This window comes from Azolla caroliniana, unplaced genomic scaffold (genome assembly GCF_043228905.1).
Source record: "Azolla caroliniana isolate FFs.n. ecotype wild unplaced genomic scaffold, voAzoCaro1.0.p SCAF_16, whole genome shotgun sequence".
In the NCBI taxonomy this organism is placed as follows: Eukaryota; Viridiplantae; Streptophyta; class Polypodiopsida; order Salviniales; family Salviniaceae; genus Azolla; species Azolla caroliniana.
Genome location: NW_028230451.1, coordinates 3,972,253 through 4,116,431, shown reverse-complemented (window position 1 = coordinate 4,116,431; position 144,179 = coordinate 3,972,253). Strand labels below are relative to the sequence as shown.

Genomic DNA, 144,179 nt, shown 5'->3' with positions numbered 1-144,179 from the left:
CAAGCCCATGAAGACAGCTTAAAGTATTAACCAATTCCACAAACAGCCAAGGACATCATAGTATATCCAGAACCTAAAGTTACAGCATCAATAAAGATCAACCTTAAGAGTATCATACATGCGTGGCATTGTCACCATTGATCATATCATTAACCAGATATATTTATACATCTATTAATATTGGTGACAATCATTTAATGGTCACATATCTATTGGTACCATGTTTTGCCCAGTGGTTCTTCAAGTCAACAGGTTTGGTTATGTCTATGCCAATGCATCCTAGTCTATCCAAGAGCTTCTTGAATGCACCACCACTCATTTTCCGACCAGCTAGTCTTGATCCTGGTTTTGCCTGGTTCATTGGTAGTGGGTATAAGGAAACAAAGTTGGTGCAGCATGCTGATTGCCAGCCTCCACTACCCCACCTGTAACACTGTTGGTTGTTCCCCGTACACGAGCAAAACGGGATAGGGATTGATAATAAATTATGTGGTGCCACATAAGCAACACATTTGAACACATCCTTTTGCTTCACCTTCTCTGATCTGTTACCTGTTTCCATCTGAGCTGGTGATTTCCGTCTCTTCCTCGACGAAGATTTGGATCCCTTCTTAGTTGTGTTTATAGCTCCGCCACCAGATTTTTGTTTCACATTAAACTCTTTACACAATTTCTTATCCTGCTGCATTACTTTCTTGGCTCTGGACTTGGTTGCTACAAGATTGCTGTGATGAATCTCACAATCATTACTTGGTAAACACATTAAGTTGGAGCCTGATGGAGGCCTATTCATTGCAAAGTGAACAAGTTGCATGAGCGTTGCAGCATTTTCATCATCAGCATTAATCTGCATTTCTGATAGAGCTGCCAGGGCATCATCACGCTCTGCCCATGCTACATCTCTATCTGCATATGCCAAGTCTCTCTGCATCAAAGCCACATCTCTTTCACTATACGCAGTCTTCTTTTCATCTCTCGCTGCATCCCTTTCAGCAATTGCAGAATCTCGTTCAGCCATCACTTCTGCCAGTTTTGTGGATGGTTGATCTCTAAAAAAGTCTTTCAGATATGTTTGATCAAAGTTGGCCCAATGTCGAAGCTCCATCTTTGAAAGATCTTCCATTAGGAACAAGTATTACTTGGATAGATATTATTAATTACTAGTGATGACTTGAATACTTGAAAACTATGTTTCCATAGGAGATCCTGGAAAACCCTGGAAGCAAAGATACAACCCAAATTTAGAACAATTTTTAGTTTACAATTGAACCATGAGAGAAGTATGAGATTCGAAATTGCTGTGAAGATAAGGGAAGATTCTGTTTAATATGCAATAGAGAATCAGTTACAAAGGACTTACAAGTTACAATTACCAAGGGCCAAGGCCGAAGCCTATTTTGTATTGGCTCTTTGGTCAAGCGCCATATAAACCTTTTAGAACAGATGTAGTTCCAAATTTGAACTTTGATCTACATGAAAATTTGCATATCTTTCATTAGAAATGACCACTCATATACTTAAAATACTATAGACACACCAAAGAACATAGCACTTATTATGCAGATTTTGAGGCCATTATCATGCAACATCTGACCTCATTATCTAATCCTTCATATATGAACTTCTTATATCCACCTACATAACTCAAGTTTATGATATTTCTTTAGGCTGAAGATACCACTTCCGAAAAAATTGAGGACAGGGCAAAACATTTCAGTGCTGGTTCTCCTCATTAATACATGAACTTCACATATCCATCTACATAACTTAAACTACATTATATTTCTTTAGACTGAAAATCATCAACCTTTGCTAGATAAACACTTCCAAAAAAATCGATGACAGGGCAAAACATTACAGTGCTGGTGAAATATTTCAGGCATTTCACCCATTTGACATTTTAGTTATTTTATGTTGGTTTCTGACAACTATCACTGAAATGACAAAAGCTGTAGAATAATGTTCCAAACCTTTATAAGTGAAAACCTTGAAAGAAGAGAAAGAGAAAGATCTATGAATTATTTCAATCATTATGGAGGATGATGCTTCAATTTCTAGACTCAACTGGTTCTCATGAATTAGGCTATTTCTGGGGATTCTGGGGAGTTACACCAATTCGCTTTATCTTCTCAGTTATATTTTGGTTGCATTGTTTTGGGTGCTAATTTGTTGTATGTTTTTCATTGCACCTCTTTTGGGTACTTGATTTTCTTCCAGTTTGTAATAGCTCATTTTGTGCAGAAATGGAAATCATTGGGCGAAGTGGTGATTCCAAAGTATTTTTTCGCACAGTTAATGTAACCCATACTTTCTCTGAAACAAACAAGAGCAAGAAAAAGTAGAAAGGAAAAAGGGAGTTCTAGTCAAAATAGACAAAATGCAAAATGCACACAGGAAGAACTGAGTGCAAATTTAATCTGTATCTTTCTTTTTGGCAAAGAAATATAGCTCGTATTACCTGTATTGAAATCCATCAAAATCTGCTAACTAGCCTAATTATAAGTACCAACATTACTAAAACACCCATGCCTGCAGTGGAAGTGATAGGAATCATGGGGAGTATAAAGCAACAAATAAAAGAGGTCTATCAAAGTAAATTTATAAATGGGAAAGTCTTGACATATAATTCTTGAGAAAACAGGTCCTTTTGAGGAAATCAACATGAACTACGCATAAGGAGTAAGGAAATTATATGCAAACTTAACATGAAGTGCCTAGCTCAAGAATTGCAAGATAACAAAGAACATATTAATTCATGTCATCAATGCACGAAAATACATCCCAGGTCATAAAATAACAAATCCTTTGCCATATGCTGTGTTCTTTTCCTTGCAATCAGTCATACAGTTCAGACATTGCCAAATTTCTGGATTATATGCTTCTCAAGACTACCAAGAAGTGCACTGAATCTAGCACGATAATCTTCAAGGATAGTGATTAACATCTTTACCAATAACTAGCTTTTTCCCAACTCATAATACTTAAAAGTATGTTTGGGAAGAGTGTAAGAATTTAGAAGATTTAACAGAATATTATACCCACGTCCCTAAAGCTTGGAGTTTAGAAGCTTTTTCAGCAAGTCGCTATATAGGTTTTTGCACACGGACCCCCAAGAGTGAATAAACAACCCTAAACCCTCTGCTTAAAACCAAGCTTCTGAAATCCTAAACCCTTCATGTTAATGACCATATTAACATTTACCCTTGGGATTCACCATCGTCCAGTTCAATTTTTTATTTTATCATTCCATAGTGACGCTTTTCACTCCAACTAAACCTGCATGTTGGACCTGGGTCGTAACTCCAATCATCAGGCGTACTTCAAACACATAAAATCACCTTACTTCTAGAGATAATCAAGTAATGAGTCTCTGGCAAGAAAAAATAGCCATGTACACTTACATATGTGGTAATTGAGTTTATTACTAAATTATCAAATTTATATAGCAAATAAATTACTAGCATCATGTACAGAATGAGGAATGGGTTCACAGGCTATGATTCTTTGGTCTTTGGCCCTATACACGATCTCAAAATTAATGGTTTTACATGGTGAAGAATGTCCAAACCTCAAGGAGCTCTCTACATGATTGATGCTAGAAGAAATTAAGAATAATGCAAGCATAGAAAAGACAAGGATGTTTTTCCTTTTTAGTATGACTTCTTTGAAGAGATAAAGTTGTTAGGAAAGCCCTTGTACATTTTAAAATCCATAGCTTCTTCTAGAAAGATTGAAAAACAGAGACAGACAGATGAAAAGAAAGAAAATCATCAAGAAATCATATATACACACAGATATGCATTCACATGTGTATTATGATCATAGTCAAAAAGAGATAATAATAATAATAATAATAACTATCAAGAATATACACATGCATGCACGTATATAATAATTCTTACTCCCGCAAAAACAAATCAGCATAACATTTTATTTTTCTTCCATATACTTCAGTTCTCAATTCCTACAACATTTGTTTTCTCTTACAGTTCTTTTTTAGCACTAATGTGTTGTTTTATATTTCAGAGAAAAACTTATTTTGTTGCTCTATGCTACATCAAACCAAACTTTTCTACATAATAAGAGGTATATAAACCTTTTTTTCTATTGATCTGGTGATTCCCATGTGTTTTCTCATTCTTGCATAGATTTTTTACATAAAAAAACTTCAGCATGAAGAAACACATTTTAATCGCTTAAAAATGTTTGTATTTCAAATCAATACACATTCAATTGGAAAACTTGGAGACCACATACAAAGATATCATCAACAAAACAAATAATGTAATTAAATGTCAGTAATTCTTTGTTTCGCTATTGGCACCATTTGAAAAGACATTTCATGCAAATCAAGACCAGAAATTTGGTACTTGTTAAATGATTGTTTTGTCACTTGCACATTTAATTAATTGACCCAGCACATTGGTAGGAAAGAATTACCTGTGGAGTAAGATAACCCAAAGTATTTGATGAAATGGTATTGAAAAATTGGAACCCATTCAAATTTATTGGAATCTGGATACATATGGATTAAAGTAACTGTATATATTTAGAAGTTTAGTGTGTATATCAGCAATTGTCATGTGTGAACGAGGTTTGTTCTAGCCGTTGTGTCATGTACCTATAGATACCTGTGGATTAAGGCATTTGTATGTGTTTTGAAGTTTAGCATTTGCATATCAGCAGTTATTGTAAGAGAATGAGGTCAATTCTAGCATGGTATCACAACCTAGGGTCTGGGTTCAGTATATATGCTCACTTCGATAATTGTTTTGGGAGTGGTGATATCCAACACAATGGAAATAGGTGAATGGAATTAGAACTGGACAATTGTGTACCCAGGGGATAAAAAAACTAATGCTAATAATTATGAAGCTGTATCTGAAACCGAGAAAAAGAAGTGGCATATTATAATTTAACAGCTAACTCATGTCAGAAAAAACTGATTTGCTTTTATGTTCCCTACTATTACAGTTTCTAACATAAGAAAGTGGTATGGGACACAAAAGTGAGAAATTTCAAAAGAGATGACACTTATGAAATGGGCAGCAATCTCTCCTTGTTTTTTCTGTAGAATTTTTGGACCTTTTATCTTCTTTCTTGGTCAATAGGACTTCTGAGGAGACAAAGTTTCTTGTGTCTATTCATTACCTTACAGAAATTAAGGTTTATGTCAATTAGAGTTCCAAATGTTGGATGTTTGCAGCTCAACTGTGGAGTCATGCTCACTCTTCGAAGAGAGACTGGGCTGGGACCGTGATTGCTATTGTAAATACCCGATTTTGTTGGAATAATACGAACAATACCAGCGAGGTGCCAAGGTTTTCACTTACCTTACCCTCTCTGGCTTCAAGTATTCTTAATAGTTATCAAAAAGTGGGTCAAAGATGATAAAGCATAAACAAGTTAACACCACCTCAACGTTGTTCAAGCTGGTTTATGCAGTCTAATTATCAGGACCACCATCACCTTTCTGAAGGTGCTAGGCTTGTGGTTCATTCGCAATACATCTTCAGAAGTTAGAGCATAATTCAAGCAAGACAAAAAGTATAGATAGAGTTGAAAATTCCAACTCACGATGTTGAAAAAGGAATATTGGAAGAATACGAAGATAGTGAGAACATGCTGTTTAGAACTACACTTGACATGCCTCATAGATTCGACGGACCATAATACAAGATCAGTTAGGAAGTACTCAAAAAATCTTCCAAGGAACAAAACAAGTGACTTCTTCAAAAGAACCTGCCTTCAAGACACCAGTACGAGGTAATATTTCAACTTTTATGCATGGTTACATACAGCCACCATCTGCAAAAGAAGGAAAAATCCCCAACCCTGAATATCCAAGGCAATTTGGTTAATGTGGAGGTGGATCACGTTCCCTGACCATGGTCCAAGATGGGCAACCAATGGGGATGGAAACATATATTTATTCACATAACCATTGCATATGGGATGCAAGGAAGCAACATATTTGAGGAATGCCAGGTGTCCTGACCCCCCTCAAGCAGACTTGTTGGGCCATCATCATACTGACAAATGGGTTCTTGCGACATTATCAGCAAGACAAACAATTCCTAGAAAAATCAGAAGATTTCAAGGGTAGAGGTTCATTTGTTACATTTGAAACATTGAATGAAACATGGATAGCACTAGAGCCTTATTCTTTGTTAAAGAATTAGATGTTTGAAAACAATGCAAGAAAACATGTTTACAGGGAAGCTAACAAACGGTGTTTCTTGTTTTTTGAGTTTACAAAATAGTTCTATGATAGGCTCGAAACCATGGATCAAACTGTTTGAGAGATTTGTTTACCATACAGCAACAGCGACAAACAGCAGAAACATTGTCACAGCAATGTGTTAGGTTAGAGAGAGAGAGAGAGAGAGAACCTGGTAATATTGTAAAATTGGGTTTGTTCGCCATGATCTGAGGATCTGGATCTGAGACAATAAACATAGTTAAAAACGAGTTCGTCCAGCATTCCACAAAGAAACGGGAAATGTGTAGTTTGCAGAGCAAAACAAACACACACACACACAGTCAATTAACTGCTCCGCGACACCTGAGCTGCCATGAAACCTCTGTCTCTCTTCAATCTTCTCTCTCTGTCGTTTCTTCCTCTGTCTCTCTCTCTCTCTCTCTCTCTCTCTCTCTCTCTCTCTCTCTCTGGCATCTCAACTCGATGATGACGTGGACACGTTCCACTCGATGACGTGGACCCGATCCCACGTGGATGCACTAGCCACGTGGATGAAGTGAAATAAGACTTGGGGTGACATCTATGTCGGTCGGCCGGCCGATCAAAAGAAATCCGTGCTGCTCTACGGCCACAGTTTCCAAACGCATGTGCCACAACACGACATCAGTAGTGCATCAACTCAAAACCATTAGTATTCCCTCCAAGTTTCACTTCCATTTCATTTTATTTGGGGCACTACTCGGGCCAATGAAAGTAGCAAGATTCTACTACTATGCTGGCTACCCCAAAGAAGAACTATTGACATTTTGGAATCGTTGTACAAGATCTGATATTTCATGAGGTTGTAAACACATGTGGTCTAAGAAGATACAAACAGGGATTATTGGACTCCACATTCTGCCGCAAGTACTCACATGAGATTGAATGATGGACTAGTTTAGTATATGATAATATGACAAACGGTGATGTGTCTCAGAAATAGGTCATTAAAGCTCAATAATAGGATAGTGATCCACTATTGAGGACATATAAGTTGCACATTTTGTATGAGAGAGAGAGAGAGAGAGATGAGTGAATAAGGAAGAAAACAAATCGCAATTATCTAGTGCAATATATATAATTCCTCCTTGAATCTATGTATTTTGTCATTCTTTTTATATGCACACAGCACACATAATGTAGGTGAGGGTAGGTCATAAATATTTACATAAGTGAAGGGTATGTTCACTAATGTTAGAAAGGGACTAATGTGATTGGATAGAAGGAAGGATAGTTGCATGCTCTCTATCATGATCTTACAAACCAATTAATGGAGAGTCTTTTTCAAAAGCACATCTATTCAAGGGCCCTAGGAATAAGTATAAATATGAGGCCTAGCTACCCTCATAAAACACATTAAATCCGAAGGCTGACCCCAATGGTGTGGGCTAGATGATCGTGTTACCTATTCGAAAGGTACTAGTCATCCTAATATCCATGAGTACAGAACCTCAGTGGTAGGCTAGCTATGTCTTGATCATAGCTCAAGGGTGGTCGGGAGGAACGGGTTCTTCTATCCAATCCATAGTACGTAAAATTCGTGTTCGTATGCCATATCATTCGTTTTCATACGTTGGAAAACGAACATGAATGATATGCAAATATTCGTGTGTTTTTTTTTTCATTTTTTTCATTTTTTTTTTCATTTTTTTTTCAATTTTTTTCAATTTTTCCCTCTTTTCTCCCTTTTCCTCTGCACTAACGCTACGCTCTCTTCTCCTCTACAACCTAGCCTCAAACGATTTGCGATTCTGCAGAGTGCATTCAACCTTCAGGTATATTTAGTGTAGAAATATGGTTTTAATTTCAGTGATGAAATTTCTGTGCTGAAAAATCAAAAATTTCTGTGCTAAAAAATCAAAAATTTCATCACAGAAATTTCTGTGATGAAATTTCATCAACGAAATTTCAGTGATGATTAAAATTTCTGAAATTTCAATCATCACTAAAATTTCAGAAATTTTGATTGAAATTTCTGAAATTTCTGTGATGAAATTTCATCATGAAATTTTTGAAATTTCTGTGATGAAATTTCATCATGAAATTTCTGAATTGGAGTACATTTTCATTAATACATACTAAAAGGAGAAATAGATTGAGTTCAAATCATGTGCAAAAATTGGTTTTTTTGCACACAAATCTTCGTATTCTTAAGAGGATTAAAGAAAGAGGTTTCAATCCTATTGAGGTTACTATTGACATGATAGAGAAAGAAAATGATGAAGAACGATTATTGGTGTTGCAAAGTGAACAAGAAGCACAAGAAGTTGATGAAAATGAGAGCCTCACCAATGTGATGTCTTATCTTGATGATAATGCACAAGATGAGGATGATGATTTTGAAGATGATGATATCACCTTGAATGAAGATTAGGAATGCTCGTTTTGATGTAACACCTCATTGAGGATTTTTTTGGAGACTAGGCATTTTGGGTAGTTGTTATTAGAATTTACGAAAAAAAGCATATTGTTATTAAGAAGGTAATATGTTTTTTTTTTGCAATTTTTAAAAAAAATTTCCGTGAAAAAATGTTTACCTTATAGTAAACCATTTATCCAAAAGTATGGTATTTATCATTCTTCGAGAGTGTTTATCATTCTCGAATGATTGAATCATTCTCGAACACGAATGGTACGCATGGTTCATACTATGATCCAATCTATATAAATACAGTAGACATTCGGTTAAGTGCGCACTTTGAACGCAAGGAAGAAGTGCGCACTTAGGGGTTTTCTGAAACATTTTAGGGTTTTTTGGAAATTTTTAGGGTTTTCTGAAATATTTTCCTTCTGTATGCTAATCATACAATTCTTTATAAGAAAAGTGATCAATTTATGTGTTAAATTAACCTAAAATGTTTCTAGTTTCACCATACACACTCTTCAATTTCTTTCTCGGTTCTAGATGGTATTTGTCTTTTTGCTACATCTGAGAAATACATCCATTATGCAACAAACCTAATGAGCTTCCTTGGATGCATCATGCGATGGGATTTTTTCTTGCGTTTTCTTCCTAGTGGCAGCAAGTTTGAGGAATTGAAGTATGTAGAGATGGAGGAGACAAAAAAAAGAGAGAGGGGGAGCAACAGATAGATCACCAACTACAACTTTTGTCATCTAAACAAGATGCACAGAAAGAGAGGAGGGAGAGAGGCTTTCTTCATGCAAGAAAAGAGCACACACAGATGTGATACAGGCACACACAGAAAGAGAAGGAGAACAAATGGATATGTTGCGCGTGGAGAAGGAGAGCTCACGTTCACAGCCAATTGCTACAAAACTTGACTATATTCATGATCATCAAGATTTGTTTTCCATTCTTTGCTTATGTTCTTTAATCAAGAATCAAAATCACAGATTTGTAATCGTAACACACGCACACACACACACACATGTAGAACACATGACACACATGACATACCCACAGAAACTCCTTTCGTTGTTTTCTTAATGTTTGGACTCGCTCTCGTTACCATAACACTTCTTGGTTCCTGTGTGACTAAACTTGTGGGATGTCCTTGTACTCGTAAACACACACATAGACATACCCACAGAAGCTCCTTTCCTTGTTTTCTGAATGTTTGGAACATAGTTTTAACTTGGTTTGATGTAATTTCGTCATGAAACAATGTAATTTTTTTGATCCGGATTTCGACCACTAAAAAAAGCGCACTTAATAGAATGGTGCACTTATGTGGGCACGCACTTAACCGAATGTCTACTGTATTCACCTTTCTTTTACTTTAATTTGGTCTATTGATTAGGAATAGACTCTTAAGTTTTCTAGTTTAAATAATTTCTAATTATGTAACTTTCAATGCCAAACCAAGTAATCACCATTCTCCAATTCTACTCTTTATGATTGCTCTCCAATTCAAGTACAATTACATTGGATATTGATTTCTACTTAATGCAAGATTCAAACATGTAACCTCTACATTAAGAGAATTATGTTTTAACTCGTTCAACTTGCATGCTTTCATCATATTTCCTTTCACCTACTTACTTTTGAACAAACATCACTTTAGGTTTCCTTAATCTATCTAGGTCCAATGACGTCAGCTACTTTCAACTTCTAACCATGTGATAATATCCATACACACAAAACCTACACATTATCTGGTATGTGTCAAATATTGGGATGGATAATGCTTCGTTGACGTGTCTTCTTCGGTGTCATCTTGGACTTCATTCTCATCCTCCAAATCAATAGTAACCTCTTGGCTTTTGTCTTGTCGTTTCATGAAAATCTTAACCCTTCTTCCAACAATGGGCACTCTAAAGACATCCTTGTCTAGCTCATATAGGTGGTAGCATTAAAACTATGAATTGGACCAGTGCTTTGATCTTTTTTTGTATGAGCTTATGTTGGTTATCCTAATTATTTCCATAACCAATACCAAATCCCCTTCTTCTATCCTCTTAGAGGGAAGCCAACGTTGCTTATCAAAATGTTCTTTATTCATCCTAGGAACTTCTCTCGACTACTCAATAATTAGTCCCACATACTCATATATCCTTTCCACTTATTAGATATTCGTTGACAAAGTTTACTCTATGCACATCTCTTCATCTTATGGCATTACAATACATGTAGAGGTCAACTACTAAATGGGCATCACAAGCTTTTGTCCATAAAGACATAAGTGGATAATTTATACTTGTAAAGTGGTCGAGAAATAAAAATTTCTAGTTGTTGGAGCCTTGCCATATTACTATCTAGACTCACAACCAATGATTGGTTCTACTCCAATTTTCAAGCCCACCATGCAGGTTGATAATGACCTCTAAATCCTCTAGAACGTAGCTTTTGGGTGTACATTTATGTAATCAACACCACATACACTCCTTAGGCATGTATCTTGGTCATGGAAAAAAAACCATGCTCATGTCCCGATTGAGGTAATTGATGATCACTTGCTCTCCTTCAGTGCAATTACACAAGAGGTTGTCCTTTTGATACTAGATGTTACCTCATATGACAATGAGATTTCGCGTAACTAGTTTGTATCTCCATGTCATCATATCATTTTTTGTTTACCATGGATAAGGTACCACAAGCCAATTTGGGATTTAAGAGCTCATTCTATCAAACACTACTAGGAATATTTCCAACCCTAGTCTAACTCCACTCATTTTTTTGTGGACGTTGTTTATATTGATGTTTTGATCACTCCTGTCTCCACGAGCTCACTTGAGGGGAGGGGAATGTATTTTGACAATTCCTCTTAAAGTTGATGCTTTGATGCCTTTATTTTTTTAGGGCCCTCTTTGGGATGATGCAACATGCTCATTCCACAAGATCTCTTGGAACCAATGTAATGTTTGCTCCTATTTCTGTGATCCCTCTCCAAGCTAATGATTCAACATCTATTAGTTCCATGAGCCCTTTCCATATCTTCGTTTCAACCATTGTTGTCCTCATGAGCCCTTTTCAAAGCGATGTTCCATTGGCTCTTACTATTCTGAGCCCATCCCTAGACCAAAGTTTCGTGCACAAAGCTTATCTAGATATTTATTTGTGAAGCAATTCCATTTTTGTGTGGTACTCAACATGTTCAAATGCATGCCCTCCTCGTCATGCCTACCAACTCTCAGGAACCCATTATGTTTGATTTCCATTTAGTGAAATATAAGTACTTCATATATATGTGTTAAAAGTGAAGAGTGTTGCTCATTTGCCAAAATATCAACCTTATGATTGCTTCATCCACTCCAATTTTTATAAAATATAGATTTTGCAAATATATTGGAAAGAGGAATGTGAATCGTTTTTTAAAATGTTGACCTTACAATTGTCCCTGTCGACCTCCATTGAGGCACTCCTTGGCCAATTCGACCAATCTACCAAATCTCAAAACCCAATATTGAGGTATTTTAGAATTACATAAATGAGAATATGGGGAAAGGCTTCATCGACCACCTCAACATCCCCTCATGGGCACACTCTTGTTCACCAATGAGAATGATGGACCCTAGTTTAAATTAACTAACAATCAATATTCATTGATAAGGATTAAAACAAAGATAATAGATCTAAGATCAATACACATCCATGTTAATAATAAGTTTGATATTGGCCTCAATACTATCATATCCCGGCCTAATGCTCCACATCATTGCGATCATAGTTTTTGGCAACCCCTAGTGAGCTTGGATTGCAATGTGAACAAACTTCACTCTAGGCCTCCCCAAATAAAATGGTTAGATCATATCCTTAACGAGCATAATCAATAATGCACGATAAGTTGTCAACAAGGTGACCGAGTTTGTATATTACCACTTGTTGAGCTTGCTTGTAATCACAACAAGCACTCTTCAATTGGGATAAATCCATTCTTTGCGAGCTAGAGATTTCATCCATTGTTTAATGTGGATATCCCAAGTGGCTCAATAAGCCCTTTCATGGAAGAATGAGTATATACACTTCACAATGTTTTCTATTCACTTCCTAATCTATTGTGAATAAGAAATTCCACAAATAATGCACAACAACAAAAATGATGAATGTTGTTGTAAACAACGTATCAATTGAAATTCTCTACAATATTAATTTTTTTGTCGATTTGTTGGGATGCCAAAAATATCAAAAACTTGGTATGAAGGACAAAAAACATTTTGGTATTGCAAAAGCGTGGCACTACTAAAAAGATACAAGAAATATCAACACTTCTTCAATATTGCCAATATTTTTGACATTACTTACTACCATACCACCAAAAATATCAGCACTCCATCAATAATGCCGATATTTCTGAAACCCTCAAATTATTATTGAAAATATTGGCATTAACATAAGCTTGAAAATTTTGCAAAAGTCTTGATGTTTCTAACATGAATGTAAAAGTGATAGAGATTTTGCCATTTTCGCACAACAATTGCTTCTTTTTTTTGCATTGTTAAATGTTGATACTTACAACATTTCCTCAATATGGTATTTTTGGGTGGTCATTTTGGAGTTCCATCCAAATGCCTATATATGCCTTTTTGGAACTATCAAAACAATCTCCTTTCACAAGAGTAGATGTTTCATCACTTTTTGCAACATTTGATCAACTTGATGCTAAATGAGTAGTGAAGGATTTTACTTTTGTTATAGCCAAAAAGACATCGTGTGGTTCCTCAAACTTTCTTTATAACAAATATGTGTATACACACATGCACAAATACATATAGATGCAACAAACACACACACCATACAAATTCTACTCTCTTTGTCTCACCACGGGTATGGCCCCACGTCATAGATCGCAACCGCTCTCTTGTGTCATTAAAATAAATAAATATGTATCCCACCTCATAGATCACAAATGGTCTCTCACGGATGTTCTCGTAATTAGCTTACCCTAGTGGTAAGTTGTTACACTACAAGCACTATATCTTGGGTTTGAAACCCAATTCTCTCTCTCTCTCTCTCTCTCCCTCTCTCGTTTACGAGTAAAATGATCAAGGAACAAACTTCATTTTACCAAAATATAAATTAATCATTTGTTTCCAATACATGGCAAGCAACAAGCAATGAGATTATAACCTTAGAATCATAGTCAAAGGGTGTCATGATTATATTTGAGTTATTCCATGAGTAGATTCCTAAATCAAAGTATCACTCTGTGATTAGAAATAATTACCCATGGTTCGCACATCGTGCACCAAACATAGGTTGGAGATTATTGTATTAATATGTGAAGAGGCAAAAATATTCATCTTTAATTGTGATATTCAACCTCTCTTTAAGTCATTTGATAATCAAACTATGAGGAGATTACGAGAAAGTGAATCTGACTTTAACCAAATAAGTGGTTCTAGAAGGTAAACAAAGCACATTCTATGTGTACTAATGCTCATTCCAATGTATTCCAAATTCCCATTTATATTATTCATGATAATTACGTACTTATGTCATATCGTGTGGATTACCATGATTTAACGAGGAGTTTTCAAAATGTTAATGACAACATTCACATATTTCAAATGCAATCACAAACAAATTTCCAAACGATACAAATTGCAATTGTTAAATGTTACGGAGCAATGGCATTGCAACAAACTCAATTCATTCAAATTTTCGTTTACATTGGGATGAGGGGGATGATAGCATGGGATTTGCTATAGTTATGGGGTGGTCATGGTGTCACATCTATATAAACGAGTTTAGCAATATCATCACATTAGGATAAACATGATATTTTCTTGCTTATTTACATTATTGATGTATGTAATCATCATTATTTATTACCATATGCTCACAGGTATGTAGGTATAAATCCACCAAACTATTAGAAAAAGTACGTAAGAATATTCATTGGTTTGTGCTCATTTGATGACATATCACGACTCACGAGTAATGCAAGTCTCTATTCATTGACAAAAAAATGGTTAATTTTTGGAATGTATTGACAAAAATATAATACCACACAAATTTTGAATGTATGTTCCATTCCTATATATGTTGAGTAGAAACACTAAGAGACATTGCTTGTTGAAATAGAGCATCACGAGGCAATAAATACTACATTAGTTTAGATTTGAGTGCACGAGTGATACGTTATGAAGCTGACATTTATTGAGAAGACTATAACATGGTCATAGTTATAAGTTATAACAAATTGTTAATCTGAATACATAATTACAACAAACTGTTAATCCCAATACAGCCGAATTTAGCACTCACACACTTGATCATTGCAAAGCATGTATGATGTGAACAATAACGAGTTCATGGGCAATTTAGTCAAAGTTGGCAAATATTGTTTATGCAAGTAATAACACATAATGCGCCATCCATATAGAATATATGTTTTAAGAGGAAGACAACTAGCAAAAGTTAAATTATTTATTTGTCCTATTTCCCTCTCCCCACTTGAATCTCTCCCTTGCACTTGATTGTTGAAATTCCGTATTTAAAAGCTCAAAGCATAATGATGCAATCTCTAGCTATGACCACGCATAACTTTGGTCTCAATCTCTCCTCTCAATGGCCTCAAGCCTTAAACTCGTGCCCATTCCAACAAGGAAGCCTATGTCTCTAGAATATCCATCACGAGTCCCACATAGAAGGCACTTAAGTTGCCTTGAATGCCAACCAATTGAAGTTCTATGGTAATCATAGTGTCCCCTACGGTTGGGACAAGGGATTCATCAACCCCCGTTAGTTATAGTGAAGGAGCAAAAAGGTTTGATCTTGTAAAGTTTGGCCTCAACATGACGCAAACATGCTTCAACATTTAAGATATCTCAAGGATATAAGTCCAAATGTTAGTAGCCTTCAAATTGAGTTTTTGGGAAGCACGTCGAGACTCTCTCTTCATGTTTTAGGATTCACGGGAAGCTCATATGGAGACTCTCTCTGCAGGACAAGCATCGGGTGAGGGGAGCTTTCCTTCAAGGGGATGGCTTGAGAGAAGAAAGGTTCCGGATTCTCGTAAGGGATTCCGTATTCGGGTTACTGTGTCAGGCAAGGTAGCGAGTGAGCAGGTCATGTTGACACCGGATCTCTCTTCGTCACGTCAAGCCAAGTCAAGCTTAGTCAAGTCAAGTAAAGTCAAGATAGTCAAGCAAAGTCAAAGGTAGTCAAGTCAAGATAGGCAAACGTAATCAAGCCAGGGCAAAGCTAAGACTAGTCAAGTCAAGTCAAGAGAAAGTCAAGCTCTGGTGGGTGAGAGAGAGAGAGAGAGAGAGAGAGAGAGAGAGAGAGAGAGAGAGAGGGTTAAGGATCTTTGGAAAGAAAGTTTGTCACCATTGGCTTGAGAGTAGGGGCTTGTCATTCTTATCACATGGGTCACAAGATTGTGTGTGTGTGTGTATGTTCTGTTTTGCTTATAGCAAATTTATCAAAGCAAATATCGGAAAAAATGGGATATTTCTAAAGGCTTCTCCCCCCCCCCCCCCTAAAGCTGCTGCATTATAGAGAGGGAGAGAGAGAGACAGAGACAGAGAGACAGAAACAGAGCACTCTGGCCATGGAGAGGTAGCTTCCTCTTCACAGCCATTGATTCCATATCCTCTCTCTGTCTCTCTCTCTCGCTCTCTCCGGATAATTCCCAAGCTGCCATTGTTTAGGTTCCATGGAGGGCTCTCTCATGGCCTCTTCCTATTCTTCACTGTCTTCTTCTTCTTCTTCTTCTTCTTCTTCTTCTTCCAGCTATGCCCGCCTCCTCTCCTCCGCCGCTTCTCTGCGCAGATCCAACCCTAGGAGCTTCCACAGAGAAGCTTCTGCGCGGGTGAGCTGCAGAGATCTTCCGAAGGTGAGGCTTGCGAGCGGCTTAGGGGTTGGGAGCGGTGTAGGGTTTTTGGCCAGCGGTCTAGGGTTTGGAAGCCGTTTAGGACCGAGGAGAGCATCGAGGGAGCCACAGAAGCCTCTGAGGAGGCGTGGAGTCCCTCGAGCCGAGGCAGGGAGCATTGACGCATCATCATCTTCTCCTGCCGACACAAATCTTTCCCCTCCATCGCCAACTAAGTTTTTTGGTGTGGATACCATCACGCTTAAGAAGGTAATCCCTCTTGGGCTCATGTTTTTCTGCATATTGTTCAACTACACCATCCTGAGGGACACCAAGGACGTGCTTGTCGTGACCGCTAAAGGGAGCAGTGCAGAGATCATCCCTTTCCTGAAGACATGGGTGAACTTGCCCATGGCCATCGGTTTCATGCTTGTCTACACCAAATTGGCTAATGTCCTCTCCAAACAAGCTCTGTTCTATGCATGCATCTTGCCCTTCATCGCCTTTTTCGGAGGCTTTGCCTTCCTTCTCTATCCTCTCAAGGATGTCCTTCATCCAGTTGCCTTGGCAGATAAGATATTGGCTTTTCTCGGTCCTAGCTTCCTCGGCCCTGTTGCCATCCTAAGGATCTGGACCTTCTGTCTATTTTATGTCATGGCAGAGCTATGGGGGAGTGTGGTTGTCTCAGTTCTCTTCTGGGGGTTCGCCAATCAGGTATTCATATCTACTTCTTGTTATATGCTCTTTGTAGCATTAGTTAGAAATGTTATGAAGCTTTATGTGGCACAATTAATATCCTGTAACTTAACTTCATTTGGCATAGACAGTTGTAATAATTAAATGTATATACATATGCAGATTACCACTATAGACGAAGCTAAGCAGTTCTATCCGCTTTTTGGCCTCGGGGCTAATGTTGCACTGGTGTTCTCTGGTCGCACAGTCAAGTACTTCTCTCATTTGCGAAGTAATCTGCCAGACAATGTGGATGGCTGGGGATTTTCTCTGAAAGGCATGATGAGCTTGGTGGTTGTCCTTGGATTTGTTATATGTGGTATCCATTGGTGGGTTAACAAGTATGTGGTGAATGATCCTTCATTACCCAAAGCAGAGGTTAGAAAGAAGGTGAGTGTGCCCATCATCAGAACACTTCCTTTGATGATCGTTAAGCTATGTAACACTATAACTAGGCATCTATCTAGTGGTTCATCTATAATTCGTTTGATATTTGCAGAAGGAAAAACCGAAACTTGGTATGATTGAAGGTTTCAGGTTCTTGTTGACCTCATCGTACATACGTGATCTTGCGACTCTCGTTGTTGCTTATGGTATTAGTATTAACCTTGTGGAAGTGACATGGAAATCCAAGTTGAAAGCTCAGGTATAGACCAAGTCTAATGTCACCTATTCCTTTTTACAGATACCCTTTATATTCCTCATTGTGCTTTGCAAAATTGTCTGATTCCCAACTTTGTTTTGTTTTTTTCTTAAGTTTCCAAGCCCAAATGACTACTCTTCATTCATGGGTGACTTCTCTTCGTATACTGGAATTGCGACATTCAGCATGATGATCCTAAGTCGTTTTATATTCCGTAAATATGGATGGGGTGTTGCAGCGATGATCACACCTACTGTTTTACTTGTCACTGGAGTTGCCTTCTTTGCTTTAATACTTTGCAGTGAACCATTGACACCTTTTTTGGCTAGCTTTGGATTGACACCTTTGCTTGCGGCTGTTTATGTTGGTGCTCTTCAAAATATCTTCAGCAAGAGTGCCAAATACAGTCTTTTTGATCCATGCAAGGAGATGGCGTACATTCCATTGGATGAAGATACAAAGGTATGCATGATTTTGGGAATGAAAGGTGTGCATACATCATTTGTGATCTCAAATGTCATTGTTTCGTTTGCAAGTTCTTTTGATCCTACTTTATCATATCCTTTATAATAGCATTCTGATAAGCTGAGATGTTGCATGGTGAGTTTGCTAATATATTTTATGTTTTGGATGACTTGTTTCAGGTCAAGGGTAAGGCAGCCATTGATGTTGTTTGCAATCCATTGGGCAAATCAGGGGGTGCTTTGATCCAGCAATTCCTCATCATTGGTTTTGGATCTCTTGCGGCATCGACACCGTATCTTGGTGGAATCCTACTTGTCATTGTCGTTGCATGGCTGGCCGCTGCCCGATCATTGGACAAACAATTCACCCCTCTTGTCCAAAAAGATCTCAGAAGCAAACTTCTTGAAGGCAAGCTGTCAGCTATATCTGCAGCAGTGCTAGGAAAATACAAGCAGAAGCCAGAGGTATGCATTCAAAATTTGATACATCTTCTTAAAAATAGGTAATAGTTTATGAAATATGATAATTGGCATGATATTAGTTAGTCACCATATTTGCCAACTCACTTGGAACAAAATGGAATTGGCCTCATTATATAAGAGACTTAGAAATGGGAACTTGGATTGTGGTAGGTAACATACCGGTTCGTGAGCGTGTTGAATGAGCAAGGATTCATTGAAGGACGATATGTTCCCGTCCTTGACGGGAAGCCTGTGGCCTCAGGTGTAAGTGAATCTGCAGTTACAGAAGCTAGTCTACCGACTGGCGCGATCGAAACAGAAGAAGAGAAGTCAAAGGATGTTGATGTTGATGGTGGTTCTGGTAAGGTTTTGCCCGCTGAACCTGCATCTGCTAATTAAGGCGTTACTGTTACTGTTACTGCCATTGGTTATTTCCAGTCCCAAGTTTGAGGCGGTTGTTTTAGGATGATGGAGAAAAACGTAGAGTAAATTTTTTTAGATCTAATAATCTGTTTGGCATAGCAGCAGATGGAACAATATAGATATATATCTGCCCCCCTACAGACAGATAGTAGATTAGTTTGTAGCAAATTTTTTGCTCTCTCTCTCTCTCTCTCTCTCTCTCTCTCTCTCTCTCTTGCCATACAAGTTTCATAAGAAAAATAAAGAGAAATTTTCTCGGTGTACACATCGGCTACGCTTTCTTTATATTTACTTCATATAGTCCAGAGTTTATTTTTTCATTTCATGTCTTGATTTTTTATTGCCCGTTAACTTTTGTTTAAGTTTGATAAAAAAGTTTTATAATTTTGATTGCGTGAAAATGGCTTGAATGGATGCCGATACTTAAGGGTGAGGGACAGTAATATTTTTGAGTGTATACTTTCGATGTATTTGACTAATTATTCTGCCAAGAAGACTTGATATTAAGTTAACCAAGCATAGTTTTGTTTCTGGAACGTGGTTAGTATCTATACAGAGCCCAATAAATTGAAATATGCTATTGATCTCTGTTGTGATAACCTATATGGTTCATTTGTTGCTAGGTTCTACTGAATCATTTCATGTCAAAATGTTTTCAGATTCTTTGTTGATATGATCATTAATGAAATTTTTAAGTGGATTCTGGTGTACTGAACTAATTGTTGGTGGAGCTTGCATGGATAAATACCCATTAAATTCAGCTAGTGTCTTTGATATAAAAAACGTAGTGTATGACGGCCATTTTCAGTAAAGGTAGCAATCAGGGATTTCTGAGGAGCAATGCTTCAACTAAAGTTGAAAGCATGGTAAACGTGTTGGATATGTGCATTGCAATTATTTATCATGTTTTGCAATGAAACGTGTTGGATATGTGCATTGCATATATTTATCATGTTTTGCAATGAATGCATACGTTGAATTCAGCAATTGTAATTTCATATTGATTATGCGCTGTATGTATACATTATTTTATATCTCGACCTGAAAAGTTGGGGCTCGTAAATGTCACCCAATTCTGAAAGCTTGACTAATTGATTGTCTCGAAGCCCCTCAACTTGATCCATGAAAGTGGGTATTTTCTCGAATATGGTTCCACCCATTTTGGTTGATTAGCTAACCAGGGTTTCAAAACGTTGTCAAAAGTTTTGAAGCATTGACTGGCTGTAGAGGTTGCTATATTACTGGCTTTAATGATAATTATTGTGCGAGTAGGAGAGAGTGAGACAAAAATTCACTATCATCCTCTTGAGGTAAAAGATGCGACTTACGTGACCAAATCAAAACATTTTCATATATTTTGTGGAATTGGCAAGTGATATGCAAAGACTTCACTAGTGGGCGATGCAGTGGAGAGTGCAAATTGTGATGGAGATAGAAATGGGTGAAAAGCTAGGTCAAGGCTGGAAATGTGGAGGAAGCAATTTTGAATGTGAATGAAGGTGGCGGATTGTTGTATAATTCCTGACACTGCTTACTTGTTATATGCAAAACATGTGTTGGTGTAGTCTATTTAGATGCCAAATCATGATACTCGTGAAAAATATGGGTTTCCTAGTTGATTCACTAACATGAAGAGGATGTTGCCTAAATTTGGATGTTACTGCTTTGGAGAAAAATATGTTTTTTGTAGTTTGGTGTGAGTGGGCCTCTAAATCACTTCGAAGCCATATGTGATAGTGATTTTGCAAAAAAGAGACCAATTCATCGAGGAATCTATTGACGCATCTTAGCACAAGCGTAATGCATCATGCTCTCCTCCAAACCACTCCTATCTTGCATCTATCCAGGAACGTAACTTTTACACTTCTGAACTTTTCAAATGATTCCCATGTAATTCGAGAAAGTTTGTGTGGGCTTTTCTAAGTCTTAAATATGCACACCACAACCTCTTCATAAGCCCATGATATTTTAATGGGAGGTTGTTTGGTCAAAAGAAGAGGATGGTGTTTGCATCTTGATTTTGAAGATATTTCATGAAAAAGCAATTTCAAACATTTTCAAACTCTTTGAAGCACTAATGTGGCAAAAGGTATATTTATGTTTCTTGAGGTAACTCATGAATCATTTATTCAATCTAATGATCATCTATGAGAGTGAATATCCTTCGTTAGCACCAATAACGTTGGTGAAACATTATGAAGTTCCATCTCTCATATGCAAGAGACTATCACCTTCACCTCTTCATAGATATGAAAATTGCATGAATATATATGTTCACTAGATACTTTTAAATTCATTAACAATGTTGCCAAACATTCTGAGTTCTATTTATCGTATACAAAAGACATATGACCTTGTAGGTGCAAACAAATTGCATGCATATATTCACTTGGTACTTTTCTCTTCTATACATATGTAAAGGTATTTATGGAACACCATAGCAGATGTTCCCTCGAAGTCTACAAAGTGATAATACAGTAATCTAACAACTTGCTTATCTCTTTCCTTTCAAACGATAAGCTGATCAAACGGGCAATTAGGCTTTTGAAAACTTGATTCTGTATCCTCTCTTCCGATTCCCATGCCAACACATACGGCACTCTCCATTACAAATCCAGCTAAAACATTATTGTAAGATAACCAACGACGTTTATCTTACAGTAGTTAACATTATTGATCTCCCCCTTTATGTAAAGGTTAGATCCAACGTATAGTGGCATGAAATACATACAAAATGATAAAGTGGTACGCATGTATTTTTGACATGATATCCAATACTCCTTGGTATGATTGTACACTAATGCTCCAACTTTTTCGAAGTTCAGAATATTGGTGAATTATTAGTCACAACCATCTACATATGAGCAGTCGACATGAGTTCAAAATCTCCCTTGCCTTGCCAGCAAAATGATTACAAAAGAAAATTCCATTCCAAACCAAAATCATTCGGAATTTAAAAAATCATTCAACAATATGAGAAGTCTCACATTCCTTCCCATCTTGTTCCAGGATTGTTCCACCCCACTAAGATACACAAAGGATGAATCGACAATAGAAGTGGAAGACAGGGGAACTTGACAAGGGGACAAAGTAGGCAAGAAACAAAAATAAATTCTCCGGTGACTCTGCAACCAATGTAGTTATGATTTGTAACTAGGCCCTTGAGAATTTCACTCTCATAATTCCATTTGGAATATATATATATATATTTCTCATGGCTCCACTGGAGGTATATGAATGCACATCTCTTGATTTTCACTCATAAATTGATACATATATATAATATATACACACACACAACATATTAATATAAGGTGGACAATGAGGGTATATTCTGTATCAGTACACACAAAATTTTCAGAATGCACCTATACATGCCCCCTTAAATCCAGTTTCAACCAAATTTACATTCAAACTTTACACTCAGGGCTAGTGGTTCGACGTCCATAGAAAATGAGCATAATTTGCTGCATAATATGAGTTCCCTGGGTCTGAACTAATTGCCGCACGGTATGCCTTCTCGGCTCCTTGAAGATTGTGCCGGGCTAACCATAAAAACGATGCAAAACGGGTGATGGCATTCCCATCGGTTGGATCGCTTTGCACAGCTCTCCGAAATAGTTCCTCCGCTCTGGAAGAAAAACAAAAAGAAATTTCCATTAAAAACTCAAAACACCTGACAATTTGATCTACCAGGGGATCAAAAATTCACTATAAAGTGTGTTAATTCCATTTTGTCTTGAAAAAAACTGTCTTCCTGGGCTAAACCATGGATGGAGGACACATAGCACAAACCTATCATGGTCTTTCCGCACCAGAAAGAGGAATTGGGCATAATTTGCGAGTAACATAGTGTTTGTGGAATCCTTGCTAATAGCATACTGATAAGACAGATCGGTCCGATCATAGCAAGAGTAGCTATCATCTTCCGTCCGAACAGTAAACGGAGCCACAAATCTTTTCATGGTTTCTCGATCTAGGGACACATGGTTTGAAAAGCTTGATGTTACATCTTTACTGAGCGCTAGAACTGTAGCTTTCTCATCCAAATCGTCAAACTCAACCGAGCAAAGCTCATCGAAGGCATGTGCAGCAGCCGCCATGCTGGCAGACATGTCCGATCCGGACAATGATATGTCCTCTTCAAATGAGGATTGTGGGTTGTTTGATGATGCGAATCTCGCATCTTTGGGAGTGATGGAAGATGTTACCATTGCAGAGGTGAGATCCCTGGGGAATTTATCATCCGCAGTGTATCTGGCAGGGACAGTATTCTTATTCAATGGGAATTTAGAATCCGGATCACCATCTGCCCCTCCTGCAACTCTTGGCCCACTAATCCTCCCACCTCCACCTCCCGTTCCGATCCACCCACTGTCTCCATATTGACATGCAGTGTCAATATTAAGAGAAGGTGAAGAGGAAGAGGAAGAGGAAGAGGGGGAAGATTGTGGGGACTCATAGAAATCACTCCCGAATGATGTAAGAGTAGCAGGTTGAGCCCAGACAACACCAGGATTGTGAAGTTCCGACATGGAGATGGACATGGGAAGATTGTTAGACATAGAGAATACAGTGAAATCGGCAAGCAGGATCATAATTAGCACCATAAGCTGTGGCGTGCACGAGAAGACCTGCTGAAAGAGCCATAAGAAAGAGGAATGCATCTCTCGATGCACCTGATTCAAGAGACCCTCTACGTCACGCTGACAGAACTGTTGGTGGATCTGCAGTGTGTGGCTCTGAAGGGTCCTCACCATGAAAACCATGGATGAGAAAGCATTGACGAGCGAGCTTCCGAGCTGATTTACACCTGAAACAAAGCTGGATTTGGGCGATTCTGACGCACCTTGGTCATGCCTACTGCTCTTTTGCTTGCGTTTTAGCATCCGCAAAGAGAAGGGCAATCCCGATGAAGTGGCATATGCAACAGAACTCCCCTGTTCAAGGTTTATTCTATTAATGTTTCCCTGTCTCTGGCCTGACCTTGGTCTCGATCTGCTATCCCTATTCTGCACCTCGATTCGGCAACCTTCCACTGAAGAATCAGAATTGATGACAGATTGATCTCGGTTCCGCCATAGTTGCTCATCGCGAGGGAGGACTTCCCGATCAAGGAAGTTTTGGAGCAGCTTCTGAGAGTCAGGGTCGCCCCCAGAGTTATGATTAGGGTTAGAGAACGCGTGGGATGAGGCGGAAGCAGAAGCCTGCAGCTCACGAAATTCATGCATCCTAGGTGATCGAGGGGGCAGATCAGGATGGAAAAGGTTGAGGCTTGGCGTACGGGAGAGGAGTAAGGCAAAGCGGAGGGTGCAGGAAGACGAGGATCCATGGCGGCGTGAGGGATTATTTGTGGGCGAAAGAGGTTGCAGAGAAAGGATCACCTCCACACCCATTCCACCCCCTACCGCGTAAGCTACCACGACGATTACAAGCAGTAAAGATCCGTTTCTTTCGACTTTTGGACAGGGAGAAGGTATTCAAAAGAAGCAAGGGGGGATGGTTACAACAGAGGATCCATGTCCGGCTCTGCAGAGGAGGCTTCTGCACACAGAGGAGGGGGAGCTTCTGCGGTAGACAGTCATGGCGATGGAGGAGGAGGAGGAGGAGGAGAGGGAGAGGATCTGCAGAAACGGCAGGAGCTGCCGGCGAAACGGGAGAAGAAGAAGATCAAGAAGCAGCAGGAGGAGGAGATATGAAGAAGAAGAAGAAGAAACAGAGGTTCTCGAAAATAAATAAATAAATAAATAAATAAATAAATAAATAAATAAATAAATAAATAAATAAAAATAAAGAATAAATAAATAAATAAATAAATGAATGAATGAATAAATAAATAAATAAATAAATGAATGAATGAATGAATGAATGAATGAATGAATGAATAAATAAATAAATAAATAAATAAATAGAAAGACTCGTAAACAAAAAGCAAACATAAAAAAGAAGGCAAAAATAATAAAACAAACACAGAACTAATAAAAAAGTAAAAATATAAAAATTGAAAAATAGCTACTAAATCGGACTCTCAATGTCGCATTCCACGTGGCACTCACTTCCCACGTGCCCTGCCACGTCAGCGCGATATTTCCCTAATCCCTGGCTGACGTGGCGGATGCCACGTGGACGATCAGGCTGACCTGGCTCTCCCCCCTATTTTACTTGGTCTGCTTCTTTCTTCCTCCATTCATTTCATTTATCTGGGAAAAATATCTCAAACCTCTTCCTTCCCCCTTTTAATATAATTGTTCATTTTCCACAAGGAACCTAAAATTCATTCACATTGAGGCCGGCCCCCGCAACCAAACAAAGTGTCTCCCCAGGGAATCAATGGGATGATGAAATGCGACGATTTGTCATTGCATGCATGTACCTCCAATACATTACGAATCTACCTTCTTGTCGCCTATGTCAATGTATGTATATGTATATATATATATATATATATATATGTCCATAAAATCTTTTTCGGGTGTATCCATCCATGATTTGGCCTTGTCGCTGATTATTCGCCTCACGTATCAACAATATCTTTGTGAAGAAATCCCACCCCTGCTACGTAATCCAAACCCAAATCCAAATCGATGACACAATTCATGTTTTCTCGTGAAAATTCCATCTCGGTCTTGTCCAATTTGAGGATTTTGATTGACATTTTAACTCATTAGAATTGTGAGACCATACCTTTGAGTCCAATCCTCGTAAGCTTAGAACTATGCATGTGTACAAAGTAATATGATTTAACAATAAATTATTCATACAAGATGATAGAGTAACCATGTTACATGTATCGAGAATAGTCCCTGTATCACATATGAAATCTAAAAGTAAATCAAAATTGAATAACGAGAGACGTATCATTTGCACATGTTTCTCTGGGTCCCTCTTATATGGCAAAATGACACATCAATACATGAACATGACTCATGAGCTTGGTTTTCAGATCGACAATTATTCTAAATTGTAAACATTACAATACATAGGGTTGTTAAAACCAAAGAATATGGTTTTATTCCCTTTTACACATGCATGATTACGTACGCACACATTTGATTATACAATATTCATACACATACATACATATTCACACAATGACTATACACATAATTGTACAAACATACTATCGTCATACATACATATACATATACATATACACATACACACAATTGTACATACTACATACATATAATATACAATCACACGTACATATTGACGTTTATTTTAGGCAAATATGGAGCCATCTAATGATTTATCGACAAGCATTCCAACACTCCTCTTTCGTTGAGAGAAAATTTATAAGGGTGTTAGAGCGTATCAATGGGAAGTGTAAGGAGGAGATTGAGTTTTTACAACCTTCAAACATCTTACCTCCTATCCTATGGGGATTCACAAGAGAGCCATGTCATTGGAGATGTAAGGCAACTGAGAGAATGAGCGAAACAATCTAATAGGGCATAAAGGTAACATTTATAAACATTTAATACCTCTAAGTGCAAAAGGGACAATGTTAGAGAAGGACAAAATATAACCCTTTGTGCAAAGGTTTTTCTTCATTTTTGATTCCTTAGAGCTAAAGCTAAGCCTCTCTCTCTTCTCTCTCTTGAAGACAATAATAAAATCTATCTATCTATCTACCTATCTAATGAGGGCATTGGAAGTGTTTTGCATGTATACAAAGTTGAGTGTCAATAGCTCTAAAACAAAGGTTATACTTGTGAAGAGCCAAAATAAGGGTGAATCATGCATTATCTGCAAATCATTGATAGAAAACTTTAATACCTTGGCCTTGAAGTTCCTTCATATTGTAGATAGAATGAATATGCTATAACCGCTTAGAGGTGGGAAAGAGAATATATTATGCAGTTGAGAGCACATGTAATCATGGAGAAATTAAGTCCTCAATCCTTAACCAATACATTTTCAACACTTTGGTGACACCAATGTTTCTCTATGGGGTAGAAGCATAGGGTGGTAACACCCCTTTGTCCTCTTGGAAAGAGTTTGAAAATGTTTAAATGCATTTTCGTTTCTCCAAGACAATAAACACATGTCCCCTTCCACTTAAGACGAGATAATTCTCGTTAAGATTGTGGTAATGGAAGGGTTTTTTCAATATATTGTGAAATGCACATAAGAGATCAAAACCAGCCTACTTAGCTTCTTACTTCTTACTCAATTTATAGTTGATACAAAGGTACCCATTTGGGTTGGCTTAGCTAAACAAGGTGTGCTAAAAGGGTGACACAAAGGAACATATGCACACCACATTTCCCCCATGAGAGAAACAAGAGACCGAGGATTAGGAATAGGAACAAAAACTTGAGTCATGGCTTGTCGAAGGAGGGGGAGCATTTGTTGGAGATAGAGCTCCCAAGTGACATTATCCATGTTGGCAGGTTTCAAATGGACATCAATGGACGATTCTGGTGGGACTTGAGGGTTACGCCAATAGAGTGCTCGAGAAGGGTTGATCCGTGTCGAAGCCTATACGGATGTATTGTAGGCGTGGGTGATGAAAGGCAAGATTTGATTCCACGTTTTGTGGCATGGATCAATGTAAGAGGCAATCTCCTTCTTGAGGGTCTTGTTGAGGCGTCTGGTGAGGCCATTTGTCTAATGATGGTATGGGGACTTAAACACATGCTGAACACCTAGTTGAGCTGCAAGGACGTTGAGGACATCCCCGTGGAACTGGCGGCCTTGATCGTATAATAGTTGGACGGGGCTAGTGACGGAAAACAAGCTAGCAATTGGTGGATAGAGATCAATCACTCATGTGGACTGAGGGCCACCTGGACTTGGCTGAAGTGGGGGACAAGAGGGCTATCGTGTCAGAGGGGGATCGGGGAAAGATCAATTGACGGAGAAAGATCAATTGCTCCTGTGGACTGAGGGCCACCTGGACTTGGCTGAGGTGGTGGACAGGAGGGCTATCGTGTAGGAGGGAGATCAGAGAAACTTGTGGGACAAGAAGTTAGTGGACACCTAAGGTGAGGGGGAAGAGGTGGATGCTTGGACGTGGGGGATTGGTACCCTGCATCTCCACCAATATGTGAAATGCACATAAGAGATCAAAACCAACCTACTTAGCTTCTTACTTCTTACTCAATTTATAGTTGATACAAATGTACCCATTTGGGTTGGCTTAGCTAAACAGGGTGTGCTAAAAGGGCGGCACAAAGGAACACATGCACACCACAATATGTTTAATGTTCAAAAAAATCCATTACATGTACTTCCTAAAATCCCATGGGAAACAAGAAAAACGATCCAAAAGGCACATACTTGCTTCATGATACATCAATAAATTCCTTTGTGAATGAGGCTTTTTGCAATGCCGATGTATCATGACATGGGAAAAATGTGGAGGCTCACTTTAGACGTTATACTACATATATGTTGCACCATCCTAACCATTGTTTCCATGTGACTTAGGTCACACCTATTTGATGTAAGATTAGGCCTTGGGGCACAAGTGATGAAGTCAAATAAGTGTCAGGAAAAAATACCTCTTTATGCCCATATGACATCTCCCGATGTCGTGGGAGATGTGGCTCAAATGGTAGAGCTCACTTAGCATGAAAGAGGTACAAGGGCTTGTTATACTCCTCTAGTGAAAGATCATTAACAGGTACAAGTCGTGTAGATTAATGATTACAAAAAACTGAATCATTTAACAAGATCAAACATGAATTCAAGAATTCAAGAATAGAAACTTGGGCACAAGATGAACTTTGTTACTCAAGCTCAACAACTCAATGTATAGAATGAGCAACCACCACTGACTAGGTTACAAGGGTTAGTTTATATACCACTGACCTAGGGCAACTGCCCTTCCCAGTATTTACAAATATGGTATAAACCTAGTATGTCCAATAGGACAATGTGAATACGTCCATTAGAGACCCGTATTCGACACTCCCCCGTTATGGGTGTATATGAAAAAAGAATAGAAAGAATAAACAAGAATTACATATTATACAAAGTAAACAAGCAAGTAGGCTTTGTTCGAGTTCGGCAAGATCTGAGAATAGAAGGCCGGGTCAGCTGGGATCGGAAGGACTGAAGCCGAGTCTCGAACAGTTGAAGCTAAATGTCCAAAACCGTTCTGAATCAGACCTATTATTTGTTACACCCATGTAATGCTAAAGGGATCGAAATCGATCCGCCAAAAGACACTTGTTCATCTCGTCTGCGACATTATCGGCTGTAGGTATCTTCTCGAGGTCGATTTTACCTGAAATGGCACAGTTTCGAACAAAGTGATATCTCATGTCGATGTGATTCGAGGCATTGTGTTGGATCGGATTTTTTGACAGAGCGACAACGCCATGACTGTCACTATAGACAACTCGAACTATAAGGCCTCTTTCACCGTGTCGGACACGGCTACGTATTCGGCCTCGGTCGTTGATGTAGAAGTGCACACCTAAAGTTTCGACCTCCACGAGATTGCTCCATTTACGAATTTGAAACAATAACCGGTTGTCGATTTTCGACTGTCCACACAACCGACAAAGTCTGAGTCATTGTATCCGATTATGCCTGAAGTGTCATTCGGGTCGAATAGGATGCCATAGTCTTTTGTGCCCACCAGATATCAGAACACATGGTTTACCACGTTCCAATGCGATAAACCGGGATTGTGCATGAATCTGGTGATGACTTCGACACCATGAGCAATGTCAGGTCGTGTCACGACCATCACGTACATTAAGGAGCCGATTGTTGGTGCATATGGTACCGACTTCATAATTTCCCCCTCTGGACCGGATGTCGGGCAGTCTCGCTAAGACAACCGACGACTTATTTGGGAGCGGGGTCGAGGCAGATTTGGCCGATTGCATGTTGAAGTGTTCTAAGACACGTCCAATATAGTCAGATTGAGACAGAAATAACCGTTGTCGATTCCTATTCCGACTTATCTTCATCCCGAGAATGTGTCTTGTCGGACCGAGATCCTTCATGGCAAACTTCAACCGCAATTGCCGATCAAGTTCGTCAAGATCTCTGACATGTCAACTGGAGAGTAGCATGTCATCCACATAGATGACGAGGAAGATGGGAGGTCCCTCTTGAGCAAATGAGACCACCTCCACGGCGTCGCTAATCTCATCGTCAGAGCCAAGGGCACCGCACGCCCTTAAACGCTCTTCGACCTGCTTCTTTTTCTGGCCGCTGACGCTGGCTATAATACAACCTCCGTTGTCGGAGAACCAACATTTCCTACCTATGGTACATGTGTGGGGTTTCTCCGGGTTGTTCAGACTACCGTGGCCCCACGCCTTGATAGCCCTCTCTAAACATCCTCTCGGTCGTCGCTGCCGAGAGACTCGCGGTTACGCTTGTGATTCAGTCGCATAGTTAGAAATTGGATGGAGTGACGCTCATCTTGGCTCTTCACCTGCGTGTACGCCGAACCATTGTCCAACACTTTGGTCTCCATACGGGCCACCATAATGTATGGTTCTCCAAGAATCACCGGGTGCGAGGAGGTCTCCTGTATGAAAAAGTGTTGATCAATCTTGATATCGCCAATCTTCACGCGTACATTCGGGCATGCCCCGTGTAGCTCCTCCATAGCGCACGTAGCTGCGTGTGTTTTCCATCCGTGCTTGGTGTTGATCGGCCACTTCCCTTTCTTGTAGAAATCCATGGACATTAGGTTGATTTCAGATCCATGGTCTATTAGCGCCACCACTGGTTCCTGGACGTTCTGGTAGGCCTCAAGGTAACTTTTCACGTTCTTCCCACCAAATCGGCCTACTGTGCATGCGATTGTTTCGATGGCCCTGTCAAGGGCACCCGTGCCCTCACTAGCGCTCACTAGCCAGCCAATGGCTACCGCCATGGCTTCAACAAGCTCACTTCCCCTCATTCTTCAGACTCCTCTACCGCCTTTTCATGTCGGGTTCACCAAATTATGTTGCGTAACTACGCGCGTGTGTGTGAAGCTAGGCGGGGGACCATGGGGGCCTCAGACCGAAGAGTTAAAGAAGAAGAAGGGGAATAAGATAGACGGAGGGTGCGTAAGATGTTAGGTGTCGAGATGCAGAGGGCCCAAGTGGCTTGGCTGGGATCGGGGTAACATGTTAGATGATCAACAAGAAATGCATACCAACATCTCGATTAGAAGATAGAGAAGTTACAACTGGCTCGACCGGTAGTCGAGCTTCGATCTCAGCGAGCAACCCACGCAAACCAATCACCAAAGTATAATGTGGAGCCTCTGCCGGGAGCACACGGGCTTCCTACGCGAGCAGAGGCGTCTGACCTAAGAGGAAACAAAAAGAAAATGCAGAGAATAGGTGCTCGGTTCCCAGTCGGACAACACTTCGTTCCCCTTTAAACGCGCGATAATGATCAACCCTCTCCTCCTCCTTTTATAGGCCAAAGCGGGAAGGAGCTGTCACACCATGTAATTAACTTATGCCCTCCCGGATAGAGATTCGCCTAGATTTATTCCCTTATTTAATTTTTCCTATTAAAGTTTTCGCGCACATCCGTGCACACGCCTGTTCACGCCTTTCCGGTCCCTTTTTTCCTTGTGGCCGGAATGTTAAAAGGAACAATGTGCGGAAGCAACAGAAAACCGAACGTAAGGAAAACACAGGTTTAATGGAAAGGTTGGACACACACAGTGCGCGGGAGAGAGAGAAAGAAAGAAAGAAAGAAAGAAAGATATATTAACGTCTTCTAAGGCCAAATTTGGCCCATGAGACAAATAGGTTACAACAAAAGATGAGTGTTTATCCAATCATCAAAACTAAAAATAAAAGAAAATAGCTTAAGCTAAGAAAGTTCTAGTAGTGTACAAAACTTTGCACCAAGCCTAATCTCATTTCCACCCAAGTCTCTCAAAAAGAAGTGGGAGGTCAAAAGTTTTTGGTGTGGGTGTGACCCATGGTCCCGATGCATAGAGTGCCCTAGCCATGGCTTCTAGGCGGTGTAGTTCACGTTCCCTTATTTTCTTTATTGCTTCTACATCTCGTCGAGTTGCTTTGAAACCCGGCATCCGAGGGCGTTTGGTTCTTCTTTGATTTTCTGCTTCATCAAGGAGAAGTCCGAGTGGTACAGGTGTGTCGACATTCATTGTCTCCCCCTGTTCCTGAAAAACTTCATTTGTTATATGTTGGTAAACATTAGCAACATTATTATCAACGTTTTGTAATTTGTTCTCTCTGTGGTGTTTCAATTCTAAGATGTATCTACCTAATTTCTTTATATCTAGTGTATCTAATAGTTTAGGGAGGGTGGGAGAGGAACCAAGTATGTCTTGGTATTTTGCCCTTATCTCGGCATAGGTGGGGCATTTGCATGTAAAATGGTACTCATCCTCTATCTCTATGTGGCATAACCTACATATCCTTTCCTCCCTAGGGACTCCATTAGTACGTCCATTCTCAATCTCAAGTTGGTGAGATGATATTCTAAGTTGACCAATGGCAACCCTTAGTGCATGTGGTAAGAATACATCTAGATATTTTGGGCGCGTGATAAAACCTAACTCAGAGAAGTGCATAAAGTGTTCTTTATAGTACGACATTTTAGATGGGAGTGGCTCTAGTGGGGTGATCCATTTATACCGGGTATAAATTTGCCATATTTCTTGGCGTATTACTTTATTACGGTCCTCATGAGAGAGTAAAGTGTTATCATTCGTGTGGTCGTACTTAAGGGGGGGGAGGTTAGTAATGTCTAGACCGTTGGCAAGAAGCCAACTCACCATCATGCCATACCATGAGCTAGTATAGCCGGACTCATACAATGCTCGAGAAGCCTTAAAGGCTTGGTGGGATATTCTATCAAGTGGTTGGTTATGTATCCTGTGTATAAAGACTACCAGTTGAAAAAGTGCTTCTACTAACATAGGGGGTAGAGTGAACTCAGCCCTAATAATGTCATGTGGGACCGACGATTTGCTTCGGAGTTGGCGTGATAACATCATCACCAATGGTCTCTCTAATTGCGTCCACATGAAAGATGGTAGTCCTGGGGCCCAAACCGCTGATGCATACATGAGAGAGGGAGTCACTAATGAGTCAAAGAGCCACCCTTTAGTTCGTGGCTCTTGGAAGTATGCTTGGTGGCATTGTCTCTCGAGGAGTGAGAGGGATGCATGTCCTCTTGTAAGTCTATCCTTCGCTGCTTGTGTCATCGAAAATTTACCTGAGCGGGCACTGAAAGTGACTCCGAGATAGACATATGATCCAACCACCTCAACTGGGCTATGGGAGATAGTTAGGTGACACTTAGCCCTAACTTGGGCCGACGTGTGGAAGATAAGGACTTTAGTTTTCCCTAGATTCACTACCAATCCTCGTTGTGTGCAAAAGTCATCTAAGGCATTAAGGTGCCTTTGTAGGTCGTGTTCGGATTCAGAGAGCAAAACTATGTCATCTGCATAGAGCAAGATACGCACCTGCGTATCTCCAAGGACTACTCCATTGCCTCCCTTACGAGCAATAAAATCTGTGATCTCATCAATGTAGATCCCAAAAAGAGTCGGAGATAAGGGGCAACCTTGTTTTACACCAATAGTGCTAGTGAAACTATCGGATATGCCGCCTGGGCATCGAACACACCCGGACACTTGTTCATATAGTGCGTAGATGGCCCAAACCATGTCATCTGGTATCCTCAAGCTCTTAAGCCTATCAAACAACCGCTCTCTAGGGACCGTGTCAAAGGCTTTGCGGAAGTCCACAAAACAACAATATAGTTTCTTCTTGCGAGCCTTAGTCTGGTCAATTAAGCATCTAAGTGTGAAGATATGGTCAATAGTGGAGAAGGCTCGTCTAAAACCGGCCTGTTCAGGTGCACGAAGATTTAAGGTCTCCATATACTCGCTAAGCTCTGCCTCCATTACTGCACCATATAATTTAGCAAGGGTATGACCTATCATAATGGTCCTATAAGTATTTGGGTCCATGGGGTCCCCCCCCTTATGTATGGGGGCCACTGTGTTCATGGTCCATTGTGATGGAAAACCCTCTGCAAGGGCACGATTGAAGATTAGAGTTAGTAAGGGAGCTAGGCACTCTCTCGCGTATATGATGTGTTCTGCTCGCAACCCTGTGTGGTCCATGGACTTCCTATGTTGTAATTTCTTTATGACCTTCGTGACCCTAGAGGTCGTGAAGAGTGTCCCCACAGTAGGTCGGGGTGTGGAAGGCATTGGAATGGGTGGTTGGTTTGGGATGTGGTAAAGTCTCTCTGTATAAGTGTGCCAAGTTTCGGGATCTTCGATGGGTGTTTGTGGTCTTGGTTCCCGTAATCTCTTCCATGCAGTGGCACAATCGTTACTCATGAGCATGTGGTAGAGTTCCCAATATTGGGATGCCTCCCATGCTCGTCTCTTACGACGTGTCATCTTGCGCATTTCTTTACGAGCTTGTACTGAGGTAATACTACCACTGAGTTGCGATATTGTAAGTTGTCGATGTAAGCACCTACAATCCTCATCATACCATCTATTTTGTGGCATAGATCCTACTCTACCTTGATTGGAGTGTTTCGTGTATGGGAAGCTGCTAACCGCTGCAGAATGAAGGATGTGTGTGAGTTTCGTATTAAGGCTCTCTAAAGGTAGGGAGGGATCAAGGGAGGACAGATGGGCTTGAACATGTCGAGCATATATGTCAGAGAGCTCATGTGTGAAATGTATTGTGATGTCATGGCGTGGTTGACTAGAGTTGGTGACGTTAGAGATATCGCATTTTATCTCGAAGTATAAGAAACTATGGTCCGCGCCAATAGGACATGGGGCCACTCGGAAGGAGTTAATCATGTGGGTGGCTTCAGGGCGTCCTATTAGATAATCGACTGTGCTTTCCCCTCCTCCATGTGGGAAACATGTGAGCTCTTCCGAACCTGGCCACTTGGCTAAACCATTATATATGACCATCTGGTGCCGACTACCGAGTTCGAGCAAATGATGGCCAAAGCTCGTGGCGTCTGCACCTTGATCCTTTGATTTACGTGTGGTGTCTATGTCTGAAGGATCAACATTTACCATTTCTAGGTTTCTATTCATTTGAAATATTGTGCATTGTCGGGATTGGGTTCTCGCATTAAAGTCTCCTACAAGGAATACTTCGCCTTGGGAAGAATATCGGATTATGTCATCCGATAGAGGTTCATATGGGGAAGGCCCATGTGGCACTCCGTCATCAACTAATCTCGCCTCGCCAGCCAGATTATAACGAGAGCCTTTTGGGGGGAAGTAACAAATGGCGAAAATTACTGCCTTGTCCTTGCTTGTGGAGACTTTCACCCACATAAAACGAGCTTCTGGGTCAGTGCTCAGTATTTCTATCCTATTATGTAGCTCCCTCCGAAACAATATTGCGACACCTCCAGATCCCCTGGTAGTGCATCGACGTGAGGTTTGTCTAAAAGCCGACTCCCAACGAAATCCTTCGACTCGTGGGAGTCCCCTATTTGGGCTTTGGTGTGTTTCTACTAGGCAAACTATATCTGATTCCTTTAATATCCCCTCTAGGCGGCCGGGGTGTGTCCAGAGTGCGCCGTTACAATTCCATAAGGTCATCCTAAGTGTGTTTTCTGTCACATGGGCCACACGCCGTCAATTAGTAGTGCGATCATTTATGATCACTCGCCCATCTCGATAAAAGGCGCGATGCCCGTCTTTGCGAGCTTGCATAACCTTTGGCATACAACTCTTGCGATGCTCAATTTGCATCTTGGTGAGGTCTTCATCGAGATAGATAGGGTCCCCACCCAATCCTCGAAGAATTGGTCTCTTCTTAAAGAAAGTGATTCTAGAGTCTAAGTCTTTAAAGAGAGAGAGAGAGAGAGAGAGTGTCAATACACACAACTCTATACAAAATAATAATACTCAATCTGTACATAGGATGTGCTTCGCGGAATATCTTTCCAACGGCTTCGCGGTTTGCGCACCGCTACAACTTCTTGTTGCGCACCGGTTTGCACACCCGGTTTACGCAATGCTATGGCTTCTTGTTGCGCACCGGTTTGCACACCTGGTTTACGCACCGGTCCGGCCTAACCGATCGGTCCCAACCGATCCAGTTCTTGGCTTGCACAGCCGATCCGGCCAATGTTGAGCTTGTATCTCAATACTCCCCCTCAAGCTCAACTTGAGGCTCTTCTGGTTCTTTCAGATCACCACTCCGGTTTCTTCTGGCTTCACGCCTCGCTCGCGCTCCTCGTCTTGTTTGATTCCGCATGCCTCGACCCTTCCAGTCGGCGTGTGTGCTTGTGCGACCCTTCTCAGCTCCCTTGTTGTTGTGATGTTGGTGCCTCTTCGGCTGCCCTTTCTTCCGCTTGGCCCTCGGTCGATTCGGCGTCTCTGAATCAAACATCCGAACCGAATCAGCTTCCTCCGATCGGTTTTCACTCTTGTCCGAGTTGGCTTCATCTCCCCCATGCTTGGCTGGCTTTGGCTCTTTCTTTGCCGTTGCTGTCGCCGTTTAGTGTCGTCGCCGTCGCCGTCGTCTGCAACCGACTGTTGCTGTCGTCGTCTGACGACTACCGCTGTTTGCGGCTGTTGCCGTCTGCTACCGTGTGCAGCCGTCGTCTGCTACCGTCATCTGCCGTCTGCTGCCGTCGTCTGCTGTCGTTTGACGACAGCCGCCGCCACCGTCGCCGTCGCGGGGTGTTTCTTCTCCGTTTTCTCTTGACGTTGTGAAGTGCCATTTTCTTGACGAGTTCGTGGGTGGGTTCTTTTGGTGTGCTCATCGCGTGCTACAAAATGCCGATGTGATTGCGACATACACACAAACTCGGCTAAGTCTCGAACCCATTTATTTTACCTTTTTTTCTTATTGACACCACAATGACGTCTAAACGAACTAAGGAACATAAGGATATACAAGACGAGGCTATAAGTAAGGAGGACTTTTTAGATATGTTTAATCGTTTAACAAAAATAGAGATGGATATGAAAAAATGGGTGAAAGACACCGAAACCCACAAGAAAAAAGATAGAGAGGAAAAAGACGCCCTCAAGGCCGAAATAGAACAACTTAAAGTGGAAAACACCGACCTTAAAAAACAACTTAAGGACATTGAGGTATCTCGAGAAGACGGTGAAATATCCTCTATAGAGGATATAAAGGACGAAATTAAAAAAGTTAAAGAGGAAGTTAATAATAACATAGAGTTAGCTAAAATGGGTTGGGTAGATGTGGTTAAAAGAAACATTAAAAAAGAAATAAAAGATGAAAATGTTGTTAATACCACCCTTGAAGAAGAGAAAATGCGTCAGGCCCAACGCTAAAATGTACGTGTCACTGGGCTCAAGGAAGGTGCATCCCCAAATGAGGACGCACAAACACTTGGGAAAATGTTAGGGTACACAGAGGCCCTACCTATCACCAAAGCATGGAGGGCCGGGCGTGACACAACTAGGAAGAGAGCCTTAGTTCTTCAATTTAAAGACTTAGACTCTAGAATCACTTTCTTTAAGAAGAGACCAATCCTTCGAGGAATGGGTGGGGACCCCATCTATCTCGATGAAGACCTCACTAAGATGCAAATTGAGCATCGCAAGAGTTGTTTGCCACGAGTTATGCAAGCTCGTAAAGAAGGCCATCGCGCCTTTTACCGAGACGAGTGAATGATCATAAATGATCACACTACTAATTGACGGTGTGTGGCCCATGTGACAGAAAGTGCACTTAGGATGACCCTATGGAATTGTAGCGGCGCACTCTGGGCACACCCCGACCGCCTAGAGGAGATACTGAAGGTATCTGATATACTTTTCTTGGTAGAAACACATCAGAGCCCAAATAGAGGACTCCCACAGGTCGATGGATTCCGTTGGGAGTCCGCTTTTAGACAAACCTCACGTCGACACACTACTAGGGGATCTGGAGGTGTCGCAATACTGTTTCGTAGAGAGCTACATAATAGGATAGAAATAATGAAGATAGACCTAGAAGCTCGTTTTATGTGGGTGAAAGTCTCCACAAGCAAAGACCAGGCAGTATTTTTCACCATTTGTTACTTTCCCCCAAAAGGATCCCGTTATAATATTGGTGGCTTGGAGAGATTAGTCGATGAAGGAAGGCCACATGGGCCTTCTCCATACAAACCCCTATCGGATGACATAATCCGATATTATTCCCAAGGAGAAGTATTTCTTGTAGGAGACTTCAATGCAAGAACCCAATCCTGACAATGCACAGTATTTCAGATGAATAGAAACCTAGAAATGGTAAATGTTGATCCTTTAGACATAGGCACCACACGTAGATCAAAGGATCAAGGTGCGGACGCCATGAGCTTTGGCCATCATCTGCTCGAACTTGGCAGTCGGCACTGGATGGTCAAATATAATGGTTTAGCTAAGTGGCCGGGCTCGGAAGAGCTCACATGTTTCCCACATGGAGGAGGGGAAAGCACAGTTGACTATCTAATAGGGCACCCTAAAGCTACCCACATGATTAACTCCTTCCGAGTGGCCCCATGCCCTATTGGCGCAGACCATAGTTTCTTATACTTCGAGCTAAAATGTGATATCTCTAAGGTCACCAAGTCTAGTCAACCATGCCATCACACCACAATACATTTCACACATGAGCTCTCTGACATATACTCTCAACATGTTCAGGCCCATCTCCCCTCCCTTGATCCCTCCCTACCGTTAGAAAGCCTTAGTACAAAACTCACACACATCCTTCACTCCGCAGCAGCTAGCAGTTTCCCATATACAAAACACTCAAATCAAGGTAGATCAGGATCAATGCCACAAAATAAATGGTATGACGAGGATTGTAGGGACTTACATAGACAACTTACAGTATCGCAACTCAATGGTAGTATTACCTCCATACAAGCTCGCAAAGAAATGCGCAAGATGACACGTCGTAAGAGACGAGCGTGGGAGGCATCCCAATATTGGGAACTCTACCATATGATCATGAGTAGCGATTGCGCCACGGCATGGAAGAGACTACGGGAGCCAAGAACACAAACACCCATTGAAGATCCCGAAACTTGGCACACATATACAGAGCGACTTTACCAAATCCCAAACCAACCACCCATTCCAATGCCTTCCACACCCCGGCCTACCACGGGGACACTTTTCACGACCTCTAGGGTCGTGAAGTTCATAAAGAAATTACAACATAGGAAGTCCATGGACCACACAGGATTGCGAGCAGAACACATTATATATGCGAGAGAGTGCCTAGCTCCCTTGCTAACTCTAATCTTCAATCGTGCCCTTGTGGAGGGTTTTCCACCATAGTGGACTATGAATACAGTGGCCCCCATACATGAAGGGGGGGACCCCATGGACCCAAATACATATAGGACCATTATGATAGGCCATACCCTTGCTAAGTTATATGGTGCAGTAATGGAAGCAGAGCTTAGCGACTATATGGAGACCCTAAACCTTTGTGCACCTGAACAAGCTGGCTTTAGACGAGCCTTCTCCACTATTGATCATATCTTCACACTTAGATGCCTAATTGACCAAACTAAGGCTCGCAAGAAGAAATTATATTGTTGTTTTGTGGACTTCCGCAAAGCCTTTGACACAGTCCCTAGAGAGCGGTTGTTTGATAGAATTAAAAGCTTGAGGATACTAGATGATATGGTATGGGCCATCTACGCACTATATGAACAAGTGTCCGGGTGTGTCTGATGCCCAAGTGGCCTATCTAATCGTTTCACTAGCACTATTGGTGTAAAACAAGGTTGCCCCCTATCACCGACACTTTTTGGGATCTACATTGATGAGATCACAGATTTTATTGCTCGTGAGGGAGGCATCGGAGTGGTCCTTGGGGATACGCAGGTTCGTATCTTGCTCTATGCGGATGACATAGTTTTGCTCTCTAAATCCGAACACGACCTACAAAGGCACCTTAATGCCTTAGATGACTTTTGTGTACAATGAGAATTGGTAGTGAATCTAGGGAAAACAAAAGTCCTTATCTTCCACACATCGGCCCAAGTTAGAGCTAAGTGTCACCTAACTATCTCCCATAGCCCAGTCGAGGTGGTTGGATCATACGTCTATCTCAGAGTCACTTGTAGTGCTCGCTCAGGTAAATTTTCGATGACACAGGCATCGAAGGATAGACTCACGAGAGGACATGCATCCCTCTCACTCCTAGAGAGACAATGCCACCAAGCACACTTTCAAGAGCCATGGACTAAAGGGTGGCTCTTTGACTCATTAGTGACCCCCTCCCTCATTTATGCATCAGCGGTTTGGGCTCTAGGATTACCGTCTTTCATGTGGACGCAATTAGAGAGACCATTGGTGATGATGCTATCATGCCAACTCCGAAGCAAATCGACTGTACCACATGACATTATTAGGGCTGAGTTCATGTTACCCCCAATGTTAGTAGAGGCACTTTTTCAACTTGTAGTCTTCATTCACAGGATACATAGCCAACCACATGATAGAATATCTCATCAAGCCTTTAAGGCCTCTTGATCATTGTATGAGTCCAGCTATACTAGCTCATGGTATGGCATGATGGTGAGTTGGCTTCTTGCAAATGGTCTAGACATTAATAACTTACCTCCCCTTAGGTACAACCACACAAGTGATAACACTTTAATCTCTCATGAGGACCGCAATAAAGTAATACGCCAAGAAATATGGCAAATTTACACTCGGTGTAAATGGATCACCCCACTAGAGCCACTCCCATCTAAAATGTTGTACTATAAGAAACACTTCATGCACTTCTCTGAGTTAGGTTTTATCACGCGGCCAAAATATCTAGATGTATTCTTACCACATGCACTAAGGGTTGCCATTGGACAACTTAGAATATCATCTCACCAACTTGAGATTGAGAATGGCCGTACTAGTGGAGTCCCTAGGGAGGAAAGGATATGTAGGTTATGTCACATAGAGATAGAGGATGAGTACCACTTTACATGCAAGTGTCCAACCTATGCCGAGATAAGGGCAAAATACCAAGACATACTTGGTTCGTCTCCCACCCTCCCCAAACTATTAGATACTCTAGATATAAAGAAATTAGGCAAATACATTCTAGAGCTAAAACAACACAGAGAGAATAAGTTACAAAATGTTGACAATAATGTTGCTAATGATCACGAACATATAACAAATGAAGTTTTTCAGGAACAAGAGGAGACAACGAATGCCGACACACTTGCACCACTCGACCTTTCCATTGATGAGGCAGAAAACCAGAGAAGAACCAGACGTCCTCAGGTGCCGGGTTTCAAAGCAACTCGATGTGATGTGGAAGCAATATTGAAAATAAGGGTACGTGAGCTATACCGCCTAGAAGCCATGGCTAGGGCACTCTCTACATTGGAACCACGGGTCACACCCACATCAAGACCCTTTGACCCCCCACTTCTTTTCGAGAGGCTTGGGTGGAAATAAAATTAGGCTTAGTGTATAGTCACTTTCGAGTATACTACGTATTGTACACTACTAGAACTCTTTTAGTTTAAGTTCTATTTTTTACTTAATTTTATTTTAGTTATGATGACTGGATAAATACTCTTTTGTTGTAAAACAATTGTCTCATGGGCCAAATTTGGCCTTAGAAGACGTTAATATATCTTTCTTTCTTTCTTTCTTTCTTTCTTTCTTTTAGTTGCTTACCTCGCGTTCGCTTTCAGACTCTTTCGCGGATCCACCCTGGGCTTCTTCAACCGACTCGAAATCGAAATCGGCATCCGACTCGACGTCACGGTTTCTTCCACTCCTTTCTTGCTCCCTTCCGTGGTCTTCCGGGACTTCTCTCCCCCTCAAGTTCGGCACATCGAGGTGTCGCAACCCAAGCGCACCCGAGAATTGCCGCAACTTGTCGAGACCAAGAGGCTTGGTGAAAATGTCGGCGGTTTGCCGATCCGTAGGAACATACTGAAGTTCGACTTCACCGGAGAGGACACGCTTGCGAACAAAGTGGTAGTGCACCCTTCTGTGGTCTTCCGGGACTTCTCTCCCCCTCAAGTTCGGCTCATCGAGGTGTCGCAACCCAAGCGCACCCGAGAATTGCCGCATCTTGTCGAGACCAAGAGGCTTGATGAAAATGTCGGCGGTCTGTCGATCCGTAGGAACATACTGAAGTTCGACTTCACCAGAGAGGACACGCTTGCAAACAAAGTGGTAGTGCACCTCAATGGGCTTAGTCCGGGCTTGGATGAAAGGGTTCTTCACTAACTGGATGCTGCTGAGGTTGTTGTAGTAGATCATCGTCGGATCGGACACCTCCTCCTACAGATCCTTAAGTAGCCGTTTCAGCCAGATGGCTTTGCATGTTGTGACAACCGCTCCTCTATACTCGGCTTCGGTGCTCTACAGTGCAACTATCGACTGCTTCTTGCTACTCCACACGATCGCGGTGCTCCCAAGAGAGAACGCGAATCCAGATGTGGATCGGTGATCGCCGGCGTTTCTGGCCCAATCAGCATCGGTGTAGCCGACTAACTACGGGGCAGTATCGGTCCGATATAGTAGCCCCCGGTACTTAGTGCCACTGACGTACCGGAGTACGCGTTGTGCGCACTGAAGGTGCTCCTTGGTTGGCCGCGCCATGAACTGACTAATCACACCGACTGGGTAACTGACGTCTGGTCGAGTGATAGTCAAGTAAGTGAGGCTTCCAACAATTTGTCGGAATCTCTTCGGGTCGCAAACCTTGCCAGAGTCGGGGGGAAGCTTGACGGTTCTATCTAGAGGAGTCGAGACAGACTTACAATCTGCCATCCCAAACTTGAAGAGCATACACAACACGTAATGCCGTTGGCTGATCAGTATGCCATCGGGGGTACGGATCACTTCGATCCCAAGGAAGTAATGAAGGTCCCCTAGGTCCTTCATGTTAAATGATGTTGCGAGCTAGAGTTTTACGCGGTCAATTTCACCTAGGTCGGCGCCGGTGATGACCAAGTCATCAACATAAAGTAAAATACTAACCGGCCCGAGGCGACCTTTCCGAATGAACAGTGAAGAGTCCGATTTGGACGACACAAATCCCTTCCGACGCAATCGCTGCGTGATTTTCGCGTTCCAAGCACGCGGGGCTTGATTTAATCCGTAAAGGGACTTCTTCAATGGCAGACCGCCGAGGTGTTCATTCTGGAGTGAAATTTGGGGGGCTCTACCATGTACACCTATTCCTCAAGCTCACCTTGCAGGAATGCATTCTTGACATCCATCTGATGTAAATGCCACCCCTTCGCCGCAGCTACCGCAAGCAAAACACGAACGGTCATCATCTTTGCGACCGGCGCAAACGTCTCATCGTAATCAATGTCATGTTGCTGCGCGTAGCCTTTCGCTACTAACTGGGCCTTGTATCGGTTGACCGAGCCGTCAGTGTTGTACTTGACCTTGCACACCCACCTACATCCAATTGGCTCACACACCCTTCGGTGCGTCAACTAGGTCCTAGGTTTCATTCTCTGCCAATGCACACATCTCTTCCTCCATTCCAGCACGCCAATTTGCTTGCTTCGCCGCTTCTATGTAGCTCTCCGACTCACGCACTTCTGCTACACGCGTCATGTACGCATAGTGATGCGCCATGTACTCGTTGTATCCGAACCACACAACAGGGTTCTTCTGGTGGGTAGATTGGCGTAATTGCACATTAGCCAATGTTGAGGCTGTCTTGGCCGATGCAGACTTCACTCTCGAAGGCTTGTCATCGCTCTTCTTGGAGTCAGATTCGCGTCGATCCAACTTGCCCTTATCTGTGCCGTACTCCGGCACCTTCTTCTTCCCTTTTTCCTTGCGCGTAAACCATCTCCTCGGCTTCCTACGCGGGGAATGCACGACCGAGTCTCCACTACTCGCTGGCTCTTCTTTGGACTGGTCAAACCAACCCAGTCGTTCGTTCGGTCCACTTAGCCGAAATGAAATCGGACTCTCATCGAGGGTCTTGATTTCGCGGTCATCCGGAATCATTTCAGCCTCGTTGACCTCATCGTCAGAACTCGAGTCTGGAGGTCCAGAGTTGGAGTTGAGGTCTGGAGTTGGAGGCAAGTACCAGGACGCAGACTCGTCAAACACAACATTGCGGCTTACGCGAGCTTGTTTGGTTCGGGGGTTATAACACTTATAACCCTTCTGTTCGTCTGAATAGCTGACCAAGATACACTTCTCGGCTTTCGTGTCCAACTTCCTCCATTTCTCCTTCGGCACATGCACATACGCAATGCTACCAAAAACTCTCAAGTGTCGTAGATTTGGTTTCCTTCCAAAATACAGCTCATGCGCCGACACCTTGTCTCCGATCCAATTCTGTATGTTGACCGCGGTTCGTACCGCTTCGGCCCAATAGAACTTGGGCAAGCTCTTTTCTTCCAGCATTGCCCATGCCGCTTCCACAATTGACCGATTTTTCCTTTCGGCTACGCCGTTTTGCTCCGGCGTATACCTACTCCGGTTACGTTCGTTGGGGAAAGGAAGTGGGTGTTGCTTCCCTAGCTGGCAGGCTTCATAGATTTGGGCCTTCCAGCCACTAAATTTGGGCAATCCGAACACAACTTGTTTCGATTGCAAGTCCTGAAGCCTTTGATAGTTGATGTGGCCTATCCGCTTGTGCCACAAGTCAATATCCGAATCGACTTTTTGTCCTTTTGCGAACATTGCGGTGCCAACGTCATTGGTGTCGAGGATAAACATCCTCCCGTCTCTACGCCCTTGCGCAATAACTTGGCCTTCCTCCTTGATGAAGCACCCGAGATGCGTGAACCAAACTTGCATCCCTTGGTCGACGATCTGCCCGATCGACACCAAATTCTTTGTGATTGTCGGGACGTGTAACACGTTCATGAGTTTCCCTTTTTGCCTAACATGGCTCATGGGAACTTCACCGACATTCTCGATTGGATGTGGAGTGTTGTCTCCTATTGCGACTACTCCCGGTTGCATCGGTTTCTCAAGGTATGAGAACCACTCCTTATGGCTCGTCATGTGGTTTGACGCGCCAGAGTCAACGTTGTCGTGAAGAAAACCGTCCACAAGCGGAATCGGTGCATAGGAGCGTAGGAACCGGCTCTTCTCGAATGTTGTCCATAGAAGATCCTAGGCAGGTAGATTTAGTGGGTAGGAAGTAAAGGGGAAACTGCTCCTTCCTTGCCTATAAAAGGAGGGAGACGAGAAGGGGGATGGATCGCGGAGAGTCGAGGACAAAGTGCTGCCGGTTTGGGTGCGAAGGCTTCTCTCTCTCTCTGGTTCGCAAACTCCATAGCTTCCTTCTGTGCAGGTTTCGGGAGGCTCGCGCTGCTCTGAGGAATGCCCGAGTGCTTCCGGCAGCACCTCCAACCTGCTCCTTTCTTTCTGTCCGTTTACGAACAGGCATCGACATCTGTTCGCTGGCCTGTTCGGTTGTAACCGACTTCGTGTTTTTGTTGCTTCCATGTTCTTGTTGTTGTCTTTGTTAATACATACATACATTCGTGTCTCTCTGTGTCGCTGTCCCACTCGCGTCTTTGTGTCGAAGGGCCGTGTCCCTGTGAATCTACGCTCGCACGTAGTGGGTCTCTTGTCCTTTCTCTCTTGCTCTTCGGTACAGGACCCCTGAGGTCCCGCCTCATTCCACGCATCCGCGAGGAAAACCTCGACATCTTTGGTGAACCCGACGTGAAGGAGGCGGCAGAAGAGCAGAAGATGAAAGGGTCGGATCTTGCGGAGGCCATGACTTCGGTCGTGGATCGGATATTGAGTGCACGCGAGGGCACCGGCGCCCTCGACAGAGCCATTGAGGCGGTCGTCGGTACGATCGGCCGGTTCAGCGGAAAGGATGCCACAAAGTATTTGGCGTCCTACGGGGCAGAAATGCTGATGCGGGACATTCCGGAAGAGAGGCGTCTTGCCGGGTTTCCTCGAGTGGCGATGCCGAGCATCCATGCGGAGGTGCTCAAGGTGCGGGCGGAGAGCCGTACCTGGGAGGAGTTCGAAGGCCGACTCCTAGAAAAATACGGCCTGGACGACGCACTCCGGCTTTCGAAACGGGACTTCATGGAATGGGTGGAGTCCCCTGGCAAGGGAAGAAACGCGTCGGCACTCCTCCGGGAGTTCGAAGAACGCTTTGCGTGCCTATCGGCGCTTGACCGAACCGTTCTGGATACGAGCCGGGTCCTATTGTTCGTCAAGTCGGTGGACGAGCGGGACAGGGATCAAGTCGGCTCCTTGCTGGAAACCGAAGACGGGCTGACAACCGACTGGGCTGCGGTTAAGAGAGTCTGTGGCCGTTTTGACAAACGACGAGAATGGGTTGACAACGGGGCGGCCGGTGCGGGCTCTGTCACAGCAAGGAGGCTTGAACCGGCACCGCAAGTGCGAAGGGAAGAAACCCGGGAATGGCTCGAAACCGGTCCGGCTTCGACCGTCATGGTCAATGGCTCGTCCGGAGGGGCAGCGCTGGAGGAGTTGACGCGGGCGATAAAGGGTCTCCAGATCGCCCAGACTCGAAGGGAAGGCGGCGAACCGGCTCGTGACCGACGGCCGGCAGCGGGGAACAGGTGCATGTGGTGCGACGAGGTCGGCCACATTTGGAAGGACTGCGGCGATTTTGCAGAGGCGTTGAGAAACTGGGTGGTGTACCTGTGGGAAGGCCGGGTGCACGCCGGCGACACCAGGAGGGCCCTGAACCGAAACGACGGGCGAGGAGGTATGAAGAGACTGATGGAAGAGGCAGCGGCCCGACATGGGGAGGCCATCCACTACTCGGCGTCGGCTGGTATTCGGGTCGGGGGCAGCGAGGCCCGAAAGGAGAGCAAAGAAGGTTTCTGGTCGGCAATGCTGGAAGGCCTCGCTGGCGCACGGCTGAGCAAAGATGAAACGGACCGCGCTGAGAGACGGGTCCGGGAAGTAACCGGGTGGAGCGACCCGGTCGAGGAGAAGACGGGCTTCGTAGAAGCCTCCTGTCGGAACTACGAGGCTCTGGTAGAAGACAAACGAGCGGGGAAAGCCGGAGCGGCCGGGCCCTCACAACGGTACGAGACCCGATTCGGGCAGCGACGGAACGATGCCGGTGGGTCCAGCTCGCAAGATAACCCCAGGAAGGGCGGATACCGACTGGGGACGGAAATAGAAAGGACTACGGACCTACGAAAGGTCCTAGAAGAACGGATCCTCGACAGCAAAGTGGAGCTGTCATTGCGGGAGGTGCTAGGGATCGCCAAGAAGGAGTTCCACGACTCCATTGTAGACTTGGTGAAACGGAAGAGGCTGTCGACGGAGACGGAACCGGAAAGACCGGTGGAGGTGCGGACGACCCACATCGACGACTCGGCGCTGGCAGATGAGTGGAGGCGGTCTCCTTCGACGACACCTTGGGAATGTTGAGGAAGGTAGCCGGAGAAGACCTTAACGAAGACCGGACGATACCGGTATGTTCCGAAGAGATGTACGAAGTCATCGCGAACTTCAGTCGGGGGCTCGGGTTGGATCGGACGGCCCAAGTTAGCACGAAGTACAAGACTGTGGACCGGAAGGTAAGGCCAGTCGCGGCACCCTTGCCGGAGTGCAGCGAGTCCCGAATCAGAGGGGTGGCGTCGGACCCCAGTTTACGAGATCCGGCCTGCATAGGATACACCTTCACCGACGGGACGCTCTGGGAGCTGAAGATCGGTGGGGGCGGGTTCCTACTGCCGGCGGAGGAAGACCGGTTTCGGAGAATGCTCGGAAGGCACGAGAAAGCCTTCACATTCTCGCCGGAAGAGATCGGGTGCGTAGACCCGACAATTGTGGAGCCGATGGTGATATTCACGGTACCGCATGTGCCGTGGAATCTCAAGCCGATTCCGGTACCAAGAGCTCACATCCCGGAGTTGATGGAGCTACTGAGGCAGAAAGTCGATATGGGTATTCTCGAACCGTCGAGCGCGCCATACTCGAACCGATGGTTTACCGTACCAAAGAAAAACGGAACATTGCGCTTCATTCAGGACCTGCAGCCGGTCAACAGAGTGACCATTCGGAACGTAGGAATCGGACCGACCATAGACGAGTTCGCGGAGGCCTTCGCCGGAAGGTCGATTTACTCGGTCGGTGATCTATACTCGGGGTACGACCAGTTCCAGCTAGCCGTGGAGAGCAGAGACATTACGACGATGCGAACTCCCCTCGGCCTAGTGCGAATGTGTACCCTGCCACAAGGAGGGACCAACTCGGTGGCCCACATGGTGAATGCAATGAACAAGGTACTGAGGGATTGCATCCCGGACATCACCGTGCCATTTCTAGACGACATTCCGATCAAGGGGTGCCCGGTAGAAGAGAGGGACGCAACACTCGGACCGGACAGATGCCGGCGATTCGTGGCAACACACATCGACGACTGCGAGAAGGTGCTACAAAGGCTAGAGGATGTGAGGCTCACCTTCTCCGGGGAGAAATCGGCCTTCGGGCAATCGGAAATCCTGGTGGTCGGACACCTATGTGGACCATATGGTCGGAAGCCGTCTCTGGCAAAGGTAGAAGCCATCTCCGCGATGAAGACCGACTGTAGCTCGGTTACGGAAGTTCGGAGGTTCCTGGGGGCATGTGCATTCTACCACATATGGATCCTGCATTACGCCCACGTTGCGGAGCCGCTATACGGGTTGCTGAAGAAAGGGCGAAAATTCGAGTGGCGAGACGAGCACACGGAGTCGGTCCGGAAGCTGAAGGAAGCTCTTGCGGCAGCACCGACGCTCAGGAAGGCTGTCTACGGGAAGGGTACCCCGGTATACATAACAGTGGATACGAGTCCGACCGGGATCGGATGGGTCGTCAACCAAGAGGACAAGAACGGCATTCGGTTCCTGATCCGATTCGGCGCGAAGGTCCTCAGTGAACGACAGCGAGGGTACGCCCAGGTTAAACGTGAACTCTGGGGTATCGTTTTGGCAGTAAAGGCTGACAAAGACTACCTGATCGGGACAGAAGTGGTTATCGAGACGGATTGCCTGCCGATTCTCGGCATGGTTTCCGGGTGCGCGACACCGGACTTGGCGATGCTCCGGTGGATAGCGTACATCAAGTCCCTGGACCTGGAAATACGACACATTTCCAGAAAGGACAACACCATGGCCGACATGCTTTCGAGGGCGAGGTTTGATGACGAGGGCGGCATGGTTTCGGAGGACGAAGAAGTCGGCGTGGACTTCTTCAAGGGATGGGATGAGCACTCCGGCACTTAACGACTTCGACGAGAGCAGGTACGATGGCGAGTGGCTCCAGATCGGTGGATTTTTGAGGACAATGACGCTGGATGCGTCATGGACGAAGGACGAGGCCAACCGGATCCGGAAGAAAGCTTACCGATTCTTTCTCCGGGACGGATACTTATGGAAGCACCCGAAGAAGAGGAACGGCGTCCCGCTCCGGGTGGTGGCGATGAAGGAAGAACAGGAGGAGCTACTGACGGCCTACCACGACAGCCCTTGGGCTGGACACCGTGGAACGTGGGCCACGTTCGAGAAGATAAAGGGGAAGTACTGGTGGCCGGGACTGTATCGGGATGTGCATCGGTTCGTGACGACTTGCGAGAGCTGTCAGATGCACTCCGTAGTCCGACATCGGGACGAGCTTCACCCTACGTACCCTCCGACCATCCACTTCAATTCATTGGTGCACATGGAACCACTATTTCCTTGAACTCTCATGAAAAAACAATTCTTACTATACTCTATTTAACATTGTGAAAGGGAATGTAGCTCAAATGATAGAGCGCTCGCTTAGCATGCGAAAGGTATGAGGATTGATACCCTACATCTCCAATTGGTTTATCTTGATACCTTTCAAACATGTTCGTGTTCAAAAGTGAAAGGATCGTGCATTCCATTATTAGATTCCTTTTATAATCTTGCAATTTTAGGCGATTTTCAGAAAGTTGATACACCAGTATTACATGTCGTAAATAACATATAAAATTTGTTGATTTTATAAGATTTAACAAGTGTCAAAATTATAATTTCTAAAATTCAATAGTTTTTTGATAAATGTTTAAACGTTGATGGTCTACAGATATGAAATGTATTTAACTTAAGGATAATCACAATGGTCCAAACATAAGTTAAAGATTAATGGTTTCACCATCTTGAAGAGATGTATGTTCTGAAAGTGTTATCAACATCTATAAATTTAGTGCTCATCAACATCCATAAACTCCAAACTCCAAAAATGTAGACAATATTCATGAACTGTCAAAACTATCAAACCTAGACATGAACATTAATATATCATTGGAACATATCACATAGTTATCAAGGTATCCACACTGCTCTCCTCTTCTTCCTTTTGAGAACTCTCCTCCAGAATTTGTGCAATAATATCTACTCCACATAGGCTAGCAATGGTAGGGTCCTCTACGAGCTCGCCGTCAAAATCAATAAGCTCCCTAATTTCGCCAACTAATGGAGGAATTGGTTCATGTGATGCTTGGTGAAAATGGTAAGGCTATAATCCTCATGTGAATGAAACTCACTTGCTCATCCAACTCTTGTCAGTGTAAAGTCATACACAACGATTACCATCGACACAATTATTTTAAAAACAAAGATTTCAGTACAATTCAATATAATGTAACGAATTCAGATTGTCATACAATTCGATACTTAGGTTCAAAGTGTTTCATCACAATTCGAAACTTGAATTCGATACTAATTAATCACAACTCGAGTTGTGATTACTTAGTATCGAATTCATGTTTAAGTTTTCTTTTCTCCGAAAAAAATTAAAATAAAATTTTTGCACCTAAACTCGATACTAAGAATTGAATTGTGATGAAAACACTTTGAACCTAAGTATTGAATTGTATTGCAATCTGAATTCATTACATTGTATCAAATTGTACTGAAATCTCTATTTTTAAAATAATGGTGTCAATGGTAATGATTGTGTATGACTTTACACTGACAAAAGTTGGACGTTTAAGGATGTCAACAATAGACATAATAAAAGAGAAATTACCAAGTTTAGGAGGTGTCCTAGATTGAAGGCGAACAAGATTTACTACACATAATTTGGAGACACCATCTACTTTTAGATGAAGACAATGAATGCTTTAATTGATACATTTGAAAATGAGGAGAAAGAGTCAAAATTGTATATTAGCTATAATACTGACTCCCATGAAAGGAGTGATCACAATGATGCAAATAACTCAAGAATGTATATTTTGTGCAATGATATGTAATAGATTTAGACAACATTTTATTCAATGATTTTATTCAACATTTTATTGTTATGAAAATCTTTCGCATTTGATTTCCTTAAGATCTAAATAATTATTAATCGTCATTTTCCCTTAAAAATAAACAAAGTTACTTTTCATATTCTCGCCAAATTGTAACATTTTTCAATTTTACCAAATGGTGAAAATTTTGAACTTTTTCATCAAGTTTTCAAGAACATGTGATAATGGTATCAAGGTGTTTTCTGACATGCCCAAAAAAGCCCTAGAATCAGAGGGAATATTCCTTATCCTTCCATTTGTGCGCGATCCTTCATCTTGTGAACAACATGTTTTCACTATTGATTAAACCCATCATTTTCAAATAGGACAATGCTTAGGGGACAAAATTAAAGTAAAGGCCAGAAACCTAGCAATAGGGTTGTTATGAAGAAATGACTCAAGCGGAAGGCATTCCAAGCAATAGGCCAACAAGGAGTCCATGAAACCTTTGGAGCACAATCTTTTAGCATGTCATCGAACTACCAAGGAAAAAAGCCAACATCATTAAAAACAAGAAGTGCATGTGAAACTAGATTAAAGAGTACACCATAAACATAAAAGTAGGATTGTTATGAAACCTTGATTCGAGTAGAAGGCATGGCAATCAATAGGACAATGTGGAATCCATGAATTCATTGGTGCACGCTGTCGTGAAGAAAACCGTCCCTTGGCGCAAACGGTGCATAGCGCGCGTGAACCGGCTCTTCGCGCGTGCGCGCCCTTCAATGTATATAATAGGGAATTAAGTACAAAGCATATCCTGGGTAGTTAGATTCGGTAGGTAGGAAGTAAATGAGGGAGACGGCTCCCTTCTTGACGCTATAAAGGAGAGGGAGACGCAGGGAGAAAGGTATCACGTATTGAGGAGGACGAAGTGCTGTCGGACTTTCACCGAACGCTTCTCCTCTGTTCATTCTCCGTCGCTCTTCTCTGTAGGATTTCGGGAGGCTCGCGCTGCTTGGAGGAATGCCCGTGTGCTTCCGGCAGCACCTCCATCCTATCCCCTTTCGTGCGCAGATGAGCAGGCATTGGTATCTGTTCGCCAGCCTGTTCGGTTGTAACCGCTCGCGTGCTCTGTTGTTTTTGGTGTCATCTGTTAATATACAAACATTCGTGTCTCTCTGTCTCTGTGTCCATTCGTGTTTTCTGCGTTGACGGGCCGTGTCCCTGTGTTTCTTTCTCATACGTTACCGGTCGTCTCTCTCTTTCTCTTTCCCTTCCTATCACGTGTTCTTCGGTCCAAGACCCCGGTGGTCCCGCCTCGTTTCTCCACGCACGCGCGTAGCAACACGACATATTTGGTGAACCCGACGTGAACAAGGCGGCAGAGGAGCAGAAGATGAGGGGGTCGGATCTTGCAGAGGCCATGGCTTCGGCCGTGGACCAGATAGTGAGCGCGCGCGAGGGCACCGACTGTTGGGATTATGATCCCTTCAGATGGGATGGTCGGATGTCGGAGATGAAAGCCGACGAGCCCGGTTTCGGTTTCGGATCCGGATGTTGAAGACCCCGGCTTCGGTGCCGGATGACGAATGTACCCGGAGAGCGATCCGGATGCAGGGACATATCCGTGAATATGTTCGCTATGGGCCCCTGAGGCTATAGTTGTAAATAGCCCCAAAGTCATATATGTATAAATATGACTTAGGGCAAACAACTTTGTTGTTGCTAATCATTTTTTCTGTTTTTCCACTCAAGAGGAGTGAAGAGGGAGCAACCGTGAGAGAGAGAGAGAGATAGAGCGTGAGAGAGGAAGAGGACGACGCCTCTTTGTATTTCCGCCTCCTGTGGCGAGGACAGCGAGCTCAAGGTCGTCGCCTTGCAGCTCGCCATTGTATACTTCTCTGTATAGTGTTGGTTTGGAGTCCTGTACTCCCGTGGTTTTTCCCGTCTAGGGTTTTCCACGTTAATCCCTGTGTGTTCGCGTTTTGTTTCTCTTTGTGGTTCCTATTTTCTGCTCCATTGATTCGCGCTTACTCGATTGTGGCTGAGTGAAGAAGGTGAATCGAAGCGTTGATTCCCAACAAACTGGTATCAGAGCGAACTGCTGCAGAAAATGGAAGGCGGCGGCAGCGGGCAGCCGGGGATGATGGTGCTGAATGCGCAGAATTACGCCGACTGGAAGATCAAGATGGAGGATCTTCTGATTGTTCGGGACCTGTATGAACCGATTGACAGGTCGGAAATACCGAAGGGGGTACTTGAGTCGGAGTGGAAGCTCCTGAACCGGAAAGCCGTAGCGACGATCCGACAATATGTCGATGTAAGCGTCCTACAACATGTGGCGAACGACACCAACGCATATGAGATGTGGAAGAAGCTGTCGGGCCTCTACGAGAGGAAAAATGCGTTGAACCGGACCTCCCTGATGAGGAAGATAGTGAATCTCAAGTACCGGGACGGCGAGAGTATGGTGGAACACGTAAGCACGTTCATGGGATTCGTGAATCAGCTTGCGGCGATCAAGTTCCCGTTGGAGGATGCAATGCAAGCCATCATCCTGATGTGTACATTGCCGGAAAGCTGGGAGAACTTGGTGGTGACTCTCAGCACCTCCTGCACAGAAGATAACTTGTCCTTGCAAACGGTAAAGACAAGTATTTTGAACGAAGAAGCGCGTCGGAGAGATAAAGAACCGGCCTCCGACCCGAAGGCGCTGCTTACCGAATCGGATCGGGGAAGACAATGGAACCGGAGTCCGCAAAGACGGGAGAAGTCGGGGACCCGGTCGCAGTCAAGAGGAAGGCCCACATGCTTCCACTGTGGGAAACCGGGGCACTTCCGAAAGAATTGTCGGCATTACCGAAAAGACAACGGAGCCGACGACACCGATTCGAAGAAGTCACCGGAGAGAAACGGTGCATACCGGGGAGCCACAGACTGGAGAGGTTCGGATCGGCGAGGGCAGGACCGGAAAGGAACAACGGCACTCGCGGCAAGTGAGGAAGAAATCATGCTCATCACCGAAGAAGGTGAACTAAACGTTGCCGGCGATGAGACGACTTGGGTGGTCGATTCCGGAGCATCGTTCCACCTGACCCCGGAGAGAAGATACTTCTCATCCTACACAGCCGGTGAGCATGGCTGTGTTCGGATGGGAAATGAAGGTACGTGCCGGATTGCCGGCATAGGAGACGTGTGGTTGACAACCCCGACCGGATGCAAAATGCTGCTGAAGGATGTCCGACACGTTCCGGAGGTTCGATTGAACCTGATTTCGGCCGGGAGGCTAGACGATGAAGGCTACACAGGTAGCATCCGGAACGGCGTAATGAAGTTCAGCAAGGGGAGCCTGATAGTGGCTCGGGCCCGGAAAGACAACACACTGTACCTGATGAATGCCCGGTTATGTCCGGAAGAGCTGAATGTGGCAGCCGACACTGCCGGTGAGCTGTGGCACAAAAGACTGTGCCACATGAGTGAGAAGGGGATGAAGAGGCTTGCAGAAGACAACCTTATCCCAGTGAAGCATGTGCACCTGGAGAAGTGCACCGATTGCCTGGCCGGTAAGCAGAACCGAACCTCCTTCCACTCAAGGCCACCGACGAGACGTAGCGCACCATTGGAGTTGGTGCACACTGATGTGTGTCAGGTAGAAACGAAGTCACATGGCGGAGCCCAGTACTTCGTAACATTCATCGATGATCATAGCCGAAAATTGTGGACGGCACCGATGAAGACAAAGGACCAAGTGTTGTGCGTCTTCAAAGAACTCCACGCGAGAGTGGAAAGGGAATCCGGCAAGAAGCTGAAAGCGATACGAGCGGATAACGGAGGGGAATACCGGGGGCAGTTCCAGGAGTACTGTCGCTCGAAGGGAATCCGACTCGAGTTTACTGTGCCGAAGACGCCGGAACTGAACGGGCTGGCTGAGAGGATGAACCGGACCATAATGGAGAGGGTCCGGAGTATGCTGGCGCATGCGAAATTACCCAAGGGGTTTTGGGCTGAGGCAATGTCGACGGCGACATACGTGATAAACAGATCACCCTCAGTACCTTTGGACGGAGACACGCCGCAGAAAGTGTGGACCGGTAAGGAAGTGTCCTACCGGCATCTGAAGGTGTTCGGGTGTCTCGCATACGTGCATGTGGCAAAGGACCGGAGAGGAAAGCTAGATCCAAAGACCCGGCCATGCATATTCCTCGGTTACGACGATGACGAGTTCGGCTACCGAGTATGGGACCCGGTTGACAAGAAGATATTCCGGAGTCGTGATATCATCTTCATGGAGAACAAGACACTCGCCGACTGGGAGTCGGAGAAGAAGATGAAGAGCTGCAAGTCAACCGGTGAGGATCAACTTTATGAGGAGCAGTCCCGACCGGCAAGGGACCGGTTAGCACTCGAGGATCCGGCCGAAGACGGTGAAGAAACAGAACCGGCCGAAGAAGATGAAAATGATACCGGAACCGGCCCCGATCCCGAAATGGATTCGGATGAAGAAGAAGAATCGGAAGAACCGGTTACCGAAGCTCCCGAACGGAGATATCCTCTAAGAGAGAGGAGGGCCCCCCGGAGATTTCCAGACCCAGAGCACATGCTGCTAACCGACGAGGGGGAGCCGGAGAGCTTTGAAGAAGCAAAGCACGACACCCAGAGCCGCAGGTGGTTGAGTGCCATGCAGGACGAGATGGATTCCCTGCATGAGAACCACACATATGAACTTGTGGAGTTGCCGAAAGGAAAGCGGGCACTTCGAAACAAGTGGGTGTTCAAGCTGAAACCGGGAGATGCCGGAAACCCCCCGAGATACAAAGCCAGGATCGTGGTGAAGGGGTTTCAGCAGAAGAAGGGCGTCGACTTCGACGAGATATTTGCCCCGGTAGTGAAGATGACCTCCATCCGGACGGTGCTGAGCATAGCGGCAAGCATGGACCTCGAGGTAGAACAGATGGACGTGAAGACGGCATTCCTTCACGGTGACCTCGATGAAGAGATCTACATGCAGCAACCGGAAGGATTCGAGAAGAAAGGGAAGGAGCACCTGGTATGCCGGTTGAAGAAGAGCCTTTACGGACTGAAGCAGGCTCCCCGGCAATGGTACCGGAAATTCGACTCCTTCATGACCGACGAAGGGTACCTCAAAACGCAGTCCGACCACTGCGTGTTTGTGAAGAAGTTCGAAGGAGGAGACTTCCTAATACTCCTCCTGTACGTGGACGACATGTTGATCGTCGGACGGGACCAGGTCAAGATACGGATGCTGAAGAAGGCTCTTCACCGAACCTTCTCAATGAAGGACTTGGGTTCGGCGAGGCAAATACTAGGGATGCACATCATCCGGGACCGGAAGAAGAAGCAGTTGTGGCTGTCACAGGAGAAGTACGTGACGAAGGTGCTTCACCGGTTCAACATGTCGGAAGCAAGACCGGTCGGATCGACCCTCCCGGAAAACTGCAAACTGTCCAGCAAGCAAAGTCCCAAGACAAAGACTGAAAAGGAGGATATGATGAAAGTGCCGTATGCCTCAGTTGTCGGGAGCTTGATGTACGCCATGGTGTGTACGAGACCGGACATCGGATATGCAGTCGGAGTGGTGAGCCGGTACATGAGCAATCCCGGCAAAGAGCATTGGAACGCGGCCAAGTGGATACTCCGATACCTGAAGGGCACGACAAATGTGTGCCTCCGATTCGGCTCCGGTAAGCCCGAACTCGACGGCTTTACCGATTCGGATATGTCGGCTGATGCAGATACCAGCCGGTCCACATCAGGGTATGTGATGACGTATGCAGGGGGAGCTGTTTCATGGCAGTCGAGACTGCAGAAGACGGTTGCGTTGTCAACTACGGAGGCAGAGTACATGGCGGCTGTTGAAGCCGGCAAGGAAGTAATATGGATGAAGGACTTCATTAGAGAGCTCGGTATCCGGCAGGAGGAGTACCGACTCTACTGTGACAGTCAGAGTGCAATCCACCTTGCTAAGAACGCGGCCTATCACTCCCGGACGAAGCACATCCAGCGAAGATATCACTGGATCCGGGAAAGGATAGAAGACAAGGAGTTCGTGCTGACAAAGATCCACACGGACGAGAACGGATCGGATATGCTGACCAAGGTCCTCACACCCGACAAGCTGGAAGCATGCCGGAAGAGGATCGGATTGGAAAGACATCCCATGCCGAAGTGAAGGGGGAGTTTGTTGGGATTATGATCCCTTCAGATGGGATGGTCGGATGTCGGAGATGAAAGCCGACGAGCCCGGTTTCGGTTTCGGATCCGGATGTTGAAGACCCCGGCTTCGGTGCCGGATGACGAATGTACCCGGAGAGCGATCCGGATGCAGGGACATATCCGTGAATATGTTCGCTATGGGCCCCTGAGGCTATAGTTGTAAATAGCCCCAAAGTCATATATGTATAAATATGACTTAGGGCAAACAGCTTTGTTGTTGCTAATCATTTTTTCTGTTTTTCCACTCAAGAGGAGTGAAGAGGGAGCAACCGTGAGAGAGAGAGAGAGATAGAGCGTGAGAGAGGAAGAGGACGACGCCTCTTTGTATTTCCGCCTCCTGTGGCGAGGACAGCGAGCTCAAGGTCGTCGCCTTGCAGCTCGCCATTGTATACTTCTCTGTATAGTGTTAGTTTGGAGTCCTGTACTCCCGTGGTTTTTCCCGTCTAGGGTTTTCCACGTTAATCCCTGTGTGTTCGCGTTTTGTTTCTCTTTGTGGTTCCTATTTTCTGCTCCATTGATTCGCGCTTACTCGGTTGTGGCTGAGTGAAGAAGGTGAATCGAAGCGTTGATTCCCAACACCGACGCCCTTGACAGGGCTATTGAGGCGATCGTCGGTATGATCGGCCGGTTTAGTGGAAAGGATGCCACGAGTTATTTGGCATCCTACCGGGCGGAGATGTTGATGAGGGATATTCCGGAAGAGAGGGGTCTTGCCGGATTCCCTCGAGTGGCGATGCCCGGCATCCATGCGGAGGTGCTCGAAGTCCGGGCAGAGAGCCGGACCTGGGAGGAGTTCGAAGGACGGCTCCTGGAGAAATACGGGCTGGATGACGCGCTTCGACTTTCGAAGTGGGGCTTCATGGAGTGGGTGGAGTCCCCCAACAAAGGAAGAAATGCGTCGGTACTCCTCTGGGAGTTTGAGGAACACTTTGCGTGCCTTTCAGCGCTCGATCGGACCATTCTGGACACAAGTCGTGTCCTATTGTTTGTCAAATCGGTTAACGCACGGGATCGGGGGCAAGTTGGCTCCTTACTGGAAACCGAAGACGGGCTGACGGCCGACTGGGCCGCAGTAAAAAGAGTCTGCGGCCGTTTTGACAAACGGTGGGAGTGGGCTAATACAGAGGCGACCGGGGCGGGACCTGTCGCAACAAGGAAGCTCGAACTGATACTGCAGGTGCAAAGGGAAGAGACCCGGGAGTGGCTCGAAACCGGTTCGGCTTCGACCGGCGTGGTCAGAGGCTCATCCGGGGGAACAGCTTTGGAGGAGTTGAGACGAGCGGTAAAGGATCTCCAGATCGCCCAGGCTCGGAGGGAAGGCGGCGATCAGGCTCGTGACCGACGGCCGCCGGCAGGAAGTAGGTGCATGTGGTGCGACGAGGTCGGCCACATCCGGAAAGACTGCGGGGACTTTATGGAGGCTTTGAGAAGCCGGGTAGTGTACCTGTGGGAAGGTCGGGTGCACGCCAGCGATACCCGGAGGACCCTGAACTGAAACGACGGGCGAGGAGGAATGAAAAGGCTGATGGAAGAGGCGGCAACCCGGCACGCGGAGACCGTCCACTACCTAGTGTCAGCCGGTATTCCGGTTGGAGGCAGCGAGGCCCGGAAGGAGAGCAAAGCCGGGTTCTGGCCGACGGTGTTGGAAGGCCTCGCCGGTGCCCGACTAAAGAGAGACCAGGCGGACCGCACGGAGAAGCGGGTCCAGGAGGTAACCGGGTGGAGTGACCCGGTCGAAGAAAAGACGGGTTTCGTCGAAGCAGCTTGCCAGAACTACGAGGCTCTGGTTGAAGACAAACGAGTAGGTAAAACTGGAGGGGCCGGACCCTCACAGAGATACGAAACCCGATATGGGCCGAAATGGAACGAGGCCGGTGAGTCCAGTGCCCCGGATAACCAAAAGAAGGGCGGGTACCGTTTGGGCACGGAGATCGAAAGGACCACGGACCTACGAAAGGTCCTGGAAGAACGAATCCTCGACAGCAAAGTGGAACTGTCGTTGCCGGAGGTGCTCGGAATCGCCAAGCAGGAGTTCCACGACTCCATCGTGGACTTGGTGAAGAGGAAGAGGCTGTTGACGAAGGCAGAACTGGAAAGGCCGGTGGAGGTGCGGACAACGCACATAGAGGACATGGCGCTGGAAGACGAGTGGGCGGAGAGCCACTATTCGAGGCCAGACTGGGCCCGAGCGACCACAGAAACCCCGGTGAAGATCGGAGATGTTCAGGAACCGGTGGTGGCGCTAGTGGACCACGGTTCGGAAATAAACCTGATGTCCATGGACTTCTACAAGAAGGGGAAATGGCCGATCAACACTAAGCACGGGTGGAAGATACGGGCGGCGACGCGCGCCACCGAGGAACTACACGGGGCTTGCCCAAACGTGCGAGTCAAGATCGGCGATGTCGAGATAGACCAACACTTCTTTGTGCAGGAGACGTCCTCGCACCTGGTCATACTGGGAGAACCGTACATAACGGCAGCGCGAATGGAGACCAAGGTGCTGGACAACGGGTCGGCTTACGCGAGGGTCAAGAGTCAGGACGGGCGTCATTCGGTCCAGTTCCTGACGGTGTGACCGAACCACGAGCGAAACCACGAGTCCCTCGGTGGCGAGAACCGAGAGGATTTTTAGAGAGGGCTGCCAAGGCGTGGGGCCACGACAGTCCGGACACTCCGGGAAAACCCCACAAATGTACGATAGAAGCGAAACCGAAGAAACCTTGTACCATAAGTAGGAAGTTTTGTTTCTCCGACAACAGAGGGCGTACGATAGTCGGCATCGTAGGCCGAGAAAAGACAAGGGTAGAAAAGCGACTTCGGGCGTTCGGAGTTCTCGGGCCCAACGAGGAAATCAACGGAGCCGTGGAGGCGGTCTCCTTCGACGATACCTTGGGAATACTGCGAGAGGTGGTCGGAGAGGGCCTTAAAGAGGACCGGACGATACCGGTTTGTTCAGAAGAGATGTACGAAGTCATCGCGGACTTCAGTCGAGGGCTCGAGTCGGATTGGACGGCCCGGGTTAACACGAAGTACAAGACTGTGGACCGGAAGGTAAGGCCAGTCGCGGCACCCTTACCGGAGGGCAGCGAGTTGCGAATCAAGGGGGTCGTGTCGGACCCCAGTTTACGAGATCCGGCCTACTTAGGACACACCTTCACCGACAGAACGCTACGGGAGCTCAAAATCGGTGGGGGCGGTTTCCTACTGCCAGCGGAAGAAGACCGGTTTCGGAGAATGCTCGGAAGGCACGGGAAAGCCGTCGCATTCTCACCAGGAGAGATCAGGTGCGTAGACCCGACAGTCGTGAAGCCGATGGTGATATTCACGGTACCGCATGTGCCGTGGAATCTCAAACCAATTCCGGTACCGAGAGCTCACATCCCGGAGCTCATGGAGCTATTGAGACAGAAAGTCGATATGGGCATTCTCGAACTGTCGAGTGCCCCGTACTCGAACTAGTGGTTTACCGTACCGAAGAAGAACGGGACATTGCGCTTCATTCAAGACCTGCAACCGGTCAACAGAGTGACCATTCGGAACGCAGGAATCAGACCAACGATAGACGAGTTCGTGGAGGCCTTCGCCGGAAGGTCGATCTACTCGGTCGGGGCTCTGTTCTCGGGGTACGATCAGTTCCAACTAGTCGTAGAGAGCAGAGACATTATGACGATGCGGACTCCTCTCGACCTAGTTCGGATGTGTACCCTGCCACAAGGAGGGACGAACTCGGTGGCCCACATGGTGAATGCAATGAACAAGGTACTGAGGGACTGTATCCCGGACATCACCATGCCATTCTTGGACCACATCCCGATCAAGGGGTGTCCGGTGGAGGAAAAGGACGAAACGATCGGACCGGACGGATGCCGGAAATTCGTGGCGACACACATTGACGACTGCGAGAGGGTGCTGCAGAGGCTAGAGGACGCGAGGCTCACCTTCTCCGGGGAGAAATCGGCCTTCGGGCAATCAGAGATCATGGTCGTCGGACATCTATGAGGACCGTATGGCTGGAAACCGTCTCCGGCTAAAGAGGAAGCCATCTCCGCAATGAAGCCCGATTGTAACTCGGTCACGGAGGTACGGAGGTTCTTGGGAGCATGCGCGTTCTACCACATATGGATCCCGCATTACGCCCACGTTGCCGAGCCGCTATACGGGTTGCTGAAAAAGGGGTGCAAATTTGAGTGGCGAGACGAGCACATGGAGTCGGTCCGAAAGATGAAGGCGGCTCTTGCTGCAGCTTCGGCACTCCGAAAGGCTGTCTACGAGAAAGGTACTCCCATCTACATAACGGTAGATACAAGTCCGACCGGGATCGGATGGGTCGTCAACCAAGAAGATGAGGATGGCATTCAGTTCCCAATCCGGTTCGGTGCGAAGGTCCTCAGCGAGCGACAGCGAGGATACGCCCAAGTTAAACGCAAACTCTGGGGTATCGTTTCGGCGGTGAAGGCCGATAAAGACTATCTGATCGGGACAGAGGTGATTATCGAGACGGACTGCCTGCCGATTCTCGGCATGGTTTCCGGATGCGCAACCCCGGACCTGGCAATGCTCAGGTGGATAGCGTACATCAAGTCTCTGGATCCGGAAATACGACACATTTCTGGGAAAGACAATGCCATGGCCAACATGCTTTCGAGGGCGCGATTCGACGACGAGGGCGGCATGGTTTCGGAGGACGAGTAAGTCGGCGTGGACTTCTTTGAGGCGGCTTACGTAACAACCGAGGGGGGAAGCACTCAGGCGCTTAACGATTTTAACGAAAGCAAGTACGATGGGGAGTGGCTGCAGATTGTAGGATTCTTGACGACGATGACGTCGGACGCATCATGGACAAAGAACGAGGCCAACCGGATCCGGAAGAAAGCATACTGATTCTTTCTCCGGGACGGATACTTATGGAAGCACCCGAAGAAGAGAAGCGGCATCCCGCTCCGAGTAGTGGCGATGAAGGAGGAGCAGGAGGAGTTGCTGAAGGCCTACCACGACAGCCCCTGGGCTGGACACCATGGGACGTGGGCCACGTTCGAGAAACTGAAGGGGAAGTACTGGTGGCCAGGACTGTATCGGGACGTGCATCGGTTCGTGACAACTTGTGAGAGCTGTCAGATGCACTCCATAGTCCGACATCGGGATGAGCTTCACCCTACTTACCCTCCGGCCATCCATTTCAAATGGATGGTAGATTTGGTGACGATGCCGATGGGCGTAGGGCAGATGCGATATCTGGTGCTGGCCCGGGAGGACCTGACGAACCAGGTGGAAGGCCGAGCCCTGCAGAACAAAACGACCGCGGCCGTGTGTCGGTTCCGGATCGACGACGTGATATGCCGGTACGGGTGCGTCGGGAAGATCGTGGCTGACCGCGGTGAGTTGGACGCTGAAGAGGCCGAGGAGCTATTCGACTGGTTAGGGGTCAAGCTCTCGCTCACCACAGCGTACAATCCGGAGGCGAACGGGAAGGTGGAGCGCGGACACGGACCGATCGTCAAAGCGCTAGTCCGAGCATGCAGAGGCCAGTTCGGGAACTGGCCACGGCTGTTACCTTATGCCTTGTGGGCGGACCGAACAACGCACAGTTCGGTAACCGAGTTCATGCCGTCAGAGCTCATGTTCGGACAGAAACCGATCATGCCGATGGAACGGACGATCTCCTCTTGGGCGACAGTAGACTGGAGAGACGAGATGAGTCGGGAAGAACTGCTAGTCGCGCGTATATGGCAGCTCGAGCGGAGGCCAGAGGACGTGGAACGAGCGGTGGAGAGACTTCGGACGGCGAGGATCAAGAACAAAGCCCGGTTCGACCGAACCCACCGGCTCCAACCAAAGAAAATCGAGGAAGGCGACTGGGTGCTAGTTTACGACAACAGCCTCGACAACCAGCATAGGGCAACACGGAAGTTTGCAAAGCGGTGGTTCAGGCCTTACGTGGTAACGAGCGCCAACGACAACGGGACGTATCACCTGGCGGAACTCGACGGTACGAGGATGGTGATACCGGTAGCAGGGAAGCGGATCAAAGCGTTCAAGAAGCGCCACGACAGCAAACCCGATCTAAGAGGCCTGGACAACGACGACGAATAGTCCGAGACGGGGGACGAACCGATGAACGAGGAACCGGAACCCGGAACGGTTTTCTCCAACCAGAGTGCAATTTTGGCGCACACCGGTAGATGCACGGTTAGGTGGGGGCGGATGTTGTGAAGAAAACCGTCCCTTGCCGCAAACGGTACATAGCGCGCGTGAACCGGCTCTTCGCATGTGCATGCCTTTCAATGTATATAATAGGGAATTAAGTACAAAGGCATATCCTGGGTAGTTAGATTCGGTAGGTAGGAAGTAAATGAGGGAGACGGCTCCCTTCTTGACGCTATAAAGGAGAGGGAGACGCAGGGAGAAAGGTATCGCGTATTGAGGAGGACGAAGTGCTGTCAGACTGTAACCGAACGCTTCTCCTCTGTTCATTCTCCGTCACTCTTCTCTGCAGGATTTCGGGAGGCTCGCGCTGCTTCGAGGAATGCCCGTGTGCTTCCGACCGCACCTCCATCCAATCCTCTTTCGTGCGCAGACGAGCAGGCATCGGTATCTGTTCGCCGGCCTGTTCGGTTGTAACCGCTCGCGTGCTCTGTTGTTTTTGGTGTCATCTGTTAATATACAAACATTCGTGTCTCTCTATCTCTATGTCCATTCGTGTTTTCTGCATTGACGGGCCGTGTCCCTGTGTTTCTTGCTCATACGTTACCGGTCGTCTCTCTCTTTCTCTTTCCCTTCCTATCACGTGTTCTTCGGTCCAAGACCCCGGTGGTCCCGCCTCGTTTCTCCACGCACGCGCGTAGAAACGCAACAACGCGGAACCACTATTTACTAATTGAAGTCACATAGGTTTCATCAAGAAATAATTATTTGTATCATTTTGACATTGTCAAAGGGGATATAGCTCAAATGGTAGAGCGCTCACTTAACATGCGAGAGGTATGGGAATCGATACCCTTCATCTCCAAATGGTTTATCATGATACCCTTCATCTTGACGTTATGGATTAAAGTCATCTTTTTTAAATAGAAGAGTGTTTACCAGACGAGATTAAAGAGTAAGCCATAATCCTAGAAGTAGGATTGTGATGAAGACATGACTCAAGTGGAAAGCATTCCAGCCAATAGGCCAACAAGGAGTACTTGAAATCATCAAAGAACAAGATTAAAGAGTAAGCCAGAAACCAAGAAGATGTTAGGAGTCGACTGGCCACAACCGGTTTGACGTTCGTGTTCGTGTGTAGAAGCCAATTATTTGTATCTTTTTAACACTGTCAAAGCGGATGTAACATAAATGGTAAAACACTAGATTAGCATGCGTGAGGTACGAGGATCAATACCCCTCATATCCAATTGGTTTATTTTGATAACCTTCATCTTTAGGGATTAAAGCCATCATTTTTAAATAGGAGAGTGCTTAGCGGACAAAATTAAAGAGTAAGACAGAAACCTAAATGTAGGATTGTGATGAATACATGACTCAAGTGGAAGGCATTCCTAGTAATAGGTCAACAAAGACACCTTGAAAACATCAGAACCCAATATTTTAGTGTGCCATGGAACTATAAAAGAAAAAAGCCATCATCATCCAAAACAAGAAATGAATGTGAAACTAGATTAAAGAGTACACCAGAAACATAGAACTAGGATTATTATGAATCCTTGATTTTAGTAGAAGGCATGGAAAATAAGAGGACAATCTAGAGTCCTTGAATTCATTGGTGCACGCAGAACCACTATTTAGTAACTGAAGTCACATAGGTTTCATCAGGAAATAATTATTTGTATCATTTTGACATTGTCAAAGTATGTAGCTCAAATGGTAGAGCGTTCGCTTAGCATGCGAGAGGTTCGGGGATCGATACCTTGCATCTCCAATTGGTTTATCTTGATACCCTTCATCTTGACTTTATGGATTAAAGTCATCCTTTTTAAATAGAAGAGTGTTTACCAGACTAACTTAAAGACTAAGCCAGAATCCTAGAAGTGGAAAGCATTATGATAAAGACATGACTCAAGTGGAAAGCATTCCAACCAATAGGCCAACAAGGAGTCCTTGAAATCATCGTGTTTACAGGACAAAATTAAAGAGTAAGCAAGAAATCTAGATGTAGGATTATGATAAAGACATGACTCAAGTGGAAAGCATTCCAACCAATAGGCCAACAAGGAGTCCTTGAAATCATCAGAGAACAAGATTAAAGAGTAAGCCAGAAACTAAGAAGATGTTAGGAGTCGACCGGCCACAACCGGTTTCACGTTCGTATTCGAGTGCAGAAACCAATTACTTGTATCTTTTTAACACTCTCAAAGCGGATGTAACATAAATGGTAAAACATTGGATTAGCATCCGTGAGGTACGAGGATCGATACCCCTCATCTCCAATTCATTTATTTTGATACCCATCATCTTTAGGGATTTAAGCCATCATTTTTAAATAGGAGAGTGCTTAGCCGACAAAATTAAAGAGTAAGCGAGAAACCTAAATGTAGGATTGTGATGAACACATGACTCAAGTGGAAGGCATTCCTAGTAATAGGTCAACAAGGACTCCTTGAAAACATCGAAGCACAATCTTTTAGGGTGCCATGGAACTATCGAAGAAAAAAGCCATCACCATTCAAAACAAGAAATGAATGTGAAACTAGATTAAAGACTACGCCATAAACATAGAAGTCGGAATATTATGAATCCTTCATTTCAGTACAAGGCATGGAAACCAAGAGGACAATGTGGAGTACTAGAATTCATTGGTGCACACGAAACCACTATTTAGTAACTGAAGTCACATAGGTTTCACAGGAAATAATTATTTGTATCATTTTGACATTTTCAAAGGGGATGTAGCTCAAATGGTAGAGCGCTCGCTTAGCATGCGAGAGGTACGGGGATCGATACCTTGCATCTCCAATTGGTTTATCTTAGATGATACCCTTCATCTTGACTTTAGGGATTAAAGTCATCCTTTTTAAATAGAACAGTGTTTACAAGACAAAATTAGAGAGTAAGGCAGAAATCTAGATGTAGGATTATGATAAAGACATGACTCAAGTGGAAAGCATTCCAACCAATAGGCCAACAAGGAGTCCTTGAAATCATCGTGTTTACAGGACAAAATTAAAGAGTAAGCAAGAAATCTAGATGTAGGATTATGATAAAGACATGACTCAAGTGGAAAGCATTCCAACCAATAGGCCAACAAGGAGTCCTTGAAATCATCAGAGAACAAGATTAAAGAGTAAGCCAGAAACTAAGAAGATGTTAGGAGTCGACCGGCCACAACCGGTTTCACGTTCGTATTCGAGTGCAGAAACCAATTACTTGTATCTTTTTAACACTCTCAAAGCGGATGTAACATAAATGGTAAAACATTGGATTAGCATCCGTGAGGTACGAGGATCGATACCCCTCATCTCCAATTCATTTATTTTGATACCCATCATCTTTAGGGATTTAAGCCATCATTTTTAAATAGGAGAGTGCTTAGCCGACAAAATTAAAGAGTAAGCGAGAAACCTAAATGTAGGATTGTGATGAACACATGAGTCAAGTGGAAGGCATTCCTAGTAATAGGTCAACAAGGACTCCTTGAAAACATCGAAGCACAATCTTTTAGGGTGCCATGGAACTATCGAAGAAAAAAGCCATCACCATTCAAAACAAGAAATGAATGTGAAACTAGATTAAAGACTACGCCATAAACATAGAAGTCGGAATATTATGAATCCTTCATTTCAGTACAAGGCATGGAAACCAAGAGGACAATGTGGAGTACTAGAATTCATTGGTGCACACGAAACCACTATTTAGTAACTGAAGTCACATAGGTTTCACAGGAAATAATTATTTGTATCATTTTGACATTTTCAAAGGGGATGTAGCTCAAATGGTAGAGCGCTCGCTTAGCATGCGAGAGGTACGGGGATCGATACCTTGCATCTCCAATTGGTTTATCTTAGATGATACCCTTCATCTTGACTTTAGGGATTAAAGTCATCCTTTTTAAATAGAACAGTGTTTACAGGACAAAATTAGAGAGTAAGGCAGAAATCTAGATGTAGGATTATGATAAAGACATGACTCAAGTGGAAAGCATTCCAACCAATAGGCCAACAAGGAGTCCTTGAAATCATCGTGTTTACAGGACAAAATTAAAGAGTAAGCAAGAAATCTAGATGTAGGATTATGATAAAGACATGACTCAAGTGGAAAGCATTCCAACCAATAGGCCAACAAGGAGTCCTTGAAATCATCAGAGAACAAGATTAAAGAGTAAGCCAGAAACTAAGAAGATGTTAGGAGTCGACCGGCCACAACCGGTTTCACGTTCGTATTCGAGTGCAGAAACCAATTACTTGTATCTTTTTAACACTCTCAAAGCGGATGTAACATAAATGGTAAAACATTGGATTAGCATCCGTGAGGTACGAGGATCGATACCCCTCATCTCCAATTCATTTATTTTGATACCCATCATCTTTAGGGATTTAAGCCATCATTTTTAAATAGGAGAGTGCTTAGCCGACAAAATTAAAGAGTAAGCGAGAAACCTAAATGTAGGATTGTGATGAACACATGACTCAAGTGGAAGGCATTCCTAGTAATAGGTCAACAAGGACTCCTTGAAAACATCGAAGCACAATCTTTTAGGGTGCCATGGAACTATCGAAGAAAAAAGCCATCACCATTCAAAACAAGAAATGAATGTGAAACTAGATTAAAGACTACGCCATAAACATAGAAGTCGGAATATTATGAATCCTTCATTTCAGTACAAGGCATGGAAACCAAGAGGACAATGTGGAGTACTAGAATTCATTGGTGCACACGAAACCACTATTTAGTAACTGAAGTCACATAGGTTTCACAGGAAATAATTATTTGTATCATTTTGACATTTTCAAAGGGGATGTAGCTCAAATGGTAGAGCGCTCGCTTAGCATGCGAGAGGTACGGGGATCGATACCTTGCATCTCCAATTGGTTTATCTTAGATGATACCCTTCATCTTGACTTTAGGGATTAAAGTCATCCTTTTTAAATAGAACAGTGTTTACAAGACAAAATTAGAGAGTAAGGCAGAAATCTAGATGTAGGATTATGATAAAGACATGACTCAAGTGGAAAGCATTCCAACCAATAGGCCAACAAGGAGTCCTTGAAATCATCGTGTTTACAGGACAAAATTAAAGAGTAAGCAAGAAATCTAGATGTAGGATTATGATAAAGACATGACTCAAGTGGAAAGCATTCCAACCAATAGGCCAACAAGGAGTCCTTGAAATCATCAGAGAACAAGATTAAAGAGTAAGCCAGAAACTAAGAAGATGTTAGGAGTCGACCGGCCACAACCGGTTTCACGTTCGTATTCGAGTGCAGAAACCAATTACTTGTATCTTTTTAACACTCTCAAAGCGGATGTAACATAAATGGTAAAACATTGGATTAGCATCCGTGAGGTACGAGGATCGATACCCCTCATCTCCAATTCATTTATTTTGATACCCATCATCTTTAGGGATTTAAGCCATCATTTTTAAATAGGAGAGTGCTTAGCCGACAAAATTAAAGAGTAAGCGAGAAACCTAAATGTAGGATTGTGATGAACACATGAGTCAAGTGGAAGGCATTCCTAGTAATAGGTCAACAAGGACTCCTTGAAAACATCGAAGCACAATCTTTTAGGGTGCCATGGAACTATCGAAGAAAAAAGCCATCACCATTCAAAACAAGAAATGAATGTGAAACTAGATTAAAGACTACGCCATAAACATAGAAGTCGGAATATTATGAATCCTTCATTTCAGTACAAGGCATGGAAACCAAGAGGACAATGTGGAGTACTAGAATTCATTGGTGCACACGAAACCACTATTTAGTAACTGAAGTCACATAGGTTTCACAGGAAATAATTATTTGTATCATTTTGACATTTTCAAAGGGGATGTAGCTCAAATGGTAGAGCGCTCGCTTAGCATGCGAGAGGTACGGGGATCGATACCTTGCATCTCCAATTGGTTTATCTTAGATGATACCCTTCATCTTGACTTTAGGGATTAAAGTCATCCTTTTTAAATAGAACAGTGTTTACAGGACAAAATTAGAGAGTAAGGCAGAAATCTAGATGTAGGATTATGATAAAGACATGACTCAAGTGGAAAGCATTCCAACCAATAGGCCAACAAGGAGTCCTTGAAATCATCGTGTTTACAGGACAAAATTAAAGAGTAAGCAAGAAATCTAGATGTAGGATTATGATAAAGACATGACTCAAGTGGAAAGCATTCCAACCAATAGGCCAACAAGGAGTCCTTGAAATCATCAGAGAACAAGATTAAAGAGTAAGCCAGAAACTAAGAAGATGTTAGGAGTCGACCGGCCACAACCGGTTTCACGTTCGTATTCGAGTGCAGAAACCAATTACTTGTATCTTTTTAACACTCTCAAAGCGGATGTAACATAAATGGTAAAACATTGGATTAGCATCCGTGAGGTACGAGGATCGATACCCCTCATCTCCAATTCATTTATTTTGATACCCATCATCTTTAGGGATTTAAGCCATCATTTTTAAATAGGAGAGTGCTTAGCCGACAAAATTAAAGAGTAAGCGAGAAACCTAAATGTAGGATTGTGATGAACACATGACTCAAGTGGAAGGCATTCCTAGTAATAGGTCAACAAGGACTCCTTGAAAACATCGAAGCACAATCTTTTAGGGTGCCATGGAACTATCGAAGAAAAAAGCCATCACCATTCAAAACAAGAAATGAATGTGAAACTAGATTAAAGACTACGCCATAAACATAGAAGTCGGAATATTATGAATCCTTCATTTCAGTACAAGGCATGGAAACCAAGAGGACAATGTGGAGTACTAGAATTCATTGGTGCACACGAAACCACTATTTAGTAACTGAAGTCACATAGGTTTCACAGGAAATAATTATTTGTATCATTTTGACATTTTCAAAGGGGATGTAGCTCAAATGGTAGAGCGCTCGCTTAGCATGCGAGAGGTACGGGGATCGATACCTTGCATCTCCAATTGGTTTATCTTAGATGATACCCTTCATCTTGACTTTAGGGATTAAAGTCATCCTTTTTAAATAGAACAGTGTTTACAGGACAAAATTAGAGAGTAAGGCAGAAATCTAGATGTAGGATTATGATAAAGACATGACTCAAGTGGAAAGCATTCCAACCAATAGGCCAACAAGGAGTCCTTGAAATCATCGTGTTTACAGGACAAAATTAAAGAGTAAGCAAGAAATCTAGATGTAGGATTATGATAAAGACATGACTCAAGTGGAAAGCATTCCAACCAATAGGCCAACAAGGAGTCCTTGAAATCATCAGAGAACAAGATTAAAGAGTAAGCCAGAAACTAAGAAGATGTTAGGAGTCGACCGGCCACAACCGGTTTCACGTTCGTATTCGAGTGCAGAAACCAATTACTTGTATCTTTTTAACACTCTCAAAGCGGATGTAACATAAATGGTAAAACATTGGATTAGCATCCGTGAGGTACGAGGATCGATACCCCTCATCTCCAATTCATTTATTTTGATACCCATCATCTTTAGGGATTTAAGCCATCATTTTTAAATAGGAGAGTGCTTAGCCGACAAAATTAAAGAGTAAGCGAGAAACCTAAATGTAGGATTGTGATGAACACATGACTCAAGTGGAAGGCATTCCTAGTAATAGGTCAACAAGGACTCCTTGAAAACATCGAAGCACAATCTTTTAGGGTGCCATGGAACTATCGAAGAAAAAAGCCATCACCATTCAAAACAAGAAATGAATGTGAAACTAGATTAAAGACTACGCCATAAACATAGAAGTCGGAATATTATGAATCCTTCATTTCAGTACAAGGCATGGAAACCAAGAGGACAATGTGGAGTACTAGAATTCATTGGTGCACACGAAACCACTATTTAGTAACTGAAGTCACATAGGTTTCACAGGAAATAATTATTTGTATCATTTTGACATTTTCAAAGGGGATGTAGCTCAAATGGTAGAGCGCTCGCTTAGCATGCGAGAGGTACGGGGATCGATATCTTGCATCTCCAATTGGTTTATCTTAGATGATACCCTTCATCTTGACTTTAGGGATTAAAGTCATCCTTTTTAAATAGAACAGTGTTTACAGGACAAAATTAGAGAGTAAGGCAGAAATCTAGATGTAGGATTATGATAAAGACATGACTCAAGTGGAAAGCATTCCAACCAATAGGCCAACAAGGAGTCCTTGAAATCATCGTGTTTACAGGACAAAATTAAAGAGTAAGCAAGAAATCTAGATGTAGGATTATGATAAAGACATGACTCAAGTGGAAAGCATTCCAACCAATAGGCCAACAAGGAGTCCTTGAAATCATCAGAGAACAAGATTAAAGAGTAAGCCAGAAACTAAGAAGATGTTAGGAGTCGACCGGCCACAACCGGTTTCACGTTCGTATTCGAGTGCAGAAACCAATTACTTGTATCTTTTTAACACTCTCAAAGCGGATGTAACATAAATGGTAAAACATTGGATTAGCATCCGTGAGGTACGAGGATCGATACCCCTCATCTCCAATTCATTTATTTTGATACCCATCATCTTTAGGGATTTAAGCCATCATTTTTAAATAGGAGAGTGCTTAGCCGACAAAATTAAAGAGTAAGCGAGAAACCTAAATGTAGGATTGTGATGAACACATGACTCAAGTGGAAGGCATTCCTAGTAATAGGTCAACAAGGACTCCTTGAAAACATCGAAGCACAATCTTTTAGGGTGCCATGGAACTATCGAAGAAAAAAGCCATCACCATTCAAAACAAGAAATGAATGTGAAACTAGATTAAAGACTACGCCATAAACATAGAAGTCGGAATATTATGAATCCTTCATTTCAGTACAAGGCATGGAAACCAAGAGGACAATGTGGAGTACTAGAATTCATTGGTGCACACGAAACCACTATTTAGTAACTGAAGTCACATAGGTTTCACAGGAAATAATTATTTGTATCATTTTGACATTTTCAAAGGGGATGTAGCTCAAATGGTAGAGCGCTCGCTTAGCATGCGAGAGGTACGGGGATCGATACCTTGCATCTCCAATTGGTTTATCTTAGATGATACCCTTCATCTTGACTTTAGGGATTAAAGTCATCCTTTTTAAATAGAACAGTGTTTACAGGACAAAATTAGAGAGTAAGGCAGAAATCTAGATGTAGGATTATGATAAAGACATGACTCAAGTGGAAAGCATTCCAACCAATAGGCCAACAAGGAGTCCTTGAAATCATCGTGTTTACAGGACAAAATTAAAGAGTAAGCAAGAAATCTAGATGTAGGATTATGATAAAGACATGACTCAAGTGGAAAGCATTCCAACCAATAGGCCAACAAGGAGTCCTTGAAATCATCAGAGAACAAGATTAAAGAGTAAGCCAGAAACTAAGAAGATGTTAGGAGTCGACCGGCCACAACCGGTTTCACGTTCGTATTCGAGTGCAGAAACCAATTACTTGTATCTTTTTAACACTCTCAAAGCGGATGTAACATAAATGGTAAAACATTGGATTAGCATCCGTGAGGTACGAGGATCGATACCCCTCATCTCCAATTCATTTATTTTGATACCCATCATCTTTAGGGATTTAAGCCATCATTTTTAAATAGGAGAGTGCTTAGCCGACAAAATTAAAGAGTAAGCGAGAAACCTAAATGTAGGATTGTGATGAACACATGACTCAAGTGGAAGGCATTCCTAGTAATAGGTCAACAAGGACTCCTTGAAAACATCGAAGCACAATCTTTTAGGGTGCCATGGAACTATCGAAGAAAAAAGCCATCACCATTCAAAACAAGAAATGAATGTGAAACTAGATTAAAGACTACGCCATAAACATAGAAGTCGGAATATTATGAATCCTTCATTTCAGTACAAGGCATGGAAACCAAGAGGACAATGTGGAGTACTAGAATTCATTGGTGCACACGAAACCACTATTTAGTAACTGAAGTCACATAGGTTTCACAGGAAATAATTATTTGTATCATTTTGACATTTTCAAAGGGGATGTAGCTCAAATGGTAGAGCGCTCGCTTAGCATGCGAGAGGTACGGGGATCGATACCTTGCATCTCCAATTGGTTTATCTTAGATGATACCCTTCATCTTGACTTTAGGGATTAAAGTCATCCTTTTTAAATAGAACAGTGTTTACAAGACAAAATTAGAGAGTAAGGCAGAAATCTAGATGTAGGATTATGATAAAGACATGACTCAAGTGGAAAGCATTCCAACCAATAGGCCAACAAGGAGTCCTTGAAATCATCGTGTTTACAGGACAAAATTAAAGAGTAAGCAAGAAATCTAGATGTAGGATTATGATAAAGACATGACTCAAGTGGAAAGCATTCCAACCAATAGGCCAACAAGGAGTCCTTGAAATCATCAGAGAACAAGATTAAAGAGTAAGCCAGAAACTAAGAAGATGTTAGGAGTCGACCGGCCACAACCGGTTTCACGTTCGTATTCGAGTGCAGAAACCAATTACTTGTATCTTTTTAACACTCTCAAAGCGGATGTAACATAAATGGTAAAACATTGGATTAGCATCCGTGAGGTACGAGGATCGATACCCCTCATCTCCAATTCATTTATTTTGATACCCATCATCTTTAGGGATTTAAGCCATCATTTTTAAATAGGAGAGTGCTTAGCCGACAAAATTAAAGAGTAAGCGAGAAACCTAAATGTAGGATTGTGATGAACACATGACTCAAGTGGAAGGCATTCCTAGTAATAGGTCAACAAGGACTCCTTGAAAACATCGAAGCACAATCTTTTAGGGTGCCATGGAACTATCGAAGAAAAAAGCCATCACCATTCAAAACAAGAAATGAATGTGAAACTAGATTAAAGACTACGCCATAAACATAGAAGTCGGAATATTATGAATCCTTCATTTCAGTACAAGGCATGGAAACCAAGAGGACAATGTGGAGTACTAGAATTCATTGGTGCACACGAAACCACTATTTAGTAACTGAAGTCACATAGGTTTCACAGGAAATAATTATTTGTATCATTTTGACATTTTCAAAGGGGATGTAGCTCAAATGGTAGAGCGCTCGCTTAGCATGCGAGAGGTACGGGGATCGATACCTTGCATCTCCAATTGGTTTATCTTAGATGATACCCTTCATCTTGACTTTAGGGATTAAAGTCATCCTTTTTAAATAGAACAGTGTTTACAGGACAAAATTAGAGAGTAAGGCAGAAATCTAGATGTAGGATTATGATAAAGACATGACTCAAGTGGAAAGCATTCCAACCAATAGGCCAACAAGGAGTCCTTGAAATCATCGTGTTTACAGGACAAAATTAAAGAGTAAGCAAGAAATCTAGATGTAGGATTATGATAAAGACATGACTCAAGTGGAAAGCATTCCAACCAATAGGCCAACAAGGAGTCCTTGAAATCATCAGAGAACAAGATTAAAGAGTAAGCCAGAAACTAAGAAGATGTTAGGAGTCGACCGGCCACAACCGGTTTCACGTTCGTATTCGAGTGCAGAAACCAATTACTTGTATCTTTTTAACACTCTCAAAGCGGATGTAACATAAATGGTAAAACATTGGATTAGCATCCGTGAGGTACGAGGATCGATACCCCTCATCTCCAATTCATTTATTTTGATACCCATCATCTTTAGGGATTTAAGCCATCATTTTTAAATAGGAGAGTGCTTAGCCGACAAAATTAAAGAGTAAGCGAGAAACCTAAATGTAGGATTGTGATGAACACATGACTCAAGTGGAAGGCATTCCTAGTAATAGGTCAACAAGGACTCCTTGAAAACATCGAAGCACAATCTTTTAGGGTGCCATGGAACTATCGAAGAAAAAAGCCATCACCATTCAAACAGGGATTGATACCTTGCATCTCCAATTGGTTTATCTTGATACCCTTCATCTTGACTTCATGGATTAAAGTCATCCTTTTTAAATAGAAGAGTGTTTACTAGACTAAATTAAAGAGTAAGCCAGAATCCTAGAAGTAGGATTGTGATGAAGACATGACTCAAGTGGAAAGCATTCCAACCAATAGGTCAACAAGGAGTTCTTGAAATCATCGGACCACAAGATTAAAGAGTAAACCAGAAACCAAGAAAATGTTTGTAATCGACTGGCCACAACCAGTTTCACGTTCGTATTCGTGTGCGGAAGCGAATTATTTGTATCTTTTTAACATTGTTAGAGCGGATGTAGCTTAAATGGTAGAATATTCGCTTAGCATGCAAGAGGTGCAGGGATCGATACTTTGCATCTCTAATTGGTTTATCGTGATACACTGCATCTTTATGTATTAAAGTCATGATTTTTTAATAGGAGAGAGCTTAGGGGACAAAATTAAACGTAAGTCAAAAACCTAGAAATAGGATTGTGATGAAGACATGACTTAAATGGAACGCATTCCAAGCAATAGGTCAACAAGGAGACCTTGAAATTATCGGAGCACAATCTTTTACCATGACATCGAACTATCAAAAATAAAAGTCATCATCATTAAAAATCAGAAATAACCGTGAAACTAGATTAAAGAGTACGCCTTAAACATATAAGTAGGATTGTTTTGAATCTTTGATTCGAGTAGAGGGCATTGCAATCAATAGAACAATGTGGAGTCCTTGAAATCATTGTTGCACGGGAAGCCACTATTTAGTAATTGAAGTCACATAGGGTTGTTTTGACAATCTATTTAACATTGTCAAAGGGGGTGTAGTTCAAATGGTAGAGCCCTTGCTTAGCTTGCAAGAGGTATGGGGATCGATACTTTGCATTTCCAATTCATTTTTCTTGATACACTTCATCTCTATGGATTAAAAGCAACATTTTTAAATAAGAAAGTGCTTAGGGGACAAAATTAAAGAGTCGGACAGAAACCTAGAAATAGGATTGTGATGAACACATGACTCAAGTGGAAGGCAGTCCAAGCGATAGGTCTACAAGGAATCCTTGAAATCATCAGAACACAAATTTTTAGCGTGTTGTCAAACTATCAAGGATAAAAGCCATCATCATTCAAAACAAGAAATGCATGTGAAACTAGATTAAAGAGTACTCCATAAACATAGAAGTAGGATTGTTATGAATCCTTGATTTGAGTAAAAGGCGTTGCAACCAATAGGACAATGTGGAGTCCTTGAATTTATTGATGCACGAGGCACCATTATTTAGTATCTGGAGTCATATGGGTTTCTGCAACAAAAAACTATTTGTATTCAATGCCTTTGAATTGTTAAAGGGGATGTAGCTCAAATGGTAGAGTTCTCGCTCAGCATGCGAGAGGTGTGGGGATCGATACCCCGCATCTCCAATTGGTTTACCTTGATACCTTTCATCTTTATGGATTAAAGTCATTATTTTTAAATAGAAGAGCGCTTAGGGGACAAAATTTCAGAGTAAGCCAGAAACGTAGAAGTAGGATTGTTATGAAGACATGACTCAAGTGGAAGGCATTCCAACGAATAAGTCAACAAAGAGTCCTTGAAACCATTGAAACACATTGTTTTAGCATGTCGTCAAACTATCAAGGATAAAATTCATTGTTATTAAAAACAAGAAATGCATGTGAAACTTGATTAAAGAGTATGCCATAAACATAGAAGTAGGATTGTTATGAAACCTTTAATCTAATAGAAGGCATTGTAACAAATAGGACAATGTGGAGTCCTTGAATTCATTGGTGCACGAGGAACCACTATTTAGTAACTGAAGTCACACAGGTTTCTTCAAAAAATAAATAAATTTTTATCATTGTGAAAGGGGATGTTGCTCGAATGGTAGAGCGCTCGCTTAGCATGCGATAGGTATGGGGATCGATACCCCGCATTTGCAATTTGTTTATCTTTATACCCTTCATCTTTATGGACTAAATTCATGATTTTTAAATAGGAAAGTGTTTAGGGGACAAAATTTCAAAGTAAGCCAAAAACCTAGAATAAGGATTTTTATGAAGACATGACTCAAGTGGAAAGCATTCCAACCAATAGGTCAACAAGGAGTCCTTGAAATCATCGTAACACAATGTTTTCGTGTGTCGTCAAACTATCAAGGATAAAAGTCATCATCATTAAAAACAAGAAATGCATGTGAAACTAGATTAAAGAGTACGCCATAAACATAGAAGTAGGATTGTTATGAATCCTTCATTCGAGTAGAAGGCATTGCAACCAATAGGACAATGTGGAGTCCGTGAATTCATTGGTACATGAGAAATCCTTGATTCGAGTAGAAGGCATTGCAACCAATAGGACAATGTGGAGTCCTTGAATTCATTGTTGCATTAGGAAGCACTATTTAGTTTATCTTTCAAGAAACAAGGGAATAAACAATATTGCTAGCGTACCTTGGAATTTGTACATCTCTGAGATTGATTCACCAATATTGTTCGTAAAGAACTAGATACATGGAGCACAATCGAGATCTTTTAGATCAATTGATTGGAATAGCATTACTTAGAAGGGAGGGCGAAGTAGTTTGCATGAATACTGATCATATGGGGTAAACATGTGTTTTTGCCTGAATCAATTTTTTTTTCATTATGGAAGGTATGGAAATCATATTATCTTGGGTATTGGGGGGACTAGTACAACTACTACAACCTTGGGTGTTGAACCCCATTAACCAATTTTGCCAGGCCCGAATCAGGTTATCTCTACCAGAAAATCCAATAATTCTTATAATTAGTTATAGGGATAGACTAATCATTTGTTCCAGAAGTGTTCTCGTTTGTTACGTAATATAAGCTCTTAGAGGGACCGCTCAAGATCGAAAGTAGATGGTAAGGAACACTAATATACACAAGAGATTAGTTAGAGAAATGTAGAAAAAAATGTATATATATATACATATATTCGAATAAGTTTCAATTAATTTGGGGAATTACCAAATAGAAACAAAAAAATTATCCTTTTTTTTAGAGGATTTACAAGGCTCGGCTTTGGTGGGGCTGACTGAGTCATACACCTAGGAAGAATCTCAATCTCGAGTATATTTCTATCTACACGAATCATGACTATTTGGAATGAAACAACCTTTGTAATAGTCTAAACACGTTCATGTTCACAAGTGGAAGGATCGCGCATAAATGGAAGGATAAGGATTATTCCGTTTGATTTTAGTACTTTTTCAGTGATATTACAAAACACATTGATACCAGTATCATACATTCTCAAATATACTATGAAAAAGGTTGAAAATCCACCATTTTCGTGATTTTAAAATAAATAAATAAAGAGGAATTTCAAAAAGTTTAGGGTTTAATTTATATCACAAACTTTACAATCAATGTTTTATTATAAGAAACGATATTCATAGGAATCAAAAGATTTCAAACACATGCTTTTATATTACTCAATTTGTTACAAGCGGAAGGTAGTTATACTTAATAGTCAAAAATACATTCATGATCACTTCTTTACGGAGAATTACTACTATAACTAATATACAATGAAGATGCGTCCTCGTCATCCTCGAATGTACCAATGAATGCATTATCTTCATCATAAATCTAGCGAAAACAAGTTTTTTTTTTTTTTCCGCCTCAGTGATACGGAGCCAAAAGATCTAATATCTTAATTCCTGTCTCAAAGATAGATAATTTGGTATCCAATTGGGTAAAAGCTGGAGCGCACCTGTGAAGCAGAAATTTTATACTACTTTCCACAGGATCCATATTGTCCACGGGTTCGCCAAGGACATTGAAAATTCGGCCAAGGGTAATTTAACCAACAGGAAGGCTAAGAGGGGCTCTTGTATCAACAACACTCATACCTCTCCTTCAACCATCTGTAGCACTCATAGCTACGGCTCTAACTTAGTCACATAGGTTTCATAAAAAAATAATAACTTATATCTATTTAATAGTGTCAAAGAGGATGTACCTCAAATGGTAGAGCCCTCGCTTAGCTTGCGAGATGTATAGGGATCGGTACCCCGCATCTCCAGTTGGTTTATTTTGTTACCCTTCTTCTTTTGACTTTATGGATTAAAGTCATCATGTTTAAATAGGAGAGTGCTTAGGGGACAAAATTAAAGAGTCAGAAACCTAGAAATAGGATTGTGATGAACACATGACTCAAGTGGAAGGCATTCCAAGCAATAGGTCAACAAGGAATCCTTGAAATCATCGGAGTACAATCTTTTAGCATGTCGTCAAACTATCAAGGATAAAAGTCATCATCATTAAAAACAAGAAATGCATGTGAAACTAGCTTAGAGAGTACGCCATAAACATAGAAGTAGGATTGTTATGAATCCTTGATTCAAGTAGAAGGCATTGCAACCAATAGGACAATGTGGAGTCCTTGAATTAATTGGTGCACGAGGAACCACTATTTAGTAACTAAAGTCATATAGGTTTCATCAAAAAATAATTATTTGTATCATTTTGACATTGTCAAAGGGGATGTAGCTCAAATGGTAGAGTACTCGCTTAGCATGCGAGAGTTTCGGGGATCGATACCTTGCACCTCCAATTGGTTTATCTTGATACCCTTCATCTTTATGGATTAAAGTCATCCTTTTTAAATAGAAGAGTGCTTACAGGACAAAATTAAAGAGTAAGCCAGAAACCTAGAAGTGAGATTGTTATGAAGACATGGCTCAAGTGGAAGGCATTCCAACCAATAAGTCAAAAGGAGTCCTTGAAATCATTAGAGCACAATCTTTTAGCATGTCGTCGAACTATCAAGGATAAAAGTCATCATCATTAAAAACAAGAAATGCATGTGAAACTAGATTAAAGAGTACGCCATAAACATAGAAGTAGGATTGTTATGAATCCTTCATTCGAGTAGAAGGCATTGCAACCAATAAGACAATGTGGAGTCCTTCAATTCATTGGTGCACGAGGAACCACTATTTAGTAGTCACATAGGTGTCACCAAGAAATAATTATTTGTATGATTTTGACATTGTCAAAGGGGATGTAGCTCAAATGGTAGAGCGCTTGCTTAGCATGCGAGAGGTATGGGGATCGATACCCTGCATCTCCAATTGGTTTATCTTGATACCCTTCATCTTGATGGATTAAAGTCATCCGTTTTAAATAGAAGAGTGTTTACCCAACAAAATTAAAGTGTAAGCCAGAAACCTAGAAGTAGGATTGTGATGAAGACATGATTCAAGTGGAAAGAAGTCCAACCAATAGGTCAACAAGGAGTCCTTGAAATCATCGGAGCACAAGATTAAAGAGTAAGCCAACCAATAGGTCAACAAGGAGTCCTTGAAATCATCGGAGCACAAGATTAAAGAGTAAGCCAGAAACCAAGAAAATGTTAGGAATCAACCGGGCACAACTGGTTTCACGTTCGTATTCATGTGAAGAAGTCAATAACTAGTACATAGACAAGAAAATTTGTGAAGACGTAGAGACACCGATATTTTGCGTGGAAAACCCGAAATGGGAAAAACTACGGGGGTCCACAAACCCCGAGAAAACAGATCACTAAAGTCAGGAGGAAGTACAAATACGAAACTCAGAGGCACCGACCTTGATTTCTCCTTCGTCTGATAGACGGCCACAAAGTTGCACTCTCACTCTCTCACTCACGATTACAGAGGCAACTACCTCGTTTTAACTTTTCAATAATGATCACTAACTCTCGCTATAAGGTTTGCCCTAGTTGCTTATAAATCAAAGCAACTTTCTGGTTATTTACAAGTATAGCCGCCAGGAGGCATTTTTTACTATTACAATTATAGTCTTCCGAAACGATTTCGGTTTCAGTTTCGGCCTCGGCCGAGATACTCACCAACACGGTTCTTCTCTTCCCATCCGGGGGACATGTTTCCCAATAGAAGAGACATGGCTCAAGTGTTATACATTGCAATCAATCGGTCAATAGGGAGTCCTTAAAATCATTGAAGCACAACGAACCACTATTTAGTTGAAGTATGGGTACCATGACAATATAAAGTATGTTTCTCTACGATTATTTCATTCTCAAGGTTTAAGTAGCTCAAATGGCAGAGCACTCACTTAGCATGCGAGAGGCACATGCATGAATACCCCGCATCTCTTATAGTATGCCAAACTATGGACTGAAGTCATCATCAATAAATAAGAAATTGTTGGAGCACAAGAAACCATTATTAGTTGAAGTTACATAGGTGTCACGACAAAACAATTCTCCTTATCCTCTATGACCCTCTCCATTGTCAAAGGGGGTGTATAGGTCAAATGGTAGAGCACACACAATGCATGATCACAAGGAACCAAAATTTAGATGAAATCACATAGGTTTCATGAAAAAATAATTGTCTTGATGTCCTATGATGACCCTTAATTCTTAAAGGGATGTGGCTCAAATGGTAGAGCGCTTGCTTAGCATGCGAGAGGTACAAGGATCGATACCTTGCATCTCCAATTGTACAAGAGTCTTGATAGTATGCATGTCCAATCTCTTAGCATGTTGTTGAACTATGGATTGAAGTTGTCCTCATGAAATAGGAGTGAAGGCCCAATTGTGGATTGAAGTTGCCATCATGAAATAGGAGTGAAAGCCCAATTATGGATTGAAGTTGCCATCATGAAATGGGAGTGAAAGAACGGAGCACAAGAAACCACTTCCCCTTGCTTTCCCAAAGGGGATGTGGTTTAAATGGTAGAGCGCTCATTTAGCATGTTCGAGGTATGGGGACCGATGATACCCCACATCTCCAATTGATTCTTCTTGATACACTTTATCTCCAATTGCTTAGTGTGTTGTCAAACTATGGATGCTCAATATAGATTCCATTTCCTTACCTCCAATTCAGAATTATGCATGGCAGTGCATTAACAATAGCACCACATATTTATTATACACTGGTGAATCGTTTGTCCCAGAGGATATTGAAGAAGATCTTTCCAAGTTATTAGCCTTTTTCTGCATTCAAATATAGACATGGAGGAGCTTTGTTGAAGATGGCATCCCGCTTGCAAAGCGCAAAGTCCAGCTACTCAAGCATAACCGAAGATTGACTTATGTAATTCCCATAGTCGTCTTTCATCTTGGTCATTACGTGGTACAATACTAATTTCCTCGCAAAACAAAGTGAGACAAAAGGCTTCACATGCGTGTTGTAAGGATTAGCAAGAGACAGGAGAAAAAGACGGATCAAAGGTGCCATTAAATGAAAAAAGACGTTCTTTTTTCCTTTTCTTTGAATGCCCCTTGGAATTTGCATGTTATCTCCTCGTAAGCATGCTTTGTCAACGCCCAAAATACTAGAAAAAACAAAACAAAGTGACAAAACAAAACAAAGTATGCTATCTCCTCGTAAGCATGCTTCGTTACGTGGTACACTACTAATTTCCTCACAAAACAAAGTGAGACAAAAGGCTTCACATGTGTGTTGTAAGGATTAGCAAGAGACAGGAGAAAAAGACAGATCAAAGGTGCCATTAAATGAAAAAAGACGTTCTTTTTTCCTTTTCTTTGAATGCCCCTTGGAATTTGCATGCTATCTCCTCGTAAGCATGCTTTGTCAACGCCCAAAATACTAGAAATTCTCGCTAGAACGGGTTGAGGGTGGACCAAAGGCATTTCAAGGAGATTAAAGAATAGCCCGGGTACTTGACATGAAAACCGAATGATTGGAACTAACGCAAGCACGTAATGTCGACACATGTTTCAGATCATAACAAGGACTAGGGACGTGGATCTTTCACGACAACAATTCTAAGAATGTAGAAATAGAAAGGAAAGGGAAAAGAAAAAGAAAAAAGACACTATTTCACAACAATAAATAAGGATCTGAAGAAAGGTAAGTAAAACTCATAAACAACAATATCTATTATCATGTCACACGGACACAACCCCAATTTCTTTATTATTACTTTTTTAACCTTAGCAAATAAAAAGAAGAAGATTGTCAACAGACAAAAGAACAGAGCTAGACATGAGAAGGGTAATGCAATGGAAGGCTTACAGAAGATTAGATTAGATGGGAGCGGTTCCCATCCCATCCAATCCCCCTGAAAATCTTGTGTGTTTAGTACCACGGAACATATCTTAAGGCATTAATCATGGAGCTTCTTCTTCCATCCCCAATCCCATCATTCCCATGGTCCAAAGATGTCTTGCTTTCCATGCTGCTTCTGCTGGCCCCTCTGCTCTTCTATGGAATCTGCAGAGCATTCGAGTGGATATGGTGGAGGCCACATCACTTACGGCGGGCATTTGAATCCCAAGGTATACCCTGCCTCCCGGCACATTTCTTCTTTGGAAACCTCCTCCAGATTCGCGAGATGGCGGCCGATGCCTGCAAATTTCACATGCCAGAGATCACCCACAACATCTCACCCAGACTCATGCCTCACCTTCAAGCCTGGCAAAGCAGATATGGTATAACATCAATGACAGATTTGCTTAAGCCGCCCCTTCATGTCTTATCATCTAATCTCTCTTTTCACAGGATTAAGAATTTTTGCTTTTTTTCCCTGTTTCTACATATAAGTTTTTCTTATTATTGTGATAAGCATTACATTGTATGCTAATTGTTCAGGGAAGCAATTTGTATATTGGATTGGATCTAAATCTCGCTTCGTCCTCAGCCACCCACACCAAGCCAAGGAAGTTCTCTCCACGAAATTCGGGCACTACCCAAAGCCTATCGGAAGGCCGGACGCGAAAGATTTGATTGGAGATGGATTGGTAGGACTGGAGGGCGAGAAATGGGCTCAGCATCGCCGCATCTTGAACCCGGCTTTCTTCCAGGAGAAGCTCAAGGTTCGCCCGCCCCTCCATTCTTCTTCTTCTTCTTCTTGTGCATCCATAATGTAGTAAGATAGCATGTGAATGTGGAAACGGAAAGGGATTATTCGTTGTTACTTCGGACACCGGTAATAAAGATAGATTATAGATGGCTTCGATTGGATTTGATTGACTTATCATAGATTATAGCTGGCTTGTGTGGGATTTGATTGACTTATCATTTGGTAGATGCAAGTTCTGAATGCATTTTGGAAGATAACAAAGATCATGTGTGTGTGTGTGTGTGTGTGCGCGCGCGCAATATTGGACACTAGGTCATGATACCAACAATTGCATCATGTACAACCACAATGATGGAGCAATGGAAGGAGCAGATAGCCCAAGGCCATGATATAGATGTCCACACTGAGTTCCAAAACCTAACTGCGGACATCATAGCTCGCACGGCTTTCGGGAGCAGCTATCTGGAGGGCAAGCAGGTCTTCGAAATGCAACGCCAACAACAAGTCATGATGAACAAAACATTTACCACTGTCTACATCCCAGGGATGAGGTAGAATGTTACATACCTATATGTTGTTCTTTTGGAATTTAAAGATCAACATATGCCTCTCCATTTCATGTTTTTTTGTTTTTTCTAACATCTTGCTTGATTTGTCTAAATGCATGCATACAAAAAATGGATGCAGATTTATTCCGAATGCATTCAACCGTGCTCGTTGGAAGCTGAATCGCAACATTAACCGAACCCTCAGGAAGCTCATTGAAGACCGCTTACGGTCGGCAGCCAAGATGGGCCATGGAGCTGATTCATATGGCACCGACTTACTTGGGCTCATGATGGCATCTAACCAAGGGGAGATGAAGAGCAACCAGAAGAACCTATCCAGAATGGGTATCCCTGAAATCATTGGAGAATGCAAGACTTTCTTCTTCGCTGGCCACGAGACGACATCCACCCTGCTCACATGGGCATGTCTTCTGCTCGGGACACATACGGAATGGCAAGATCGAGCTCGGGACGAGGTAGTCGCGTTATGCGGCAGAAGTGGGGACATTGTGCCAACGATCGAGGCTGTGAACCAAATGAAGATTGTAAGTGTGTTAAATATTATAGAATTCTGACATATAAAGAAGGGCTTTTACTTTAATGGTTTATGTGGTATTTGGGTAATTTTCATGACCTAATTGAGCTATATATAGTTAACCAATATTGTGTGTAAAAATGGTAGTTGACTATGGTGCTAAACGAGACGTTGAGGCTGTACCCGCCAATCATACTGATGTTGCGGACGGCGGAGAATGAGATGAGGCTAGGAGGTGATGATGGGATGGGGGATGTGGTGATACCAGCGGGGACAAATCTATTCTTGCCGGTGCTCATGTGGCATCACGAGGCCGAGTACTGGGGACCGGACGCGGACGAGTTCCGGCCGGATCGGTTCGAGGGAGGGGTCGCGAAGGCATGCCGGGTGGCCGGGGCATTCCTCCCTTTCTCCACCGGCCCCAGGGTATGTATCGGCCAGGGCTTCGCAATGTTGGAGGCGAAGACGGTGATGGCCACCATTCTAAGGAGCTTTAGCTTCCATGTGTCGCCATCGTACCGGCACGCCCCATCTCTCGTGGTCACATTGCAGCCACAATTTGGATTACAACTTACGTTCAGCCACCTTAACCCTACCCCTTAACGAGCCCTACTCCTCTCTCTCTCTCTCTCTCTCTCTCTCTCTCTCTCTCTCTCTCTCTCTCTCAGGCCTTCCTGCCATGTACACCATTGCTTTCTGAATGATGGTCTCCAAACAGGGACAATGTTCTTTTGTAATTCTGGTTTGGCTCCAAATTTGCTTCAAAAGGAAATGTGTCCAAGGAGTGTACATATATTAGAAATAATACAACCATAAAACAAGTTTGGGCTCTTAATGATGTTGTGGGGAACTAAACTGCGTTGTTGGTTAAAATCTGGGTAATCCCATCTCTTTATTCCGGATTCGTGCCCCTCTCTTAATTAGAAGGTGAACATGTCAATTGATTTGGCAAGGGTTTGTTTAGTTATGGAGTACGTGTTTTGGGTTTCGGGTTTCTCCTTTCACGTGGGAAACACCCCTTATCCATCCTACCAACTTGAACAATGTAGTTACATCGGCTTCATCTATCAGTCTATCCCTCTCATTTTTCCCTCTTCATGTGAATAGATTATAGGACCTCATTGTACTCTATGTGTAAAACACATGCTTCATGTTTTTCATTTCCATGGTACATAAGCGAGAAAGTTAGAAAGATCGTCATTCATGCACACATTGCTCAAATGAAAGACTATTCACACCATTATGCAAAGCCTACACAACCATATGAATGAGTCTCTCAGCACAATTCATTTGGATGGGGTAATCTATGGAAGCACTCCTCAAAACCCTATTTTCTAATCAACTCCCAACTTGAAGCCATTTATATATTAGACAAGTAAATTATGCAGTATGGTTTTGTCAACCCTATGTATCACTCTATTCTAGTCTTTTGATGTTAACATCTATACGTGTGTGCACTTGTGTGTATATAGAACATGTATATGGTAACATCACCAATAACTATGACATATACATACATCTATATGCTAGCATCACCCTTATATGTGTGTCATCATTATTTAGTTTAGGATCGTATGACCTCTAGTTTCTTCTTCCAATTTCATATATGTTGGTGCTTTTTAGCCTAGTATTGTATTTGTGTTTGTAAATGAGGTAGATGGATGTGAAAGGCATACGTGTGTTGTTGACAAAGCAATTTGGCTCAATCATAGTTATCCAAAATATGTAATAGGCAAAAGGCAAAGTGGTTTAATGAGGATAAATGATTGGTTGCAAACTAAATGTCAATGATTATTTTATGAGCCAACATGTCACTATGGGGAAACCTTAGTGACCACCCCTTTTATTCAACAATCATTGAAGATGTACAATATATGATGTGCTTCGTAACACGCATTTTAGACCGAAACCATAGATTTCGTTGGATGCACCAATATTCCAAGAAAGGGCTTAGACATGCATTGAAACAATACTTTTGAAAATGAGGCATCTAATGTATCAATACAACCACACATCTAGACTAGACTTTTCTTTCTAGAGAGCATTTCAATTCCTAGTCTCTAGAGATCACTGCATCACCTTCAAGCATTCCATGGGTTGTAAAACGTTTCTAAATAAGAAATGAAGAAGAAGCGCGCTACAAGTGTGCAAAAGATAATTCATAGATTGCAATATACACAATCATGAGGCTATTTTTCACGATGCCTCACATATGCATTTGAGCATAAGATTCCAATATATCCTATGTTGTACATACAAAATATAATTCATAGATTCAAATATTCACATTTGTGAGGAAAAATTTCACTAATACCTCACGTATGCATTCAAACATGAGATTTTGTAGAAATATATTGTTGTTTTTTCCGAAGACAGGGTGTTTCCCATTAGTTAGGTAAAGTGTCTTTAGAGTCCGATATGTACACTAGTAATGTATCATAGACACTTAATAGTTGTATCTACCACGCTACCCTATGTGACACACTCCTCTCTATTTATCAATGAACTCCTATAAAACTGATATTGATCACAAATAGCAAAAAGATATTGTAATCTTCATATATTACAGGACCACCAATTTGTGTTGATCATCCTGACACCTGCAAAATCTCAAAAAAATACCGTGTACCTTCCTAGTTGGGTTGCCATGGTGGATATAGCCATTTAGGCGTGGTATAACACCACTTCGGTACACCGTTTACATAGTCCACCAAGGGTGCATTTGTTTTGATAGTTTTTTTCTTCTCATTTCTTGGTCATCTTTTCAGTGATTTTTTCTTCTCTTTTCATCCTTCGTATTCCTGCTCTTGTTATTCATTTCTTCACACTCCACTGCTCCCATCTCTCCTACAACTTTGCATCATCGAGTTGCCTTGCAAGGTGCAACATCAATGATTCTAGTATAATATGATTTGTCTTATGCTTCATGTTTCTAGTATAATGTGATTTGTCTGATGCTTCATGATTCTAGTATTTATCACCCAAATTAGGACTTTCTTTAAAATTTGTCTTAAATTTTCTAGTTAAAAACATTTAACAAAATGAATGTTTTTTTTTTCATTCTTCATGACTTCTTTTTTGGTGAATATTGTGAATATTTTGCAAGGCGAATATGTTGACGAATATGAATATTTCAATCTATGACATAATTATTTAAGGACAATATTTGAACCTTTTGCGAAGCCATGTAAAAGGGAGCAAAGACCAAAAGGCTCTTTACTATTTTATAAAGTTCATATAGATATATAAAGGGCTCTAAATAAAGGTTTTTTATATGATAGATTATGGTAGAAATTTGTTGTCGTGGTAGTTCTATTTACTTTGTCGATAAAGGTCTTGAGATCAAATCATATTCTAATCTATGTTAAGTTGCTCCTTACCTTAATATTCAATATCTCTTTTGTTTAACCAAAGTATTATTCTGAAATTTTGTACAATATTTGAACCTTTTGCGAATAATAATCCTTCCTAACTATTGGGAAAGTAGCTTCATTTTGGAAAAAAAAGAGAGAGACCAAAAGGCTCTTTACTATTTTATTAAGTTTAAATATATATATAAAGGGCTGTAAATAAAGGTTTTTTATGTGCTAGAAACTTTATGGTAGAAATTTGTTGTCGTGGTGGTTGTATTTACTTTGTCGATAAAAGTCTAGAGATCAAATCATATTCTAATCTACGTTAAGTTGCCCCTTACCTTAATATTCAATATCTCTTTTGTTTAACCAAAGTATTATTCTCAAATTTGTACATCGCATTAATCACATTAATCACCTGGTCTAGCACCCAAAGGTTTTACCCACATACGCATGCATAGACCCAACATGAGCTTATTCCACATTTGGTGAACCCAATATGAATGGGTGGTAGGGAGGTGGGAAAAGAGGAGTGATGTTGAAGATGGAGGCGTCGATTCGAAAAAAAAAATGGAGTTCCTCAAATTTATGTGCTCCATGGAGTAGATGATTGAGGTAGAAAGAGGAATCACGTGCTTGACACAGCCATTCATGTGCCAAAAAAATCAAAAGATGCTTTGAGATGAATTTTATGGAGCACTTGAGGATGTAGTGAATCTATGATGTGTATGATTATGATGCTAAGAATAATGATGGTATGTGTGATGATTATTGTGATTGTAATTTGTGATCATAAAATGATGATGATGAGGTTGAGGATGAGTGTAATGATGAAACAATCAAGGAAGGTGTAAATACAATGAAAAAAATGGTTTTTGTAGTTATTGCAGTTTTGGTTAGGATAAAGTTGACTGCAAATACAATGAAAATGATAAGGGTGAATGTCAAGACTCAATCGGTGATGAGTAGGGTTTTTTTTTTTTCCAAAAAAGAATATACTCCATTAGTTAAAATATACATGAACACGATCCCTTTCTCAGGTAGGCCGTGCCAAGATTATCCTAGCCTACACACGAGAGATCTCACTTATTTATCTTACACTTTTACATATGACTCAAGCCATCCTTACAGATACATCACCTACCTTCACTATCCCACTTGCCATGTCTTTCACGCCCCTCGTTCAACTAATGGGAGGGGGAAACAGCCATCTAGGTACATCATACTTCCATAGTATATCCAATCCATTTGCTGCGGTGTACGACACTGATGAGTAGGGTTTTTGTGATGACAATGCGTTTTTTCATGGTGATTATAAGGGCGTGGGTGTGTCAAAATGTGATATAATTATGAGGTTTTTCATGATGAGTATAGAAAAAATAGTTTTTGATGATGTGAGTGATGTTGAAAAATATGATGACAATAAGATGAACGATGACATGTGTGTATTTTATAATGACATAACTTGGAAGAATGGTGTACTATAGTTGAAAATAATGATGTGGGGTATGATGTCGATCTGCTTAAAATTATGTGGCTAGGATTGATAAGGGAAAGGATGTGTTAAGTTATGGATGATTAACATTTTGATAAGTGGGATTGATTTGTGATGCAATATAGGTTCTATGCTTGATGGTAAGAATAACACTATACTAGATACATCATACAAGTGTGTTTGATGAGGATAAGATTATGGTTAATAATGATGTTAATATAGGGTTTAATACTTGCCATCCTCGTTAATTACATTCTTTATATAATAAACGTTAAAAAATAAATTAATATAAAGCCCCTATCCCTTCTTTCAGTTGTGGATAGAATGATGAATGAAATCAGGGATCAAAACTTTGCTTAACATTCCTTTGGTTCACACATGAGATTAAATTTAATGTTGACTCTCACGGTTCACCTAGTATGTAAGGGACATTTTGGCGTTGATTTGTTTCTTGTAGGCTAGGATATTTGATGGCGAATTGGAACCTTGTGACTAATACACATTATCCAATCACGATTGGTTGTTATCCGATGGCCTAACTACTCTAAAACAAGTCCTTTCACACTCGTTAGAAAGGGACTAAATGTAGATCAAAATAAGTGATCCAAATTAATTGGTGGAACCAAAACTAGAAGTTTCTAGATATAAACATGCTTAAATACAACCTTACCAATGTGTGATGTGATATCAACTTGATACTTATTAACTCGAGTTTGCCTATGGCTACTGTTGGCATAAAAGGCTGACTCCTTCCAAGTTGTATCCATCCAAGTTTGAACTCGTTAATAAGTTAGGGTTTAGTATATAAGCAAATACCTAAGATTGTAATGAGTGATGATGAGTGATAGAGAAACGAAGCGTCTGTTTATTGAATCTCAGAGAGAGAACGCAGTAATATGAAGCTTTCCATTAAAGCTCGGTCTACTGTCTAAGTCTCGATTCACTGTATTTTCTGTGCATAAGCGAACAGGTCCGTAAACGTTTTCCGCATTGTTATTGCTAGAAGGCCGGTAACACGCATACGTACATATATACACATATATCCCACAACTGGTATTAGAGCGACCTTGCTGCACGACGACAACAGACAACAGAAGAAGCTGAAAGAAAAGACCAGGTCAGAAATCTCAATTCCACAAACAAAATATGACTTCAACATCTGGAACAAGAGTTGAAATCAGAAAATTCAACGGCAAAAACTTTGCCTTGTGGAAGGAGATGATGTAGGATGTGTTGATCATTTGAAGACAGGTCGAAGCCATTCGGCACAGCGAAAAACCTGCTTCAATGACAGCCGAGGAGTGGAGATCAATGGACGAAATTGCACGCTCCACCATCCGAATGCATCTGGCCAAAACCATCTATTTCAACATGGTGAAAGAGACGACAATGTTCTCATTGTGGGAGAAGCTACAAGCTGTTTATGAAAAGAAGTCCTCATCTTCGAAACTAATTTTGATCAAACAACTGTTCAACATGAAGATGAGAGAGACCGATCCGACAACCTCCCACATCAACACCTTCATTCGGGTGTTGTCAGAGCTCTCGTCACAAGGGATTAACTTCGAAGAAGAAGTGAAATCCCTTGCCCTCCTATCGAGCTTGCTGACGAGTTGGGAGGTATTCTGTATGACATACGCCAATAGCCGACGAGTCCTAAATCTAGACGAAACAGTTGGCTAAGTCCTCACAGAGGACATTAGGCGAAAATCGATGGGACTAAGCATCGATGAGTCGGCAGAAGCCCATCACTCGACGAAGTCGTTCGATCGACATAGTCGAACGAAAGAACAAGCCGATAGAACCGGTCGACGCTACAACCGATCGAAAACAAGGGTTGACCGACAACGGTCGAAGTCGAAAATGGGCCGAACAAGTGAGTACTGCACACACTGTAGGAAAGCTAGCCACAATGTTTCTGACTGCTGGTCAATAAAAAGAAAAGAGAGTGACCGGCGATCCGACTGGAATCGGGGACGTTCTGACTCAAACCACTCTCCAATCAGAAACCAGATCAACGTTATCGACACCCGATCCGGAGAAATCCTCTCCTTAGAGGACTCAATGATCGGAGAAGTCCTCTACAGTGCACAAGTTGCACACATGTGGCTACTAAACTCTGGTGCCACATTTCACATGACCCCCAACATTGAATGGTTCTTGAACTATTCAGCTAATGCCAGCGGCACAATCTGACTAGGAAACGGGCAGGAGTGCAAGATAGCTGGAACCAGGGAGGTTCCCATCAGATTGCCAAATGGCAACACAATAACCCTGCACCGAGTTCGGCACGTACCCGATCTAAAGAGGAGTCTGGTCTCCATCGGCATGTTAGCCGAAGACGGGTATCGAACGACTCTACACGAGTTGACATGGGTGATCAGCCGAGGAAACCTCAAAATCGGTAGTGGGCACAAGTATAAAAATCTATAGCCATTGATGGCGATCAACCCTGAAGGGGTTGTGAACGTAGTTGAGAAAACCGACCCAAACTTATGGCATGGCCGACTTGGCGACATGTCTCAAGCCGGACTTGATCGGCTGATGTCGGTCGGCTACATCCTGAAAACCCAAGCAAAGACGGACTTCTGCGAGCATTGTCGATATGGAAAAAAGACCTGAAGTCCGCACTCTCTCCAGTACGAGGCAATACGACAACCCCTAGAGTTTGTGCACACAGAAATATGTGGGCCCATGCTAGAGCGATCACTGGGAGGCTCCCGATACTTCATCACATTCGTAGATGACTGTACACGGAAAGTTTGGGCATACTCCATCAAGTCCAAAGATGAAGCGTTCGAGGTCTTCACTTAATGGATATCTGAAGTGGAGAACTGGTCGGGACATAGAGTGAAGACACTCCGATCCGACAACAGAGATGAGTACACATCCAGAGCCTTCAAATAGTACCTGTCCGAAAAAGGAATCTGACACCAAAAGACTGTTCCCTACACACCCATGCAAAATGGAGTGGCAGAACGGATCAATAGGACGATCCAGGAGAGAGTGACGACAATGCTACAGCAAGTCGGACTGAAGTTGGAATTCTGGGCTAAGGCATTGCAGACGACAGTGTATCTGATAAATCTAGCGCCGTCAAGAGCAAATAGGCTTGAAGTGCCACAAGCACTATGGTCAAGCAAGTAGTTGACCTACGACAGGCTCCATATATTCGGATGCAAAGCCTACTCGTTCATCCCTAGGGACTAAAGGACAAAGTTGGCACCCCATGCAACAAAGTGCATATTTCTTGGTTATGGAACCGATGGGGACTTCGGCTATAGGCTATGGGATCCTGAGAACTGGAAACTGATCCGGAGCAATGACGTGGTCTTCAATGAAGACTCTATCTTCTCTCAGCGGAACCAACAAAAAACAGTTGGTAAGAAGGTATCCTTCAAAGATGACAACACTATCGTAGAAGGACCGACCCACCGGGCCAAATTGGAGACTCGACAAACAGTCGAACTCCAACAAGCTACCAACTTCCCTTCCGACACCGAATCGGCAACAAGTCCTATCGTCGAACTCAAAGGAAAAGTCACCAAGAGACACTTAGTAAGAAAAGAGTCGACGACAACCACAAGGGAGGACAACCAAACACCGCCGAAATCCCAAACCAGGGGCGGGACACCTAACAAGCTCATGTCACAACTGGTTCAACAACTACCGATCGCCAAACGGAACCGATTAAAGGATCCGAACCAGATATTACGACACCTAGGAGATCTGGACAAGCTCGAAGGCAAACAGAGTTTTATCACCCAGGCCTCGACTATGTCAACTACATGGATGCAGGCAAACCAAGCACCTATGACGAAGCTATAGCCGCATTGGATGCCGAAACATGGCTACATGCCATGAAATCCGAAATGGACTCGATTCATCAGAATCAGGCATGGGAGCTAGTTTAACTACTAGCTAGAAGGAAGCCGCTACCTTGCAAATGGGTTTTCCGATACAAGTATGTATCCGACTCAGAGAAACCGAAGTACAATGCTCGACTTGTTGCGAAAGGATTCAAATAGGAATACGTGGTCTACTACAACGAGATATTCTTGTTAAGAAATCGACGGTTTCAAAACCTTCAGCTCTCGGCCACAACCGAGGAAACACGAGTCAGTGCAGCAGTAAATCCAAAACAAAGAGAGAGACTCGAATGCACAGGGTTTAACGTGGAAAACCCTAAACGGGAAAAACCACGGGAGTGCAAGACTCCAACTATCACTATACGCAGGGAATGTACAATGGCGAGCTGCAAGGCAACGACCTTGAGCTCGCTGTCCTCGCCACAGGCGGCGGTATTACACAGAGGCGTCGACCTCTTCCTTTCTCTCTCTCTCTCTCTCGGCTGTTCTCACTTCGCTCCCTCTAAGTGGAAAAACAGAAAAAATGAGCAACAACTACCACAGCAACAGCAACAATAAACAGTTTGCCCTAAGTCATATTTATACACATATGACTTTCGGGCTATTTACAAATATAGCCTTAAGGGCCCTTGGTAAACATATTCACAAATATGTCCCCGCATCCGGATCTCTCTCCGGGTACATTCGTCATCCGGCTCCGTAGCCGGGGTCTTCATCATCCGGCTCCGTAGCCGGGTACTCTTCATTCGGCTTCATGCCGGGTACTCTTCATCCTCCGGTTCCGTAACCGCAACCGGGCTTGCCGTCATTCATCTCCGGACATCCCATCCGGAAGGGACCGAAATCCCAACAAACTCCCCCTTCACTTCGGCATGGGATGTCTTTCCAGTCCGATCCTCTTCCGGCATGCTTCCAGCTTGTCGGGTGTGAGCACCTTGGTCAGCATATCCGACCCGTTCTCGTCCGTGTGAATCTTCGTCAGCACGAACTCCTTGTCTTCTATCCTTTCCCGGATCCAGTGATATCTTCGCTGGATGTGCTTCGTCCGGGAGTGATAGGCCGCGTTCTTCGCAAGGTGGATGGCACTCTGATTGTCGCAGTAGAGTCGGTACTCCTCCTGCCGGATACCGAGCTCTTTAATGAAGTCCTTCATCCATATTATTTCCTTGCCGGCTTCAACAGCCGCCATGTACTCCGCCTCCGTGGTTGACAACGCAACCGTCTTCTGCAGCCTCGACTGCCACGAAACAGCTCCCCCTGCATACGTCATCACATACCCTGATGTGGACCGGCTGGTATCTGCATCAGCCGACATATCCGAATTGGTAAAGCCGTCGAGTTCGGGCTTAACGGAGCCGAATCGGAGGCACACGTTTGTCGTGCCCTTCAGGTATCGGAGTATCCACTTGACCGCGTTCCAGTGCTCTTTGCCGGGATTGCTCATGTACCGGCTCACCACTCCGACTGCATATCCGATGTCCGGTCTTGTACACACCATTGCGTACATCAAGCTTCCGACGGCAGAGGCATATGGTACTTTCATCATGTCCTCCTTCTCAGCCTTTGTCTTGGGGCTTTGCTTGCTGGACAACTTGCAGTTTGCCGGGAGGGTTGACCCGACCGGTCTTGCTTCCGACATGTTGAACCGGTGAAGCACCTTTGTCACGTACTTCTCCTGTGACAGCCACAACTGCTTCTTCTTCTGGTCCCGGATGATGTGCATCCCTAGTATTTGCCTCGCCGGACCCAGGTCCTTCATTGAGAAGGTTCGGTGAAGCGCTTTCTTCAGCATCCGTATCTTGACCTGGTCCCGTCCGACGATCAACATGTCGTCCACGTACAGGAGGAGTATTAGAAAGTCTCCTCCTTCGAACTTCTTCACAAACACGCAGTGATCGGACTGCGTTTTGTGGTACCCTTTGTCGGTCATGAAGGAGTCGAACTTCCGGTACCACTGCCGGGGAGCCTGCTTCAGTCCGTAAAGGCTCTTCTTCAACCGGCATACCAGGTGCTCCTTCCCTTTCTTCTCAAATCCTTCCGGTTGCTGCATGTAGATCTCTTCTTCGAGGTCACCGTGAAGGAATGCCGTCTTCACGTCCATCTATTCTACCTCGAGGTCCATGCTTGCCGCTATGCTCAGCACCGTCCGGATGGAGGTCATCTTCACTACCGGGGCAAATATCTCGTCGAAGTCGACGCCCTTCTTCTGCTGGAACCCTTTCACCACGATCCTGGCTTTGTATCTCGGGGGGTTTCCGGCATCTCCCGGTTTCAGCTTGAACACCCACTTGTTTCGAAGTGCCCGCTTTCCTTTCGGCAACTCCACAAGTTCATATGTGTGGTTCTCATGCAGGGAATCCATCTCCTCCTGCATGGCACTTAACCACCTGCGGCTATGGGTGTCAAGCTTTGCTTCTTCAAAACTCTCCGGCTCCCCCTCGTCGGTTAGCAGCACGTGCTCTGGTTCCGGAAATCTCCGGGGAGCCCTTCTCTCTCTTAGAGGATATCTCCGTTCCGGAGCTTCGGTAACCGGCTCCTCCGTTTCCTCTTCATTCGAATCCATTTCGGGATCGGGGCCGGTTCCGGTATCGGTTTCATCTTCCTCGGCCGGTTCTGTTTCTTCACCGTCTTCGGCCGGATCCTCGAGTGCTAACCGGTCCCCTTCCGGTCGGGACTGCTCCTCGTAGAGTTGATTCTCACCGGTCGACTTGGAGCTCTTCATCTTCTTCTCCGACTCCTAGTCGGCGAGTGTCTTGTCCTCCATGAAGATGATATCTCGACTCCTGAATATCTTCTTGTCGACCGGGTCCCATACTCGGTAGCCGAACTCGTCGTTGCCGTAACCGAGGAATATGCATGGCCGGGTCTTTGGATCTAGCTTTCCTCTCCGGTCCTTTGCCACATGCACATATACGAGACACCCGAACACCTTCAGATGCCGGTAGGACACTTCCTTACCGGTCCACACTCTCTGTGGCGTGTCTCCATCCAGGGGTACAGAGGGTGATCTATTTATCACGTATGTCGCCGTCGACATTGCCTCAGCCCAAAACCCCTTGGGTAATTTCGCATGCGCCAGCATACTCCGGACCCTCTCCATTATGGTCCGGTTCATCCTCTCGGCCAGCCCGTTCAGTTCCGGCGTCTTCGGCACAGTAAACTCGAGCCGGATTCCCATCGAACGGCAATACTCCTCAAATTGCCCTCGGTATTCTCCTCCGTTATCCTTGTTGTAGACAAGGCCGTCAATGCAGAAGATCAAGTAGCATTCGATTGCTGTTGAGTACCTGCGTATGACAGTTTCCAAGATCATGCACAGAGATAGAGAGAGAGAGAGAGAGGAGGTACAAAAGACTCTTTCTATTCCATAGAAACAATAATACAACCAACCTTACAAAAAGGTTACTAGGTCACTTTATATAGTGACAAACTTAGGGCAACTACCCTTTATGCTAATTACACAAATGGCCCAAACTTGAGCTATAGAAAGGGATAGTGTGAATACGTCCATTATACACTTGTATTCGACACTCCCCCGTAATGGGCGTATACATGGGTTATCTAAGATTACAGGTATAAACCTAGGTTCTCGGACATATCAGTTTTTGTTCGAGTCGGCAGGGTCCGAAAGCAGAAGACCGGACTGGTCGGGTCGGAAGAGTTGAAGCCGATCATTAAGGAACTGATGTCGGTTGTCTGAAACCATCCTGCGCTGTGTCCGGTTCTAACCGGACTGGTTTGTCGTTACGCCCATCTGATGCCGAAGGGACCGAAAGCGGTCTGCCGAAAGACACTTGGTCATTCCATCTGCGACATTGTCGGTTGTGGATATTTTCTCTAGACCGATTTTCCCTGAAATGACGCAGTTCCGAACGAAGTGATATCGAACGTCGATATGTTTGGAGGCGTTGTGGTGGACCGGATTTTTCGACAAGGCAACAGCACCTTGACTGTCGCTATAGACAACTGGGGCTGAGTCATGATCGACTTGTCGAAACGTGTGCGCCAGCCGGCCGAGCCACAAAGCTTCTTTTGCAGCGTCGGACACAGCTACATATTCTGCTTCGGTCGTTGAGGTCGCTGTGCACTCCTGAAGTTTCGACTTCCACGAAATTGCTCCATTGCCGAATTTGAAGCAGTATCCAGTTGTTGATTTCCGACTGTCTATACAGCCGGCGAAGTCCGAGTCGGTGTAACCGACTACGCCTGAGGTTGAGTTCGGACCGAAAAGAATGCCGTGGTCTTTTGTGCCAGCCAGATATTTGAACACATGCTTGACTGCGTTCCAATGCGATCGGCCAGGATTGTGCATAAATCTGCTAACGACTCCTACGGCATGAGAAATATCAGGCCGTGTCGCGACCATCAGGTACATGAGGGAGCCGACTGCCGGTGCATACGGTACCGACTTCATATCTTCCCCCTCCGGACCGGATGTCGGGCAGTCTCGCTGAGAGAGCCGAAGATTCATGGGGAGCGGGGTTGAAGCAGATTTGGCTGATTGCATGTTGAAGCGTTCCAAGACACGTCCGATATAGTCGGTCTGAGACAAAAAAAGATGTCGTTTATCGCGATGCCGACTAATCTTCATGCCGAGTATGTGTCGTGCCGGACCGAGGTCCTTCATGGCAAACTTCAACCGCAATTGCCGAATGAGATCGGCAAGTTCGCCCGCGTGGCGTCCAGAAATTAGCATGTTGTCCACGTAAATGATGAGGAAGATGGGTGATCCATCTTGAGCTGTGTGGGTAAAAAGACAATGGTCCTCATCGCTTTTTGAGAAGCCGATCGATTGGATGAAGTCGTCGAACTTCTTGTACCATTGTCGCGGTGCCTGTTTGAGGCCGTATAGACTCTTCCTGAGTCGGCAGACTAGATGTTCTTGGCCAGTTGCCACGAAGCCTTTTGGCTGCTCCATATAAATTTCCTCTTCAAGATCACCATGGAGGAAGGCTGTTTTGACATCTCGCTGAATCAGCTCCAGGTTGTCGGCTGCCACTACGCCGAGTAGAAAACGAAGGGTTGTCATTTTCACCACTGGTGAAAAAATCTCGTCGAAGTCGACGCCATATTCTTGTCGGAAGCCCTTCGCAACTAATCTGGCCTTGTACTTTGGGGTGGTCGAATCAGACGTCTCTTTTAGTCGATAAACCCACTTGCAAGGAAGAGCACGTCGATTCTTAGGTAATTCGACCAGATCCCAAGTCTTGTTTGCCCGAATGGAGTGCATTTCCGACTCCATCGCCAGATGCCAGGTGGCTGAATCGACAGATGTCGATGCTTCTTCGTAAGACGTCGGCTCGCCGCCATCGGTGAAGAAAATTCCAGGAGAATACCTCTCCGGAGGTTGCGACAGTCTCTCGGATCGTCGAGGTATGATTGGACTGGTCGTATCGGGTATCGAGGTCGGATGGTCCGAAAGCGAATTATTCTGCTGTGCCGAGTCAGAGTTGTCCGAGTCGGTAGTGTAAGGTTCAGCTACCCGTGAAGCTGACCGTGTGTTAAGAGCGGGGCCTTCTTGAAGGGTCGGCACATCGGAAAATGTTACCCTTCGGACTTCGATCGGTGTTTTGGCTGATGGATTCATAGCCGACTCGTTGAACACAACGTCCGAACTTCGAACGATTTGTCTACGTTCGGGGTCCCAGAGTCGGTATCCCATTTCGCCGTCTGATCCATATCCAAGGAAAATGCATTTCCTGGACCGAGGTGCAAGTTTTCGGCGATCATCTTTCGGAATAAGGGCGTACGCCTCGCATCCGAAGATCCTCAGCTTGTCGTAATTCGGCTTACTGCCGATCCATAGTTCCTGAGGAATTTGAAGTCCTAGAGGTCTGCTTGGCGACATATTGATTATGTGTACTGCCGTGAGTAGAGCCTCTGCCCAGAAGCCATCCGACAGTCCGGAGTGTTGGAGCATGGAAACTATCCGTTCTTGGATTGTCCGATTCATGCGTTCTGCAATCCCGTTTTGCTCCGGACTGTGTGGTGCCGTAAATTCACGTCGGATGCCGCGTTGTCGGCAGAATTTGACGAATTCTTCTGATTTGAACTCTCCCCCATTGTCGGTCCGAAAGCATTTCAGTTTTCGGTCAGTTTGATTTTCTACCATAGCGAGCCAATCGGAGAAGATCGAGAAGACACGATCTTTGGTGCGAATTGGATAAGCCCACACCTTTCGAGTCGAATCGTCAATAAAACTGACGAAGTAAGAGGCACCGCCGAGAGACTGATGCGGCATTGGGCCACAGACGTCCGAGTGGACTAAATCGAGAGGTCTCGTTTCTCTTGGTGCTGATGTCGGGTGTGATGCGGCTGCTTGTTTGCCATACTGGCAATGTTCGCAGAATTGATGGTCTGAGAAGGAGAGTTTAGGGATGTATCCGGCTCTAGATAGGTGCGTGATGCCGGCCTTGCTGAGGTGTCCTAATCTTCTGTGCCATAGTGATGACACAGGAATATCCACCAAAAACAGGTTACCCTCTCTGAGCGTAACATGTAACGGATACAGTGAGTGTATCTTGGGTCCTCTAGCAAGCAGGAGGTTCCCCTTGTGGAGTGTCCACCCTCCCGAAGAAAAACCGGCACGAATGCCGTCTTCATCTAGTTGTCCGACTGAGATCAATGGCCTTGAGAGCTCGGGTACATGTCGGACATTGTGAAGTACAAGTGTAGAGCCACCTGCAAGGTTGAGCTCTACTGTGCCGATTCCAATGATGTCACAGTGACAAGGCCGTCAATGCGGAAGATCAAGTAGCATTCGATTGCTGTTGAGTACCTGCGTATGACAGTTTCCAAGATCGTGCACAGAGATAGAGAGAGAGAGAGAGAGAGAGGAGGCACAAAAGACTCTTTCTATTCCATAGAAACAATAATACAACCAACCTTACAAAAAGGTTACTAGGTCACTTTATATAGTGACAAACTTAGGGCAACTACCCTTTATGCTAATTACACAAATGGCCCAAACTTGAGCTATAGAAAGGGATAGTGTGAATACATCCATTATACACTTGTATTCGACAATCCGCTCGTAGTGCTTTCAGCTTCTTGCCGGATTCTCTTTCCACTCTCGCGTGGAGTTCTTTGAAGACGGACAATACTTGGTCCTTTGTCTTCAACGGTGCCGTCCACAGCTTCCGGCTGTGGTCATCAATGAATGTCACGAAGTACTGGGCTCCGCCATGTGACTTCGTTTCTACTTGACACACGTCAGTGTGCACCAACTCCAATGGTGCGCTACGTCTCGTCGGTGGCCTTGAGTGGAAGGAAGTTCGGTTCTGCTTACCGGCCAGGCAATCGGTGCACTTCTCTAGGTGCACATGCTTCACTGGAATAAGGTTGTCTTCGGCAAGCCTCTTCATCCCCTTCTCGCTCATGTGGCACAGTCTCTTGTGCCACAGCTCACCGTCAGTGTCGGCTGCCACGTTCAGCTCCTCCGGACATAGCCGGGAATTCATCAGGTACAGTGTGTTGATCTTCCGGGCCCGAGCTACTATCAGGCTCCCTTTGCTGAACTTCATGACACCGTTCCGGATGCTACCCGTGTAGCCTTCATCGTCTAGCCTCCCGGCCGAAATCAGGTTCAATCGAACCTCCGGAACGTGTCGTACATCTTTCAGCAGCATCTTGCATCCGGTTGATGTCATCAGCCACACGTCTCCTATGCCGGCAATCCGGCATGTACCTTCATTTCCCATCCGGACACAGCCGTGCTCACCGGCTGTGTAGGATGAGAAGTATTTCTTCTCCGGGGTCAGGTGGAACGACGCTCCGGAATCGACCACCCAGGTCATCTCTTCACCGGCAAGGTTCAGCTCCCTCTCTTCGGTAATGAGCATTATCTCTTCTTCACTTGCCGCGAGTGCCGTCGTTCCTTTCCGGTCCTGCCCTCGCCGATCCGGACCTCTCCGGTCTGTGGCTCCCCGGTATGCACCGTTTCGCTCCGAAGACTTCTTCGAATCGGTGTCGTCGGCTCCGTTGTCTTTTCGGTAATGCCGACAATTCTTTCGGAAGTGCCCCGGCTTCCCACAGTGGAAGCATGTGGGCCTTCCTCTTGACTGCGACCGGGTCCCTGACTTCTCCCGTCTTTGCGGACTCCGGTTCCGTTGTCTTCCCCGATCCGATTCGGCAAGCAGCATCTTCGGATCGGAGGCCGGTTCTTTATCTCTCTGACGCGCTTCTTCGTTCAAAATACTTGTCTTTACTGTTTGTAGGGACAAGTTATCTTCGGTGCAGGAGGTGCTGAGAGTCACCACCAAGTTCTCCCAGCTTTCCGGCAATGTACACATCAGGATGATGGCTTGCATTGCATCCTCCAATGGGAACTTGATAGTCGCAAGCTGGTTCACAAATCCCATGAACGTGCTTACGTGTTCTACCATACTCTCGCCGTCCCGGTACTTGAGGTTCACTATCTTCCTCATCAGGGAGGTCCGGTTCAACGCATTCTTCCTCTCGTAGAGGCCCGACAGCTTCCACCACATCTCATATGCGTTGGTGTCGTTCGCCACATGTTGTAGAACGCTCACGTCGACGTATTGCCGAATGGTTGCAACGGCTTTCCGGTTCAGAAGCCTCCATTCCGTCTCAAGTACCCCCTTGGGTATTTCCGACCTGTCGATCGGTTCATACAGGTCCCGAACAATGAGCAGATCCTCCATCTTTATCTTCCAGTCGGCGTAGTTCTGCGCATTCAGTACCATCATCCCCGGCTGCCCGCTGCTGCCGCCTTCCATTGTCTGCACTGCAGTCGCTCTGATACCAGATTGTTAAGAAATCGACGGTTTCAAAACCTTCAGCTCTCGGCCACAACCGAGGAAACACGAGTCAGTGCAGCAGTAAATCCAAAACAAAGAGAGAGACTCGAATGCACAGGGTTTAACGTGGAAAACCCTAAACGGGAAAAACCACGGGAGTGCAAGACTCCAACTATCACTATACGCAGGGAATGTACAATGGCGAGCTGCAAGGCAACGACCTTGAGCTCGCTGTCCTCGCCACAGGCGGCGGTATTACACAGAGGCGTCGACCTCTTCCTTTCTCTCTCTCTCTCTCTCGGCTGTTCTCACTTCGCTCCCTCTAAGTGGAAAAACAGAAAAAATGAGCAACAACTACCACAGCAACAGCAACAATAAACAGTTTGCCCTAAGTCATATTTATACACATATGACTTTCGGGCTATTTACAAATATAGCCTTAAGGGCCCTTGGTAAACATATTCACAAATATGTCCCCGCATCCGGATCTCTCTCCGGGTACATTCGTCATCCGGCTCCGTAGCCGGGGTCTTCATCATCCGGCTCCGTAGCCGGGTACTCTTCATCCGGCTTCATGCCGGGTACTCTTCATCCTCCGGTTCCGTAACCGCAACCGGGCTTGCCGTCATTCATCTCCGGACATCCCATCCGGAAGGGACCGAAATCCCAACAATTCTCACCAGTAGTTAAGATCACCACCCTCCGACTCCTACTAGGAGTCATGGCGACAGAACATCTAGAGCTCAAGCAGATGGACGTAAAGACGACATTCCTACACGGAGATCTGGAAGAAGACATATACATGTCTCAACCGGTAGGCCTCACGGCGATGGGGGAGGATAGTCACCTCGTATGTCGACTAAAGAAAAGTCTATATGGTCTAAAACAAGCGTCAAGAACGTGGTACCCGAAATTTGACTCCTACATATGACAATTTGGATACAACAGATCAGACTCCGACCCATGCATGTATGTTCAACAACTGGCCAACGAGTCAAGGATCTATCTTATCCTATACGTCGACGACATGTTGATTGTAGGAAGCAATCAAGTAGAGATCGGTAAGCTAAAGCGGAGCCTTCACGCAAAGTTCACAATGAAGGAACTCGGACAAGCCCGACACATACCGAGCATGAGGATAGAGCGAAATCGGACGACCAAAACTCTCCGACTCTCCCAATCTGAATACATCCGCAAGGTGCTAACGCGCTTCAACATGGAGAATGTGAAGCCAACACCAACACCGCTTCCGACGTAAATTGGACTATTGGACTATTGGACAAAGACTCTCCTTCGACGGACAAGGAGAGAGAACTTGATGGAAAAATACCCTACGCATTGGCAGTAGGAAGTATCATGCATAGTATGAACCATGCGTACCATTTGTGCATTCATGTTCGAGAATGATTCAATCATTCGAGAAGGGTAAACACCCTCGAAGAATGATAAATACCATACTTTTGGATAAATTATTTACTATAAGGTAAATATTTTTTCAAGGTATTTTTTTTTTTAAAATTGCAAAAAAAAACATTACCTTCTTAATAACAAAAATTACAACAAAATTACAGAAATTACAGAAATTATAGAGAAATTACAAAAATTACAAAAATGATAGAAATTACAAAACAATTACAAAAATTACAACAAAATTACAGAAATTACGAAAAAAATTATAGAAATTAGTGAAAATTTACAGAAAGTAATGGGCGGGAGAAGATGTTGTCACTAACTCACTATTGACTAGTGTGCACAATGCAAGTACCAGATCATTCAAGGAAAAGGAGGAAAAGGGAAGGAGAGTAGAGCGTAGCGTTGATGTGCAGAGGAAAAGGGGGGGAAATAGGTAAAAAACCCCCCCAAAAAGGTAAAAAAAGGGAAAAAACAAAAAAAAAAACACACAAATGTTTGAATATCATTCGTGTTCGTTTTCCAACGTAGCAAAACGAATGATATAGTAGACGAACACAAATTTTACGTACTATGGTATCATGTATGCAATGGTGGCGACCCGACCCGACCTAGCCTATGTCTTAGGGGTGGTCAACCATTACATGTCAAACCCAGGAAAGAAGCATTGGGAGGCTGTCAAGCACATCCTTAGGTCTCTAAAAGGAAACCTGGATGCACAACTGACTTTCGGACTAACAACCTCAGCCGAAGTCGAAGGCTACACCGATTCCGACTATGCCGGAAATGCAGATAATCGGAAATTGACATCAGGCTATGTCTTCACCTATGCTGGCGGGGCAATATCATGGAGGTCGAAACTTCAAGAGTGCACGACTTTGTCTACCACAGAAGCCGAGTACATAGCAGCGAAGGAAAACTCTGTTTTTTTTCATCATTTATTAAAGCTAAAAAATAAAACCAAAATAAATACAAAAAAAACAATTTTAAAAAAAAACCCAAATATAGCTTTAAACATGAACTCGATACATTGTATCGAATTGTGATGAAAATTTTGGTTTTTATATAAACTCAAGCTCAACTTATTATTATTAATTTTTTTTAAATACGGTAAAAAAAACTTTGAACATGAATTCAATACATTGTATGGATTCTAGAATTATGATCAAAACTCTGTTTTTTACATCAACTCGATACAACATATCGAGTTCATGTTTAAAAAACTTCTTGTTTTTCAAATAAAAGAGGTTTTTTAAACATGAACTCAAATTATACTGAAATCTATGTTTTTACAAGAGAAAAAGATGCATATCGATACAACAAAGATGTATGTTGCACAACAAGATACCTTATGGTGAACATGTGCTTCATTGATTAGCAAAAAACCATTAATAATTGTATTGATGGTAATTGAACTTCGCAAATGCCATTTACTTCATACCTTTTGTAGGGAAATTCTCAAAAGGAAGAAAAGGATAACATTGTAGATACCTTGATAACTGTGTGATATGTTCAAATTGATATATTAATGTTCACATCTAAAGTTTGACAATTTTGACAGTTTATGAATATCATCTACATTTTAGGAGTTGTGGATTTATCAAAATTGTTTATGAATATTGTCTACATTTCTTGAGTTGTGAATTTATGGATGTTAATGAGCACTAAATTTATAGATGATGACATTAAGGATTGCAATGTTACCTCTTATACTTAAAACTTCAAGTCTAACAAAAGATGTAATCTTAATCTCATCAAGATGGTGAAACCATTAATCTTAACTTGTGCCTTGAGTTAACCATTGTGATTTTCTTTAAGTTAACTACATTTCATATCTGCAAACCATCAACATTTAAACATTTACTGAAAAACTATTCCATTTTAGAAATTATCATTTTGAAACTTGTTAAATCTCAAAAAATTAGCAAATTTTACATGCTATTAAAAACATGTGATACTGGTGATCAAGTTTTTGAAAATTGTCTAAAATCGCAAGATTATAAAAGGAATCTATAAATGGAATGTGCGATCCTTCCACTTGTGAACGCGAATGTGTTTTTTTAAAATTTTTTAAAATTGTTTTTAAACAATCTTTTCATTTTTACACCTTATTCTCACATTTTAGGAACATCTTAAAAATTCTAAAAATTCTAAATAATGAAATATTATCAATTTTAAAAAATTAAAAATTAAAAATTTGACCTATGTTGAAAACCGAAACTGAACCACGAAACCGCAATTTTTACGGTTTTACGGTTTGAAAAATGTTTAACGGTTCAGTTTAACGGTTTCATGGTTCGGGTTGGTTTGTTTCAAGTTTCAAAAAAATTAAACGGTTCGGTTTGGACCCTCTCAAACCGAACCGAACCGTTGCCGATTGTTATATGCTATTACAAACTAGAGCACGGAATGGTAAGAGTTGAGCAACCAGCCTTTCAAAGAGAAAGGCCGATTAGGTTGATCGCAAAAAATGGCAAGAATATGATTATTGACCCTAAGCCACGGGAGATCCCACCGGCGATAGTGTGTTGGCCTATAGAAGGGCATTTGGATAAACTATCATGGGACCCAACGATGTATTTTTGGAGAACTCAAGGACGAACTGATGGGGAAAAGTTGGTTCAATTTTTCAGGTATAACACAAAGATTGGGAGGCAAATTATTCTAGAACAAGAACATGACAAGATTGTGGCAAAGAAATTTTGGATACAGGAGGGCATTAGTGAAATGAGACTAGATCAATTTTGGAAAATGATATGGCATGACAAATATGACCGCAAGATAATGATGTGTTTATGGCTTATTGCACATAGAGCCTTGCCGATAGGGACATGGGGTAAAGGCCCCAATGTAGACCCTAGATGTATTGCATGTGGATAGATAGAAATCATTTCCCATTGTCTATGGGAATGTCGCAAGGCAATGGCTATATGGGAAGGGCACTACATTTGCTTTGTCATGCCTCTAGTTCGTTCACCCTCAACTAGGGACATGCTTGTTGGATTTGTCTTGAGGATGATGTGGCGAAATACGATAGCACATGCGATGCTCAGTACAGAGGGGAGAAGGGCATTGTTCGGCTGATCACTGACAACATGATACCTATAGCTTGTGCATAGAATAAAAAACTTGGAGATCTTTGGACGTTGCTTGCCCCCATTACTATATGGTGTGTATGGACAACAAGGTGTACCAGGGTATTTTCAACACACAAACGCCCTCCAGCTGAATCGATTAAGCTAATCTGGCACACATTAATAACTACACTAAGAGCTCAATATGAGCGGATTGATGGTACTGATGATGCTGCAGAGCTAATGAGGCTCAATTTTCGAAAGCGATGGTGTACTACACCGATGGCCACAACAAATGGAATGGATATACTATGGAAGTATGAAATACCTAGATGGTTGTTCCCCCCTCCCAATAGTTCAACAAGGGGCGTGAAAGACATGGCATGTGGGATAGTGAATGTAGGTGATGTGTATGAAAGGATGGCTAGAGACATATGTGAAAGTGTAAGATAAATAAGCGAGATCTCTTATGTAGGATAGGATAGTCTTGCCACAGCCTACCCGAGAAAGGGATCGAATTTGTGTATATTTAAACTAATGGAGTATATTCTTTTTTTGGTAAAAAAAAAAAAGAGTTCAAATGAGCAAACTTGCCAACAGAAGTTAGTGAAAGGTTCCACCCACATTTGGAGTGATCCAAATGCAATTTCACACGATAGCAATAAAGGTCGATGTTCATTTACATAAGATTAATTGCAGGGTCACCCCTTTCATATATCACATATGTGTGAGCATTGAGCATGAAATATGTTTCTTTCCTCGAAATAGAGATCTTGTGCTTAACCATCACTTTCGTACTTTTCCTAAAAAAACCTGAGTGTGCATGAAGTTTTTATTTTCATAGAAATAGAGAACCTAACAACTAAGGACCTCAAAATAGAGAGACTAGATGCAAAACCACCACACAAACTACACTCTAATGACCACATGATCTACTTGTTTATCATGGGAGATCTTTAGCATCTCAAAGCTAAGTTGTTTTGAATAACCGCACACAAAGGAATAATCTTTACTCATCAAGTGCTATTGTAGGATAACATAGTACAAACTCATGATAATGTACAAAGTTCACATTTGGATAACTCTATGATAATATGAAGGGTTTCACTCCTTAATTGCATGAACCTTAATCGGTTCCTTATAGGTATAGTCAAAAGATTCAATATGGAGAGGGGGAGGGGGAGGGGTTGGTGTGATGGCCAAACTTTGTGTGGCTTTGGTGCATCGTCACTGTAATTAATTAGGCTACTTGATAATCTAATTAGGTTGCTTCATTTAGGTATTCATTATAAGCTAAAAATAAGGTACATAAAAGTCCAACTTTACACTTGACCTTTGCATTTTCCGTCTTATTGACTTGGTCTACGTATTGGAAACATCAAGCTCCAAAAGAATGAGATTTCACCTAAACTTTCAGTTGTATAACCTATTGCATCTTCATTATTACATCATGCATGAGGACTTTCATCGTAAAACAAGGTGAGACAAAGGCTTCATGTGTGTGCTGACAAAATTCGCAGGAGAGAGAGAGTGAGGAGAAAATGATAGATCAACAAAGCCATCAAATACTTGGGAGACAAGAAGACTGAGGAGAAATGATTTCTGTAAGAGGCACTCACTCAACAAATAGCACTAGGAACATAAGCACACACAAACACTCTCAAATGGCATAGACCTAGCTTACCTTGGTAAGGTTGTCTAATGAAGACCAAAAGGTTCTGGGTTCAACCCTTACATTCCACAAAAGCATCCACCTAATAGAGAGATGACAAAATTGGACCCTTCCATTCCACAATAGCATATAGTAGAGAGATGACAAAACTAGGTCCTTAAACCCAAGACGTATATACATATATACATATATATATAGAGAGAGAGAGAGACACACACACACACACACACAATAGCATATAATAGAGAGACGACAAAACTGGGTCCTTAAACCCAAGACGTATATGCATATAATGATATATATATATATAGATAGATAGATAGAGAGAGAGAGAGAGAGAGAGAGAGAGAGAGAGAGAGAACATCATGACAATTGAGTTAGGGATATGAACAAAAGTCAAGTAGACCCAGCCTTTTTCTTTACTTTTTTGACGTGAATCATGGTTAAAAGAGAATAAAAAGAAACAGTCGTCAACAGGCTCATGTAATCCAAGACTTACATAATTGAAGTGAGAGAATCCCCACTCCATCTTTGGAAAACCTTTGTGTGCTAAAGCACCCTCCCCCCCCCCCCCCCCCGGCCCCCTTTAGGAACATATATCTTATAGAGAGACTTTCATTCAAGAAAATGGAGCTCCTTCCATCCCTAATCTCATCATCATTCCAATTCCCATGGTCCACAGATGTCTTGCTGTCTGTGCTGGTTCTGCTTGCCTCCCTGCTCTTCTATGGCCTATGGAGAGCCTTCGATTCGATATGGTGGAGGCAGAGACGCATTCGGCGCGCTTTCGAATCTCAAGGTATCGCCTGCCTCCCCGCCACATTCCTCTACGGAAACCTCACTGAATTGGTCCAAATTGGGACAGAAGCCCGCAAATCACCCATGCCACAGATCACCCACAACATCTCGCCCCGGCTCCTGCCTCACCTTCATACCTGGCAAAAGAGATATGGTATATAACCTCCATGAGACCATTCTCATAGGATTTATATAAAAGACTTTTGGCATATAAGTTATCCTTGTTAAACTATCAATGGCATTAATACCATTTGTATGGCCATTGTTCAGGCAAGCGATTTGTATATTGGAATGGATCTCAACCGCGCTTCCCCCTCACCCACCCACACCAAGCCAAAGAAGTGCTCTCCACGAAATTCGGGCACTACCCGAAGCCTATCGGGAGGCCGGATGCGAAAGACTTGATTGGAGAAGGATTGGTGGGACTGGAGGGCGAGAAATGGGCTCAGCATCGCCGCATCTTGAACCCGGCATTCTTCCATGAGAAGCTCAAGGTTCGCCCGCCCCTCCATTCTTCTCCTTATTGTGCATCCATAGTGTGGTGAGATAAGATAGTATGTGAATATGAAAAATGTAAAGGAATTGTTCGTTATTACTTAGTACACCGGTATTTACAATAGTATGATAGGATGGGATTTGATTTGATTGACTTATCATTTGGGATGTGAGTTCAATTCAATGCATTTTGGAAGCTAACAAGGATCATGTGTGTTAAATGTGTATGTGCAATATTCTAAACCCTAAACTAGGTCATGATACCTACAATGGCATCATGTACAACCACAATGATGGAGCAATGGAAGGGGCAGATAGCCCAAGGCCATGATATAGATGTTCACACTGAGTTCCAAAACCTAACCGCGGACATCATAGCTCGCACGGCTTTCGGGAGCAGCTATCTGGAGGGCAAGCAGGTCTTTGAAATGCAACGCCAACAACAAGTCATTATGAACAAAACATTTACCACTGTCTACATCCCAGGGATGAGGTACAATGTTACATACCTATATGTTGTTCTTTTGGAATTGAAAGATCAACATATGCCTCTCCATTTTTTGTTTTTTTGTTTTTTCTAACATCTTGCTTGATTTGTTTAAATGCGTGCATACAAAAAAATGGATGCAGATTTATTCCGAATGCATTCAACCGTGCTCGTTGGAAGCTGAATCGCAACATTAACCGAACCCTCAGGAAGCTCATTGAAGACCGCTTACAGTCGGCAGCCAAGATGGGGCACGGAGCCGATTCCTATGGCACCGACTTACTTGGGCTCATGATGGCATCTAACCAAGGGGAGATGAAGGGCAACCAGAAGAACCTATCCAGAATGGGTATCCCTGATATCATCGGAGAATGTAAGACTTTCTTCTTCGCTGGCCACGAGACGACATCCACCCTCCTCACATGGGCATGTCTTCTGCTCGGGACGCATATGGAATGGCAAGATCGAGCTCGGGACGAGGTAGTCTCGCTATGCGGCAAAAGTACGGACATTGTGCCAACGATCGAGGCCGTGAACCAAATGAAGATTGTAAGTGTCTTAAGTATTATACCATTCTGACATATAAAGAACGGCTTTTACTTTGATGGTTTATGTGGTGTTGGGTGATTTTGCGTGACATAATTGAGCTATAATGGTAGTTGACCATGGTGCTGAACGAGACGTTGCGGCTGTACTCGCCAGCCATAGCTATGTTGAGGAAGGTGGAGAATGAGATGAGGCTAGGAGGTGATGATGAGATGGGGGATGTGGTGATACCGGCCGGGACAGAGCTACTAATGCCGGTGCTCATGTGGCATCACGAGGCCAAGTACTGGGGGCCGGACGCGGACGAGTTCCGGCCGGATCGGTTCGAGGGAGGGGTCGCGAAGGCGTCCCTGGTGGCCGGGGCATTCCTCCCCTTCTCCACCGGCCCTCGGGTGTGTATCGGACAGGGCTTCGCAATGCTGGAGGCGAAGACGGTTATGGCCACCATTCTAAGGAGATTCCGCTTCCACGTGTCGCCGTCGTACCGGCACGCCCCCATCACCATGGTCACCATGCAGCCACAATTCGGGCTTCAGCTCAGCTTTAGCCCCATAGTGGACCCTGCCCCTTGATAGGGAAAATGATGGGAAGGAGTGTATATGTGTCTATATATTTGGTTTGGCTCCAAAAATTCCTTCCTAAGGAAATGATGGGAAGGAGTGTGTATATGTATGTATGTATGTATGTATGTGCCTAATGGAAGAACTCCTGAAATGGGTGGTTTTAAATTGTCCCCAATTTCTCTAATCATCTATCTCCCACTTTGAGCATATATACATGTTAAAGACTAAAGTCTTGAAGCCAACTTGTATTTCAAAGACGAGAATATTATAATGCATTTCTTCTGTCAAACTCCCATGTACCATGCTTTATGAGTACATATAAACTTTGCATGTTAACATCTATTTTGTATATGTATGTATACATACATACTTGTATAATTGTAATTTGTAATTTGTAAATATGACCGTCATATGTTTATTCATCTTTATTTAGTTTAGGTTGAATTGTATGACCTTTTCCTTGGTATGTTTCCATCGGTGCCCATTTTTAGCGTGGTTAGCTCGGAAATCGAGATTGAGCATTGTATTTTGATATGAGCCACATGTGACACATATGTCAATGCGGGAAAGCATATGTATGTGTTGTTGACAAGCGAAATCATAGCTATACAAGAAACAATAGGCAAAAGGCAAAGTGGACTTGCGAGGAAATATAAGTTCATGATTGGTCGGTACCATGGGGAAGCCTTAGCCGAACACCCCTTGTATGATAATGCTTCGTAAAATGCCTCATGAACTTAAACCAGAGGTTTCTTGTTTACAAAAACGGAGGACCACAAACATCCCTAAGAAAAGGCTCGGACACGTGATGAAACAATCCTTGCAAAAAGTGAACGAATTGATATAATGCAACCTCGAAATGAGTTTGCGTCCCATAAAACCCACCGCAGAAAGATCACTCCGCACGTGTTTGGCTTTCGAAACAAAAAATGCTTATGACCCAAAACAAAAAAATGAAAAGCGAAGGAAAAAACATTCTTAGCAAGAAAAGGGAGCTTCTCACAAGTTTTCGAAATCCTGAAAAATACCCCTCAAACAAATGAATGCTATAAGGAGGGGTATTTCAAGAAATTATTTTCCAGGCGCGTTTAAGGGCTCGTTTATACAAGCTCGCCCCGGTCGCTTCCTCCCTCCCGCCTTCTTTTCTCTGCTTCTGTAGATCTTCTCTCTCGCCGACATTTCCTTCTGTTCAGTAGCCATGGCTTCTCGTAAGCGAACTCTCCTCAAAGTCATCATCCTTGGAGACAGCGGGTAGTCTTCTCTTCTCTTCTCTTTCCTTCTGTCTCTTCATCTCAAGAAAATGAAAAAGAAAGAAAATGAACATCCGCAAGTAAATAAAAAATGTTTTGATCCACCACATTTGTTTGTTTACTTCCCTCTCATGACATTTTCAGAGTAGGAAAGACATCTTTGATGAATCAGTATCCTTTTTCTGGATTTATATTACATTATTTGGATCTCCTTTGCGTCTCCTTTTCTTCGTCTGTTTCCATCTTGATCACTTTCACCTAGATATGTGAACAAGAAATTCAGTAATCAATATAAAGCAACGATTGGTGCTGACTTTCTAACAAAGGAGGTTCATGTAGAAGACAGGCTAGTAACTATGCAGGTATGCAGACATCATCGTCATTAGTGTATCTACATTTTTTATGTCTTTCTTCTACATTGATGTTTGTAAAAGCTCTTCGCAAAATCTACTATTTTCTTACCTCAGTCAATCTATTATCTTAACTTCTTTGATATTTATATTGGTTGTAATGTGTATGATAGAGCTTAAAAAGTGTCAGTTTTATGTCATTTTGCAAAAGCATGGTGGCCAAAGTGAAATTCATCTGATAAATGGTTATTTATATATACCTGAGGTTATCTTGTATGTATATGTGAACAACATAATTTGAACCACTATCTTTTCATGTCTGAACCAATGGATTAATAATGAGAAAACTTGTTAGAATGGTCCGAATTGGCATAAGCCATCCACTTTCAATTACACATGGTGGTAATTATATGACAAACAGGAATTGCTATGGAAATTTTCCTAGAGTTTTAATTGCCAGTTTGCTGAACCAAACTCTTCCTGGCCAGCATGCTGGAAAAAAGCAAAGTATATATTCAATCCATCAGAATTTTTTGGCTTGGCATAAATGCTTGCTCGTAATTGTGTGCTGTTTGGGACTGTGCATATGTATTATAAAGTATATGTAGCAGAGATGTTTATTTCATGATTCATCTGAAATGGAAAAACGCCAAAATACCCTAAAGTTTTTGTTATTTCAACAAATCACAATGGTCAACTCCCAAGAGAGCAAACTATAGTGAAGGGAAAATTTCTGAAACTCACCTGAGCTTTTGTCATTTCAACAAATCCCTGTGGTCAACTCCTGAAAGAGCAAAATATGATATACTTGAGCAATTATATGGTCAATTCATCCCATCCTCACAAATATGTGCAATTCGAGAAATTATATGCTTAATTTGAACAATTATATGATAAATTCATCCCCTTCCCTCTGGTTCTGGACCTGATCCATGGTTTTCAGGGAAAATGCAAAAAATTGTAAGCATTTGGGAAAATCAACCGAAACTTGCAGAGATTTCCTGAGCATTTCTCTGTAATGAAGATTGTTTGCGTCCATACCTTTGTAACAAAGAGGTCACTTTTGTATCATGTTGTAGATATGGGACACAGCTGGACAAGAGCGCTTTCAGAGCCTTGGTGTGGCATTTTACAGGGGTGCAGATTGTTGTGTTTTGGTGTATGATGTGAATGTTATGAAATCTTTTGATAACCTATCCAACTGGAGAGACGAGTTTCTTGTTCAGGTGAGTATTGTTTTAAGGCAGTACCTTCTGATTGTTCAAACACTAGTCTATTCAAATTTCATTTCAATGTTGTCTTGTGATGTCGCAGGCTAGTCCTCCTGATGCAGAAAACTTCCCATTCATGGTGTTGGGAAATAAAGTGGACATTGACAATGGCTGCAGTCGGGTGGTATATATATATACATATATAAGCATGCTTGATCGTCTGCTTTTCTTCTTCCTTTATACGTTTGCTTCTAGATTTACCATCAGTATATGTTCTTGTAGGTTTCTGAGAAGAAAGCTAGAGCTTGGTGTACAAGTAAAGGAAACATACCTTATTTTGAAACCTCTGCCAAAGAAGACCTGAATGTAGATGCTGCATTTCAGTGCATTGCGAAGAATGCATTAAAAAATTTGACAGATGAAGAAATGTGAGTATTGGTTGATTTCTTGTAATTACAAACCATTTGAAATGTCAACAATAAAAAGAAGCAGCAATATTCACTTCAACAATTCTTTTGTTTTGTTTTTTGCATTTACAGCTATCTTCCAGATACAGTAGACCTTACAGTAGGATCAGCAGAATCATCAACTTGTGGGTGCTAAAAGGAAAATAATTAATAAAAAATTCGAATGGTATTAGGTGGGAATGAACACACATAAACGACAATGATATTAACGGAAAACATTTTGGACGCCACTTTGACACATTGTTTTTAAAGTTGTAAATAAGGCCTAGTTATTCTTTGGACGCAAATTTTTTTCACAAAATTGTGTAGACTACTTAACAAACAAAATTTCATGTAAAGCTTATCCCAATTCGTTTCCTCCTTAGATGTTGATCTGCGTGATCTTCCTCTCATGTTTCATTTTTGTTACCACAATTGTTGGAATGGTTCCTTGGTTTAATTGATTGCACAAATCTCTTTAAGTGAGCAGTTGCAGAAAGCATGTTTTTGAAATAAATTGAGAGCAAAAAACCACAGTATTGAGGGTGTTTAGGGAAACTGCACCAAAAGATTAGATGAGTTCTTGAACTTGTTGATCAGGTAATTTCGATAACTGAACAAATCTGGCTGAAATATATTTAATTTGATGAGAACAGCATTGAAAAAATGTGCTTTTGTGTGGGAATGACTGGCGGAATAGGGTATTGATGGCTTTGTTTTTTGTAAGAAAATATCAAATTAAGAAAAAAGATCTTGTAGTCTTTTATTTTTAAGTTTGGAATCTGGATTATTAGTTTAACTCAATATGGAGCAAAAGGAAAGACTAGAGAATCAAGTCCTTCAACATTCTTGGTCAACTAAACATCAAAATATATGCTAAATGTTGTTTTCTAAACTTGACATGGTCTAATATTTCATTGTGGGTTTCCCCCTCCATTCAATGATTTCTGTGTGTATTATTATACATTATAGAAAATATGTGTAGTTATGAAGGCATGTGGTATTTAGTTGGTGGCAAAATGAAAACACTTTGCGTTCATCAACTTGTCAACACCACTACATTTAGTATCCCTTGGGAAAGTATTTAACTTAGGACCTTCGCTACTAAGAATAGGTTAACTAATTAGGCTATTCATAATAGGTTCCTTTTGTCTCATACTCTTAACCCTCAATATTTATAGTATGAGATCAGGGACCCAACATGGTCCATAATTCACCTTGGTACCTACCAACCCAAAGGTGCATGGCACAATGATTGGCACTTCAATTTCATATTATTTTCTATTAATAAAGTTTGATTTTGAGTCGATCTCACATAACGTGATAGTCCAACCTACCATTGAAAAGTCATTTCCTTCCTTGATAAGAATATTGTCAAATAATGCAACTTAAACATTTTTGAGACGTAAAACTTTAATAATTGAAGGCTTACAATTCAAAATGTAGTGAAATATAACATACCAAAAAGTTTCACATGAATATATGCATTCACATTGGCTTGTAATAATCATCATATGTAAACAAATCAAGGCTGTGAAGTTTGACTCAGCAATATAATAGATATATCCATGTACATTAGGTTTTCAAAAACACAAGTGCAAAACTTTTGCTTCCAATGCATAATAACAACAGAAAATTCCATTTTGTCGATCACTTGGTGACCCTCTCGTTGTATTTATGTGTATTGATATGCTCCCATATACATATGCACATCTATATAACTTTTGTTTTATTGGTGCGAACCTATAAGGTATTTGTGCACTTGTGTTTATCAAGTAGACTCTTTGGAAAGTGAAATAATTCACTTGTGTTCATGTTTTTACCCAAGATGATTATTTTCTTACAAGGTAAATGAGAAACTTGCTACTTAGACATCTAACTAAAGAGTTGTACCTAACATGCAAGTGAGGTCAATTATATGTGTTGTTAATTTTCAATTATAAACTCTTAAGGGCAAGGAAAGGAAAATAGTAATATGGTATGTCTGTGATAGTAGCTTGTAGGTTAGAAGGTGAAGTTCTATTTTGCAGCCATAAGTTTTAAGTGGAAGGCCATATGCATTACATATTTGTACATGTTTTATCGGCGTGTGTGATTACAAGGTGAATTGGAGTACATGTATGGTCGCATACACCAAAAACATACGCAAACCAAAATGGCATTTGTAATATAGGGCAACCCAATGTTTATGAATCACAAATGCATCCAACAACTCAAAGACATGTCTAAATAGAGTAATAATTTATTTGAAAATCATTGAGGAATTTTGTTTTTCACATAGTGATACGTAACATCCACATGAGAAATTTGAATCAACTAGCAAATTGCAACATGCACATATCCTACTTAAAAGCAACATTCCACGCTTAAACCCTTGTGGTTGTTAGCACCCAAACATCAATAAAGGGAATATTATAGGGGCAAGTCTAGACCTTTTGTTACCATGTGGTCAAAGCCATGATCTTTTTCTAAGCATATATTATTACCATGGTAGAGAGAAACCATGATCAAGTTGGGGGTAGAGAATACAACAATAGTCGTTAGTCAATAACTAAGCATCTGAAGTCTTAGTTAGAGCTTAAAGAAAACCATATAATTTCAATATTCTACAATAATATTGAGCGGAGCAGTTGCAAGAAATAAATGTTAGGTGGAGGTTGTGACTTGTGAGAGAACACAACCAATTGTGAAAAAATAATTTGTAGTTGAAATTGAAGAGCAATAATATTTGCCAAACTTGGGCTAGAGAGGTGGGTCATGATTTCATGTACACCTCATAGCCTAAAGAAATCCATATCATTTCAACATCCACAAATGTATAAAAATATAGCAGATATATAGTAAATAAATGCTAAATGGAGAGACAAAAGTATTTTGTGAAGAGCAATAATATTTGGCTAACAAGGTCTATTGAAACGAGGATAAAGTGTGGTATACATACATATACATAAATCGGGAAGTCGCTCACATAACTACATATACATGTACTATCATCCATCTTATTCAATGCATCCTATAATTCATAGGAGGGGGTGACCAAGCCCTTGGTTTCATACGTAACACATGTGGTCCACGAAGAACAGAAGGATAAGGGGTACAAACTAGTCTTGGCCACATCATTCCGAAAGGTGCCCCCCCCTCCGACCCATGTAGAGCCATGGATTGATATGATTTGTCCAACCATGGATGGCCGTGGCCAGAGACCATGACAAATTGCTTATGTGGTCCGCGAAGAACAGAAGGATAAGGGGTACAAACTAGTCTTGGCCACATCATTCCGAAAGGTCCCCCCCCCCCTCCCGACCCATGTAGAGCCATGGATTGATATGATTTGTCCAACCATGGATGGCCGTGGCGAGAGAGCATGACAAATTGCTTTAGGGCCCCCATGGGAAGTGTAGGGTCTTTTTCGAAGATTGACATGGTGGTGGAGGGGACACCCTACCACCTCCTCTTCCTTTCCTTATGTGTGTGTACAGTGTACATACATATGTGTGGTGTTTTGATCCAATCCCCATATCATCATCTACAAGGAGAGTCAAGATTTCTGAGCTATTTTTTTGCTTTCTAAATGTAGAAGACCAACCCCCACCCCCCCAAATTTCCTTTTACCCCCCTTTCAATTTGCAGAGAAAAACACTCCTTATTTTTGTGGCTGAATTTTGGCAGCATTTAATCCAATACATCCCCCCCCCCCCCCCCCCCTCCCCCTCTTCTCTCCCCCAAGACAAAAATACAAAAATCAAACATCGCCACTTGTGCCTTCCTCTAAGTTCTCTCCTCTATCTTTTCACTGTTGGCAGAGAGCTAAGTAAGTTTCTCTACACCTGAAAAACTGAATAATGCTCTTGAAATATTGATGATGATTTAATGATGATGATTTGTTGCCAAAGTTAACTACCTCTACTTCCGGTCCACAGATCATAATGACGACGAAAATGCGCCAATCTTCCAGCTCAACTAAATGCGGAGAATTAATGGTGGATCAAGAGAAGGAGGAAGGATCAACAAGGGAGAGCGATAGAAACAGTTTTGATTGCAACATATGCTTAGAGCCATGTGAAGAGCCAGTGGTGACAATGTGTGGTCACCTCTTCTGTTGGCCATGCCTCTACAGATGGCTTCACACCACCGCATCTCAACATGACCTACTCATCATCCAGCAACACCATAGCTGCCCTGTGTGCAAAGCAGATTTAAAGGAAAAGATCATCCCTCTGTATGTTGGATCAAGATCAAGATCAAGATCGAGCAACAAAGATATAACTCATGCTCATGTGAATTATGAAGAAGATCATATTGAGAAACATCGAGCAATTCCGTCGAGGCCATCGATTACAATTCCATGTAATTCTTCTGCTTCTTCTTCCTCCTCCCCTTCATTGAGACCGGAGGAGCATCATCGGAACCAACGTGGTGTCCAAACAAACATCATCAATGGCTTATATGGTGGCAGGTTCAATCAACATGGCAACTTAGGTGGATCACAGCACTATGATGGGAGTACCCCTTTCTCTTCTAGTTTTGGCATTTTCCCTGCCTTACTTGGGTTTCAGTTGAGTAACTACAACAATGGTGTCCCTACAATTAGGCCCAATAGAAGTGGTTCTTATATGCCACCAAATGTATTGTCCACTAACAATGACCCACAACAACAAAAAGAAGGGTTCATTGTGCATTGGCTCTTCATCCTACTGTCTACCTTTGCTTTTGCTTGCCTTTTGTTCTTCTAAAGCAACATTTTTTCATACTTTGATGGTGACAGTTGAATGTATGCATGCATGCATGCATGCATGTATGTATGTATGTATGTATGTACAAAGAAAGTGTATCGGTACAGTGTTACCATTCTACCCATCCATGCCAAGCTTAATAGTGTACATCAGTTGAGAGTAACTAGTAAGGAGCACTAATATTTTTTGTTAGCATTCAAAAAGCTCTCTTACTTATCAACTGGTTTTGGACCTTAGTTTAAATTAAAGTTCATGCTTGTTTTAGTACTAGGATCATGCTAACATATTTCCGGCACATAGGACTTGTGCGTGGGAATCCTACCACTAAGATGATATATATGTATGGCTATATGAATCCATGTAGGAAGACAATGTGAAGCATGTTTAGGACAAAATATGGCAGCTTGAACCTGTGCAAGATACTACGTGGTAGACCTATTTGCTTCTGTTTGACATGAATGATATTGGATACATAAGCATGGGATGTTGTGATGCCAATGTAGTAACTACCATCAACTAAATCTATTTGGGAAACCACAAATCTATAATGGTTGTTGGCTACAAATTTGCACATTACTTTCCTCATGGGTCTAACAATGACTCAGACAATTCTACGTATTCGACATTTTGGTTTTGGTGATCCACATTAAGATTTACAATGAAGACTAAGTCCCATTTTAGGGGACCACAACATTCTATCATTGATTTTGTGATTGTATGTTGAAGGAAATTCATGTGTCAAAGCAGATTTGTGAACTTCATTGATTTAATGAATGGAAAAGGAAAAATTCATAAAGCCCTCAAAAAAGAAAAAGAAAATGCAATTTGGTGAGTTACATGAATATTGGATCTCAAGTTGTATGAAATGGATGATATAAAGACACATTACCTTTTGAGAAGCCTAGTTTGAAGGGTCTACATTGTGATGACACAATAGGCTCTTATCAATATCTACATAGATTGGTTGTTTTTTGAGAAGCCTAGTTTGAATAGTTTATATTTTTTTTAATGCAAAAATAGACTCTTGCGGTTTACCCATATAAGATAACATAGCCTAGATAAGATTAGGCCGACTTTGCATTAGTTTTCTTGATGGTTGTTAAAATTAAATCTTCACGGAACCATGATGCCTCCAAAAATGATTTGTGCATTACAGTTCTACTTACATTAAAAGTGTGTGCTAAGCTATTCAACAACCACAAATTGACTCGAGGGTGAAAAATAAGTCAATGTGGCTACAGTTTGCTAAACATAAATGGTTGTCAAATTTTAATTTTTATGATATCAAACATTGAAAGCATAGAATAAGGTATTCTAACTTTTCAAGACCTTGAAATATTCTAGCTTATTGGCAAAAGTCAAATCTTAGGTTGTCGAATCCCATTACATAAGGATTACTTTTCCTAAGAGTGGTTGGTTGTTGAGGTTCAATGATAGTCTTAACTTCATTGTGAAATCCACAATTTAGCAAATTGCTCAAAGCTTCATCTTCTCAATTCACATCGCAAGCCAATTAAACAAAATTCAGATGCTTCACTAGAAGTTGTCTATAACTCTTGTTGAGGTTTCTAGATATTGTAAATCAAGGTGTGATTGTTAGAGTCTTTAGATACGACCTCAAACTGTTATGCACGCAATACGTAGGTGAGAGTAGGTCACTAATATTTACAAAACATAATTGAGGGGTTTGTTCACTAATGTTAGAAAGGGACTAATGTGATTGGATGGTCGAAATGTACGAAGTCATCGCAAACTTCGGAAGGATGGTTAGGTTGGATTGAACATCCCTAGTAAGCACGAAGTACAAGACTGTGGACCGGAAGGTGAGGCCAGTCGCGGCTCAGAGTGGATGAATGGGGTCGTGGCTGGCCCAAGTTTATGAGAACCGGCCGACATAGGACATTGGTTCACCGACGAGACGCTACTAGAGCTCAAGACCGGTGGGGGTGGCTTCCACCTACCCGTGGAGGAAGACCGGTTTCAAAGGATGCTCGGAAGGCACAGGAAAGCCTTCGCACTCTTGCCGGGGGAGATCGGGTGCGTCGACCCGACGATCATGGAGCCTATGGTGATCTTCACGGTACTATGGAATCTCAAGCAAGTTTTGGTGCTGAGAGCTCACATATCGAAGTTGACGGTGTCGTAGTGTAGGTTGCACACTATGTGGAAATTATATTTTTGTCCCTCCGGATAGAGAATGGAGTGCTCGGTGGGAACCGGAGGAAAACGGCATACCGGCAAGGAGGAAAAACGGCATACCGGCAAGGAGGAAAAACGGCATACCGGCAAGGAAGAGCCGGATAAAGAGACATAAATGTAAAAAGAAAGGAAATACTCACTACTGCGCAGGGCGTGATTCAAACTCTGCACCACCACGTTGACAAACCCCAACCTTACCATTACATTAACTTATCTTAAGTGCTTTAAATATAGATTTAATATGTATAAGACCTTTATTTATGCATACCTTTATTAAAAGGTAAATCGTGTATTTTTTAATATATGAAAAAGACGAGACACTAAAAAAATAACTCATGCACATCTAGCGTGCATGAGCCCTATACTTAGGAAAAAAAAAAAAAAAGCATCACATGCACATTTAGTGGACATGAACACTTTTTGTAAAAAAGAAAGCATGAAGCCATGCTTAGCTCTTCCTTCCTTATATAAGGAGGAGAGAAATATGTAAAGGGTTGTTGATTATTTGGATTAGGAATTAATCAATACAAAAATTATTCGTGGGATTCACGATTTATACATCTACTTCTCTCTTAACACCCTAAGTACCAATTAATATAGTATGCTCGTGTGATTCACGAGTTTCTTATCTTTCTCTTTGCTAGTTACTCATAATTAATCTCTATCTCACGAACTTCTTTCTCCTAGTCCAAGACCTCTGTGGTTCCCACCCGACTCACGCAACGATCCGGAGCCGAAAGGCACGACACAGTTGGTGAACCCGACGTGAAGACGGGTGGCAAGGAGATGGAGGCTCAACAAGCTAACAATATGATGGCGATGTTCGAACGGATGCTTCAAGAACAACGCACGATGTCGGAGATTTCGGCATCAGTAGAGCGGCTCGTGCAACGCAACGGGCAATTTAATGGTAAGGATGTGTCGCGATATTTGCAGGACTACAAGGCGGAGATGCTCCGGTGCCGGGCTTCGGAAGGACTGCAAGTGACATCCTTTAACCGGGTGGCGACCGACGGGCTTCAAGGGAGTATCCACGGGTTGCAACAACAAAATCCGACGTGGGAAGCATTCGAAGAGGCGTTAAAGACCACGTTTGCCATCGAGGACTCCTCCAAGGCAACGCGGAGGGGATTCGAGGATTGGGTGGAAACGTCAGGTAAGGGGCTGAAGGTCCTCGAAGTGTTTTCGACATTCGAAAGTCGGTTCGGGAGGTTGTCCGCGAGAGATCAAACTATTCTTGCACCGGACAAAGTCATCATGTTTTTGCGAGCTGTGGACGTCCGGGACCGGAAAGATCTCGGAGTGCTTCTTGAGGACACGACCACTGAAAGCGGCCTCACCGAAACATGGGAAAGCGTGCGGGATATCGTCGCGCGGTACACGAAGAGGGGGCAATGGCTTGCCAACGAAGAAAAGAGGGTTTCGGAACCGATTCCAAAACCGAGAACGGGATTGGAAGACCATCAACCGAGGGCTCGGGAGATTACGGCCGAGAAGGGAGTCGACGCGTCTACGGTGGAGCAGCTGCTGAAGGAGATGGAGAATCTAAAGATCGCGATGGTGAAGAAGTCGGATGACCGCCCCACAAGCTCCAAATATACGGATCGACGGTGCATATGGTGCGATAGCGCCGAACACGATCGGAGGGATTGCGACGACCATAAGGAGGCGCTACGACGGGATCTCATCTACTACGAGGGAAACCGGATTCATTCGATGGACTCTCGGAAGCCACTCCGACCGAACTTCCGGAAAGGCGGCATGAAGAAGGTGCTCGAGGAGGAGTTAGCGGCAAGAAGCAACTATGCGACAACCGCGGGAATATGTGTCGGGGAGTCAACGGGAGCGAAGGCGTCTTTCTGGCCGGAGGTGCTAGGAAACACCGAGAAAACCGACTCCAACGATATCCGAAACACCGCGGAAGGCGTCCGGGAAGCTACGGGATGGGAGTGCCCTGTCGACAAGAATAGCATATACGCCCTGTGTCAATTACATGAGGTGTATGTGGACGAGAAACGACGGCGCACGGAGGATGCGGCCGGACCATCGAAGATACCGGAAAGCTGGAACTCTGGAGGTAAGGGAAAAGAAAAGGCGACTCCGACATTCAAGCTCGCCTCGGACATAGAACAACAAACCGACTTGAAAAGGGTGTTCGAGGAAAGAATCTTGGATAGCCGGGTAGATTTTTCGCTGCGGGAACTACTCGGAAAAGCGAAGAAGGAGTTTCACGATCTTCTCGTGGATCTCGTGAAAAGGAAGAGACAAAGTACGGAGGAAAATGCTCCAAGGGTGAATGCAAATACCGTTTCAATGAACGACACCGAAGTGGAAGGCGAAATTCCGAACTCCCACTATACAAGGCCACACTGGGCACGTGCGACTACGGAGACTCCGGTCCGAATCGGCAACATCAAAGAACCCGTGCTAGCATTGATTGATCACGGATCGGAGATCAACTTGATGTCCAAGGAGTTCTACCGAAAGGGGAAGTGGCCTATAAACACCAACCATGGATGGAAGATTCGGGCAGCCACGAAAACGACAGAAGACCTATTTGCGGCTTGTCCGGATGTGACGGTAAAGATCGGGGATGTCGAAATTGACCAAAATTTCTTTGTGCAGGATGAGGTTTCACATTCTGTCATCCTCGGCCAACCCTTTATCACGGCTTCACGGATGGAGACGAAGGTGCTCGATAGTGGTGCGGCTTTTGCGCGAATTCGGAGCCAAAACGGAGGGAAATCCGTCCAATTCCTAACGGTGCCGGCAAATCACGAAAGGAACAAGAGGGAACTCTTGTCCCAAGTGAGAATGGATTTTTAAAGCGGACTGTTGCGGAGTGGGGAAGTGATAGTCCGAGAAACCCTGATACCCCACACAGGAAGAAAACTCTCGGAGCAAAACAAGTACGAATCGGCCCGGATGGGGCATCTACGTACACGGCCGTAACCGAAGGAATGAAGAAACAATACCGACAAGTGGAGGATAAGTTACGGTCGGCATCAATAATAAAAGAAGATGAAGAAATCGTGGGAGTGATCGAGGAAGTGTTCTATGGGAATACACTACAACGGCTTGAAGAGCTTGCGGAAGATAAAAGCCACGGGAACCGGGTAGTCCCGGTGGAATCGGTCGAGATGTACGAGATCGTTGCGAAAATGGGGCCGGATGCGCTCCGCAAAGAAGAAGCAATGGTAAGTACGAAATACAAGACCGTGGAGAAAAAGGTGAAACCGGCCGCGGGACCACTACCCGCCGATAGCGAACAAAAGAAGAAAGAAGTCTCGGGAGATCCGACACTTCGGAAGTCCGTGGATATCGGACATGCCTTCACAGATGAGACCCGGAAGAAACTTCGGATCGGTGGAGGTGGGTTCCTCTTACAAGAAGAAGAAAAACGGTTTCGAGAGATGTTGGAGCAACATGGCAAAGCATTCGCGTTCACATCGAGGGAGATCGGATGCATTGATCCAAAGATAGTGGAGCCGATGGTGATTTTCACGATTGATCATGTACCGTGGAACCTGAAGCCGATTCCGGTGCCACGGGCGCATATTCCGAAAGTCATCGACTTACTCAAGGAGAAGGTGGCGATGGGGATTCTAGAGCCATCAAGTGCTCCGTACTCAAATCGATGGTTTACGGTTCCGAAGAAGAATGGGTCACTCCGATTCATCCAAGACTTGCAACCGGTGAACAAGGTCACGATCCGGAACTCGGGAGTCGGTCCGATAGTGGACGAATTCGCGGAAGCTTTTGCCGGACGTGCGATATACTCCATCGGGGACCTATACTCGGGGTATGACCAATTCCAACTAGCCGTGGAGAGCCGAGACATCACTACCATGCGGACACCGATAGGACTAGTTCGAATGTGCACACTACCACAAGGAGCGACAAACTCGGTTGCACATATGATGAACGCGATGAACAAGGTGCTTCGAGATTGCATTCCGGAGATAACGATGCCGTTTCTAGATGACATTCCGATGAAAGGATGCGCGGTGGAAGAAAAAGATGAGACTATGGATGATCGGGGATGCCGAAAGTTCGTGGTCGACCATATTCATGATTGCGAGAAAGTGTTGCGAAAGCTAGAAGATGTGCACCTAACACTTTCCGGGGAGAAATCGGCATTCGGGCAAGAAGAAATATTGGTGGTCGGACATCTATGTGGACCCTACGGCCGAAGACCGTCACCAACAAAGATCGATGCGATTCAAGCTATGAAGGAAGTATGTGAGTCAACATCGGAAGTCCGAAGGTTTCTGGGTGCGTGTGCATTCTATCACATATGGATTCCGCACTATGCACATATAGCGGACCCGCTCTATCACTTGTTGCGGAAAGGTAAGAAATTCGAATGGAAACCGGAACACACTAAAGCCATGAGGAAGCTCAAGAAGACACTATGGAGGGCGGAATCACTTAAGAAGCCAAGCTACGAGCGGCCAATCATAGTAACGGTTGATACAAGTCCAACCGGTATCGGGTGGGTCATCAATCAAGCCGACTCGGATGGTTCGCGGTATCCGATCCGATTTGGAGCAAAGGTCCTCAACGAAAGGCAACGCGGATATGCACAAGTCAAAAGAGAATTGTGGGGAGTCGTGTCGGCGATAAAATCGGATCGGGATTATTTGATCGGAGCTGAAGTGGTGATCGAGACGGATTGTCTTCCGATACTTGGGATGATGCGGTGTTGTACGATACCGGATGTGGCTATGCTAAGGTGGATTGCATATGTCAAGTCACTTAATCCGGAGGTTCGACACATCTCGGGGAAGGACAACGCGGTAGCGGACATGTTATCGAGGGCGCGGTTTGAAGACGACATAACCGAATCAGATAATGAAGAAGTTTCCGAAGACTACTTCACGTCAGAACACATATGCCGAGTGAACGTGATCCGAGAATTCCGGGAAGAAGAATACGAGGGGGAAACCTTGATGATCGGGAAGATGCTACAAGAGGTCGAGGATTCAACCAATGATAAAGAAAGGAGAGCCGAGATCCGAAGGAAGAAGAGGCAAGTCCAAAAGTTCTTCTTGGAAAACGGTTTAATATGGAGGACGCCGAAAAGACCGGATGGGATACCACTTCGAGTAGTCGGGACGAAAGAGCAACGAAACCGGATAATGTCCGAGTTCCACGAATCCGATTGGGCTGGACATCGAGGAACATGGGCAACTTTTGTGAAAATCAAGCAAAGATATTGGTGGAAGAACATGTATAAAGATGTCGCGGAGTTCACAGAAAGCTGCGAGAAATGTCAAGTCTACTCCGGGGTCCGACACCGAGATGAGCTGCATCCGACATTCTCACCGACAATCAACTTCAAGTGGATGGTCGACATTGTAGCTATGCCGACCGGGATTGGACAAAAGAAATACTTGGTGTTAGCTCGAGAAGATCTCACAAACCAAGTTGAAGGTCGAGCGCTTCGGAGGAAAACGTGTGCCGCGGTGTGCCAATTTCTTTTGGAAGAAGTGTTTTGTAGGTACGGCTGCGTAGGACAAGTGATTGCGGACCGGGGAGAACTCGACTCGGACAAAGCTAGGGGATTCTTCGCCAAACATGGAGTTCGGTTAACGTTGACAACGGCCTACAATCCGGAGGCCAACGGGAAGATCGAACGAGGACATAGTCCGATCGTGAAAGCACTTGCGAAGGCATGCGACGGAAGGGTGAAGGATTGGCCACAAATGATTCCGTATGCACTATGGGCGGATCGGACGACGCATAGCTCCGTGACCGGTTACATGCCGGCAGAACTCATGACCGGACAAGCACCGGTAATGCCAACGGAAACCGCAATCGCGACATGGACAATACTACCGTGGAAGGAAGAGATGAGCCGGGAAGAATTACTAGCAGTCCGGATACGACAACTGGAGGGAAGACCGAAAGATGTAGCGGAAGCGTCACGCCGACAACAAGAAGCACGGTTCCGGAACAAAAGCCGGTTCGACACAAAGCACCGACTACGACCGAGGAGGATTGAAGAAGGAGATTGGGTGATCGTCTATGATAGTAGCTTGGACCATCAACATACAACGATGCGGAAATTCGCGAAAAGGTGGTTCGGGCCGTACGAGGTTCGGAAGGTCTTCGACAACGGGACGTACCGACTGTCCGAGTTGGATGGAACAATACTACGAGTGCCTATAGCCGGGAAGCGGGTGAAGATTTTTAAGAAGCGGACCGACGACAAACCTTATGTGATCCAAGTCGAGGCCGACAACGAGGAGCAATCGGACGAAGACCACAATGATGCGGGAAGCGAAGAAAGTGGATTACAACTCATAGTCGAGATAAGGGGAGAATCGGAGGAAGCTTCGGATGAAGACGGATACGAAGAATCAAGAACTTCGGCACATACCGGAGGATGTGCGGGTTTGGAGGGGGCGAGTGTCGTAGTGTAGGTTGCACACTATGTGGAAATTATATTTTTGTCCCTCCGGATAGAGAATGGAGTGCTCGGTGGGAACCGGAAGAAAACGGCATACCGGCAAGGAGGAAAACGGCATACCGGCAAGGAGGAAAAACGGCATACCGGCAAGGAGGAAAACGGCATACTGGCAAGGAAGAAAACGGCATACCGGCAAGGAAGAGCCGGATAAAGAGACATAAATGTAAAAAGAAAGGAAATACTCACTACTGCGCAGGGCGTGATTCGAACTCTACACCTCCACGTTGACAAACCCCAACCTTACCATTACATTAACTTATCTTAAGTGCTTTAAATATAGATTTAATATGTATAAGACCTTTATTTATGCATACCTTTATTAAAAGGTAAATCGTGTATTTTTTAATATATGAAAAAGACGAGACACTAAAAAAATAACTCATGCACATCTAGCGTGCATGAGCCCTATACTTAGGAAATAAATAAAAAAAGCATCACATGCACATTTAGTGGACATGAACACTTTTTGTAAAAAAAAAAGCATGAAGCCATGCTTAGCTCTTCCTTCCTTATATAAGGAGGAGAGAAATATGTAAAGGGTTGTTGATTATTTGGATTAGGAATTAATCAATACAAAAATTATTCGTGGGATTCACGATTTATACATCTACTTCTCTCTTAACACCCTAAGTACCAATTAATATAGTATGCTCGTGTGATTCACGAGTTTCTTATCTTTCTCTTTGCTAGTTACTCATAATTAATCTCTATCTCACGAACTTCTTTCTCCTAGTCCAAGACCTCTGTGGTTCCCACCCGACTCACGCAACGATCCGGAGCCGAAAGGCACGACAACGGAGCTGCTCAAATAGAAGATCGAGATGGGGATCCTTGAGCCGTCGAGCACCCCGTACTCGAATCAATGGTTTACGGTGCCGAAGAAGAACAGCACGCTACGCTTCATTCAAGACCTGCAACCGATCAACGACAAGGATTGGGCCGACAATTAACGAGTTTGCAGAGGCCTTCGTGGGGAGGTCAATCTACTTAGTCGGCGACTTGTACTCCGGATATGACCAGTTCCAGCTAGCTGTGGAGAGTAGGGATATATCATATCACAATGATGCGAACCCCTCTCGGCCTAGTTCGGATGTGTACCCTGCCGCAAGGAGGGACCAACTCCGTGGTGCACCTGGTGAATGCAATGAACAAGGTTTTGCGGGACTGCATCCCAGATATCACCATGCCTTTCTTGGACAACATCCCGATCAAGGGATGTCTGGAGGAAACGAAGGATGAATCGATTGAGCCGGACAAATGTTGGAGGTTTGTCGCGAACCACATCTCCGACTGTGAGAAGATACTGCAGAGGCTTGAGGGCACTAAGCTTACCTTCTCCAGGGAGAAGTCGGCTTTTAGACAATTTGAGATCCTAGTAGTGGGGCACTTGTGTGGACCATATGACCGGAAACTGTCTCCGACGAAGGTAGAGGCCATCTCCGCGATGAAGGAGGAATGCAGGACGGTCACAGAAGTTCGACGATTCTTGGGAGCGTGCACTTTCTACCACATTTGGATCCCACACTATGCGCACCTTGCCGAGCCGCTCTATGGGTTGCTGAAGAAGGGTCTGAAGTTCGAATGGGCCGCAGAGTAGATAGAGGTGGTCTGGAAATTGAAGGAGAGGCTGACGGCAGCGCCGGCTCTCCGCTTTTCTGAAAAGTAGTATACAAGGCGGAAACACTGGTTTACGTAACGGCGGATACGAGTCTGACCGGAATCAGGTGGGTGGTTAATCAGGAAGACGAGGACGACACACGGTTCCCCATACGGTTGGTGTGAAGGTGTTGAGCGAGTGGCAACAAGGATACACCCAGGTTAAACGTGAACTCTAGGGTATCGTTTTGGTGGTCAAGACCGATAAAGACTACTTGATTGGGACGAAAGTAGTAATCGAGATAGACTGCCTACCAATCCTTAATATGGTTTTCGGATGCGCGACTCCGGACTCGTGTACATCAAGTCCCTGAATCCGGAGATATGACACATCTCTGGAAAGGGCAACACCATGGCCGATATGCTCTCAAGAGCACAGTTCGAGAATGAGGACGACATGGTGTCAAAAGACGAAGAGGTTGATGTGGATTTCTTCGAATTGGCTCGAATGTCGGTGAATAAGTGGAGCACTCCGGCCCTAAACAAGTTCAATGAGGACGACTACAATGGGGAGTGGCTTTTGATCGGAAGATTCCTGTGCACGATGATGATGGGCGCATGGTGGACGAAAGAAGAAGTGAGTCGACTCCAGAAGAAAGCTTACAAATTCTTCCTACGAGGCGGGAAAATATGGCGGCATCCGAAGAAGCGGAACGACGCACCAGTTTGGGTGGTGACACGGGAAGAAGACGAATCGGTGTTGATGATGGAGTTTCACGAGAATCCTTGGTAACACCTTTGCATTCACAAGTGGAAGGATTGCGCATTCCACTTATAGATTCCTTTTATAATCTTGCGATTTTAGACAATTTCCAAAAACTTGATACACTAGTATCACATGTTTTAAATAGCATGTAAATTTTGCTAATTTTTTGAGATTTAACAAATTTCTAAATGATAATTTCTAAAATTGAATAGTTTAGGGATAATGTTTAAATGTTGATGGTTTGCAGATATGAAATGTAGTTAACTTAAAGAAAATCACAATTATGGTCAACTCAAGGCACAAGTTAAGATTAATGGTTTCACCGTCTTGAGAAGATTAAGGTTACATCTATTGTTAGACTTGAAAATGTTTTAAGTATAAAAGGTAATATTGCAATCCTTAATGTCATCATCTATAAATTAGTGCTCATTAACATCCATAAATTCACAACTCAAGAAATGTAGACAATATTCATAAACAATTTTGATAAATCCACAACTCCTAAAATGTAGACGATATTCATAAATTGTCAAACTTTAGATGTGAACATTAATATATCAATTTGAACATAACACATAGTTATCAAGGTATCTACAATGTTATAATCTCCTTCCTTATAAGAATTCCCCTTCAAAATTTGTGAAGTAAATGGCATTTGCAAAGTTCAATTACCATCAACACAATTATTAATGGTTTTTTTCTAATAAATGAAGCACATATTTACCATAAGGTATCTTGTTGTGCAACATACATCTTTAAAAACCTCTTTTATTTGAAAAACAACAAGAGTTTTAAACATGAACATGATATGTTGTATTGAATTGACGTAAAAAATAGAGTTTTCATCATAACTCTATACAATATATTAAATTCATGTTCAAAGTTTATTTACCGGATTTAAATAATAATAATAATAATAAATTAAGCTTGAGTTCATAGAAAAACCAGATTTTTCATCACAATTCAATACAATGTATCGAGTTCATGTTTAAAGTAATTTTTTCTAATTTAAAAAAAAAAAACATTTTCAATTTGTTTCAATTTTTTTTATTTTTTTTCAAATTTTTTTTGTTTCTTTTAATTTTTTTTAATTTTTTTTAATTTTTTTAATTTTTTTTATTTTTTATGGAAAAAATAATAATTTTAAACATGAACTTGATACATTGTATCGACTTGTGATAAAAACTCAGGTTTTTTCATCACTTATTAAAGCTCAAAAACAAAATTCTAAGACAGAGACGAAATTAGTACTAAGAGAGAAATATTAGTACTAAGAAGAATTTAAGGTGTAGAACACTTGAGAAAAGAAGAGAGAGAGAGAGTGAGAGAGAGAGAGGGACTGAGAGGGAATGATGATGATATGAGTTAATCTACGACGTATCGAGTTCATGTTGAAAGTGTTATTTTCGAATTTTTTTTTAAAAATAATTACATTTTTTCCTATTTTATTTTGGTATTTTGTTTTTTTCTCTAAAAAGCTTTGAGCTTTAATAAGTGTGGAAAATAATATTTTATGTATTACAATGTATCGTCTAATGGTCAAGAGCTTGACCCATGTAGCATAATGTCATGGGTTCAAGTCCTACATATCACGACATGAACTAAGTTAACTTTTTTACATGAACTCGATACGCCTTTTCAACATGAACTCGATACGGCGTATCGAGTTCATGTTGAAAAGCTAACTTTTTTCTTTTTTACATGAACTCGATACGGCGTATCGAGTTCATGTTTAAAGTTTTATTTCGGATTTTTTTTTAAAAATAATTACATTTTTTCCTATTTTATTATGGTGTTTTGTTTGTTTTCTAAAAACAAATTAAGGTTTAATAAGTGATAAAAATAATAGTTTATGTATTACAATGTATGGTCTAATGATCAAGAGCCCCACCCATGTAGTAGAAGGTCATGGGTTCGAGTCCTACTATATCATGTCATGAACTAAGCTAACCTTTTTACATGAACTCGATACCCCTTTTAAACATGAACTCGATACGCTGTATCGAGTTCATGTTGAAAAGCTAACTTTTTTACATGAACTCGATACGGCGTATCGAGTTCATGTTTAAAGTTTTATTTCAGATTTTTTTTTTAAAAATAATTACATTTTTTCCTATTTTATTATGATGTTTTGTTTTTTTTGTAAAAAAAAATTAAGCTTTAAGAAGTGATAAAAATAATTTTATGTATTACAATGTATGGTTTAATGGTCAAGAGCTTGACCCATGTAACATAAGGTCATGGGTTCGTGTCCTACCATATCATGACATGAAAAGTTTAATTTTGGATTTTTTTTTAAAAATAATTACATTTTTTTCTATTTTATTTTGGTACTTTGTTTTTTTTTCTAAAACAAAATTGAGCTTTAATAAGTGATGAAAAAACCAGAGCTTTTATCACAAGTTGATACAATGTATCAAATTGATGTTTAAAAAATAAAACAAAATCAATAAAAAACTATAAAAAATTGAAAAAAATTGAAACAAAATTGAAAACAATTAGAAAAAATTACTTTAAGCATGAACTCAATACATTATATCGAGTTGTGATGAAAAATATGGTTTTCTAGATGAACTCAAGCACAATTTATTATTATTATTATTTTTTAAATCTAGTAAAAAAAACTTTGAGCAAGAATTCAATACATTGTATGGAATTATGATGAAAACTCTATTTTTTACATCAACTCGATATAACATATCGACTTAATGTTTAAAATCTTGTTGTTTTTCAGATAAAAGAGGTTTTTTAAACATGAACTTGAATCGTACTAAAATCTTTGTTTTTACAAGAGAAAAAGATGCATATCGATAGTGCAAACAAGTATGCTGTACAATAAGATACTTTATGGTAAACATGTGCATCATTGATTAACAAAAAACTATTAATAATTGTGTTGATGGTAATTGAACCTTGCAAATGCCATTTACATGGTCCATAAAGTGTTCGTGTGGTTCTCAATCACTACTTAATGTTGATCTTTATAGTTGGAACGAATGATGACAACACAAGCATAACTCAGGTGACAAGGAAACTTGCAAGAAGTCAAGGTGGGGATATTAATAGCTACACATGTAGATGGCCATGACCTAGGGTACCAATTCTGCATTGGTAAAGTTTTGGACGTGATGATGCATAAAACCTTTGTAATACATCTATCATTGACATTAATGAGGTGGATATCATTATGTATGACTTTACACAAATAAAAGTTGGATGTATAAGGACAACAACGATATGCATAATAAAAGAGATATTAGCAAGTCTAGAAGATATCTCAGATTGAAGACGAAGAAGATTTATTGCACAAAATTTGGAGATACCATTTGGTGAAGACAATGATTTGATTGGTACATTAGAAGATGAGGAGGAAGAGTCACAATTGTATATTATCTATAGTAGTGATTCTCATGAAAAGAATGATGATAGTCATGTAGATAACTCCCAAATGTATTTGTTGTGCAATTATATGTAACAAATTTAGACAACATTTTATCGAATGGAATAAAACCGTTCATTGTTTTGAAATATTCTACTTTGATTTCTTTAAGATCTAAAAACTTATTAGTTGTCATTTTTCTTTAAAAATCCACAAAGTTACTTTTCGTATTTTACCCAAATTTGGCATTTTTCAATTTTACCAAATGGTGAAAATTTCAACTTTTTCATCAAGTTTTGGAGAACATGTGATACTAGTATCAAGATGTTTTGTGAAATGGCAAAAAAAACCCCAAAATCAAATAGAATATTCCTTATCCTTCCACTTGTGCGCGATCCTTCCACTTGTGAACGCAAACGTGTTTTGGTCTGGACATTGAGGGATGTGGGCCACGTTCGAGAAGCTGAAAGAGAAGTACTGGTGGTCGGGAATGTATAAGGATGTGCACCACTTCATGTCGACGTGTGAAAGCTGCCAGATGCACTCAGTGATCCGACACCGCGATGAGTTGCACCTGACTTACCCGCCAACCATACACTTCAAGTGGATGGTCGACTTGGTGACGATGCCACTGGGAGTAGGGCAGATGCGTTACCTAGTGCTAGCAAGGGAAGATCTAACAAACCAAGTGAAAGGTAGAGCATTGACGAACAAGACAAACACAACCGTATGCAAGTTCCTAATAGAGGATGTCGTCTACCGATACGGGTGCGTGGGTAAGATCATGGCTGACCGAGGGGAACTGGATGCGCAGGAAGCTAAGGAGTTGTTCGACCGACTAGGCGTAAATCTTTCCCTCACCACAGCGTACAATCCGGAGGCTAATGGGAAAGTCGAGATCGGACATGGGCCGATCGTGAAAGCTTTGGTGTGAGCGTGTGATGGACGAGTCGGGAAATGGTCGAGACTACTTCCTTATGCGCTTTGGACCGACCGAACCACACACAGTTTGGTGACCGGATACATGTCGGCTGAGCTTATGTTCGGACAGAAACCGATCATGCCGGTGGAAAGGACGATCTCTTCGTGGTTGGCAGTCGACTAGTCCGTGGAGATGAGCCAAGAGGACCTGTTGGTGGCACGGATCCGACAATTCGAACGAAGACCAGAAGATGTTGAGCGAGCGACGGCAAGAACGGAGGAAGTGAGGAAATGGAACAAGGCCCGATTTGACCAAACGCACCTACTCCGACTGAGGAAGATTGAGGAAGGTGATTGGGTGTTGGCCTACGACAATAGCCTAGACAACCAACACCGGTCGACCCAGAAGGTTGCGAAGAGGTGGTTCGAGCCGTAACTAGGAAGTGTCACAATGTAACTAGGAAGTGTCAAGTGGAGACTAATAAAGTTATTATACAAGATACAAGACTCTTGCCACACAATTTCATTAATCATCGATGTTTCTCCATCTAAGAATGTATCACGAATTAATCAATATATTTCATTTGGATGGGCATTCCCAATGTTATGGATTGGATAGCTAGCAAGAGTTAGGAAATACATTGATAAACCACAACTACTTGTCACCTTTGGATGGCTCCTCATTCCTTCCTTGTGCACAGGATTGAGATTGAGAGAAGATTCCATCTCCCCCTCATACTTGGCTTTTGATCATGTTTGTGTGAAATTGTGCTTCCCAAGAACATGCCAAATTTCCAAATTTAGGGGCCTTATAAAGCTATCCAACTTAGCATAACGATGTTAGGTTTTGAGGATCCCAAAAATTGGATGATATTCCATCTCAATGATACCTTCTTGCCTATCAAGAAGTCATAGTCTGCCTTGACCACCAATACAATACCACATAAATCTCTTTTCATTTAGGCATAGTTCCCTTACCTCTCACTAAGCACCAAGATATCTGAGACACCAAATGTTTGTATTTCAACTACTCTGCGTTCTCCAAACAACAAGCATGTGTAATCAATCTTGATTCCATTGGCATGATCATCCAAATCAAGGTCTCAATTTCAATGTCAATAAAGACCCCTCCTAAAACAATCAACTAGATTGTGGATGCGGGTCAATCTCTTCTCATAACATCGTCATTTCAACTTGAAGTCAATGGTTGATATATGGTTCATTTAAGCTTATGATGCTTTTGGTTGCATGAATGGTTCTAGATTCATTAGGCACAACATGTTTCAATGGTATTCCTCTACATATATTTAGGCATTCGTTGTAGAGCTCCATTGTTCATTCTCCAATCCTTTCTCATTGTGACAACCTGATCTAGACCATTTCCTATTCGAATATTTCAATTAGATTGGTCCTTACTATTTGAACCAAACACTTTCAAAATGCATTTCTAGATTCTACATGAATTCGGTCAATGTTTGTTACGTTTTCCCATAAAGGTGATTGTTGCATCATATTTGTCCACCAATTCCCTAGGCTACTTAACTTTTATGTCATGGTCATTAAGTGGTGATTAAATGTTGTGTCACTCCCTAGCATTGGTTCTTTTTAGGGAGAGCCTTGATGTTGTTACGATTGGTGGGAGAGTCTAGATTGGCTTTATTAGGGGCTAAGAAATCAAAATCACCACCCTAGGTGTGACTCAATTATTTGTAGAATAACTTATGAAGTTATAAAGGTCTTTGTAGTTCCAAAAATAGACTTGTTTTCTTGAGTTTCACTTAAAAATGATTGTGTACTCATTTATAACGAGAGAATCCAAGTCTTTAAAAGTGCAAAATATCAACCAATATATGTACGAACTTTATTATTAGTCGAATTTCGAAGTCTCTTTTTAAATATACTACATCTTTGTCTGATCTTTGTAATTATTTTATTTGAAAATATTAATATTGTCCCTATGTAGCACTTTGATCCATAATAAAACATTGTGCAAATATTCCCCACAAATTCAGCTATCATATAGGTTTTCATATTCTTCAAGAAATGATTTCAAAACAATTTGATTCATCTATGTATGATCATAACTTTATAAATTAATATAAGCATGAAGAGCATGATGATGCTAACTTCATGAGAGTATTAATACTAAAAAGGAGAATTTATTGAAAGAGAAATAGATTTGTTTAGACATTTATAAATAAATATTGGAAGAGGTTCTTACATTTAATATATGAGTGAAAAAGCAAAAAACAACATTACACTAGAGTGTGGGTTGAGTTGTTAAGTACCTATAATCTACTTCATTTGTTTACCTTCCAAGGTCATGGACAAAGACAGTCGTGGCAACGCAACAAGTTTAACACAAGGAAAAAGAGTCACGGTAAGAGAACCGAAGAAACGTGACCCAATGGTGACTGAAGTGTAAAAAGACCCAAGGGCAATGTAAGACCATGTAAGTCACTTTTAAGCCTTTTCTTAATTTTTCTTGATTTTTGAGGGAGAAGTAAGGTAGAGCTTAAGCCAGGGTGATACTATTGGATAGAAGGTGAAACTAATGTTATTTCATTCCATGGTAACACAAGTTTTGCTTTATGGAGTAGGTGTGGGGAGACATTATATCTCTTAATGTATGGAATGGATTGCGAAAATTCAAAAGATGTTTTTAAGGAGACGATTGGGAGTAAAATCCACTACCTCCAATCAAGTTATGCTCTTGGAAACAAGTGTTTGACCTATAGAGATATTAGTGCTACATAGAGTATATATATACATTAAAATAGTCAAGAATATGTCAAATCATAAATTACTACATCTTGCTTGGAATGTTGGATGTAAACTACAAAACAATTGTTAGAGCAAATTTCTCTCATCCAGTTGGGTAGTTGACATCAAAAAATAGTTCAAAAGATAAGATGTGCAAGATCTCCTAGAGCTTTCAAATGATGCTATGAAATATATTGATATTGAGGAAAGATTAATGAACCCACTAAGGAAGAAGTGGAAAGAAATTAAAATGACAATTCATATTCAACCTTACCTCATTACTAACATGAGTATTAACTCTTGTAGACCCCTAACACTCCTAGGGCGCACTCGATCACACATAACCTAGGTATTGAAGTTGCATTATAGAATCAAAATCAGTCAAATATAAAGACATGTAAAGGTATGCATAGAAGGGCTAGTAGACGATGAATATCACTTGCTTTTTACAAGCTTTGCATATAGTGCAATCCATGAAAGCTATGATGGGTTTTTTTTTTACAAAAAAAACATTGATTCACATTAGTTAGCAAACAAAATACAACAAAGTTCAAACTTCAAACATTAAGATCCACAAAGGCCTAACCTTAGTGGGATCGAAATATCCAACAACAACAAATTCAGCAAAACTCATTGTCCTTCCCCACACAAATCTGGTCATAATCCCCACCTCCTCATGTACAACAAAATTATCCCACCTACTCTTTTACAACCAAGTTATCCGGGTACCACAACTATGGTAACTTACTTGTACCACAACTATCTCCATCTCATTATTTGATCCATTTTGAACATATTGAGAAAAAACCCATTGTTGAGATCTCAAACAACGGGTTAAAACTTGCCAAATGTCTAATAAGTACTTCCAAATGGTACACGCTATAGGACATTTAATGAACTTATGTGACCTATCCTCCAATGGAACGGTGCAAAAGAAACAAGTGCCAAACCCTAGTCCTCGTCTCTTTAAGGCCGAACCTAATGGGAGCCCACCAATCATGACTCTCCATATGAATACCTTTGCACGAAATGGTAGATGGGAATGCCAACCACGTTGTAATATTTTCCGCCACCTTGCATTTGACTTATATACATTCCACACCTTCGTTGCTTTAGGAGATAGCCAAGATAATGATGCCATCGCATGATGATACAATATATTTGTAGTGACCTATAACAAGTGTGTACCATCTTGTAACCGCCAATCTACCCAAGGTGCAAATTTGGTTTTCAATGGCAAAGATCCTTGCAACAATGGTATATCATGTAATTTCTCCCAAATAAATCCATAATTTGGGGGAATACATAACCATCTCTTGGCATCTTCAAAATCCGACAACCTTTGAGATTCATTATCAACCTCATCTTCCAAATGTACAATCCCCAATCAAAATAAACGATTGAATTGAGATCTCAACTTCTCTTTCCCATGCCAAAACAACACTCGAGAAGAAACAAACAATTTGTTTTGTAATGAATACAATATTCTCGATCACTTGATGGTTCCCATTCAAAAAGAGATAATGCATCGTGCCACGATCTTACCAAATGTTGTCCACATACAGAATGTCGAATCTTTAGAGGAATACTTCAATTCAGTAGTGACCACCATGATGATTGAATCTTTGTTTTCCCATGCACTAATCCTTCATGCTCAATAAAATATTGCATCATAGATATCCATGGTTGATCTTGTTGACATATATCTCGTAATAATGTAAATCTACAAGCCATCAAATGCCTTTCCAAATCCAATATTGTTGCGCCACCTAACCTTTTAGGAGTAGCCAAATGGTCCCATGAAATCCATGTAACTCCCATCATTTCTCCCTTCCACCACAACATGAACCCAATAAGTTGTAACATGCTTTGTAATGCCTTCTTAGTCCAAGGAAGTAAAGGCAAAAAATATAATAACATGGGTATCAAGATACATTGCACCACTTTGAGTCGTACATGAAAGGGCCATAATTGAGACTTCCAATACATAAATTTGTCCCTCAATTTACTACCAATCCAATCAATCAATTGAACATTTGTAACATCAATACCCAATGGATAACCCAAATGTCGATAAATTGAACCTCGTGTAATCACTGACCCTCGCAATCCCAAACATTCCAAATCACTCTCCGTGCAAGAAATAAGGCGAGACTTCCTTCAATTTATATACAACCCTGAAGCCCAAGCAAATTGATCCCAAACTTGCATACTCCTTTTAAGTTTTTCTTTTGAGGCTTGTAAAAACATAAAAGAATCATTTGTCAATGCTTGTGCCACCAATTGTCTACCAGAAGGAAGATGCAAACCCACAATATCACCACTGGCCGCAAGATTTGACAACATTACTAACAAAGGATGTGTAACAATAGCAAATAACAATAGGCTTAGTGGACATCCTTGCCGCACGGATCTAGTAAGAAACACTTTCTGAGTGACTCTGCCATTAAGCATCACACGGGAGGTTGCATTTTGCTCTAGCAAAAAGATAAGTCAACACATACGAGGACCAAACCCCATATTATACATCACACCTAAGAGGAAAGACCAATTAACATGATCATATGCTTTTTTCAAATCTAATTGCACCATAACCATTTCTTGATATGTATGTCGAGTCTAATCGGTCGCCATTTGAACGTTCAAAACATTATGCAATATATTTCTACTTGTAATAAAACCATATTGAGATGGATGAATAAGTTGAGGTAAGAACTTCTTAAGTCTGTTGGATAATATCTTTGCAAACACTTTGTACAACCCTCCCATCAATGAGATAGGCCTCCATTGATGAAATGTCTCAGGAGATGGTACCTTTGGTATCAATTTGATTAAGCCCACCTTCCAGCTCTCAAGCATGAAACCAGAATCCCAACATTGTTGAAACATTTGTGTGAATGGACTCTTAAGCATGCTAGCATACTTCTTAAAAACTTCAATTGTAACAACATCCCAGCCAAGGCTTTTACCATTTGGAAGGTGTAACAATACCTTTTCCACCTCAACTTCTTCAAAATCAGCATCCAATTCTTGACAACTATTTGTATTCAAGGCACTCCCAATTACATTATAAAACTCTTGTCGTGCTTTCAAGACATCCTCATTAATAATCAACTCTGGCCCAATCAAATTCTTAAAATGAGTAATACATAACTCAATAACCTTGACTAGGTCTACAACAATGTCATCCCCTATCTTAATTTGTACCACATTTGAACGAGCATATGGTGGTCTTAATCCTTGAAAAAACATATGAGATTGTGATTGATTATCTATAAATCCCTCCTTTAATTGGCGTAGTCTTGTCTATTGATAACTTTGACAAGACAAATTCTTCACAATATCCTGTACTTGAACTTGAACATCCAGAACCTCTTCATCATGTGGATTATTCATCAATAGTACATTGCACCGTGTAAGAATATATGAAAACTTATCAATCAATTTCTTACGTCTTTTAGCATTAGTCATACCATACATACGATGAATATCATTGATGTTTTGTAGTGTTGTATCCCATGCATGCCATCCTTTTGAAATAACTTGTTCTGAAAACATGCCAAAAATTTGTTGCATATAGGCATCAAATAAAGAAGAATTAAACCTTAAAGGGACTCGTTGAAGCAATGTTTTGTACATATCTACCCCATGTTTATTAAACTTAGAACATATGGGAAAATGATCTGATGTCACAACCTCTTGCATAATTGACATATTAAACATCTCTGGCAGAAAGGACTCATCATGCATAACATACATTCTATCTAACCTACTCCATGTTTCCTTGTATTGCATAGACTGAAATGTAAACCCAACATCATCTTGATGCAACTATTTCCATACATCCAACTTCAAAACCTCTGATGCCAATTTGCCCCAAACTGCTTGCTCAAGAGAATCCATCAATGAGAATTGTGAAGTAGATTGTGAAGCATCAACACACATATAAAATCACCCATTAACAAACCAACACATCCCACTAATAACCGTGGATACATTGAAGACCATAATTCAATGCATTGATTAGCATTATTGGGTGCATAGATTCTTACCAACCATATCAAATCCTCAAAATACTTGACTTCCATCACCAAAAAACGTCCATATGGATCATTATAGACTATATGTGGACAAAACGAATCACGAATAATCATGACAACCCCTGAGTAATGATGTGATAATTGTCCTGCATAATATGCAGAATATCCACGCAAATGTAACACAGATCCTGCTAAATCATGACACTTATGTTCAACTGCACATAAAACATCCCAATATTTATCAAATAAAGTTTTCCATAATATATATTTCTTATGAGTAGAAGATGCCCCTCTCACATTCCACGATACCACTTTCATTTAACACCTTTGATAATAACTTGCTCTTTATGAGCAAGTATATTCATGAATGTACTAACTACTTGTTCAAGAGTTGCATAAGGATTTGTGTGTACTACATCCCCTCCACCAATATTTGTTGTCTAGCTCCACAAGAACGAAGTCCTTGATTTAATTGAGGTCGTACCACCATTCCTAAAGAATCGAATTGTAATTGGTTGGACAATCTCTGATTTCGCACTTGTTTCTACCAAGGATTTTTCTTAAACCCCTCCTTCAATCTCAAATTATCTTTTGGTAATGTCATACCATAAGTATTTTTTTATTCCCTTTGTATGGCAACACCCTTCCCTTTTATCTTATGCTTCACTTGATGCCACTCTCCATCTTCAACATTTGGGCCATCATTATTACATACTCCATTCTCCTCCCCAACACCTCTAACATGACCATGAACTTTAGGATCTCACTCTAACCCGTGAGATGTTCCCTCATCCATGACCATATCAACCATTGAGACAATATCCTTCTCAACATCTTCCTTATTTTTCCCTTTGACATTATTTTCTGGGGATAGTTCACCATGATATTGGCATACAGCCATAAAATGCCCCAATTTACCACATTTAAAACAATGTCCTGCAAAAGTTTCTCATTGAAGCTTTAAACGAAAACGACCAAATCGAGATGTATCGATACTCAACCATCTTGGAAGTTTACAACTTGTATCCCATAACATGCAAAATCTACATTTGTTCAATGAATTAACATGAGGAGCAACCAAAACTTTACCAATTTGGGACATCAATCCTGGTAGTAAATCCCAAAAGAATGAGTTACTACAATCAACGGTCACCCAAACTGGACATTGTTCTTTTAATAAATCTTTATAATCCACCATTGGAACCCATTCCATCACATGCACTAATCTTCTATCAAAAAATATTGGTACCTTTGCCATCAAAGTCCTACGGTATTCTAACGATGGAAAAACTACATCATAGAAACTTCTTGGACCCACATACACATGCTCAACACAATTAGGCATTATGAATGAATTCAACCACTACTTAATCCATGATACCAAAGGAAGTTTGCTAGTGAAATACAAAATAACACCATGATCATAGAACCTGTCAAAAGTTGCTAACATAGAGTTGGTCTCCATCACCACCTCGACAACATCCTCCTCCACACAATCTTTAGCACCTTTCTCATTTTTTTCCATAAAATCGGAAAGCAAAGCCTTGACAAAATCACGATGACTATCAATATCATAATCATCTCCAATAACATCTTTCCCACCAAGAATAGCAGCATATGATGTTTTCTCATGTTTTGTAGAATCAATACACTTTTTCCTCTTGTAATTTTCATAACCATCATCACTACCACATCCATCAACAATCATCAACTCACTTCCTATTGTTGTGTCAGCCATCCTAATAAAGATTGAGAGAACTAACCTGAGACGATGAAACTTTTGCTTGTAGCTTCTTGTAATGATAACGAAACATAACTTCCAAATAACCTTGGAAACCCCTCTAAACGAGCTTCGCAATGAGCCAAAAATCATAAAAAACAGAGTTCTGAGGACAAAGTTACATCAGAAACATGTTTCAACACTATTCTTGAAACGGCGTCGCGTTTTTCGTCTCTCTCTCTCTCTCTCTCTCTCTCTCTCTCTCTCTCTCTCTCTATCTATCTATCTATCTATCTATCTATCTATCTATCTATCTAAAGGCATTGCCATTGACAAATGTGCCTACATTTTTACCATCCTTGGGT

General features: G+C 42.5%; 7 protein-coding genes across 13 annotated transcripts in view; 5 read left to right on the top strand and 2 right to left on the bottom strand.

The window, feature by feature from the left end:
* Nucleotides 1-6,668, bottom strand: part of LOC147853672 (uncharacterized) — a 6,675-nt gene extending 7 nt beyond the window's left edge. The window contains exons 1-4 of one of the 7 annotated variants that reach the window (XM_087332235.1): nt 6,540-6,667; nt 6,393-6,443; nt 1,361-1,469; nt 1-1,216 (exon numbers count right to left, since the gene is read on the bottom strand). The exon at nt 1-1,216 is cut by the window's left edge and continues 7 nt beyond it. In XM_087332235.1, coding sequence (XP_087188361.1) covers nt 191-1,123 — 933 coding nt within the window. In that variant the 5' untranslated portion in view covers nt 1,124-1,216; nt 1,361-1,469; nt 6,393-6,443; nt 6,540-6,667 and the 3' untranslated portion in view covers nt 1-190. Of the gene's footprint in view, nt 1,217-1,360; nt 1,470-3,201; nt 3,319-5,626; nt 6,078-6,392 lie in introns of those variants that run through there. The other 6 variants (XM_087332233.1, XM_087332232.1, XM_087332231.1 and 3 more) reach the window with 6 other exon arrangements.
* Nucleotides 6,669-16,130: 9,462 nt separating this feature from the next.
* Nucleotides 16,131-19,508, top strand: LOC147853671 (ADP,ATP carrier protein 2, chloroplastic-like). The gene is made up of 6 exons (XM_087332043.1): nt 16,131-17,175; nt 17,320-17,586; nt 17,696-17,842; nt 17,954-18,301; nt 18,484-18,768; nt 18,937-19,508. The coding sequence occupies exons 1-6, from the start codon at nt 16,306-16,308 to the stop codon at nt 19,162-19,164; spliced, it is 2,145 nt and encodes a 714-aa protein (XP_087188169.1). The 5' UTR covers nt 16,131-16,305; the 3' UTR covers nt 19,165-19,508.
* A 2,554-nt stretch (nt 19,509-22,062) lies between these two features.
* On the bottom strand, nt 22,063-24,663 carry LOC147853670 (uncharacterized). The gene is made up of 2 exons (XM_087332202.1): nt 22,984-24,663; nt 22,063-22,819 (listed from the first exon to the last, which is right to left on the bottom strand). Exons 1-2 carry the CDS (start codon nt 24,582-24,584, stop codon nt 22,618-22,620), a joined length of 1,803 nt encoding a protein of 600 aa, XP_087188328.1. The 5' UTR covers nt 24,585-24,663; the 3' UTR covers nt 22,063-22,617.
* A 58,888-nt stretch (nt 24,664-83,551) lies between these two features.
* On the top strand, nt 83,552-86,279 carry LOC147853669 (cytochrome P450 CYP72A616-like). Its single transcript, XM_087332270.1, has 5 exons — nt 83,552-83,990; nt 84,151-84,374; nt 84,674-84,912; nt 85,049-85,454; nt 85,592-86,279. Exons 1-5 carry the CDS (start codon nt 83,672-83,674, stop codon nt 86,045-86,047), a joined length of 1,644 nt encoding a protein of 547 aa, XP_087188396.1. The 5' UTR covers nt 83,552-83,671; the 3' UTR covers nt 86,048-86,279.
* A 23,377-nt stretch (nt 86,280-109,656) lies between these two features.
* LOC147853668 (cytochrome P450 CYP72A616-like) lies at nt 109,657-112,135 on the top strand. Its single transcript, XM_087332269.1, has 5 exons — nt 109,657-110,028; nt 110,145-110,368; nt 110,624-110,862; nt 111,000-111,405; nt 111,516-112,135. Exons 1-5 carry the CDS (start codon nt 109,704-109,706, stop codon nt 111,972-111,974), a joined length of 1,653 nt encoding a protein of 550 aa, XP_087188395.1. The 5' UTR covers nt 109,657-109,703; the 3' UTR covers nt 111,975-112,135.
* A 952-nt stretch (nt 112,136-113,087) lies between these two features.
* Nucleotides 113,088-115,606, top strand: LOC147853667 (ras-related protein Rab7-like). The gene is made up of 7 exons (XM_087332271.1): nt 113,088-113,216; nt 113,360-113,386; nt 113,478-113,577; nt 114,645-114,791; nt 114,880-114,960; nt 115,059-115,204; nt 115,316-115,606. Exons 1-7 carry the CDS (start codon nt 113,164-113,166, stop codon nt 115,377-115,379), a joined length of 618 nt encoding a protein of 205 aa, XP_087188397.1. The 5' UTR covers nt 113,088-113,163; the 3' UTR covers nt 115,380-115,606.
* A 3,492-nt stretch (nt 115,607-119,098) lies between these two features.
* On the top strand, nt 119,099-120,536 carry LOC147853666 (uncharacterized). The gene has a single exon (XM_087331808.1). It carries the CDS (start codon nt 119,149-119,151, stop codon nt 119,953-119,955), a length of 807 nt encoding a protein of 268 aa, XP_087187934.1. The 5' UTR covers nt 119,099-119,148; the 3' UTR covers nt 119,956-120,536.
* The last annotated feature ends 23,643 nt before the right edge of the window (nt 120,537-144,179 follow it).

Bases quoted from the DNA above. Each gene is read 5' to 3' on its own strand.
- LOC147853669 (XM_087332270.1), top strand. From the start codon at position 83,672: ATGGAGCTTCTTCTTCCATCCCCAATCCCATCATTCCCATGGTCCAAA. The intron at 84,913-85,048 runs GTAGAATGTTAC...AAATGGATGCAG, and splicing joins GTCTACATCCCAGGGATGAG to ATTTATTCCGAATGCATTCA. The intron at 85,455-85,591 runs GTAAGTGTGTTA...TAAAAATGGTAG, and splicing joins CTGTGAACCAAATGAAGATT to TTGACTATGGTGCTAAACGA.
- LOC147853666 (XM_087331808.1), top strand. From the start codon at position 119,149: ATGACGACGAAAATGCGCCAATCTTCCAGCTCAACTAAATGCGGAGAA.
- LOC147853670 (XM_087332202.1), bottom strand. From the start codon at position 24,584: ATGGGTGTGGAGGTGATCCTTTCTCTGCAACCTCTTTCGCCCACAAAT. The intron at 22,820-22,983 runs GTTTGTGCTATG...TTTTTCTTCCAG, and splicing joins GTGCGGAAAGACCATGATAG to AGCGGAGGAACTATTTCGGA.
- LOC147853667 (XM_087332271.1), top strand. From the start codon at position 113,164: ATGGCTTCTCGTAAGCGAACTCTCCTCAAAGTCATCATCCTTGGAGAC. The intron at 114,792-114,879 runs GTGAGTATTGTT...GTGATGTCGCAG, and splicing joins GAGACGAGTTTCTTGTTCAG to GCTAGTCCTCCTGATGCAGA. The intron at 115,205-115,315 runs GTGAGTATTGGT...TTGCATTTACAG, and splicing joins AATTTGACAGATGAAGAAAT to CTATCTTCCAGATACAGTAG.
- LOC147853671 (XM_087332043.1), top strand. From the start codon at position 16,306: ATGGAGGGCTCTCTCATGGCCTCTTCCTATTCTTCACTGTCTTCTTCT. The intron at 18,302-18,483 runs GTATGCATGATT...GACTTGTTTCAG, and splicing joins CATTGGATGAAGATACAAAG to GTCAAGGGTAAGGCAGCCAT. The intron at 18,769-18,936 runs GTATGCATTCAA...GGATTGTGGTAG, and splicing joins AATACAAGCAGAAGCCAGAG to GTAACATACCGGTTCGTGAG.
- LOC147853668 (XM_087332269.1), top strand. From the start codon at position 109,704: ATGGAGCTCCTTCCATCCCTAATCTCATCATCATTCCAATTCCCATGG. The intron at 110,369-110,623 runs GTTCGCCCGCCC...ACCCTAAACTAG, and splicing joins TCTTCCATGAGAAGCTCAAG to GTCATGATACCTACAATGGC. The intron at 111,406-111,515 runs GTAAGTGTCTTA...CTATAATGGTAG, and splicing joins CCGTGAACCAAATGAAGATT to TTGACCATGGTGCTGAACGA.